At 45.3% G+C, this 144,179-nt stretch overlaps 1 protein-coding gene across 1 annotated transcript; it reads right to left on the bottom strand.

Moving 5' to 3' along the window:
* Window positions 1-46,638: 46,638 nt before the first annotated feature.
* On the bottom strand, window positions 46,639-102,305 carry LOC121855138. Its single transcript, XM_042350002.1, has 20 exons — window positions 102,089-102,305; window positions 101,726-101,915; window positions 100,962-101,075; window positions 100,497-100,674; window positions 100,162-100,346; window positions 99,152-99,301; window positions 98,786-98,931; window positions 98,158-98,348; window positions 97,217-97,458; window positions 95,633-95,743; window positions 95,110-95,316; window positions 94,623-94,813; window positions 69,570-69,759; window positions 59,468-59,715; window positions 57,697-57,993; window positions 56,509-56,683; window positions 55,078-55,232; window positions 52,639-53,879; window positions 52,326-52,447; window positions 46,639-46,674 (listed from the first exon to the last, which is right to left on the bottom strand). The coding sequence occupies exons 1-20, from the start codon at window positions 102,256-102,258 to the stop codon at window positions 46,639-46,641; spliced, it is 4,539 nt and encodes a 1,512-aa protein (XP_042205936.1). The 5' UTR covers window positions 102,259-102,305.
* Between the last annotated feature and the right edge of the window lie 41,874 nt (window positions 102,306-144,179).

Raw genomic sequence — 144,179 nt, 5'->3', positions numbered from 1 at the left:
CCTCCCCGCCACACCACTCACCTCACCTCTCTCTCTACTTAATTGTGCTTCAATACATAAAAAGTTATCACAGTACACTGTAATAAATTTCCTGCAAAGATAATGGTGTGTGTGTGTGTGTGTGTGTGTCGACCACTGAGCCTCAATTTAGTCCAAATAATAAATATATATGTCTCGGCCAACACAATACCCCCACTGGATGTTCGAAATAAGATTAATTAATACCATTTCTTCACCATCAACACCATAAATTGACACTCTCACCACAGTACTCCTGACCATCCCCCTCGTCACCCCGGCCAGGAGGGGCGGTAGTGTCACCCAGTGTGAAGTAAGACTGACATGTTTTGGCAGCTATGATGAACACGAGGATGGAACCATACCTCATGGTGTGGGTCCTGCTCCTCACACTACTATGAGAGAGAGAGATGTACAAACTCAAGACACAAATCAAGATGATACTACTTTAAAAAAAAATCACCAAACTCACTTTCAACTTTTTTTCTGTCATTTTTCCTCCATCTTCTAAAGTAGGGCTCATAAATAACTCCCACCTGTCTAATTTTTTTAATGACACTCGACAGCCAGCAGGTGAAGGTGAGAACCCTACAGGAGATAACCTTCTAAAAGCTTCCTGCCTCCCTCTTGGTGTACCTGCACTGCCTCTAATACTTGATGAACGAAAGAGAATTTATATGATGATGTTACTGAATATTTATCTATTTATTTATCGATCTGTTTATTTACACTTACACAGCCACACCCCTATACTTACACAGCCACACCCCTACACTTACACAGCCACACCCCACACTTACATGGTCACACCCTACACTCAACAGCCACACCCCACACTACACACAGCCACACACCAACACTTACACACACACCTACACCCACACCTATACTTACACAGCCACACCCCCACACTTACACAGCCACACACCTACTGTATACTTACACAGCCACACCCCTATACTTACACACACACCCCTACACTTACACAGCCACACACCTACCTTTACTCAGCCACACCCCTACACTTACACCCTGGGATAATGACACACCCGGTACACCTGACTACAACCACTACCTCCTCCATCACTCCCTCACCACCTCCACCAACAACCTTCACTACCTCCATCATCCTTCACTACTACCACCATTACCCCCACTCACTATCACCACCATTACCCACTCACTATCACCACCATTAACCCCTCACTATCACCACCATTACCCCTCACTATCACCACCATTACCCCCTCACTATCACCACCATTACCCACTCACTATCACCACCATTACCCCTCACTATCACCACCATTACCCTCACTATCACCACCATTACCCCTTCACTATCACCACCATTACCCCCACTATCACCACCATTATCCCATTCTACTACCACCACCATTAACCCCCCACTATCACCACCATTATCCCTCATCATCACCACCATTAATCTCACCATCACTACCATTATCCCATTGCTACTACCACCACCATTAACCCTCACCATCACCTCAACGCACATTTCACTATCACCAACATTACCCCTCACTATCACCACCATTATCCCGTCAGCATTACCACCACATTAACCCCTCACTATCACCACCATTATCTCACTATCACCAACATTAACCCCCACTATCACCACCATTACCCCCACCATCACTCACCATTACCCCTCACTATCACCACCATTACCCCTCACTATCACCACCATTACCCCTCACTATCACCACCATTATCCCATTGCTACAACCACCACCATTAACCCCTCACTATCACCACCATTACTCCTCACTATCACCACCACACCCCCTCACTACCACCACCATTATCCCTCACTACCACCAACACCATCACCATCACCACCATTACTCACTACCACCAACACCCGTCACCATCACCACCATTACCCTCACTACACCAACACCCTCACCATCACCACCATTACTCACTACCACCAACACCCGTCACCATCACCACCATACTCCCTGTCTACCACCAACACCCGTCACCATCACCACATTACCCCTCACTACCACCAACACCCGTCCCATCACCACCATTACCCCTACTACCACCAACACCGTCACCATCACCACCATTACTCCCTCACTACCAACAACGTCACCATCACCACCATTACCCCCTCACTACCACCAACACCGTCACCATCCCAACTCCCCTCACTACCACCAACACCCGTCACCATCACCACCATCACCCCTCACTACCAACCGTCACCATACCACCATTACCCCCTCACTACCACAACACCTGCCATCCACCATTCTCCCTCACTACCAACACCCGTCACCATCACCTTAACTACTACCACAACACCCTCACCATCACCATTTCACTCCACCAACACCCGTCACCATCACCACCATTACCCCCTCTCACTACACCAACACTCGTCACCATCACCACCACTACCACCAACCCCGTCACCATCACCACCACTACCACCAACACTCGTCACCATCACCACCACCTACCAACACCCGTCACCATCACCACCACTACCACCAGCAACGTCACCATCACCATTACCCCTCACTACCCAACACCGTCACCATCACCACCACTACCACCAACACCCGTCACCATCACCACCACCACCACCAACACCGTCACCATCACCACCTACCACCAACACCCGTCACCATCTCACCATTACCCCTCCTACCACCAACACCCGTCACTATCACCACCACTACCACCTCTCGTCACCATATACCACCACCAACACCCGTCACCGTCACCACCACCCCCCACTCTTCCTATCAACGCCTTCATTGTTCCTTTAATATCCTCCTCAGCCTTGAGTTCCTCTTCTTTTAAATGCTAAACATCTTCAAACTCTGTATATAGCCATTTTGTAATAAGTTTTGTATGGGAGTTTCATAACTATGGACCTGATATGGACTTGCTCCTATTATTTTTTTTTTTTTAGGAGTTTCATATCTAATGGTCCTATATAACGGACTGTCTCTATATATTCCGTTAGATGGGAGTTTCATATCTAATGGCCTCGATATAACGGACATGCATCTCTATATATTCCGTTAGATGGGAGTTTTATATCTAATGGACCCTCGATATAACGGACTTGCATCTCTATATATTCCGTTAGATGGGAGTTTCATATCTAATGGTCCCTCGATATAACGGACATGCATCTCTATATATTCCGTTAGATGGGAGTTTTATATCTAATGGACCCTCGATATAACGGACTTGCATCTCTATATATTCCGTTAGATGGGAGTTTCATAACTAATGGACCCTCGATATAGCGTACTTGCATCTCTATATATTCCGTTAGATGGTGGTTTCACATGTAGCGGACCTTCGATATAACGGACTTTCCTCTCCATACAGTCAGTTAAATAAAGGTTTCACAATATACGTATTTTTTTTGTATTCGTCAAATTTTGAAACCTAACCTAACTAAGTTATTGTTGGTAATTAAAGCGTGTGACTACAGGTGAGACAGGTGATGTGTTACCTGATATTTTAGTTTATTGTTTATCTATTTGTTTGCTATTAGTTATCACGATTAATTATCCTTATTCTTTCTTATTTCCCCTTCAATGTTACTCTCTCTTTCTTCTTCTTTTTTTCTCTCTCTCTCTCTCTAGCAGCACGGGTACCGCCTCTCCCCTCTCAGACATAAACAAACAACCCACAAAAGACTCCTAAGAAGGTCTTGGGCTTAAAGACTGAAGGATCCTGCAGAGAGAGAAGAGAGGTGATACTGATGAAGATGGTGATGAGAAAGAACAATAGTAATAATGATAGAGAGAGAGAGAGAGAGAGACGGATGTAGTGTTAGAGTTAATGTAAGATGATGAGAGAGAGAGAGAGAGAACGGATGTAGTGTTAGAGTTAATGTAAGATGATGAAGAGTGTGTGTGTGTGTGTGTGTGTGTGTGTGTGTGTGTGTGGTAGTGTGTGGTGTGTTTATGGGTACCCAGACACACGGTCCTGCCTCTAACTGCCGGTCCAGTATGGGTGTAGTGGAGATCACACACACACACACACACACACACACACACACACACACACACACACAGACATGACCCCTTAATTCAATCCTTTTGTTGCAGGAGACGCCGTGTTGTTCAGCGCTTGACAAGTATCACCAGCAACACTATCACCAGCAACACTCATAACAACACTATCACCAGCAACACTATCACCAGCAACACTATCACCAGCAACACTATCACCAGCAACACTATCACCAGCCTATCACCAGTAACACTATCCGGCAGAGAGTAGTGCACGACAGGGAAGACCGGCTCTTGATAACTTATGTATGAGATCCGGCTCCTGGCTACCTCTTATCAACAGCAGTAAGTGAAGAAGAGAAGAGAAGAGAGGGAGAGAAGAGGAGAAGAGAAGGAGAGAAGGAGAGAGAGACCATGTTGTGGGAGAAGCCATAAGGCGTGGGAGCGGTTATCACCAGCAGGGTCGGGCCAGCACCTCCTCCTCTGGCCAGGATCAACACGTGTTAGTGTCTACACACTCCACCACAGTGCCGCCTCTCACCCCCCCTCCCCTCCCACTCACGCTGCTTACGACACGATACGATACGGCACGATACAACACGATACAGCACAATATGATCGACACTATACAATACAATACGATATGACACTATACAATACGACACAACACGATACTTGACGCTTACAATACGACGATACGATACGACACGATACGATACGGCGATACAACACGATACAGCACAATATGATACGACACTATACAATACAGCACGATACGATATACGACACTATACAATACGACACAACACGATACTACGACACTTTACAATACGACACGATACGATACGACACGGTTATAGGGCACAACCTGGTACAGACGCCGACCCTTTAAGATAACAATAAACTGTCCCCTATATCACACCACTTCACCCACACACTTTAAAAGCCTCCCTTAATATGGTATCGCTGTTGTCACTCTTGTCTTACTGTGTTGTGTTGTGGGTGTGACGTATTCAGTTGTGGGTGTGACGTGTTCAGTTGTGTTGCAATTTGACATGTTGTGTTGTGGAGGGTTGTGTTGTGGCAGGTGTGTTGTGGCAGGGGTGTTGTGGCAGGGTGTCTGTGGCAGGTTGTGTTGTGGCGGGTTGTGTTGTGGCAGGGGTTGTGTGTTGTGGCGGGGTTGTGTTGTGGCAGGGGTTGTGCTGGGGTTGTGTTGTGGCAGGGTTGTGTGTGGCGGGTTGTGTTGTGGCAGGGTTGTGTTGTGTGGCGGGGGTTGTGCTGTGGGGGTTGTGCTGTGTGGGGTTGTGTTGTGGGGTTGTGCTGTGGGGTTGTGTGCTGTGTGGGGTTGTGTTGTGGCGGGGTTGTGTGGCGGGGTTGTGCTGTGGGAGGTTGTGCTGTGGCAGGGGTTGTGTTGTGGCGGGGGTTGTGTTGTGGCGGGGTTGTGCTGTGGCGGGGTGTGCTGTGGCAGGGGTTGTGTTGTGGCAGGGGTTGTGTTGTGGAGGTTGTGCTGTGGCAGGGTGTGTGCTGTGGCGGGGTTGTGTTGTGGGTTGTGTTGTGGCGGGTTGTGTTGCACTGTGTTGTGTTGTGTTCCGAGGTAAAGATCAAAGGACATCTGGTATCAAGGCATCTCTGTACTATTCCTGATCTACTGCGTCTTCTTATAAAACCAAACATGAACCTAACTATAAAATCATCATCATCATCATCATCACCATCATCATCATTACTACTGCTACAAGTTAGAAGGTGAGGGTGTTAATACTACACCACTAGGAGCTGACACGGTTGCTGCGATCTTTAAGCTGAGAATAGATTTAGCGTGATAGGAAGTTGAGGAACCTTGCCAACCTCTCCAGCTGGAACACCCGGCTGGCGTTCCCTCATACACCCTACACCACCCTCTACCCCACCCACCACTACCTACACCACCACCACCTACACCCCTCCATCCCCTAACAGGTGATAAAGGGGAAGAGTATGGTGTAGGGGTGGTGGTGTGTATGGAGGGGGGACGGTAGTGTGGAGGGGTGGTGGATGGAGGGAGGGGGCGGGTGGTGTGATGGAGGGGGGAGTGGTACTGTGGATGGAGGGGGGGCGGTAATGTGGACGGAGGAGGAGGGCGGTGGTGTGATGGAGGGGGAGGCGGTGTGGATGGAGGGGAGGCGGTGGTGTGGATGGAGGGAGGGGGCGGTGGTGTGGATGGAGGGAGGGGCGGTGGTGTGGATGGAGGGAGGGGCGGTGGTGTGGATGGAGGGGAGGGGCGGTGTGTGGATGGAGGGAGGGGGCGGTGGTGTGGATGGAGGGAGGAGGGCGGGTGTGGATAGAGGGAGGGAGTGAGGAGGGCGGGTGGGTGCCTCCTCCATAACTCACGTCCTGGTGGCGGACGTCTGGGCCTCGCGGCTTAAAAAGGCCGGACAACGGGCATCTAGATCCTCGACTCCCAGGCAGCGCCCCTACACCACTGGGGGGCGGAGGGGGGAGGAGGGGGAACAACACCACTGGGCCGGGGAGGGGGAACAACACCACTGGGGCCAGGGAGGGGGAGGGGTGTGCTTTGTGAACTAGGTTGGGAAGACCAAAGGATAAGCTGTTTTTTACTGAAAGGGTTATATTAGGGGTTTGGTTAATGCTGGTCCGATATTGTAGTGTAGAGTGTAGTGCAGTGTAGAGTATAGTGCAGTGTAGAGTGTAGTGCAGTGTAGAGTATAGTGCAGTAGAGTATAGCAGTGTAGAGTGTAGTGCAGTGTAGAGTATAGTGCAGTGTAGAGTGTAGTGCAGTGTAGAGTTAGTGCAGTGTAGAGTGTAGTGTGTAGAGTGTAGTGCAGTGTAGGGTATAGTGCAGTGTAGAGTATAGTGCAGTGTAGAGTATAGTGCAGTGTAGAGTATAGTACAGTGTAGAGTATAGTGCAGTGTAGAGTACAGTGCAGTGTAGATATAGTGCAGTGTAGAGTATAGTGCAGTGTAGAGGTAGTGCAGTGTAGAGTATAGCAGCGTAGAGTGTGCAGTGTAGAGTGTGAGTGCAGTGTAGGGTATAGTGCAGTGTAGAGTATAGTACATGTAGAGTATAGTGCAGTGTAGAGATAGTGCAGTGTAGAGTATAGTGCAGTGTAGAGTATAGTGCAGTGTAGAGGTAGTGCAGTGTAGGGTATAGTATGTAGAGTGTAGTGCAGTGTAGAGTGTAGTGCAGTGTAGGGGTATAGTGCAGTGTAGAGTGTAGCAGTGTAGAGTATAGCACAGTGTAGAGATAGTGCAGTAGAGTATAGTGCAGTGTAGAGTGTAGTGCAGTGTAGGGTATAGTGCAGCGTAGAGTGTAGTGCAGTGGTATGTAGTGCAGTGTAGGGTATAGTGCAGTGTAGAGTATAGTGCAGTGTAGAGTATAGTACAGTGTAGAGTATAGTGCAGTGTAGAGTATAGTGCAGTGTAGAGTGTAGTGCAGTGCATAGTAAAAGGTAGAGTGGCAGTGTAGAGTGTAGCAGTGTAGGGTATAGTGCAGCGTAGAGTAGTGCAGTGTAGAGTATAGTGCAGTGTAGAGTATAGTGCAGTGTAGAGTATAGCAGTGTAGAGTAGTACAGTGTAGAGTATAGTGCAGTGTAGAGTATAGTACAGTGTAGAGTATAGTGCAGTGTAGAGTATAGTACAGTGTAGAGTATAGTGCAGTGTAGAGTATAGTGCAGTGTAGAGTGTAGTGCAGTGTAGGGTATAGTGGTTGAGAGTGTAGTGCAGTGTAGAGTGTAGTGCAGTGTAGGGTAGTGAGGTAGAGTGTAGTGCAGTGTAGAGGTAGTGCAGTAGAGGTAGTGCAGTGTAGAGATAGTGCAGTGTAGTGTAGTGCAGTGTAGAGTGTAGCAGTGTAGAGTATAGTGCAGTGTAGAGTGTAGTGCAGTGTAGAGTATAGCAGTGTAGAGAGTAGTGCAGTGTAGAGTGTGAAAAGTAGTGTAGAGTGTAGTGCAGTGTAGAGTATAGTGCAGTGTAGAGTGTAGTGCAGTGTGAGTATAGTGCAGTGTAGAGTGTAGTGCAGGTAGAGTGTAGTGCAGTGTAGAGTATAGTGCAGTGTAGAGTGTAGTGCAGTGTAGAGTATAGCAGTGTAGAGTGTAGGCAGTGTGAGTATAGCAGTGTAGAGTGTAGTGCAGTGTAGAGTATAGCAGTGTAGAGTGTAGTGCAGTGTAGAGTATAGTGCAGTGTAGAGTGTAGTGCAGTGTAGAGTATAGTGCAGTGTGGGGGTATAGTGCAGTGTAGAGGTATGGTACAGTGTGAGGTATAGTGCAGTGTGGGGGTGTAGTGCAGTGTGGAGTGTGGTGCAGTGTGAAGTATGGTGCAGTGTGAGGTGTAGTGCAGTGTGAAGTGTAGTGCAGTGTGGGGTATAGTGCAGTGTAGAGTATAGTGCAGTGTGGGGTGTAGTGCAGTGTGGTATGGTGCAGTGTAGAGTATAGTGCAGTGTGGAAGTATAGTGCAGTGTGGGTGTGGTGCAGTGTGAGTATGGTGCAGTGTGGGGTGTGGTGCAGTGTAGAGTATAGTACAGTGTGGGAGTGTAGTGCAGTGTAGAGTGTGGTGCAGTGTAGGGTGTAGTGCAGTGTGAGTATAGTGCAGTGTAGAGTATGGTGCAGTGTGAAGTATAGTGCAGTGTGGGGTGTGCAGTGTAGAGTATAGTGCAGTGTGAGAGGTATGGTGCAGTGTGGGTATAGTGCAGTGTGGGGTATGGTGCAGTGTGAAGTATGGTGCAGTGTGAGAGTGTAGTGCAGTGTGAGGTATGGTACAGTGTGAGGTGTGGTGCAGTGTAGAGGTATAGTGTGTGTGAGGGTGTAGTGCAGTGTGAAGTATAGTGCAGTGTGAGAGTATGGTGCAGTGTGAGAGTATAGTGCAGTGTGAGAGTGAGTGCAGTGTGAGTTGGTCAGTGTGAAGTAGTGCAGTGTAAGTGTAGTGCAGTGTGAGAGTGTAGTGCAGTGTAGAGTGTAGTGCAGTGTGGGAGTGTAGTGCAGTGTGAGTGAGTGCAGTGTAGAGTGTGGTGCAGTGTGAGAGTATAGTGCAGTGTGGGGGTGTGGTGCAGTGTGGAGTGTGTGGTGCAGTGTGGGGTGTGGTGCAGTGTGGGGTGTAGTGCAGTGTGAGGTGTGGTGCAGTGTGGGGTGTGGTGTGGTGTGGGGTGTGGTGCAGTGTGGAGTATGGTGCAGTGGGGGTGTGGTGCAGTGTGGGGTGTGGTGTGGTGTGGGGTGTGGTGCAGTGTGGGTATGGTGCAGTGTGGGTGTGGTGTGGGTGTGGGGGTCATCGTTAAGGAAAATACTGGTGTGTGTGTGTGTGTGTGTGTGTGTGTGTGTGTGTGAGCCAGGAGTATGGGCACAGGACCGACTCGTACACAGGAGGTCATTGATGCACCGTCAGGACAGTGGAGGGGCACACATAGTACCTACAACACTTGGCTCTTCAGTTACTAGAGAGACGAGTCATTGGTGGTGTTGTTTTAGGTGCTTCAACTAACAGTGTTTCTGAGGGGTCAGCTCAAGAGTTTAAATTGGCTCGTTTTTGGAAATCTCTTTGTATGTAAGAGTGTGTGTGTGTGTGTGTGTGTGTGTGTGTGTGTGTGTGTGTGTGTGTGTGTGTGTAAATAAAACCTTGATAAGTACAAATAATATATTTTTCTTATGACAGAAAACGTGGGAACGCATCTAAATGCCTCACGTAGTTACGACCCGGAATGGGTAACCACAATGATATCGAGACTACACTAACACTACCGTAATAATATTTATAATAATAATAATAATAATAATAATAATAATAATAATAATAATAATAATAATAATAATAATAATAATAATAATAATAATAATTCACTAAAGTTGTCATACAGGTTTATAATTGGATAGGCATATATATATATATATATATATATATATATATATATATATATATATATATATATATATATATATATATATATATATATATATATATATTTTTTTTTAAACTATGCAGGTATACAATTGAATATAAAAATGGACAATGTAGGTATACGGTGTAGGTAGACGGAAGGAGTAAACAGCTTCCTGTGTGACGAGGCAGTGTAGGTAAACAACAACGGTAAACTGTAAGGTATTATGACCAAGGACGGCCGAAAAAGCTGCCAGGTGATTAATTCCAAGGGGGTCACTATATGTCTTGTCTTAGCTCAGTTTAGGCTCCAGGGTGAAAATATTTTGAATGTTTGAGGATCTTCACCGTGGCGTGGGAGGAGGACGGAGGCGTGGGAGGAGGAGACGGAACATAAGAAAATAAGAGAGTCTGCAATAGGCCGGTTGGCTGTGTGCATGGCAGCTCCTGTCGAGAGTTACTACCACTTCTATCATCCATGAATCTATCAGCCTCCTTTGAAACTTTCAGAGTTCCAGCACCTACAAAGTTGCTAAGCTTGTTCCACTCGTCCACCACCTATTTGTGAACCAGTTTCTTCCTATCTCCTCCTAAACCTAAACTTATCCAACTAAACCCGTTGTTATGAATCCTATCCTGCTCAGATATTATAAGAACTATCTATATCTCCTTTATTGATTCCTTTCACCTTAAATACTTCTTCATATTTCTCGCACTCTTCGTCTTTCTAGGGAATGCAGTTTGATTTTCTTTAATCTATCCTGATATGGAAGGCGTGTGGGGGAGGACAGGGGAGCGTGGGAGGAGGGACGGGGGCAGGGGCGTGAGAGGACAGGGAGGCGTGAAGGACGGAAGTGTGGAAGGAGGACGGAGACTTGGGAGGGCGTGAGTGTGGGAGGCGGTGCATCAGACAGCCAGCCCAGCCCTTACCAGCAAATGCAGAGTGAGCCTGAGGTTGATGTAGCACCTCCCGGCAGGTCGGTCATCTTACTCTTCTATGACTCCAGTTCATGATAACGACAAAGTGACTCACAAGCATCCACCACCTACACCACCACACCACCAACCACACCCTACCTACACTACCCACCAAACCACACCACCCACCAACCACCTACCCCTCACCCACCAAAGCCACACCATACACCAACCACACCTACCTACACCTCACCTACCACACCACATCACTATACACACACTACCACATACCAAGCCATACCACGCCACATCACCCACCACTACTATATATCCTACCTTGTCCTCCTATTAATAAACCACCTTCCCATAACCCACACAGATTCCCCTGATTAACCCCTCAGCTTACCCATACGTACAAGTCAACCCCTCTCACCACCCATACATTCTAAGTCAACCCACTCTGCTAAAGGCTAACCCCATGATAACACACCCACCATGGCTGCCACCCCTAGGGCCATGACAACCCCTGTATAACACCCCATATTTCAGGCCCATAACACACCCACATACCATAACACACTCTAAGGCCCATAACACACCTAAAAGGCCCATAACACACACTAAGGCCCGTAACACACACCCACATAGCCTATATACACCCACATGTATAACACACCCACATGGTATAACACACACCCACATGGTATAACACCTACATGCTGAGGTCTGCCTTCCTGTACTTGTCAAAAGAGGCAGGAGTCGCCTCGGGCTTGCACGCTTCACTGCCTCACTCACCCACGCGTTCCACACACAGGCTTGACATACATACACACACACACACCACAACACAGCCACAACACCACATAATCACCTACCCTAAAGCTTGGAGCCCAGTGGTCCTTTAACAATAACATAAACGATAACATTATCATTAGTATATACGTACATTAAAGTTACATAACGCACACCCACCTACCACACCCACCCACTTACACACCACCTACCTGCAGGTTAATTTTGTACCTCTATTGGACGAATATAAAAGTTGTTTACAAAAGAAAATGATAAATTTATAGCAAAAAAGAACAATTTGAAAAACAAAGTCTGGAATACCTACAACTTGTTTTGCTAGGGTCTCTACAGGGTGTCTCATAAACATATATACAAACTAGGGTCTCTACAGCGTGTCTCAAAAACATGTATATCTGTATAAACTACCTGACATATTAGATAAATATTTACCTCATTATTATCATAGATGAACACACTAACAACAGAGGTGGTGATGATCGCCCCCCCCTCAAACACACCAGCACTGACTTGTTCTGACTAGGTGACGTCATGTTTATACCTCCCTCCGTCACCTCTCACCCCTAGGCACAGCAGCAACAACACAGGGTAATACAAGCGCCCGAGTTACTCACGATATTTGGTGGAGACGAGAAGGAATTTGTGGGTTTTTTTTGTAAGTCTGTGTATAGGGGTGCTGACAGTGTCCTCCCTCCTGGTCCGTGAGCAATCAATTACTAAACACCGTTCGCCTCCCCACCCTGAACCACTCGTGAACCCCGAAGCCGTTGACGGATACATTATTCTCCGTCCATAAATGCTTCGCATTCATTTGTCTCGATCTCGGGGGTTCGTGGTTCAGGGGAAGAGTCGTACTGTACTATACGTGTGGGTTTGTTTACCTTGGGTTCACTTAAAAACAACACCTGTTATTTGCTTCACGTTAAACTACAGGTGATTACAGGTATCACTTGAACTCTTACTCCAGGCTTACAGTAAATTAGTTCAGGCCACTTTTTTTGTACACAGGTAAGCCATTGTGTACAAGACCTGTCCCACACATATAAACACACGTGGCTGGTGGTGTGGCCAGATGTAGTGCACGTGGCCAGGTGTGGTGCACGTAGCCTGGTTAAAACCGTGGCCACGCCCTTTAAAAACACGTACTCGAAGTCGCCAGGTTACACACACACACACACACACACTACTACTTACTATTTTGCTGTCAGTCGGAATCGAGTATGACGATCATCCAGCTATGATACAATGATATGAGTTATTTGGGATGTCACCTAGGTTAGTGAGTTCTGAGGTGACTAAACAGGCAGCGTCGTCCACATTTATTGCACATGTGGAGGGCTCCGTCTTTCCGACGTTGGCGCTTGTCTGCCTCGGTTTGCAGTCGGGCTCACTCGAAAGTATTGACACCTTGTGTGGTGCTCCTCCAAGCGTTACGGTATGGAGTAGTCGCACTGCCAGGTGAGGGGGGTCGATTTGGCACTTTTTCAGGTTTGTCTTAAGACTATCCTTATACCTTTTCAATTGCCCGCCGACGTTACGTTTACTATTCGTTTGATGACTGTAAAGTAGCTGCTTTGGCAGTCTACTGTCGTCCCTGCGGGTAACATGGCCAGTCCAGCGTAGTTGTTCATGGATAATGGTAGCCTCGATGCTTCTACAGTTGGTGTCAGCAAGAAAACTGGCATCTGTTCTTTTGTCTTCCCAGCGAACTCGGAGGATGGAACGTAGACTACGTTGGTGAAAAATTTCAAGTGCCTTGAGGTGCCACCTGCATGTGACCCATGTCTTGCTGCCATATACTGTAGCAGGTTGGGAGGACCACTGCTCGATATACGTGCAGCTTTGTGGATACACACACACACAACTGGTCCTTTAATTATCAAACTCTTTCAGTAAATTTTCCGACAAATGGAGACAAATGAACGCGTCTAACTGGTCCATTAAACATACGACACAAACTTGACGAACAGAGAGAGAGAGAGAGAGAGGGAGAGAGAGAGAGGCTTACAGGATCTTTGATATTTCCGACCAGCTGACCGTCTAGTACACAAACCACGGCAGGAAGATGGCGCCCAGATGTCCTGAGTAAACCACAACACGCCGAGAAAAATATTAAAAAGACCCTTTAGCTGAGGCACTATGTTGTGGGTGAGGCGAGACATCACTCTCTCCCCAACACACAACCTCTCTCCCAACACACACAACACTCTCTCTCCAACACAACACTGCCTCAACACACAACAGTGCCTCTCTAACACAACACTATCTCTCCAACACACAACACTATCTCTCCAACACACAACACTATCTACACAACCTATCTCCCCCACCACACAGCACTATCTCCAACACACAACATTATCTCTCCAACATTATCTCTCAACACTATCTCTTCACCACACTATCTCAATAATGAATGTTTTTACAAGAGACAAGAGACACAAGGCCACACTACAAGTCCATAATTACTGCCACCCGATACTAACACTATTATCACTAACGTCACGTAACCTAAAATGGCACCACACACACACACACACACACACACATATAAGCTATCAAGTATATAAACAACTTTTTTCTACACCTACTTTCCCCTCCCATAGTGACAGCTAGAAACTATGACGTGATCACAACAACAGTACGTCACCACTACAATAGCTACTGTACTACACCACAACACTGACGCATTTCCCATCAAAAGGTTAAACTCCCACATATACTGTAATACATATTTATGACAAATGACGTGATCAGGTGATTTGGTAAGTACTTGGAGAGAGAGAGAGAGAGATAGAGAGAGAGAGAGATGGATCACCACAGCAGTGTACAGTAAACCACGGCAGTGTACTGTAACCAATAGAGTACAGTAAACCACAATAGAGTACAGTAAACCACAATAGTGTACAGTAAACCACAATAGTGTACAGTAAACTACAATAGTGTACAGTAAACCACAATAGTGTATAGTAAACCACAATAGTGTACAGTAAACCACAATAGTGTACAGTAAACCAATAATTGTACAGTAAACCACAATAGTTAGTACAGTAAACTACAATAGTGTACAGTAAACCACAATAGTGTACAGTAAACCACAATAATTACAGTAAACACACAATAGTGTACAGTAAACCACAACAGTTATGTAGTAAACCACAATAGTGTACAGTAAACCACAATAGTGTAAAACCACAACAGTGTACAGTAAACCACAATAGTTACAGTAAACTGGCGTTACAATAAACACAACAGTGTACAGTAAACCACAACAGTGTACAGTAAAGCCACAATAGTGTACAGTAAACCACAACAGTTATTACGTGAAAAGCACACAATAATTACAGTAAACCACAATAATTGTACAGTAAACCTGGCAGTGTACGTGAAAGCCACAATAGTGTACAGTAAACCACAAATTGTACGTAAACTACAATAGTGTACAGTAAACCACAATAGTGTACAGTAAACTACAATAGTTATTGCGTAAACCACAACAGTGTACAGTAAACCACAGTAGTGTACAGTAAACCACAATAATTGTACAGTAAACCACAATAGTGTGCAGTAAGCCACAACAGTGTACAGTAAACCACAACAGTGTACAGTAAGCTACAATAGTGTACAGTAAACTACAATAGTTGTACAGTAAACCACAGACAGTGTACAGTAAACCACAATAGTGTACAGTAAACCACAACAGTGTACAGTAAACCACAATAGTGTACAATGAAAGCACAATAGTCAGTAAACTACAATAGTGTACAATAAACCAGGAACAGTGGACAGTAAGCACAGCAGTGTACATTATACAACAGTGTACAGTAAGCCACAACAGTGTACAGTAAACCACAATAGTGTACAGTAAACTACAGCAGTGTACAGTAAACCACAATAGTGTACATTAACCACAACAGTGTACAGTGAACATCAATGCGGACCTCCTGTGGCTATAAGTAAAGGTCTTCTGGTCCCCCATGAACAAACAACAAAGGAATTTACAGGACAGATGTGTGGACAGTAAACAACTCTAAGACAACGAAGCATCTCAGTGATGCTACGACGCCACTGTAAACAACTTATATCCCGTCGTGTAAATTACAATAATATTTCGAATCAAAGTTTTAGAATTGGACGAAAAATTTTACCTGATTGAAATTAATGTGATTTTTTTTTCATGAGTGGTGGATGAAACAGTCAATGAACACGCCTCCCCACAACCACGCTTTACCCCTCCATGACACCCTCTCTTCCCATGTACCCCCACCACACTACATTACTCATCAAAGAGCCATTTATGTGTAGCCAATTGCAAGAAGCTATGAGATGGACAGACGTGCTCCCGGACATACCTCTTGATCCCAGGAGAGGTCAGACAGTAGGAGGAGGTCACAAGGAAAATTTTAACGTTTAGTTCAATGAGTTTCTCTTGATCCTCAACAAGAACAACAACAATAAATTAGTAGATGCAATAATAATAATAATAATAATAATAATAATAATAATAAAATACTTAATAAAAGAAAATTATATCCACACTAAAAATAACCACATAACTCACACGTACACCGAGTCTACCTTAACGTTACTCTTGTCTTTAATTTCCCGCCAATAATTATAACGAATCTCGATAATTACGTTTTCCTCGATAAATTTGGATTAAACATATAATAAATAATCTTACCCTTTTGATATATTGTTAAGTTGCAGAAATCAGGTAATATCAGTAAACAAAAGATAACACGATCATCAGCTGTTTGTGACGTCATTAAGTAAACAAACACGCGACTATCAGCTGTTCGTGACGTCACCCAGTAAACATAAACACAGTGTTGCTTCAATGACGCCATTGAGGTTGTATGTTATTATTGACTTTTATTTCGTGTAAGGAGGCCATGAGGGCGACAGGGGAGAGGGCGCAGAGGTAGTGGGCAGAAAGGTTTTGGGTGGGGGGAGAGGGGAAGGTTAAAACATTGAAGAGGCGAGGTGTAGGGGCGGACAGTGAAGGGGGTGTGAGGGCGGACAGTGAAGGGGGGGGCAAGGTGAGGGAGCGGACAGTGAAGGGGCAAGGTGAGGGCGGACAGTGGTAGGGAGGGTGATGTGAGTGGAGGCAGTGAGGGGCGAGGTGGAGTCAGCCTTGGCAGGGGTGAAAGCAGCAGGAGGATCACCTCACACTGACCTTTGTGAAGGGCGAGGTGGCCTTGTTGTGCCTCCTGCCCCTCACCTGTCATGTTGCTACTTGTGTCACCTCACCTACCTTTTTTTTTTAGTACCCCTACCTACCTCATCCTTCCCCACACCTCATCTCTACACCCACCTACCTCATCTCACACCTCCTCCCCAGTACTCCCACCTCATCCTCCAGTACACCTCACCTACCTCATCCTCCAGTACACCCTCACCTACCTCATCCTCCAGTACCCACCTCATCTCCTCCCACCTACACCCTTCTCCCCTCCTCCACCTCATCCTCCTCACCTCATCTCCAGTACACCTCACCTACCTCATCCTCCTCCACCCCACCTACCTCATCCTCCTCCAGTACACCACCTACCTCATCCTCAGCACACCCCTCCACCTACCTCCATCCTCCAGTACACCCCTCACCTACCTCATCCTCCTCCACAACCTCACATCCTCCATACACCCCACCACCTCATCCTCCAGACACCTCACCACCATCCTCCAGCACCCTCACCTACCTCATCCTCCCTCATTCAGTACACCACCACCTCATCCTCCTCCACTCACCCCTCATACCTCATCCTCACACCTCATCCTCAGTACACCTCACCTACCTCATCTCCAGTACACCCACCCCTCTCCCACCTCATCCTCCTCCAGTCACTCACTACCTCATCCTCCCTCACCTACCTCATCCTCCTCACACCTCATCCTCCAGTACACCCTCATGGACCCAAGGCGTGGGTATATTGTAGTAGCTTTATGTGGGTATATTAAGGTATCTCAGTGTTTATAACTATCTGTGTGTGTTATATAGAAAGATACGTCAAGCTATTTTATTAAAGGTTTGCACGTCATATATTCCTGTCAGCCCCCTCCCTCAAACCTAACCTAACCTCTAACCAAGCTATCTAATCTAATCTAACTTAACCTAACCTAACATCTCTAACCTAACCTCTAACCAAGCTATCTAATCTAATCTAACTTAACCTAACCTAACATAACACTGTAACCTAACCTAACCTATAAACACAAGGCAGAAGGTGGATTTGTTTACTGCAACGAAGATCTGGACTGAGGGTGTGTGAGGGAGAGGAAGGGGGAGGGGTGTGTGGGAGGAGGGAGGGGGGGTGTGTGGGAGGAGGGAGGGTGTGTGGGGAGAGGAGGAGGAAGGGGAGGTGTGTGAGGGAGAGGAAGAGGGAGGGTGTGTGTGGGAGGGGAGGGAGGTGTGGGGAGGAGGGAGGTGTGTGGGAAGGAGGGGAGGGGTGGGTGAGGGAAGGGAGGAGGGAAGGGGAGGGGGTGTGGAGGGGGAGAGGGGGTGGTGAAGGAGGAGGAAGGGAGGGTGTGTGGAGAGGAGGAGGGAGGAAGGGGAGGTGTGTGAGGAGAGAGAGGGAGGGGGTGTTGTGGAGGGAGGGGAGGTGTGTGGGGAGGAGGGAGTGTGGTGGAAGGAGGAGGAGGGAGGGTGTGTGTGAGGAAGGGGGAGGGTGTGGGGAAGGGAGGGAGGGGTGGGGAGGAGGGAGGGAGGTGTGTGGGAGAGGAGGAGGAAGGGGGTGTGTGAGGGAGGAGGAAGGGGAGGGTGTGTGGGGAGGGAGGGGGAGGGGTGTGTGGGAGAGGAGGAGGGGAGGGTGTGTGGGGAGAGGAGGAGGAAGGGAGGGTGTGTGGGGAGGGGGGAGGGTGTGTGGGAGAGAGGAGGAGGGAAGGGGAGGGGGTGTGTGAGGGAGAGGGAGGAGGAAGGGGAGGGGGTGTGTGGGGAGGGAGGGGAGGGTGTGTGGGGAGAGGAGGGTTAGGGGAGGGTGTGTGTGAGGGAGAGGAAGAGGAAGGAGGGTGTGGGGAGGGAGGGGGGGAGGGTGTGTGGGAGAGGAGGAGGAAGGGAGGGTGTGTGAGGGAGAGGAGGAGGGAAGGGGAGGTGTGTGGGAGGGAGGGTGTGTGGGGAGAGGAGGAGGAAGGGAGGGTGTGTGAGGGAGAGGAAGAGGGGAGGGTGTGTGTTGGAGGAGGGGGGAGGGTGTGTGGGAGAGAGGAGGAGGAAGGGGGTGTGGGAGGGAGGGTGTGTGGGAGAGGGAGGAGGAGGGAGGGGGTGTGTGGGAGGGAGGGGGAGGGTGTGTGAGGGAGGGAGAGGGAGGGGTGTGTGTAGGGAGGAGGGAGGGTGTGTGGGGAGGAGGGAGGAGGAAGGGGAGGGTGTGTGGGGGGAGGGAGGGTGTGTGTGGGAGGGAGGAGGTGTGTGTGGGAGGAGGGTGTATGGGAGGAGGAGGGAGGGGAGGGTGTGTGGAGGGAGGGAGGGTGTGGGGGGAGGGGGGAGGGTGTGTGTGTGGGAGGGAGGAGGAGGGTGTGTGCTGAGGAGGAGGAGGTGTTTGTGTGTGTGTGCGTGAGGAGGAAGGAAGGAAGGAAGGAAGGGTCGGTTTAGACGGAAGGGGAAGAGGAAGAACATCAAAAGCATGAAGATAAGATGAAAGATGAGGAGGACAAGCGGGTAAAGAGAGAGAGAGAGAGAGAGAGAGAGAGAGAGAGAGACGGCGGAACTAAAGATAAATGGGAAGATGGCAGTAATTAGGGGAAGAGGGCCACCAGATGTTAGTGAGGGCAGGTCACAGGAAGTGCCACGGTCCCCTTGATGCCAGGAGGGGCGCCGAGGGTGTGAGGATGGGCGGCGAGGGGAGGGAGGGGAGCGGTAGCGGGGTGAAGGGTGGGACGGCGAGGCGAGGTAAGGGGAGGAGTGAGGAGGGGCGAGCGGCTAGGAGGGGAGAGGAGTGAGGAGGGGCGTGAGGCGAGGAGGGAAGAGAAGCGAGGGGTAAAAGACAGCACAGAATAGATAATCCACATCATCAATTAAGATTTTGATTAGTGTTTTTAATAATACAACTATCTTAAAACTATCTGTACCTGTAATTATACCTGTATATCTGTTCCTGCACCTGTGAGGGCCTCCGTCAACCACTACGACCATCACAGTCTTCCACCACCACAACCACCTTCTCAACATTCCTATAATAAACCACTACCATCACCACTACCACCACCATCACCACCCTCATTACCACCACCATACACCAATGCACCACCACCACCACCCACCACCATTACCACCACCACCATACCACCACCATCACCACTACCACCTCACTACCACCACCACCACAATCACCTCTCAACATTCCTATAATAAACCACCACCATCACCACTACCACCACCATCACCACTCCCACCACCACCACCACCACTACCATCACCACCACCACCACCATCTCGGGGGGTGTTGGCACAGGTGAGGGTGAGGAATGTGCTGTTAGTACCCAGGCGGCGTCCAGGTCTCTGCTATATTTAAGTATCTCAGGTACATTAAGAGGCAGGGACAGCAAGCAACACCTCCCCCCCCACCCCACACGTGAACCAAGTTAAACCCACTAATAACACTGTATAAAAACCAGCATCAAACCCACAGTTAAACCACGTCTTCCGCGGTCACTAATTAGGGATGATTCTGGATATGGGAGAATGAGTGACACAATGAGTGTCCGTCAGCAGGGAGTGACAGTGGCTTCACGCGGAGTGAGTGACGTGTGAGTTACTGTGTTACTGAGTGGTACTCGAACCTTGGTCCTAATAAACCCCAAACTGACCTGATAATTAGGACTGGGATCCATTATGACTCCAGGTCGTTAGGATTGAACTACAACTACATAGTGTACGGTACTTTGTTAGTTACGTCACTGTACCAAAGGGTTACGTCATCACACAGTGTAGGTGGTGGTTGACCATAAACGTCACAAGACCCACGTTTTGCTCAACTGCCATCACCAGGTGTAGGGGTCACCTGGCTGTCATCACCAGGTGTGCTCAGGTGAACCTCAGTATTACCTTGTGGCATCACCACTTTATAACCGAACTTTGTGATCATATTATTGTGAAGACGTGAACAAAGTGAAAGTGGGACCTAAAGGCAAGACTGCCCGAATGGTTAACCTGAGACACTTCTCCCTCCCCCCCCCCTCCCCCTCCTCCATATAAAGGAAATAGCCTTTTTGTGGTGCTAGGGTGATGGTGGTGGTGGAGTGGTAAGGTGGTGGTGGGGTGGTAAGGTGGTGGTGGGGTGGTAGTGTTGGGGTGATAAGGTGGTGGTGGGGTGATAAGGTGGTGGTGGGGTAGGGAAAGCTGGGGTGGTAAGGTGGTGGTGGGGGGTGGTGTGTTGGGTGTGGTGGGTGGTAAGGTAGGTATGGCAAGGTGGTGGTGGTGGGGTGGGGGGGTGGTGGTGGTGGGGTGGGGGCAGGGGTGGTGTGGGGTGTGGGTGTGGGGTAGTGGTGGATGGTAAGGTGATGGTGTGGTAAGGTAGGGATGGTAAGGTGGTGGTGGTGGTGGGGTGGGGTAGTGTGGGGATGGTGAGGTGATGGTGGGGTGGTAAGGTAGGATGGTAAGGTGGTGGTGGGGTGGAGGTAGTGGTGGGGATGGTGAGGTGATGGTAGTAAAGTGAGGTGGTGATGGTAGTGGTAAAAGTGGGGTGACCTGGCCGGACATATCTGCGTTACGTCAGGTAACTACTGAAGACCAGGTCCCATTATGGCCGCCCTTCACCCACCATACCTGCCTCTACCAACACCTGCCTCCTTCACTCTTACTCTTGTGACCACGCCCATAACTTTACTAACACCACCCATACCCCCCTGACCCCTACCACGCCCATGGTCTACAACAAACCTCTTAACACTACCCACGCTCCCTGACTCACCCCCCACGCCCACACTTCTCTTAACACCACCCTTACCCTCTGGTCTATAACACGCCTTTTACCACCCACGCCCACGCCCACAGAGAGATAACAGACCCGTTGCCAAGTTTACCTGAGAGTGGTGCAGTAATCCTCGGGCCAGCACCTGACGACCTACCCCGAAACACTCGCAAAATTTATCACCCAATCAGGAGGTCACAACAGCCTGGCCAGTTTACCCTCAACATTCACCGGGAATTCGGCTCAAATTTACGCCTTTAATCTTGCAGTAAGTCTCCCTGGCGGACTCTGGCGACGCACTCCTACACACGTAAGCAACTGGCAGGTAAAGTCTAGATAAGTAAGCCAGTATACCTAGTAGGTGTGAGAGAGAGAGAGAGAGAGAGAGAGAGAGAGAATCAGGGTAACGTGAGAGAAGAATGTTTACGTCCGTCCACACGCCACCAGCCTCCTCCAACACCCTAGTCAGCTGGTCTCTTGAAATAACAAAATCCCACGGGAGTAAACACTACCACACAATACCTCCCCACCTCCCTCCCATCTCCCTCCTCCTCCCTCCCATCTCCCTCGTCCTCCCTCCCATCTCCCTCATCCTCCCTCCCACATCCATTTCCTCCTTCCATCCTTGCAGCGTAATATCATGCCAAGTCAGGTTAGATAACATTTGGGTGGATTAAAACAGACTAAGCTTAAGTCAGGTCGGATTAGCTCAAGCTGAATTACGTCAGATTGAGTAGATTCAGTAGCTTACGTCAGATTAGATTAATTTAAGCCTGTTAGACCAGTTTAGATGAGGTGAAACTAGTTAGGTTAGATCTGGTTAGGTTAGGTTTAGGTTAGGTTGGGTATTTTAAGTAAGTTCAGGTGAGGTTAGGTTAGGTTAGGTTAGGTTATGTAGACTTTTGTACACTTTGTCATACCTGTCCTGAACCTGTAGCTCTCTCCCACACGGTTACAAATGAACTCCATTACAAAACCTCTATTCCTCTTAACTAACACTAAAGACCATTTAAACCTGAGACAGTTATCATAAGGATCTAAGTGGTTATAAAAGTCTTATTATCTTGACCTAAATAAGAATAAAGATCTTCCTAAAGCAGTCGAAATTAACCTGGAATTTTCTCGTCTTGACCAGCCTCAGTGTAGAGACGTTCAGTATATTTAGTCAAGCATTATAATGACCAATTTGTGTTGTATTTTTTGTGGTGGTGGTGGTGAGTGGTGATGGTTGTTAGTGGAGGTGGTTGTGAGTGGTGATGGTGGTGAGTGGTGGTGGTGGTGAGTGGTGATGGTGGTGAGTGGTGATGGTGGTGAGTGGTGATGGTTGTGAGTGGAGGTGGTTGTGAGTGGTGATGGTTGTGAGTGGTAGTGGATGTGTGTGGTGGTGGTGGTGGTGATGACGATAAGTGATGGTGGTACTAGTTGTTGTGAGTGGTGGAGGCAGTGTGCGAGGTGAGTGGTGGTGGTGGTGGTAGTGTGAATGTTGACAGTGAATAGTGGTTATGGGTAGTAGTGGTAGTTGTGGTGGCACAGATGGTGATGGCAGTAGTTTTCCGTGTTTATATCATTTAACCCAATATCCCCAAAACACACTCACCAAACACCAACACAACACTTACCTAACACACTCAACTACTGTACTAAGGTGTTAAGGACCGCCTCACACATTAACCCACACATTAACCCACACATTAACCCACACTACAGCACACTGTATTCAGGTTGCGACACACTAACCAAAAATGTCTTGTTTACGGAGTGGATCAGATTTTATATTAGTTTATGAAAAGATAAAACTGAAAAAAAAATTGAATTCTACACACACACACACACACACACACACACACACACACACACACACACACGCACACACACGCACACACACACAGAACAAAAAAAACTCACAATAATTATGATAAAATACTTGGTGGTGATAACTTGAGAAAAGGTTCTTAACTAAGGAAGAACAAGATGAACAAGAAAAAAGGAAACGAAAAATTAAAGAAAGAGAGAAACGAAAGACATAGAAGGAGGAGGATGTAGTGAGACTGTGTCGACCTGACTGACTGACTGACTGGCTGCTTCACATGACCAAAACACTACTGATGGTTCCTTACCGTTATGTACTGTACGGCTTAACCACACACTATACATACATGCATCACGTAAATTGTGACCAAGTCCCAGGTTGCTGATCTGTCTTTCTGCCTCATTTATACACAATTGTAGGGTCTCAATTGTTTCTCTTACATGACAACACAACACAACACAACACAACACAACACAACACAACAGACATATAGCGTTTCTCACTGTTGATTTTGTTTTCATTCTTGTATTTATTATTATTATTATTATCACAGTGTTGTTATTATTATTATTATTACCATTAATATTTTATTTTACTTTTTATTATAAATTATATTTACTATGAATTATTATTATTACATTTTCGCCCCCCGGGCCCGATGTGGGTCAGTGACCAGTGCCCGGGTGGGCTAATCTCCGTTAAAAAAAAAAAAACATACATACCCTACCACACACACACACACACACACATAAACGAGAAAGACAGTTAAGTGTTGAGAAAATCTGGCCACACCGACCAACACGCCATGTACATAATGTTATCAAGTTACTCCGACGAGCCACAAGCAAGTGCTGGTACATCCCTGACGATACACCCTCACGCCTCTAGGTCCTGCTCACCCTCCACAGAAAGAGAAGAGAGAGAAACGAGAGAAAAGGGAAAATAAAGATAAAAGAGATAAAAACGAGACCACAAAATAGCCTACATCAATCAGTCCCAGACCTCCAAAACTATCATGGTGTGGAAGGTGTGGAACAACCCCCTTCCCCCCTCACCCATCCAAGCAAAGACTACGGAGGCTCCCTTCCTTTAAATCATCTCTTAAAAAATATCTATTGTCTAAGTATTAATATTTTTGTAACACTTAATTTATACTGTTACTTTTATTGTACCACCAAAGCCATTATATCACATATTGTCACGTAGATAGAAATTACCATTGCAATAATTATATATTTGCCGACAAGACATGATACTGCCTGTGTTTGTCCCCGTGTTCACCTTAATACAACCCATGTTGTATTGCTTCCCTCATTTATCAGATTAATGTAGATCAACTCCACTGTAAAATATGTATATACAGTACTTATAATATAAATATAATAAATAAATAAATAAATAAAAGAGAAAATCGCTGTAACATTCTCATATGTACAGTACTTACTACCACCACGTTACGTGTACTATTCCAGATGATACTAAATGTTATATGATAATTCCTGGAGATAAATGTACAGTATATATCAGGCTCTCAACTGTTTCCATATCAGGTAGGAAAAGGCAAACACTGGGCAGAGTAAACCCAGCCACAGAGTGTAGGCTAATGTACCAACTAACATTATATATTATGTTAAAAGTGATATTTCCTACAAGTGTTACACGTAGTTGTTTTATTAAGCACCACCACGACACACAACACAAGACTCTGTATCAGTAAAACATCAAGGTGGAGGAAAGTTATGGTGAGAGAGAACATAAGAACATAAGGAGTCTGCAATAGGCCGCTTGGCCTGTGCATGGCAGCTCCTGTCGAGAGTTACTACCACTCTCTATCATCCATGAATCTATCTAGCCCCATTTTAAAACTTTCCAGCGTTCCAGTACTTACTACAAAGTTGCTAAGCTTGTTCCACTCGTCCACCACCCTATTAGTGAACCAGTTCCTTCCTATCTCCCTCTTAAACCTAAACTTATCCAACTTAAATCCGTTGTTCCGAGTCCTATCCTGCTCAGATATTATAAGAACTTTATCTATATCACCTTTATTGATTCCTGACACCCACTTGAATACTTCCATCATATCTCCCCGCACGCTTCGTCTTTCTAGGGAATGCAAGTTTAGTTTCTTTCATCTATCTTGATGTCGAAGGTTTCTAAGTCCCGGAAGTTATGGTGAGAGAGAGAGGAGGGGGAAGGAGGAAAGTTGTGCTGAGAGAGAGAAAGAGAGAGACGTGAGGAAAGTTGTGCTGAGAGAGAGAAAGAGAATGAGAATAAAGAGAAAGAGAGAGAGGTCCTTGTCCCCACGTCACGCCTCAGAAGCTACTACACGGTTTATAACTACTGTTGCTTCCTATATCAATCAACACCCTCCCAAGTACAGTACACACACATATATACACTAGTCTACTACACCCCCTCACTTATACACCAACATACAACATTGCTACTGCTATCGAGAACTCCAGAGCTATGGCGGCGGGATATAAACAGGATAGAACTCTTAAACATGATTTTTTGGGGGGGTTATGACCTATGATGATGCTCTGTACAGGTTCACATTACCAATGATATCAGGCTATCGTTCTGGTGGTTAAGGGTTGGTTAAGCTAGATGTCCTTCAAGATGTTAATGTTTTGGATACCGTAATGTTATTATCCCCCACCGCTTTTGTCGTAAATGGTTCCTAACCTAAACCTAACCATTACATCATCCCATTGGAGTGAGCAAATTTTCATCCGAGTTTATTTCATGCACAAGTTAACACCACCAGACCAACACAAGCTAACTCTGTGAATATTAACACCGGCAGGAGACACACACTGAAGGTCGACATATTTGTGTGATCAATAATAAGTTGATAGTTGTAACGTTGGTTTGAGCCAGGGAGCCAACAGGAGCCAACAGGAAGACTATATACTATATATATACCATCAAGCACAGGATACAGTTGCCAGCTTGAGGGTCTCCAACACCTAGCAAGCTCAGCGTCGCCACCACAGTTTATGTTCCTCTTTAATCATCACCCGAGAATATTGGTAAATTAAGACTGACTTTTACTGCCCACATTAACACACTCAGTGGCAAGTGTTCAGTCACAGTGAGTCTCTCTGTTCTACCTGGAGAGAAAATTCACCCACGTATGTAGATCTTTGATTTGGTTTATCATACATTCAGATCAATTAACTACTAAGGCATCAGGTAAGACAAAGTGTATTCTGATAGTTAATCAACTCATGCACCTGAACAGTCCCTAACACTGGTCTTGGTGAGGTAATTGAGGTGAGGGGCTCTGGAGGGCTGGTCTGGCTTTTAAATGTAGAGAGCTCGAGTACCCGGGGACCGAGGGAATGCTTGAGTTATCTCCACTGTTGATATATGAAGAGTTCATACACTACTACACGGAGCGTGGGATAGTGAGGCCTGCGTCCTACCAGGGAGTGAGTGCCAGGCAGTGTAATGTGAGCAGAGGTGGGCGACGTCTGGCTCCAACAAGGATGTACAGTAACATGTAGAGTGGTGGTGGGGTGTGGGGGTTACCATTCACTCCGCGTCACATTTACATTAACGCAGTCACACCCAGACACCTGCGAGGGTAGGACACAGCTAACACACCTCCAGGTAATTTACAAGATTAACAGGTAACTGGAGGTACCGAGTCTTTAAGCTTTACCGTTAATAAGGTTACACAGACCATACCATAATTCTCTCAAGAACAACATGTAGATAATATTTAACCAGTAGAAGTATTCCACACTTGATAATGAACCTAAATAATTCTTCCCGACACACCATCTTGGCGAGGCTCTTCACGAGTGTTTCGCTCTGGTGAACAAAATAAACATTGTTGTGAAATTGTCTGAAATATTTTACCAAACAACATCAAAAGCAACTGACACGAGGTGGACCTAATTATTTCAGCCCCCAAGTGATGTATCGTCCTCGTAAACAACACAACGCTGATGTTTACTGTATCTACAACCTTGAAGACTCGCGGTTCAGACATAAACGATGTATACCCACAAACAACATTTACAATACCCTCGCGCCCTGGAGTAAGTGAGGGTTACAACTATGAAGGTCAAGTGTGAGCGTCGGCTTTTGTTTACTCCAAACAGCTGATCCTAAATCTCATGGTGCATCATGGCAGACATTCTCGTCGTGTCTGGCTAGCGATAAACATCTGCCTGAGACTAAAACAGATCAGTTACGTACATTCTTGTATCTTTAGTTACGAAATATATTCATAATACAGACCTGAGAGAACAGATCCAGTACTGTGAAGAAATTAGGCGGGAAGCTTGTCACCCACACACCACGATTCTTAAAACTTCTTACGTCAACTTTTTCCTCTAACTGGTGAGGTAAAAACACTCTAACTATAGTATGTCAACCACAACACAAAGACGACGACTAAGGTTCTGTCACCTAAACACGTCCCCCACACTCACAGTTGGGGGAGGACGAGGTACGAATACTTGAGAATCTTGGGGGAGGAGCTCGGCCATCCAGTCATTAGTGGGAGGATGAACACAGCCACAAGTGAAGCTGTGACCCGCCCCAACAATTTATGGTCTTTACTCTGTGTGTGTGTGTGTGTGTGTGTGTGTCGTAAACCTGTTGCGTAAACACTAGCGGACAACCTACCCAACACTGCCCCTACCCTACCCTTACCCTACCTCTTGTAAGTGCCATCAGTGCCAATACACTCACCTACTGTCTTAAGATTACACCATCATAGTCACACCCAGGGTTACAGGCATCAGGTCGACCTAACCTAACACCACGCCTCATCCACCCCACCCCCAGTTCACCTAACCTAACACCACGCCTCATCCACCCCACCCGCAATTCACCTCCACCTCACCCCCAGTTCACCTAACCTAACACCACACCTCATCCACCCCACCCCCAGTTCACCTAACCTAACACCACACCTCATCCACCCCACCCCACCTAACACCACCTCATCCCCCACCCGTAATTCACCTAACGTAACACCACACCTCATCCACCCCACCCCAGTTCACCTAACCTAACACCACGCCTCATCCACCCCACCCGTAGTTCACCTAACGTAACACCACACCTCATCCACCCCACCCCCAGTTCACCTAACCTAACACCACACCTCATCCACCCCATACCCCAGTTCACCTAACCTAACACCACGCCTCATCCACCCCACCCGTAATTCACCTAACCTAACACCACGCCTCATCCACCCCACCCGTAGTTCACCTAACCTGACCTAACCACCATTATACTATCACAGTCATGCCCTCAGTTAACGTCATCAACTATAAGAGGTTCCGCGTTGTTGACATTCTGAAGCCAAACCAGCTGAGCGGTGACCCAGTATACCCTGAAGTAGCCGCTGTTGTACTTATATGAGCTTATTACACACACACACACACACAATAAGGTCCTCCTCCTTCTCTAAGACTGTATTAAACTCGTCTATAACCACAACAGTACTGTATTATTTTGTATCTACAGCTGTATACACTTGTCAACAACATGACCCCTGATGACCTCTGATGGTCAATTTACCCCCCAAAACAACACAACAGCAACACAACAACAACACTGGTATTATTTTTCTCAACCTCTGCCTCCCTCTCATCTTGTCATTACGTCTGGCTAATTATATCTCCTACACTAATTACTCAGGATAATTGACTTCTATAATTAGTACACGACTTCTGCACCACTTGTTTCATACCGCTTATTCCTTTATTTCATTAGCGGTGTTTGTGTTTGTGGGGTAATTTAGTGAATTTATAATGATATCTGCTATAATAATTACTTTTGTTAATTGAGCTTATTATACAGTTGCTGTAGTTTGTTTCTTTGCCTATGTAATATTTTTAGTTTGTTAATTTTTGTATCTTTTTTTTCAGCCATTGGATCTGATAATATTAAGAACCCAAGTTTAATTCACCCTAACCTAACCTAACCCTAACCTAACCCTAACCTAACCCAAACCTAACCTAACCCTAACCTGAACCTAACCCAAACCTAACCTAACCCTAACCTGAACCTAACTTAATTAATCTAACTTAACAAAGCCGAACCCAACGGAAGTGAAAAAAAATATAGGGTAGAATTTATAGACAATATATACAAGCTCCTTCATCGTGTGTGTGTGTGTGTGTGTGTGTGCGCGCGCGTGTGTGTGTGTGTGTGTGTGTGTCAGAGAGAGTGACTGACCTGTTGTTGCTACTGACTGTGACTGATCCTCTGACAGTCCTTGACCAAATGAGTTTACTGTCCCTGTCACCTTCTAACTGCATATTATAGGCTTTGGTTGTGCTTGTGACAGCTTCTCATAAGACGGTCACCCACGGCACACCATAACAGGAATAATAACTAGCTTACTGTAAAGTGGACATAATCAAGGTGGTGCTGGGTGTGTAGGCGGGGCGGGGTGAGGTGGTGGTGCGGGGTGGCGTGGGGTGGCGAGGGTGGGGGTGTGGCGCGGGGTGACGAGGTGGGGTGAGGTGGGTGGTGAGGGTGGGGTGATGTTGGTGAGGGTGGGGGTGGCGAGGGTGGGGTAGGATGGGGCGAGGCAGGAAGGTGAACAGTATTAACATAGACGGAAGGCTCGATTACCTCATCCCTATTACTTACACTTGTAGTCTGGTAGCCGCCCTCTATCCATCACCCAGCTATGCCGCTCACATTAAGACAAGAGAGGTAGTGTAGTAGTAGTGTAGTTAGGGATCAGTTTGTCGGTCCATTGTATCTTGCTGGTATAGTTTGTCCTGATACAACCTAACCTAACAATACGTACTGACTGATGACACTGTTGGAGGGGGGGGGGATAATGATGAACACTGTGTCTAATGTTAATAATATAAATTGCTTCCGAGAAATGTTTGTCTTCTATTAAATATTAAGCTGACATACCTGTACTTGTTACTTGTGTTTGCCCTGTACCTGTTCTCTTACCTGTGTCGTGTATACCTGTCCTTAGCTGTGTCCTTCAAGCTGAATGAATCAAGTGATGGAAGGCATAAAGAGTTACTAAGAGTATTTACACCAGGACCGGAGGGAGGGGGGGGGGTGTCTCGGAGAAAAAATAAAGGTGTGACTCAACGCCCATTTTACCTGTGATGAGGGAGGGTGGCGGAATGACCCCCTCCCCCCTCCCTCAGGTACCCTCCTGGGTCACGCCTCTCCACCAGGGAGTAAATAAATACTGACACTCAGCTTTTGCTACAAATAAAACTAATTTTTCTACAGCTACACAAACCTGTTCTTCACTACAGCTGACACACTTTTGGCGTTATATAAACTTTTGGGTTAAATATAAGAAGCATATTAATTACCTCAGATCAATTACTAGAGCATAACTGAACTAGAGAAGCGTTAATGTGTGAGAGCGAAGGTGTTGAGCACGGCGGGGAGGAGCTGTAGCCGTCAGCCTACCTGTAGGAGGGCGATGACGATCCTGGTGTTGCCTGACTGGACAGCGATGGTGCTGATGGTGGTGGTGGGCGCGGGGGCCGCCAGGGATGTCCTGCTGGTCCCTGAGGTACGTGACAACCCCGAGGCTGAGGTGGTACGCCCACCCCCGCCCACGCCCTCGCTGTCCGACATCCCGGGCGTGGGTGAGGCGGCCGAGCCTCCCCCCGTGTCCGACATGTTGAGGTTCACGGGTTCAACACACCTGGCACTGCTGGTTTGATCACTGGCTCTGCTAGTGCCGCGCCAGGCACCACTCCATGGCTGTTAAGGCAGCACTTGTTAGATCACTACAGGGACTCACTAATGCCTTCCTGCCTTTCCTTCCTTTCCTCACGGCTTGTGTCTCACCACTAAATATACCCGGCGCGGGGTGCCTGCGCTACCGTGCCACCCGCCAACTCCCGCGCGCGCTCACCACTCGGGCAGGGGCGGTGCCACGCTGACGACACACCCCAGATTTAGCTCCGACCCGCCTACTCACTTCAGTTTCCTATCCGCACTGTTCTTTCTTGCCACTAAATAATATCCTATAGTGAAGGTGTGGCACAGGAGTCGCGTGTCTAGTACCCAAAACAAGGGAGTAACTTATGAGCACCAAATAACATAATAATAATCCTGGTGAGGAAACAGAGGGGCGTCCCGCGGGGCAGCAGCGTGTTGGTAGGACGGGATGAGAGCGATCCCCGTCCGCACCTGCTGCCGGGAGGTCGCCAACTGAGCCCGACAATGTTCCTGATCCTGAGAGGCTGCGTCAAGCTGGGCCCCCAAGAGTCGAGTTTCTCCCTAGTGTGTCCTCATTACGCTCCACAACACAAGCTGCGCCGCACCCCCGCCAATACTCCATAATTCACACACTTCCACACCAGCCAGATAAAACACGAGGCACAATAAGCGTGGAATAGACAGGTGGTGACAGTCAGACATGTCAGCGACTTCAACGGGGCGACGTATGTGCGGGCCCACTAGTCGGCAAGATCACCTCAGTGGTGGCCGGCTGGTGCCACTCTCACACAACTCCCCCTTAAAAATTACTTTCCACATGTCAGCTGACAACAGAAGCCATATATGTCCACTGTATTACTGTTCTGGTGTGCTGTTAACGTTAACTGCTCACAGCTCGCTGGTGAAGACAGACTGATATTTGTCTATAAACACTAACTGACAACTATTATGGTCGCGTGTGCCCCTGGCTGTACTGCACACCACAGGCGATACATAACTCCGATTTCATCCTCTACTAATTAATAGTAATGCAGGAGTTGCCCTCACAGGGCGCACTCTTATAACATGATAATGACCCCACAGGACGACCATGACCCAAGACAAGAATGACTAAGCGTGGCGGCGTAGGGCAGGACGCAGCACACATGGGGAAAGTAAAAGTGAAGGCGCCAGTGAGCACCTTGCAGCACCCCGCGACAACTGCCCCCGCACCCGACCCTTACCTTACCTTACAACTCTCGCCTCTTACTCGTCTGACGCGAACATGATGATAACTTATTGCTCAACAACACTCAGTATCATACAGTCCATTCAAGGAACTGAGTCAACCACTGACACGAAAGATTGACAGATTAAACAACCAGTTTGGTGGCAGACTTGTGTCCGATTTGTCGACTTGACTTACCGTAGCAACTTTAAACTCACCTACGACTCTCCCAAACTTCCAGTAATGAATATATTTGTGTTATTACTGTCGGTGTATCTAAATCCTTAGCTTATAACAACAGCCTCGACCACCACCACGTGTTGAGGACACTCGGCTACAGTACTCGCATCCTCCTCCACAACCACCCGTAACATACACACACATACACACACACACACACACACACACCCTTACATCTGATGATAAACTAAATCATCAAGTTACAACACACACACAGTAGATCACATATGCCCTTCTTCTTTTCACGACGAGGTACACTTAGGCATCACTTGACCAGGTGGTGAGTGACGGTGGGTCAGAGGTACTGTAGAAGGGAGGTGGACGGAGGTTAGACGGAAGGTCGGACAGAGCAAGACGGAGGGAGGGAGAAAGAGTAGGACGGAGAGGTTCGTGCCAACATGATGCAGGGAGACGCTCTTGGCTGCCGGGATGATCGTCTTCATTCATCACTCAGAAGTTAAACTGTGGAGGTCGTGTGGCGCCTCACGCACACACCTGCCCCACACACTCACACACACACACCTGCCCCACACACACAAAGTATTAATAAAACAATACAATAACCAAGCTAAAATATACAATACCCCACGAAATTTAATACCAACATTATCAATAAATCAATACAAGAGTAAATACAATAGCCACTACTATACAATACCCCGCGCGTAATCTTAACACCTGTATCAATGTATTACGGTAACAGTAATACAATAACCACCACCTCCCTACGTATTATTACATCAATACAACTACAACAATACAACACCCAACCAACTAATGTATTAACCAGCATAAACAATACAACAACTAACATATACAAAGCTCTCCCCCCACTCCCTCTCCCCACCGACCTCTCTTACACAGCGGGAGGGAGGGATAGAGGGAGGAGAGAGTGGGAGAGGAAGAAAAGGAGGGAGTTGGGGGGGGGCGGGGAGGGAAGGAAAGAGTGGGGGGGGGAAGGAGAGAGTGGAGGAGGGAAGGAGAGAGAGGGAGGGAGGGAGGGAGGGAGGTGATGGACGAGGGCCAACAAACTTCCCTCCATCAACAAGCTGCCGCCTTCCTCCTTTAACTCCACCAAGGATAAAAAAGTAAGTTACGGCAACAGGTGTGTTATCAACAGGTACCAGGGTAACACTACAGGTCACAGGTCCTCAGATTTACAGGTTACAGGTCATCAAAGGAATAGGTCACTGATCCTTGCATCACCACGGGTCAAAGTGTCCTATTAAAAAAGATAGGACACAGATGAGTCTACAGGTTACACGTCAGCAAGTGAAACTACAGGTCACAAGTCACAGGTCCCCAGGGTCACTCATATTAATAAAAACCTCAAGCAGTCAACTCAGAGGAGACAACAGGTCACAGGTTCAGCAGGTCTTGGCCACGACAATGACTCACCATTCCTCGAGAGACACTGACCAGGTCACAAGACGAGGTCAGTTGTGTACATGACCAAGTTATAATATCACTGTTTCCTATTTTGGCCGAGGCGGAAGAGGAAATTTCGTCTCAAAATTAGGATTGATAATTTCGTTCAGTCACTCAAGTGGATGGTTACCAACTAAACATCTGATTAGTTATACCGTAAAACATTGTGTACTGTGATACCTCGAGGATATTAATACGATAGGTAGGTGGGAGGAACAAGAGTGATCAAGTTCTAGTCTTCGGCAGCGTTTAGTTACACATGAGGAGCATCTCTCAGTCACTTCAGGTAAAGCGTTCATTGAGCTGACTGAACGGAGCCCATATGTTAAGTGATATCAATAATGTGAACCAGATGAACAACGATGCCATTATGAAATCCGACTGCGAGAGAGATTTAGGAGTAATGATAAGTAGGAATCTAAGCCAAGTTAACAATGTGTTTTTGCTCGTAACAAGGCTAATAAAGTACTTGGGTTCATACAAAGGAGTGTTAGTTACAAGACTAGCGAGATCATCTTAAGATTATATCTTGTGCTTGTGAGACCTCACCTGGATTACGCAGTTCAGTTCTGGTCACCGTATTACAGAATGGATATAGAATCCTTGGAAAGAATCCAGAGGAGAATGACAAGACTAATCCCGGGCATTAGGAACCTTGAGTACAGAGACAGGTTAAAGCATCTTAATTTGCACTCCCTTGAGAGACGTAGAGCGAGGGGCGACATGATAGAGGTGTATAAATGGAAGTCAGGGCTAAACAAAGGGGACATTACAAAGGTACACAAATTATCCAACCAGGAGCGAACTCGTAACAATGATTTTAAATTAGACAAATTTAGATTTAGGCGCGAAATAGGTAAACACTGGTTTGGAAACAGAGTAGTGGATGAATGGAACAAGTTACCAAATATCATCATTAACTCGAATACTCTGGATAGCTTCAAACATAGGTTGGATGTTTATATGAGCAATAGTGGTTGGGTGTAAATGGGACTGCCCAGTATGGGCCAATAGGCCCGCTGCAGTTTCCTCCATTCTTATGTTCTTATGTAAACACAGGGTGTGGGAGGAGGGGGCAGTACCTGGGGAGGGTGTGGGGGAGGGGGCAGTACCTGGGAAGGGGCAGTACCTGGGGAGGGGCAGTACCTGGAGAGGATGTGGGGGAAGGGGCAGTATCTGGAGAGGGTGTGGGAGGAGGGGGGCAGTACCTGGAGAGGGTGTGGGCGAGGAGAGCATCCTGCAACCTCCCTCAGCTCTACCTGTAGGTGGTCTAACCGGTACCACAAAAAGAAGCTTAATGAACCCGGAGGTATTCACTATCTTTAATGACAAAAACAACAAACAGACAAACAATAAAACCCTCTTCCTTGTTTTATCTCTTAAACAGAAAAAAAACTCTTGTATTAAACCCTCAAGAAGGACCGCCGCAAGGGATGGCTAGGTGTTGGGTCACGCCTAGCACGCGTCTGAGCTTCAATACGCTCTCTGAGTGGCCGGCGAGACCACTATTAGTAAACAAAGGAACTCTGAAGCACAAGACGACGCAGGGCCCAGTCAGTCAGGGTCAGTATTCACAAAGATTCTGTTCGTTGATTTTCTCTAACTATTTATTAATCATTCAGGGATAGTGTAATGTTTATGTCATGTTGAGCTTTTATACTAAGTTTAATTCTCCTACTTAACATACCATACGTTCTTTTGCCCCTATTCACCGAGAAAACTCACAGTTCGAAGCTTTGAGAATTTCCTATCAATACTGGCAGTTTTTCCCGCTAAAACCTTGAGTCTGGAACCAAGAATAACAACACACTATCTTCACTCAGTCACTCGTGTGTGTTCTACTGTAGTGTTTCCTCACCACAACAAAGCACCAATCACGGATAGAGTAGTTAATGTTTTGGTTTCTTTGAGGGCGAGAAAGATGATTTTACACACACACAAAGGAGAGAGTCTTGTGTGGTCAGCGAAAATAAAACACATCCAAGAACAAAGAAAAAATTAAATAAAAGAAAGAGACGAAACAAAATATATAAACACGGAAGAAAGATAACCAGGAAAAACACCGAGGAAGGAAGAAGAAGAGTAAAGGTGACGATAAGTATAGGCAGGACGGGAGGGGAGGTGGTCCAGACAATATATACGGCTCCTGGGGGATCTTATAAACAACGCTAACTTCATTTATCCAACAACACGATATAGACAAAAAACAGCAAAAGATCTTATAAGTATCTTAATATACGAACTTTATCCCTGATCAATACCTGCAGGCTGCTGACTGGTATTATGTTGTCCTGTTATGCAAATTAATAAGAACATAAGAACATAAGAATGGCGGAAACTGCAGCGGGCCTATTGGCCCATACTGGGCAGTCCCGTTTACACCCAACCCCTATTGCTCATATAAGCATCCAACCTATGTTTGAAGCTATTCAGCGTATTCGAATTAATGATGATATTTGGTAACTTGTTCCATTCATCCACTACTCTGTTTCCAAACCAGTGTTTACCTATTTCGCGCCTAAATCTAAATTTGTCTAATTTAAAACCATTGTTACGAGTTCGCTCCTGGTTGGATAGTTTGAGTACCTTTGTAATGTCCCCTTTGTTTAGCCCTGACTTCCACTTATACACCTCTATCAGGTCGCCCCTCGCTCTACGTCTCTCAAGGAGTGCAAATTAAGATGCTTTAACCCAAGGGTTCTCAACCAGGGGGGAATTCCCCCCAGGGGGGGAATTCAGGTTTTCAGGGGGGGGGAAACTGATTCGGGAGCAAGAGATATGTTCGATGAGAAATCAATCACAGAATTTTGGCCCTTGATGTGCGATTCCTACCCAAAAGTGGCAGAAAGAGCTATCCGTGCATTGCTTCCGTTTGTGTCGACATATCTTTGTGAGTCAGGCTTTTCAACTCTGTTGCAAATTAAAACGAAGCAACGTAGTAGATTAGAGGTAGAAAATGACCTGCGTTGTGCCCTTTCAAGCACTCCTCCGCGTATCCCAGAATTGGCGAAGAAAAAACAATCACAGGTTTCTCATTGACTGTAATCTTCATCTGAATAAAATTAATTTCAAATTTACAATATCCTGGTATTCTATTGAACTTTTTGTTTATTGCATTATGCTTCAGTTTGGTCTGTTAAGTAATTCATTATAAAAAAAAAAAACTATTTTACTTTTATTCAAGTTTTATAAATCCATCAACATTTTCAATTGGCATTTAATTTGTAAAACTCCACTATAAAAATAATCCATGTAAAATTGTAAATGTATATGTACTAATATGGAAAAAATAAAGGATTTTCAGTATTATATGCATATTATTTGGAATGCACCTTTTGAGGCAGACAATCTTGGAAAGGAGGGGGGAAATGACATTCTGACATATGGTGAAAGGGGTGCATGGGGCAAACAAGGTTGAGAACCACTGCTTTAACCTGTCTCTATACTCAAGGTTCCTAATGCCCGGGATTAGTCTTGTCATTCTCCTCTGAATTCTTTCCAATGATTCTATATCCATTCTGTAATACGGTGACCAGAACTGAACTGCGTAATCCAGGTGTGGTCTCACAAGTGCAAGATACAGTTTTAGGATGACCTCTCTAGTCTTGTAACTAACACTCCTTTGTATGAACCCAAGTACTTTATTAGCCTTGTTACGAGCAAAACCACATTGTTTACTTGGCTTGAGGTTCCTACTTATCATTACTCCTAAATCTCTCTCGCAGTCGGATTTCTCTATGGCATCGTTGTTCATCTGGTATCTGGTTTCCCTGTTTACATCTCCTATACTGAGTACTTTACATTTGTCGACGTTGAATTTCATCTGCCATTTTTCAGACCATTCGAACATTTTTTTTAGATCTTCCTGTAGTTTTGCGGAGTGGTTGAGTGAGCTATAAAATAATAATAATAATAATAATAATAATAATAATAAAAGAACGTGTCTCTGTCTGTGAATATTTGCCTGTGAGTCTATATATCAGAGTATCTGTCTGTTAGTTTATGTATGTGAGTATCTGTGAGTATCTCTCTGAGTCTGTCTGTGAGTATCTGTCTGTGAGTATCTGTCTGTGAGTATCTGTGTGTGAGTATCTCTGACTATCTATCTGTGAGTCTGTCTGTCTGAGTATCTGTCTATGAGTGCCTCTCGGTCCGAGCCACAATTCCCCCAGAACGAAAACAGTTAAGAGACCTTACACAGTGTATGGGTCCCTAGGTAATTACTATTGATCGGTCATTATTTATCAGTAGTAAATATTGACTTATATATGTATACCTCATTACACTTGTCTACGTAAACATATTTATTACTTATTGTGTTCTTTAATGAGGTAACAATTATCTCCATGTTAACTAAATATTCTAACTATACTCCATTCAACATCTTCCCTTAACATCAAGTAACACATTGTCTCCTTTAACATCAAGTAATATCTCCCTCAACATCAAGTAACTTCTCCCTCAACATCAAGTAACATCTCCCTCAACATCAAGTAACATCTCCATCAACATCAAGTAACATCTTCCCCAACACATCATCTCCCTTAACATCAAGTAACATCTGCCTCAACATTAAGTAACATCTTCCTCAACACATCATCTCCCTTAACATCAAGTAACATCTGCCTCAACATCAAGTAACATGTGCCTCAACATCAAGTAACATCTGCCTCAACATCAAGTAACATCTCCCTCAACATCAAGTAACATCTCCCTCAACATCAAGTAACATCTTCCTCAACACATCATCTCCCTTACCATCAAATAACATCTCCCTCAACAACAAGTAACAACTCCCTCAACAACAAGTAACATCTCCCTCAACAGCAAGTAACATCTCCCTCAACAACAAGTAACAACTCCCTCAACAACAAGTAACATCTCCCTCAACATCAAGTAACATCTCCTCAACATCAAAGTAACATCTCTATCACATCTCCCTCAACATCAAGTAACATCTCTCAACATCAAGTAACATCTCCCTCAACATCAAGTAACATCTTCCTCAACACATCATCTTTAACACCAGTAACATCTGCCTCAATATCAAGTAACATCTGCCTCAACATCAAGTAACATCTGCCTCAACATCAAGTAACATCTCTCCTCAACATCAAGTAACATCTCCTCAACATCAAGTAACATCTCCTTCAACATCAAGTAACATCTTCCTCAACAACAAGTAACATCTTCCTCAACAACAAGTAACATCTCCCTCAACATCAAGTAACATCTTCCTCAACACATCATCTCCCTTAACATCAAGTAACATCTCCCTCAACAACAAGTAACAACTCCCTCAACAACAAGTAACATCTCCCTCAACAACAAGTAACATCTCCCTCAACAACAAGTAACTTCTCCCTCAACATCAAGTAACATCTCCCTCAACATCAAGTTACTTCTCCCTCAACACATCATATCCATTAACATCAAGTAAGTAACATCTCCCTGGACATCAAGTAACATCTCCCTCAACACATCATATCTATTAACATCAAGTAAGTAACATCTCCCTGAACATCAAGTAACATCTTCCTCAACACATAATCTCCCTTAACATCAAGTAACATCTCCCTCAACAACAAGTAACAACTTCCTCAACAACAAGTAACATCTCCCTCAACATCAAGTAACATCTTCCTCAACATAAAGTAACATCTCCCTCAACATCAAGTAACATCTCCCTCAACATCAAGTAACATCTCCCTCAACACATCATCTCCCTTAACATCAAGTAACATCTTCCTCAACACATCATCTCCCTTAACATCAAGTAGCATCTGCCTCAACATCAAGTAACATCTGCCTCAACATCAAGTAACATCTGCCTCAACGTCAAGTAACATCTGCCTCAACAACAAGTAACATCTGCCTCAACATAAAGAAACATCTCCCTCAACATCAAGTAACATCTCCCTCAACATCAAGTAACATCTCCCTCAACATTAAGTAACATCTCCCTCAACATCAAGTAACATCTCCATCAACATCAAGTAACATCTCCTTCAACATCAAGTAACATCTCCCTCAACACATCAACATCTTCCTCAACACATCAACATCTCCCTCAACACATCAACATCTCCCTCAACACATCAACATCTCCCTCAACACATCAATATCTCCCTCAACACATCAACATCTCCCTCAACACATCAACATCTCCCTCAACACATCAACATCTCCCTCAACACATCAACATCTCCCTCAACGCATCAACATCTCCCTCAACACATCAACATCTCCCTCAACACATCAACATCTCCCTCAACACATCAACATCTCCCTCAACACATCAATATCTCCCTCAACACATCAATATCTCCCTCAACACATCAACATCTCCCTCAACACATCAACATCTCCCTCAACACATCAACATCTCCCTCAACACATCAACATCTCCCTCAACACATCAACATCTCCCTCAACACATCAACATCTCCCTCAACATCAAGTAACACCAACCTAACATCACCCACAAGTAACTCTACGTGGTTAACTCGCCAATCTTCAGCAACGATGACTTGTGACTTGAACGAGAGGTAATAAAAACCTTTCTTATCTTCCTTCGCTTCACAAAAACTGGACACCGGTTCTGGGTTCTGGCGCCGTAAGCAACTGGTTTATATAACTTGTGAACAATAACACGTAAAGGTTTTGAACATTTTGAACTAAAAATTTAATGAACGATGTAAAAAAAAATAGTGTAAACTGATCTAAAATGATTTGAAGATTTAATTATTTTAATGTTTTTTGTGTTTGCTTTTTTGGTCGACACATTAGCTGCGTCATGTGATTTTCATGTATATTATTCCTCTCGGCAATATTTTCTCTATAGCTGGTAAACGAGTTCTTGGTTATGGCATTTTCCTCTCCTCTCTGTCCAGTCCAACACAACACAACACTAATAATAACTTGCATATAACACTTCAAATACAGATCACATTCATTTACTCCAAGATAATAAACCAACTGGCTGACCCTAAAAGCCGAATTCAAAGAGTTTCGTTTTAAATTTTACGACCGATACTTGTTTAACAGGGGCAGTACCCCGCCGCACAGGGCTGCTCAGTCTGCTACGACACGTTGGTCAAGAATGATGACTAACACAACTTAACCTAATCTATCTAACCTAACCTAATGATCTAACTCAACCTAACCCACCCCAGATTTACCTAACCTAACCTCCCATTTAGCGTTAGGGTGTTTATCATGAGGTAGGGGTTCGTAATCTTCATGAGGTCCGACAACACACATCAGCACCGAGCGGATGAATGACTAACCTTCATCTGGCAGCTTCAGTTATATAAGGAAGAGCGGAAATGTTTTAGTCATTACACGAGGACCGGAGGCTGCGAGCACCTGACCTGATCACGACTTAGATGGTGTTGGCACCTCCACTGAGTACTGACACTGACACACACACAGTCAACATGTATTGTTGTACTATATTGAACACTGCAGGTCACACACTTGTAACCCTAACCGTGTTGAACTACTTCACTATTCCCGTTATCCAACAGTGGACTAATATGGTGGGAAAATGATGAGCCACTTTACACCCAGCAGCCCTATGACCGCCTGTGTTAGGTGACTAAGAGAAGTGTTCTCTCCCTCCCGCTGCGGGAAGTGTGACTGTTGTAGCGATATTGACAAGTGACGTCCAAATTTAGTTTAAAATTTACACCTTCGTAATACTGTACAGAAGAGCACATTCTACAGTAATACTGAGTGACTACTGTTGAAGGTTAAGAAACACGCTTACGGTCAACTGATTTGTTGTTAACCTGAGCACCAGGTGGCCGCTTCTCGTGTGTCAGTGAGTTAGATCAGGGTGAAGGTTGACACGCACGCAGCAACTTCACCCACAACTCAGTTTGTGATTTATTTTAATCGCCCTTGTTATTTCGTGTATAAGAGAGCAGTATTATAACCCAGAACTAAAAGACAAATGCGATATGACCAGTGGCTGTGTAGACCATGAGGCCACCAGCTGAGGCCAGAGGTAGGAAACACACCTCCAAGGGTCTTGCTTTCACATTTACCAAGATTCTATAATGTTGTCTCCCCTGGCTGGTGTCGAGTGAGTTTTATATATGTTGCAGGTTCATTCATCAGTTAGGTAGTATACTGTCTTATATTTTAAGCCACAAACGACCATAACCTTTGAGTTTGAAGACCCTGAATTTTCGCCATTTATAGGCTTTAGGTACGACCATCTCACCAGTGTAACAAGTGATAGGCATACATACAGTAACACTCTCCCCCGATGCTCCCCTTTATGGTAATAACGTCTGGCTGTAACACTAATAACACTAATGTCTGCCAACTGAGTAAAGCTCACTTCTACAACAGACAATCTAAAACAAAATGGTGTTGAAATTGAGGTCATATGTCAAGGCCCACAGGATTACCGAGACTGTGTGGGGGGAGGGGGGTGCTGAAGATGTGTGTGTGTATGTGTGTGTGTGTGTGTGTGTGTAAGTCGCCATCGCAGTTGGTTATCAAAGGTCCAATATGTAAGAAGCCCAGAGTAGGTGGCTGTCTTATCTAGCTTATAGTTTATCTAAGATCAGATCATTACTAGTTTCTTTAACTACCAGTTTTATAGAATTATTGATATTTCGTAAGACGATTGCCGACTTCATTTCGCCAAACGTTCTACGAATGTGTCCAGTATTTTTAAACATGATTAAGTCTTCCCATCTGGATGTCGCCTCATTTTCAAAAGTAAACTGGAACACCTGAGTTTTCACATGATGGTGGGTGAGACTGAGTCATAGAAGCTCCACCCTTCGGCGCATGTGCCGAGGGATAGTTAGTTAGTCAACGGCCGGTGCAGAGTAATAACCTATCTAAAGTCTCTCCAAGAAGGTTTTAGCCCGGCAGTCTCTGTATTCACCCAGAGAATATATACATGTACAAACCATTGCAGGACTATACTTAATCCCCACTATAAGTTACTACCTTGGGACTAAGTTGTTAAGTGACAAGTGACAAAGTGGACAGTCCACTGTGATTCCTTAAGTGAACTGGGAGTGAAGTATTCTGGGAAGCGCTCGACCAAACAAAGCTTCCACTTAACCTTCAACAGAGATGGCACCTACATGTGTATGTGGGGGTGCAGAAGAATAGAGAGAGTGTATATTGTGTGTATATAGAAGAGAGGGTGTGTGCATGTTTGTCTGTGTGATCGCATAAGAGGGTATAATAATAATAATAATAACAAAAATAATAATAATAATAATAATTAACGGTTATTGAAAGAGCATGGGAGCCGGAAGGCTGAAAATATACAGTTACATAATTGGGGAATGGGTCTCTTGATTTACAAATAATATACAAGTAACATAAGTGATACAAATATGATATATAATAACTGGGTGGGGAGAAGCTCAAACTACAGGGCATTTCAACATAGTGACAGTGCAAAAAGTAAGATTGACTGGGAGTAAATACACTGGTTGATTACACGTTATTGATAATATTTACAATGGTTGAGACTGGGCTGTTCTTATAGCGATCAATTCGTGCTCGTATGGGCTAGATGCGGTTGTGGTGTCGAACAGCATTTCTCGGAGGAGGGATCTCGGGTGGTAGTAGGAGCCGGTGTCGAGGAATGTGCAGGCTTCTCACCAAATTTACAGATGAGGTCGTGGTGATGGTCAGTGAGAGCCGAGTGGGTCAGTGTGTTGAGCGCTACTTGGTATGTGGAGTAGGAAGGGGAGAGAATAATCTTGCATGCCCTCTTTTGCACTTTTTCTAGGTGTTTACGTTGTGTGGCATTTAGGGAGGAAGACCAGGTAGGAGAGGCATAGGTGAGCTTGGGAAGTATGAATGTTGAGTAAACACTGAGGAGCTCGGGGGCAGGAACTCCGAGGGACTTGAGTCAGAAGAGGATGTGGAGACGGAAACTGGAGGATTTGACAACTTCAGTGACGTATGTTTTCCAATTTAGTTTGTTGTCTCTGGTGACGCCGAGGAGCTTAGTGGAATCTACAACCTGGAGTGTGTTGGGACCTAAAGTAATGGAAGGGGTGGGACAACGTCGGAGGAAAGGTTGCTGTGCATAACCATGGTCTTGGTATGGTTGATGGTGACGTGGTTGTTGGTGGCCCAGTTTTGGAGACTGTTCAGTAAATCCTGAAGGGCGGTATAGTGGGGAGCAGAATTGTTGACGCTGATCCCAATGGTGGAGTCGTCGACATAATTCCAGCGAGCAGGAGTCTCTCTTAGGGCGTCATTGATAAGCATAAGAAAGCATAGTGGTCCCATCTTGGTGCCTTGGGGGACGCCACAGGTAGGTGTGTGTGTGTGTGTGTGTATGCACAGGGTGGTAAAATGCATCTAGTGGCAGCATTATGTTAGTGTTAAGGAGCAAGCACTGCTTGCTTCCTCTCACTTTTAGCTACCGCAGCTGGCTAGCCTTCGTGGTGAACAGGGAAGCAACTTGCTTAAGTCTTCCCTTGCAAGTACACAGCCTCTTCACCATCAAGACTCCTGCTGTGCCTCCTCGCGGTAACACACAGTAACTGGGTGCCTCGTGGGCCCAGGCTAGACCAGCGGGGATCTAGGAGTAGCAGTGGGCCCCAGAGGGACGGCGCATAGACCCACTGAAATGTGGACACGTCCTGGCACCTACCAACCACTGCGGATTAACCTTGGTAGGTATATGGCTACGGGAGTAAACCCCGAACGAAAAATCTGAAGTGCAACCCTACATGAGGCAGACATGCTTAACATGCTTACAGAGCTCCAGCAAGACCTCAACGGTGGTATAGGCGGAAGAGGTGTCCACCATGGGAACTCAACGACCACACCGGCAGATGAAGGCAATGCAAGATGGACAGGCTACTAGGGCGAAACCCAACAAACTGGGCTATCGGCAGTCCATTGCAACTCTCCCTCTCCCCAGTCGTTGCAACACTTGCACCACTGGATCAGGAAAAGGGAGAGCCAAGATGTGTGGTTGCAGTCTGCGCTTCTACCTCACCACATAAATCAACTCATGCCCAGCCGTCACCCAGCTCAATATTCTTCTCATCATCATCAAAACCCCTATACCCCCAAAAGTCCTATGGCGACGGGGACAGGCAGAGATGACTGACAGGAGTCTCTAGTCACAACTCTGCACATGGGCGGCATAGATAAGATGGTCATTTATCCACTGGGATCTAGGCAGCAGTGCAATCCGGTCCTGTCTGTGCGACTGAGCAGCTCTTTCGAGGAGCCAGTCTATTCACCCCACATGGGGAGGGGGCTAGACCACTGTGACACTGATCATCAGCTCGTCAGAGCCAAACTCTCACTTCACATCGCCCCAAAACGGCGAAGGCAGCAAGCCTCCAGAAGAGGTTTTAACACTAAGCGTCTGGAGGATCCAGTGGTAGCACATGCTTTCAGAGAGCAGCTCAATCATAGGGTATTCTCGACACTTTTATGACAAAAAACTGCAGAGAGACCCTTGGCCAGATCGAGAGAATAAACCAGAACTGGTTTGATGAAAATGACCAGGAAATCAACGTACTTGTCAATGATAAACGTGCTGCTTTAACTGACTGGCAGAACAACCCTCAGTCCCGGTTCAAAGTTGATACCTCCCGCATCTTGATGTGCGAATTTTTCAATTCCATTGAAACATTTTATGGGTCAATCACTCATGGCACAAGCCCTCCCCCCCACTCAACCGACAGTAATTCCCTAATTAAAGACGAAGAAGGCACCGATGTGGATGTCCTGACTACACAGCAGGTCCCTCAGCATCCAAAGCTGACCCATTTCAGCTATCCTCCATCCCTAGATGAGGTAGCTACTGCCATCAAACAGATGAAAAATAACAAAGCCCCAGGGCCTGATGGAATCCCAGCCGAGGTGTGTAAAGCAGGAGGACCTCTGCTTCCCAGCCATCTCCACTCTCTCCTGGAGAATATATGGAAAAAGGAGGAAATCCCCAAGCTCTTAAAGATGCCTCCATTGTCAATATTTATAAGAACAAGGGAGACTGGTCAGACTGTGGCAACTACAGCAGGATCTCGCTGCTGTCAGCAGCTGGCAAGATTATCGCCCAAGTCCTCCTAAACAGACATCTTCCTGAAGCGAAAAAATTCCTCCCAGAAACTCAATGTGGCTTTAGACCATCACGTGGCACCACTGACATGATCTTTGCTGCCCACCAGATGCAGAAAACGTGCAGAAAACAGCATCTTGACCTGTACATGGCCTTCGTCGACCTAACCAAGCCCTTCGACTCGGTCAACATGGGAAGCCCTCTGGCTGACTCTCAGCCGTTTCGGTTACCCACCAAAATTCAATGCTGTTGTGAGGCAACTCCACAATGGCATGAGCAGCAGTGTCCTGTAAAATGGCACCCAGTCTGAGTTTTTCCCCATCCAAACGGGGGTTAAACAAGGATGTGTACTGGCACTAACTCTTTTCCATTTTCTTGGCTGCCTTCCTTACTCGTGCCAGTGCCAATTTAGCCGGCAGAGTGGACATCCAGTCCCGGATGAAGGGTATTTTCAACATAAGACGACTCCAGGCAGGAACAAAGGTGTTGGCAGCTTCCATTACTGAAGTTCAGTACGCAGACGACCTCATTCGGTGTGAGCGACCATCCATCCAGTTTAACGGTACTAGTCTCTCTAATGTTACCCACTTTAAGTGTCTCGGCTCCCACCTGTCCACCACCGCGGACATCGATGAAGATATTCAACATTAGATCAGATGAGAATCTCAAGCCTTTGGCATACTCCGTACCTGAGTCTCCAGCTGTAGGGAGCTGAAATTAGCTACCAAGTTACATGTATATTGATCAGTGGTCCTCCCCACCCGTACTGTATGACAGCGAGACATAGGAAGACAAGGGAACAAATGCCAGTATTTTTGCTGACATCAACTGTAGGATCATCGAGGCTACCATCATCCATTAACAAATACACTGGAATTGCCATGTCACCAGCATGGACGACAGTAAACTGCCAAAGCAGCTACTTCGCAGTCACCTAATTAATAGTAAACGTAATGCTGGTGGGCAACTGAAAAGGCATAAGGACAGTCTTAAGACAAACCCGAAAAGTGCCAAATCGACCCGCTCACCTGGGAGACGATTACTCCACACCGAGGCAGACAAGCGCAAACGCCGGAAAGACCCTGCTGCTGCTCATCCCGCACTAGATGTAGCCCCCCCCCCCACGTGCAACATCAGTGGACGACCCTGCCGGTTCTGTATCGGCCTCTCTAGTCACCTCAGAGCTCACCAACGAAGGTGACACCCCTAGTAACTCATATCATTGTCTCATAGCTGGATGATCCTCATACTCGATTCCGAGAAAGACAAGATAAGGGCATACGGGGAGAGAATTCAGAACGTTGATCAAGGCAGCTTCACTCCTCAAGTGTTCACAACCTCTGGTGGGATGGGACTCAGTGCAAGAAGCTTCTACGCCAGAGCTGAGGTGCTATCCGAACAGAAGCAGCAGCCCAGAAGTTATGTTACAGCCTGGATGAGATGTCAACTGTCCTTCTCTCTCCTTGGGTCGGCTTTGCTCTGCCTCAGGGGAACGAGAACATCAGCACCAAAGCCTCGAACTGGTTAACTACGTTACCGATAAGGGCAAATGGTTTCAGTCTTAAAAAACAAGAATTTACAGATGCCATTGCTCTAAGGTACGGTCGGCCAGTAGAAGGTTTGCCCTCCCAATGCGTGTGTGGCTCTTCCTATGATGGCGATCACGCCATGGTGTGCAAGAAAGGGGGGCTTCATATGCATGAGGCATGACGAGGTAAGGGACCTCACCGCAAATATGTTGAAGGAAATCTGCCGGGATGTCATGGTAGAACCGACCCTCCTTCCATTGGAGGGTGAGAATTTCCAACAAAGGATTTCAAACACATCCAACGAAGCCCGTGTTGACGTCAGTGCTCGAGGATTCTGGATGCGGGTACAGCGAGCCTTCTTCGACATCAGGATTTTTGATCCCACAGCCGCATGTCACCGTAACTTAGCTCTCGATGCTGCACAGAGGAGGAACGAAAACGACAAGATAAAGGCATACGGGGAGAGAATTCAGAACGTTGATCAAGGCAGCTTCACTCCTCTAGTGTTCACAACCTCTGGTGGGATGGGACCAAGTGCAAGATGCTTCTACGACAGACTCGCGGAGGTGTTATCCGAAAGAAGCAGCAGCCCAGAAGTTATGTTACAGCCTGGATGAGATGTCGACTGTCCTCCTCTCTCCTTAGATCGGCTTTGCTCTGCCTCAGGGGAACGAGAGCATCCGCCCCAAAGCCGACAGCAGTTGCAGATATTGACTATGAGGCTGAATGCCGCATAGATCTGAGGCTCAACTAACTCAACACAGCTAGAATAGCTACTTATGGATTAGGATATTTAATTTTACGGTAATAAAATGGTGGCGAAGGTATGGCTATAAGGGGAGGTTGGAGGCCATAAAAAAAATATTAGTAGTAGTCGTAGTGTGTGTGTGTGTGTGTGTGTAGAAGAGAGGATGTGTGTGGGCGGGGGGTAGGTGCAGAAGAAGAGAGAGACCGTGTGTGGAGGTGCAAGAGGGGTGACGGGGACGCACTGCAACAGGTCCAACAATTACAGCCAGTAATAAAATTTACAAACAAGGAGTAACGACGACGGTCTCCCTCGACACAACATACCGCGCTGGTCAACAACGACGCCGAGTAAACAAAGCTTTAGTGGACCTCACTAGAAACACTAATTCTGGTGCGCTTAAAGGTGGTCTCACATTACCAGCTCAGGGGAAAATAACGTATGAATCTCTTACACTCTGGATCCAAGGCAGTAAGTATTTTTTCCTTCATTTCATCCCAACTGAACAGCCAAAATAATAAACTTTTATCTAAATATAAACTTTTTTTACTGCATCGACTATGGTCTAAGTATTTACCAAACACAATGTATTTGCTATAAGCCAAATAATACTCCATAATGATTAATCATTTTGATCTAAGTCTGTGAGTATTTATCAGTTGCCTTGTTGAGAACTTTCCCTCTTCAGGAGTGATTCACTTAAAAATTACAGACGCCATCACTGACTCACATCACCGCTAATTGAAGACACAAATGACTGTGGGGTGAGGTCGTGTCAGTGACCTTAATACTGTACCTCGATATGAGAGTATACAGTAAAGCAGGAATTTAAATATTTCGTAGCTAGTCACGAAGACATTCTCTAGGTTAATGTAATAAGTAATTTTATTCTCCTGAACGAGTCTTGGGTGACAGACACGCCAGGAAAGGAAGTGTCTTCTTGGTGCAGAAGTGAGGCAGGCTGGACATGTTTACACCAACAATGTGAAAAATCTAGAGTACCTGCAGTGTTGAACAACAAAATAACATGATGAAGATATTGATGACTTGTGGCACAACCAGCACTATGTCCCACTGAAGAACATGATACAGTTTAATGCTACTAAAGTCAGTATGATTTCATTATAAAGGTGACTGCCACATTGTTATCATTGTACTGTATATAATGTGGGAACATGACTGTATATAAAGATGAAATATAAATAAAATTATTAATTAAAAATCTAACTAAAGATGTGTTAGAGAATGAATACGTCTACAGTACATCTTAATTCTACACTCCATTGCTACACTACCAGTTGTGGCTCACCAGGTGAACCTAACAGTCAGTACTTCATCTCTTGCTGACACAGGTTATCTCCAAAAGGAAGCTACTGTACATTAACATGGCTGATACATGACATATTTATAACAATGATAAGTTTATCAATAGTAACTAACATCAAAGGACAAGAGAGTCAAGGATCTACAGTATTGTGCACGAGCTGTAAAACTACAGCCTTGTACTGAGAAGCTTTAAACTAAGCACTGTTGTTGTGTCGTAGGGACAGTAAGAGTGGGGCTGACAGCCAACAGTGCTCCACCATCAGTAGCTGTCAGACCACACTTGTTTACTCTGGCACTAACACTGTCATCTGGGATTCACACTCTCATTTGTGTTTGACATCCGTTTGTTCCTGTACATAATTAACATGCCAGGATCTTAATCTCATGTTAAAACTGTACAAGCGGGAGCTCCACAATGTAGTTTTAAGCGACATTTTAAACTCAGTATTATTAAAACGACAAAAAGCTTTCTTATAACCGCAGGAAGTAAAGCACCAAACAAAACTGTAAGTCGCGGAAGGCACTGTCGAGTAAATTATATATATACTGTACCGGGATATATGTAATATAAGTAACATATAATTCTACTCCGTGCTCACAAAGCCAATGACTGCATGGTTCATTATTCAATACTGGTTCTCGGTGGTTCATGCGTTACATCATGAACCTCACTGGAGATGAGAGATCGCCTCTATAAATGACTCCGTCTGGCCACGATACAAAGACAACACACAGAATGGAGTCAAAATTACTGATGGGTTTTCTCATCTTCAATTAAGGAGAAACAATATCGTATGAACATTTGAAAATCTAAACAGATCTTGTGTTCAACATATAAATGATGTTAATATACATTTAATCAATACCCAAATATCGCTGGCACAACTAATATGTAGCTGTAACAGACACTACTGACAGCCAAACACGCCATCATCACTAAGCATAACAGACCAAGACAGCAGTACGAATTACCATGAAGACGTAACAGGCGTGAATAACACCAGTGTCAAAACAATTAAACATCAACTGAGCAGACACAACAAAACCCGTCTTACTAGTCAGTGAGGCCAGCCTAGTGGGTCTCCTCTCGCCGAGTAAACAACAAAAACCCTTCCCTGTGTTAATGTAATCTTCAATATACAGTCACCCTCGCTCGTGCATTTACAGGGGCTCGTCAGGTTTTGTGCAGTGTGGCAGCCCTATGTTTGTTTACATTCGACAGAAGGAAACCGACAATAGTAAACATGCTATGGAATCAAATTAAAACAACATTAAAACAAATACTTCAATGATAATGATTTGGAGAATGTTTATATGACGAACCCCGGTAAACGCACTAGTGAAGGGGACTGTACATATTAACGTCAATTAAAAAAAAAAGGGGAAAAGCTATAAGTTAGCGGTGTTTCTTTTGTAAGGGAAAGATCAGCCAACAACACACTATTCCCCATTAACCCGTCAATGTCAAAATCGCCATTAACTCACACTCACTGCTGCCTCCTTCCCACCATCCCCCCCGTCCATGGTCTTCCCCTTCCCCTCTATTGTATCTTTGGATTAAACTTTCTTTTTCTCTAATCTTTTAACATATTCATTATTACCTGAGCACACCTGACCACATGAACTTAACACCTTCCTCTAACGCCTCCTAAACTTGTATTCATTATTATCTTCTTCCCATCTGTTGCTGCTAAGATGTTCCTTCCTCTTGCCTCCACTTCCTTTACACTGCAGCAACATCAACACAGCCAAGTCACCGTATATCATCATCTCTGCCGCCTCAGACATGGTTCTCGTTCTACATACAAACATACAATTATCATTTCCTGCCGCTATTCTCTGTTACACTTCATCACTTCTCATTCCATCCACTCTTAAGATATACATAATCCTTCACTTTCCCCGTTCTATCCGTAATAAAGCCAGCATTGATATATCTCTACAGTATTTGTGTCCGTTACGATATATTATTAGGTGTACGATGACCAGAACCACTCACTGATACTTATTAATAACCGGTTACCTGCATAAAAAAATAATAATTGAGTATCACACGGGCAGGTAGTAAAGTGGTTTTGGCTCAGCTGGTGTCTGGTTTATGATGGCTGCCTCACAACTAGACTCAGGGCAGTTACTAACCTTTACCACCAGGGTCATTATGATCATTAACAATATATCATTCCCTGGGTTTTTAAATCTCAGTATGTACAGGTGATAACTGTGTTCAATAACTACAGTATATCGCCCACCCAGTATATTGATCGGAATTTTGTTTAAGCTTTATCGAATTACTTATTAATAATTCTAGTGACTTCAACAAACTCCCTCCTTTCATAACTGCATTTCCTATGTTTTCTAAAGACGGTATTATCGCCTCTCTTCTCCATCACAAGCTTCCATCACACACTCCTGTCAAATGTCACACACAAAAAAAAACATCACGAGGTTCTTTTTCATTTCAACTGAAGTTTAAATTTTCTTCAACATCAACACCGTTCTTCACTTAAGACTCACACCATACATGTAACTATCACAGTGTCTACATGTAAGGATTCAGACAACAGCCATTGGTCGAAGCATAATAACACAACACAAAAACTCCACTGGTGTCTTCATACAGAGAGACTATGCGGGTCTTGAGCCGTGGTGTATTAAGACAACATCTTTATGGTAACACAACTCATCAGCCCACAAGAAACAGACGGGTGATGGCAGCAAGTTACCAGCTAACACAGAAGCATCAACACCTTACCTTGCGCATCTTCCGGATCATATCGTCCTCGTCTGCTTTCGGGTGAGGAAAGGGAGGCGGGAGACCTAAAGGTTGACGTGATCTCTGGTCCGTCATATCTCCTCCAGCTACACTTCTCGGAACTGCAATACATCATTCTAAATAACATCCACAATGAAGGATAACAAATAATTACACATTAAGAAAAATAATCTAATAATAATGTTAGTTATTTAAACAGATGCATTGAAGAAATTACAAATGCTCTGCTGCTACAAATTATGTATTTGAACTATTTCAGTCTCGCATCACATGACCTTGTGTCAATAATCACCTGTCAGGGGGGCGGTCCTGGCGTCTGCGTCAGATTCTTTGTCTGGAGACGTTCCTGACTTCTCCGGGGAGGAGGAAGTGTAGGGATGATCTGACGGCGACGAATGTTCTGGTGCAGCTTCTAAGGGAACAAGCCTCATCTGATGTTGACTCTCAGCTGGTGGTGGCGGCAGCGGTAGGGATGGTAGAGTCACCGTGTCAGCCTCTGTGGGCCTGGGAGGAGTAAATTGTGTAATTATGGGAGCTCTTGGCCGTGGCGGTGTCACTTCAGTCTTTTTGTTTTCAGATAATTCCTCTAAAAGTGGAGAACCTTCGTGCAGAGGTGGAGAAAATTCGTGTATAGTGGGGAGGGGAGGACGTGGGGGGATTCCTATCTCATACTGAAGTGGAGGCTGTGGCCTGGGCGGCGTCGCCTCCCGCTCATCATCAGCATCATCACTAGGAGGGTCAGGTCTTGGAGGTGCACACACATACAACTCTTCCATAAGAGCGTCATCTGAAGCTGGAGGAACAGGGCGTGGGGGTGTCATCTCATGTATGGTGGGAGGAAGTGGACGGGGAGGTGTAATCTCATGCACGGGCACATTATTATCTTTTAGAAGTGAATCTTCGTAGACCTCGATAGGTCCCGGCGGCCTTGGGGGAGGAACCTCATCGACTTCAAGAACTGGGGTTGGGGGTCGTGGAGGTGGCAACTCCTCTTCTTCAACAGCAGGACAAGGGGGAGGTGATGCCTCTGCTTTAGAAACAGGAAGAGTCTGCGCCGGTAATACCAATTTTGAGTCTATATCTGTAAGCGACGATGATTCCATCGGCCTCACCTGGATCAGTGTGGGTTCCTCAGGTGGCGGCTCATCTGGCGGTAGAGGCCACACCTCATCAGGAGGACTAACACTCTCACACACACCATGTTGTTCTACACTTGGCGAAACTTGACTAATTTGAGCAACAGAAGCGTCTTCATTGGCATCCTGAGGCGAAGGAGCTACAGCTGAGGTAGAAGATGTACTAAATGGAAGACCGAACGGTGAAGCTTCTACAAGCAGTGTAGCGTGATGTAGAGCGGCGGGCACGGCAGAGAGGACAGACGGAGTGAGTACTGGAGTGTGGGTAAGTTGTGAAGATTCGGTTGGAGTAAAAGCACGACCAAAAGTTTCAGTGGCAGTAGATTGTGGCTGTGCCGAAGTGGAAGGTCGTTGTGTAGAAGAATCAGCTGCAGAAGAAGATGGTGGAGATTTCCACCTGGAAATATGAAGAAAAGTGTTCGAGAATATAAGAAACTTGCCAGCGCTACAGCAGCAACTGTGACTTTTGTCAGATATTAGGATTTTAAGACCAACACCAAAGTAGTTATAAGGAAAATTATTTACAGAGCGAAGTTACGTGTTGAGGGAAAACGTGATCAATTTAGTCTTTCCACGTTAATCCGACACCTTCCGTTCTTAGATAATTAAGAAAATAAAGAAATTAAATGTTCTTAAGACGAACCATTCTCATCATATTTAGATACACTGTACAGTTCTTTATAGGAAGGAACAGGAACTAAACCTTCCTTCCTGTTATTATTAAAGGAATCGTTTACTACACTATTATTAATATGCCTCCGTCCTGTACCAGTGACAGATGCTGTAGAGTGACGACGCACAAATACTCTATTACAACACTACAAATCTAAGAAGCAGCAACACTATGACATGACTCTCTTTATTTGGTAAGTGACGAGGAGTGTATGGGTAACTCACTACTGTACTGTAACACACAGGTCGAGTCATCCCTCTGGTCACTCGCATTCTGTAGTGTGCTGAGGCGTCGAACACTCACAAATGGTATGAACGAATCGGGATCAAGTTTAATAAGATTTTCCTAATCCAATAAACGGGTTGGGATATGGTGAAGGATTCGAGATGGTTCACTCAAGGATGTTACCACAACACACAAGGTAATCCATGCGGTGAGTGAGGTGAGAACAAGGCAAAGAAGGGTCGGAGTAAAGCAGGAAGACCGTGTACAGGGAGTCGGTCAAAGTAAAGTTAGCGGCATTATGTACAGCTTTTTGGAGCAGCATCTTAATTTATCATTGTGTCAGCATTTTGTAATATAACTATAGAAGTGATCGATCCATGACGACAAGTGGATTTTAATGGGAGGGAAATACGGGAGAGAGCCGAGTTTCTTTATTTCTCCAACGTTTCGGGCTACTTAGCTCTTTCCCGCATTACTCTCCCACCCATCACATAACTATAGAAGTTATTGGCCTACGTTACTAAAATACACAATCACCTCCTCTACCTGTCTCTATCTACATTAGTAACCAAACCTGAAGCTTATATACAGTACATGGCCTTACAGCAGTAGTAGAAAGATACGTGTACAGGTGTATTTACATATCACAGGCCTGACATCATTAAATGCTTGAAAAACTCTTGAGAAATATTCAAACCTGAAGGCGTCCCTGAGAGTCTGTGATTCCTGGGTCTTGTCGGGTTTCCTGATGGAGGTGACTTGCTCTAGCGTGAGGGTTCTGTCTCCCTGAGTATCCCCGCCATGTAGCACCAGTCGGGTCGTCACCGTCTCCGATGACACCTCCTTCCACGCCTGCACCAATAAGACAACAACATAACTCAGAGAGAAACAAAATATCATCTTCAAAAATACAAGTTGACTATGTGCTAAGTTGTCATCTGTAAACACTTGGGGTTACAGTTGCGAATTCCAGTATGTTATTGATAGTGAATACAGTACTCTTAGATACCATTCACTACAAAAGATATGAACAGCCCTGCCCCCAAAAATGTCCCTCGCCTGAGTTACACTTGGTCTTTGTGTACTGCTGGCGAGGAGAATGCCAAAAAACCCTAAATATTTAAATAATAGAATCTTCAGGCAGGCAGGTACTGGATGACTCTCTCTTTAGGGCAACAGTATACTGCCAAACAGGGCGCACACTAGATCTTATCCGGGAGCCTGGCCCCGTGCAGCCGCCAAGAGGAGTTTCGTACTGGGTGGCCACGAGTGAACCCTCCCTTCCTTCCACCTTTTCTCTCTATAACTCGCCTGGAGCAAATCTAAGTCCCTTTAACTTCTCCAATTCTGTCTTCTCTTTTTCCTTTCCTCCTGATTTTTTCTTTCATGTCACCATCTTATCAGCTTACTAATTATTCAGGAAGTTGGTCTGTTTCCTGTTATGAAGTTTATTGCCCAGTGTTAGTACAGGAGGAAATTGCAGTACCCAGAGAAAACCTGCCCCGTTTGGTAGGGTTACACTGGACATCCCCCACCACACTGCATGACGTCAAGCGGAGTTTACATTGCTAAACTTCTTCGTGATTGTGTTCTGTTTATAATAGTTATATTACCAGTGCATTTCACAAGCTAATTTTTGCTTCCCCAAGTGCAAAAATTACCAGAGACAAACCAACACAAAAAATTTATAATCCCTTAAAGAACTGTAGTGACTCTTTGCGTGTCCGTCTGCCAACCAATCAGCTACCTTGTTACAAACTGACCCTAGACCTCAGTTGCAAAGTTCGAGTGAACAGTGAATGACAATGACCATTGAGTTAGGATAACCGAATAATACATGGCTGGTAAAGTTAATCATAATCATTGACAAACTTCTGTTTTTTGCAGAGATGTTTATCAATATAGTTCTAAATAATATTAGTTTATTATGACACTGAAGATCAAGATACAAACATTTGTACATTTAACGCTCCTCAACTAAATACAAAAACATAGCCAGATAAGAAGAACCACAACTCTGGGACGGTGACAACTTCTTCAGTCGAACACCAACGGGCAAAACTGACAATACAGATTGTTCTTGGATCAAAATAATTATAAGATCCCTACACACATGATGCGGCCATACCTTCCCCGGTTTAGGAGGTGGAGGTGCGGCCTCCTGTGGCTGCGGCTCCACCTGCACGTGGATGTGGACGTCCCCATTGGCCAGCCCCTCTCGGCTGTGGTCCACTGTAGCGTGGAAGCCGGGGACTCCCTCATCTTCCTCGGCTTTTAAACGATCACCAGACTTGGATCGTGACCTGAAGTATGTCATTATAATTATAAGTTTATTCTGGTCTCTGGACCTACACTCAAAACATCACTTAATCTGAATCCTATGATCATGAGTTTCCTGTGAGGAAAAGAACTGACTCCCAGTTTGAGTTGGTATGAGCGGATCAAGCTCTATGTAGCCACCGACCTTGTTCATAACTTTTCAGATATACATACCCAGCCTCACCCTGTCTGTTACATGTGATGTATATAACACACACCCGAGTGATGCCGAGGGTGGGGTCGTAAAACACATTGAAAACATATTAATTCAAGCTCTCTAAGCAATCAGCAAGTCGAGTCTCAAATACTGTACTGTACATGGGGAGACGTAAGACTCACAGGTGTAAGGCACAAGTTTCCCATCAGAATAAAAACAAAATAGAATATCAGCATAGTACTTTAGTGTTTACTCTCTCTCTCTCTCTCTCTCTCTCTCTCTCTCTCTCTCACTCTCTCTCCCTCTCTCTCTCTCCACCGACCTCGTATCTTGTATCTTGTATCACCCATTACGGCTATCACTTCCCTACACTGTCTTCCATCACCTCACGCACTGTATAAAAACATTTGCACTCCTGTCGTGTTGCCTTCTCGGGTACCAACCTGTCTTCTCCATGAGACCTGACTCTCACCTGCCATGAATAATTAGGACCTGACTCTCACCTGCCATGAATAATTAGGACCTGACTCTCACCTGTCATGAATAAATAGGCTCTTACTCTCACCTGCCATAAGTACCTGGGACCTGACTCACCTGCCATGCACAATTAGAACCTGACCTTCACCTGCCATGAATAATTAGGACCTGGCTCTCACCTGTCATGAATAAATAGAATCTGACTCTCAGCTGCCACGAATAATTAAGACCTGACTCTCACTTGCCATAAATAATTAGGACCTGACTCTCACCTGCCATAAACAATTAGGACCTGACTCACTTGTCATAAATAATTAGGATCTGCTTCTCAACTGCCATAAATAATTATGACCGGACTCTCACCTGCCACGAGTAACCTTGTCTCTGAACTCCTTGAAGGAAGCGACAATCTCCCGCGTGAGAGACTTGGACCTGGAGCGTGACCTGGACCTGGTGGCTCTCTCGATAGCATCCGGGTGGTCCTGGGGCGGCTCACGCTTCACCTTGGTAGCGGCGGGGATGGTGGATGTAGCGGCGGCTGTGGTGGGTGTGGCTGTGGTGGATGTAGGAGTGGTGGGTGTAGGAGTGGTGGGTGTAGGAGTTGTGGTTGCGGCTGCGTCAGTGTCATCCACAACACGCGGGGTAGAGCGGCTCCTCGACCTGAAAGTGATGCAAAAGCGTCAGGTCAGTCAGTTTACCGGAATGTGTAATAGTGTTGTTTCCTTCATGTTAAGTCTGAGGAATTATCAATTAACGAAGTACAAATATGGAGGAAGGACATGAAAAGATCAGGGAAGGATCTGGAAAAACCGTGGAAGTGTGTGAACTGTTAAGACAAAGAGTTTGGGAAATAGGAAAAGGCAACGAAAAAAAAATGATTAAATATGGAAAAATCTGGGAAGCATTTATATTTTTTTTATTTACTTCACATCCTGAATCACCTTGTTAATAAGTACAGTAATTTGGGCGCTGAAAATGCAGAAAAAATTATCGCCTCATGCTGAAGACTTTTTTTACGGGATTTAGCCCACCCGGGCACAGGTCACTGACCCGCATCGGAGCCTCGGGGGCGAAATAATAATAATAATAATAATAATAGTAATAATAATAATAATAATAATAATAATAATAATAATAATAATAATAATAATAATAATAATAATAATAATAATAATAATAATAGTTTTGTATCCTCGACTATTGAAACTATTTTAAGAGATTATTTAGACATCTGAGGAAGAAAAAATTCGGAGGATAATTAGGAAATATTAATATAAACTTATTTTGTCATTACAAATAACTCATTAGCAAGATTAATAAAAAAATACATAATTTTTTATTTAGAACGTGAGTCAGCACTTTCATCAATAATTTTGGCAAGATGGTTTGTTCTGCTTCTCAAGACTCTTAACGAAGGAAAAGGAGACTTATATTACACAACTGTACACCATAAGGTTTTTAGTCCTTCAGAAGAACTACCACACACACTAAAGGTGGGGGCACACTGGAAACTTTCCTCTAAACGTGTTTGGCAAACAAAGAGACGTTTTGCGTCACACTGGGATGTTTTGTTGCCGCGTCTGCCCAACGCAACGAAAACAACAACAAAGGGTCTGGACGAGGTTCACCATGGAACACGTTACTACAGTTGAGGCCTTGCAGGACTGTGCTATAGCTCTTCAATTTCTGAAGCAAGTGAGGCGTCTGCAGAAGCTAAAGAAAAGACAATGGGTACGTTGTGAAGTTTCTTTAAAAGTGGCGGCGACTGGCTGGTCAAAGAAGACCCTGAATAATGATTTAATAATACTAAAGAAGTTTTAAAGTGAAGAATAAATAGAAATATGTCACCGTTTGTGTTAAATATTAAATTATTGTTTCATGATCTATTTAAATTTTTACTTGAAATTATATGAAGCTCATTTCAGCACGAATCCGGCCAGCAAAGCTCACCGCCAAACCGTTGTCCATTTCTAGCAACAACCGAAATCCTGCTGTTTGCTTGGCGTTTAGGCCAAGGGCCAGCAAAACGGGCAACATGTTTGGAGGAAAGTGCCCAGTGTGTCGCCACCTTTAGTCTACCCAGGACAATGGCTCAGCTGCTGACGAACTTAGGGAGGGAAACAACAGACTATACCTGGAGCGGCTTTGACGTTTGGCCTCGGCTTTGGCAAGGTCATCTTTGCCCTTCGACCCTGACTTAGTTCTTGACCTGGACCTTCTTTTGAGGATCTCGTCTAGCGGAAGGTCGGCCTCAGAGGGTGGTCGAGTGTCATCGTGGGTGAAGAGGTCCTGCAGTTCCTGACACTCGGGACAGGTGTGGTAGGTGCCGGAGGTGTCACAGGTACACTCAGAACACGTCCAGTACTCGGTGCTGACACTCGTCTGAAACAAACACAGTTCAGTCCTGACACCAACCATTGTGTTAGTTCACTGGATGATTACAATAATGACAAACAAATTACTTACGTTGTGTTCACTTTTAATGATGGAATTCATTTTTTTTCTGAACACTGCTGAACAAGATGGTTAACGCAGCCCTACAGTAAACTCACCTCGCATTGTTTTAAGAATTTTGGACCATATTAACTCTATATCATTGTGGAAAATATATATTAACACAACAGGTATAACCGTAGCTTACTCACATCGGTGTTGCTATAGAGAAGGGGTGGCCAGTCCACGGCTCGCGAAAATATATTGGCTCACCTCCTTTTGGCGTCATAATTAATGTTTGAGCTTTATATTTATAAACTGAAGAGCTGGAGCTTGGAGACAAGCCCAACAATATCTGTCTCTACTGCATTGTGAGGTCGCTGTCAACCAGCAACGTCTTGATTAGGTTTGTAGATCTGTTGGACCCTATCACTACTTTTCTTGAAGAAAAGAAAAGATCCTCAACTGGAAAATAGTGAATGGATGCAAGATCTGATGTTCCTTACTGATATAATGAAACAGCTACAAACTCTCAACTTGGCACTCCAGGGGAAGAATAAGATTATTTCTGATCTTACTCAAACAATTTTCAGCTTCCAGAATAAAATAAGAGTTTTTCAAAGAGACAAATTGACAAGAAACTTCAGCCACTTACCCCATCTCAAAAGGAGAGTAAATACATTCCATGATATTGAAATAAAAGACCACAAACTGGAAGACTACAAAGATAAATTACAAGGACTGCTTGATAATTTCCTAGCCAGATTTGATGACTTGCAAAAGCTGAAACCCTGCTTCGCCTTTCTTATAAATCCATTCATGGTTGATGTAGTCAATGATGGTTGTCCGATTCTCGAACCTCTGGTTACAGAATCATCTGCTGTGGAAATGGAACTAATGGCATTTTAGGAGGACCTGGGTCTTATGATGATCATAAATATCAGTCTACAGTCGAGTTCTGGAAGCAAGTTCCAGAAACAAAATATCCTGAATTCAAGAAAACTACTGTGCGACTCATCTCAATTTTCAGCACAACATACTGCTGCGAATCACTGTACTCCGTAACGAAGTTGTGAAGTGAAAACGTCGTGCAATCCTCACAAATGAACACCTGACGGAGCTAATTCGTACAGCCTTGACAACATTTCAGTCGGATTTTCAGACACAGCCAAGTTGGAGACTCACAAGACTTCTACTAGTAGTAAATAGCCTAATAATTGTAGCAATATCTCTTTACGTCATAAATAATGTTATGACAATATTGTAAGTTTGTAAGGTGGTAAAGTATCTAATGAAAATATCATTAATTTTATTGGTTTACTTGTTTTTCTTTTGCATATTTCCCTCTAAGTTTTGACCAAATGTTTTCTAAGACAAATAAATTTCATTGAAAATACTTAGTTTTTTACCTTTTATTTCAGCAATCTAATTTTATGTGATTGAAATGCAGAGTTGCATATTTTTCTGAGATGTTTCCGTAGTTCATTATGTATTAAACTTACTCAACACCGTTAAAACAAACATCACTCACCATTTTGATAACATTTGGTATATACGAGTACTGTATGTGAGCGTTCCGATTATTGAAACTAATTCAATTTAAGAGTTTAAATGTCTACATACATTAGTATATAATACTGCATACGTGTATTTCTTAGTAATATTTGCATATATTTTTTGTAATAAAATGTGTTTGTAACAATAAAAACGTGAATAAAGTTTCTTCATATCTTGTGGCTCTGGAGTATATGAAGATTATCGTATGCGGCTCTTGGGTTAAGCAAGTCTGGTCACCCCTGTTATAGAGTGAGGCGGTCCAGATATATAGTGCCCATTAAGACTGTATCTATCTGTACAACTGTTTATTTCAGCACCAAATAACTTTTTTTCCAATTCAGGATAACTCTTTAACTATTTACTAACACAGCTTTACGACATACACGAGAGGAGACTGAGTGAGCTTTCTATTCACTTTTCACGCCTCTCAGTAATGTACCATCATGAAACATAAATAATTAAACGTAAAATATAAACATATACACCAAGTTGTTTATGCAGACAACAAGGCAATCTTTTCTACAACAAAGTATTCTGTATATATATAAAACAGAATTAAAATATGTAACCTAAGACAGAATTTGGAGTCAACAAACTTTATCAACAACTTCCTACTTAACGTGCCAATAATATCACCCTGTTTATAGCTGTGTACTGGAGGGGTCTAGGACCACTGCCAGCCCCACTGTGTCAAGAGTTAGGTAACACAACAATATGCCTGACCTCACAACACTTAACACAAGAACGAAGAGTAAAGTGTTGCGAATAAAAAAATAAAAAACACACAATTAACAATACATGTATGGGGCCTCAAGTCCAGACGAATACATAAAGAAAAGAAAATTAATAAATAATACATAAATTAAATAATGTGAAAATACATAATTCGCTGAGAAAAAAAAATTATATCTACGGAAAGATACTTAATTTTCTAGTGAAATAACCCTTTGAATACAGTGAAATAACCCTTTGAATACAGTGAAATAACCATTTGAGTACAGTGAAATAACCCTTTGAATACAGTGAAATAATCCTTTGAGTACAGTGAAATAACCATTTGAATACAGTGAAATAACCCTTTGAGTACAGTGAAATAATCCCTTGAGTACAGTAAAATAACCCTTTGAGTACAGTGAAATAACCATTTGAGTACAGTGAAATAACCCTTTGAGTACAGTGAAATAACCCCATGAGTACAGTGAAATAATCCTTTGAGTACAGTGAAATAACCCCTTGAGTACAGTGAAATAATCCCTTTGGTACAGTGAAATAACTTTTTGAGTACAATGAAATAACCCTTTGAGTACAATGACCAATTACCTTTCACGAAAATGACAATGCCTCAGGGCGTTTAGTCATCGTACTCAAGGGGTTAGTCATCGTACTCAAGGGGTTACTCGTACTCAAGGGGTTAGTCATCGCACTCAAGGGATTAGTCATCGTATTCAAGGGGTAAGTCATTTTTCTTTAGGGGTTTGTCATCATACTCAAGGGGGTTAGTCATCATACTCAAGGGATTAGTCATCGCACTCAAGGGGTTAGTCATCGTACTCAAGGGGTTAGTCATCGTACTGAAGGGGGTAGTCAACATTCTCAAGGGGTTAGTCATCGTACTCAAGGGATTAGTCATCGTACTCAGGGGTTGGTTATCGTACTCAGGGTTAGTCATCGTACTCGTACTCAAGGGGTTAATCATCGTACTCAGGGTCATCGTACTCAAGGGGTTAATCATCGTACTCAAGGGGGTTAGTCATCGTACTCAAGGAGGTTAGTCATCGTACTCAAGGGGTTAGTCATCGTACTCAAGGGGTTAGTCATCGTACTCAAGAGGGTTAATCATCGTACTCAAGGGGGTTAGTCATCGTACTCAAGGGGGTTAGTCATCGTACTCAAGGGATTAGTCATCGTACTCAAGGGGTTAGTCATCGTACTCAAGGGGTTAGTCATCATACTCAAAGGGGTTTAGTCATCTTTCTTAAGGGGTTAGTCACCTTTCTTAAGGGGTTACTCGTACTGAAGGGGTTAGTCATCTTTCTTTAAGGGTTACTCGTACTCAAGGGGTTAGTCATCTTTCTTTAAGGGTTACTCGTACTCAAGGGGTTACTCAGGACATTTAGAAACATATCCCATTGCTTACATTGTTTTAATACCTGGACCGTCCATTGTATGAGTCATCGGCTGTGTACATGGTGAATAAATGAAAACATATATGACGATTTTACTGAATGAATGACTAACACTATCTAAACTATCTACCTATATACATCTCTATCTATCTTTCTTCATCTCAATCTATCTATCTATCTCTCTAACCCCAGAACAGTAACCTAAAATAACACTTTATCCAGCAGTAATGAGATGCACATGAAAACAACTCTAGTGTACAGTCTTGGCCTTAAGACACACAGACAGACATAATCATGGCGGAGCACAAACTGATTTAATAGAGATTCGAGGAGACGGAAACATTAATAAAATACCTGTACATTATATTTCCTTGATAAAGTCGTGTATAATGAATGATATAGTGAATAATGAGTTTTGTTTTGGTTACTCTTCAGTTTATATATAAATGGTTATGTCAGGTCTGATAAGGCTCGGCGTGTAGCCAATTATATTAATGTAACACCGTGGCTAAGAGTACAGATCCATGCGGCCGATTCCCCCCCCCCCCACAGGTTAACCGCTAAGTCATACAGTAGGGGCGATGTTAGGTTATATGTGGTTGTGACCCCTAATGCCCGTACGATTTCGGCCTATAATTTATTTTATTATTATCCCCCCTTATCGGCTTACTAGGCGTTCGGGTGGTTGGTCTGTTTCTTAAGATGATTATGTTTCGAGATCTGGTTTACAAGCCAAGAATTAGATTCACAACACTACGTTTACTTAGTAATTTAGTTTTTAAACTATGAGAATTCTTATATGTATATTATAATTCGATAGCTAAAACAAAAATGAAATATTATAGTTATCCTTCAACCATTTTCTATGGTGTTAGTATAATAGAAAATAAAAACTCTAGGGAAAACCATATTATATTGATGGTCATTTAAAATTTTATTCACGTTAATGTGTTCATTCTAGACGAGGCAATCATGTTTATATATTCAAATCTTCATCTATTTCTTCATGAATAAGTTTATTTGTCTTCTATGAACTGAGTAGAGTTATTGTGCTGTGTCCAGTTGCGCTCTCCGTGTGCTGTCTTGACTTTCCCAACTAAAGTCAGATAACCATTCCTAGCTGGGCCACACCAGTGACCAATAGGACAGGAGTGTGCAATAACCACTCAGCCACCGATGGTTAAGTTAAATTTAAGCTCCATGAATCTACACTGCTCTGTGGTGCCTTAAGTGTTTGATAACGGACAACAGCGTCTCTCGGCACTTGCCACAATAAGTTTTAGTTGGGAGCACCAGTCTTACTTCCTTAATTTATGAACACTGGGTGACCTTTACTGATTCTTAGTTCCGAAGAAATTTTCAATGATTCGGTGATCTTATAAACAATAGTATTATTAAAGTTGTATACCTCACGCGTTGTCAATAACCATTACAGGCTGCAGGACATCACCTTTTGGAGCTCCGATCTCCTTTAAGCTGTTGTCTTCATATCTTCATCAACATCCTCCTGGGACCTGGCGTGACGTCTGGTTTCTCGCGTGAACACCAATGCCAAGGGTTCATCGACGGTATATTCTGGTTTCCATTTTTCATAACTTGGTTGTTTTTGTCATTTATCGGTCGACAGAATCGGCAGCCTTCATTCTGCTTCTGTTGTATATATAAAACGACCCGAGATCTTTTTTTTTTAAAGTCTTGTCTTGGAATTGTTTTCATAATAGTTCCCTTTGCTAACTCTACCTTGACTCCCCCATTCTCTTATCTTCAGCTGGCTGTTGATCTTAAAGCTCTAGCAAGACTCTTCAGTATCTCATCCAGTCTTTAAAACGTTCCCCCAGATTGTGTTCAAAATATGTTTTCTCAAGTATTGTAAAAGGTTAACACAGCATATATGTAACTGGTTAATAATTGTATGGGTGTGTCTAAAATACATCACCAAATTTGCGTTTAATGTAATGTGACTCGCATACAGTTATCAGATGAACAAGATGAACTGTTCAATATCTAACATTTTAAGGAATACGTACGTCTTTTTCGATACACATGAGGCAGCCAAGTTGTTATACTCACAGTAACAGCAGCTTAAGGGGCAGCACTTAATACTGGGTCAACAAAGATGATGATGGTATGATGACTGCAACATGTAGCCGGGCGGGAGAAATGTCGATGTAAGAACCAAAATGACATTACTAAGTCTATTAATGAGATGGGAAGGATTTTCTTGGTCTGGTTATGTTGGGATAAAGTAGAGTAGATTTAGTTTTTTTATTTTTTGCGGTTTTAAACACGTTCGTTCTGTGAGTATAGCGTCAGATCACCCTACATGATAATACTGTTCATTATCTTGGGGTTTGTGGTAAGATGGGCGGCGTGAGGCGAGTTTCCTGGGGTTAGTTTTGATGTAATTATACTTGGTTTAGAGGCGCCTAAAACTATTGATATTCGGGAAAAGATGACATTAGCCTTTACTGGTGGCATCTCATGTGTCATAACCAACCACCTGAGAGCAATTCAGCACAAGTTCACTATTCATTTACACTTCATTATAACACCCGTTACCTGTATCTACAAACATGGTGAAGTAACATCACCACACTCAACACTGTAACAACAATACATCTCTACATCAACACTACAATATCAAATCCACACAACTGTTATTTTCCTCAGAGTTTATTGAATTTGTACAATGACTACTACTACTAGTACTACCTGTACTACTTCTGTAATACCTGTACTACACATGCACATAGTAGAGGTAAATACAGTCGGTATCAAGAGTGTAATTTTCCTCAGATTTCGATGATTTGGAAACTTTTATAAACGGCATCACAAATGTTCCTACTCATATATCAACAAGCTGAAGGACATCTTTCAGGAGGAGTGTGGCAAACTCAACGGTAGGGAGCCAGAGAGACATTCTTAGGGGATTACGTGTAACAACTGAGATAAATATGGAAGATTATGACATTTAATTTGTAATGTTGATGATATAAAGGTAAATAGTGGATGTTACTCTTGACTACTGCTGCTGTACCAAGATGTAGTATGCAGGCACCCAGGGCAGGAGACTACAGTGTGCGGTGGTGCTACTATACAAGTCTACAGTACGTGCTCATAAAGCCAAACTACATACAAACAAAAAACACATTATGTACTGCACTACAAAACATAAAACAAGGAAGTTAAAAACATTATGTCATGTCAGTAGTTTTATTATAAAGGTCAAACAATTAACAACACGGTCAACAAACAACAATAAATATACTAAACTCTTAACTAAAAATTGGTATTCATGGAAGTGTAAATACTTTGTACTGGGGAGTAATCACAGTAATGATTATTGTTACAAAAGAAAGAGGAAGCTTTAACAAAATATATTATTATAAACTTTTGGAGATATTTATATTTCCACGTACACAGTTTTTTTAGTGGTAAATAAAGAAAAAATATATATCTTTTAAACTTTTTAAAACTACAAAAATATAAGTGATAAAACCTGCAAGTGTGTGTGTGTGTGTGTGTGTGTGTGAGAACCTACTAGATCGGTGACGTCATTGCTAGGTTTGCCTCAGAAAGTTCCCTAACAGACATATTATTCTATCATTAGCCTCTCTAGCAGCCTCACCACTTATAATACAGTACAGTACTTCTATTCACTGGGTCTTTAATTAAACTAAATTCTCCATTAACTATTCCTTCATAACTGTCTTCAGAACCGTTCGTGTCAAGAGTCAACTACTGGACGTTATGTTTCTGTGTATTAATCAATGGACTTTCTTGGTCGACTTTCATGGGTTCTGTGAGCTTGTCTGAGTTTGGAATATTGAAAATTTTCTCAAAGTAATAATATACACTAATGTTTTAATATGTTTAACATGTTCTATTAAGCAGAAATAATCAATATGTAATGAAACCATTAATTATTTTGTTATCATTGAAGAATCTTCAGACACTCGGCTTCACCGTGCACCCGTCGATTAGATCTCTGCCTTGATGTATAATTTAACTTAATGGAGAAGTAATATTTGCTCTGTTTTTCATCCGAGTCTTAACAAGAGATAAAGACTCATTAAATAATTCCAGCATAACAAACACATTAGTTAACTATTAATTGAGCATTTAACTTGTTCATTATCCATATAAACATAATGTTATATTTTATAAGCACACTATTGTGTACGCAATAAAGTTATAAGCCATTTTTATTATTCTTAATATCTTTATCCATAAATGCTGCTTCATCAGCCATGAAAAGGTTTATGCTGACAACCACTAAACAACTGTCAGCCAGCGTGAGGAGTGTCAGGCCATCATTCAAGTCAGCGTCCAACAAGACGCTCTGATAACGACCAACTCCTGGAACATTACCTCAGCAGAGTGACACGTGTGATGTCTTCTCTTATTATAAACCTTCCGTCACCACACCAATGTACTGCTTCACCTGTGTCTGACATCATTATTTGTGGTGGTAGCGGCAGCTTCGGTCTTGGGCTTCGTCTCTCGTCACTCTCATACACTTAACATTATTACTGATACTTAAAAGCTAAATTCAAATGTTATGATTAAAACATATTTTATGCTCGTGAAAGTGTTATTAGTAATGAATCCGACAGTGCAGAGGGAGAGCCACTAAGCTGACAGCAGGTTCTCGTAGGTGAGTCTTCTGGCAAGTTTCCCACACAAGTATTGCGTTACATTATTAAATTAGCGATGGTCCGTTAGTTCCCATCCTTATAAACCCACACAGCTGAACACTTAACCACCTCTCTCTAGAACTTGTTTCCACAGTTGAACGCCAAAGGCCGATTCTTCCCACATATTAATTTGTGTACACCTTATCATATAGCATTTCATGGTGTATCTTGAGAGCTTTATAGATATCACTGCTGGAGATCATTTTGCTTGTCTTCTTCGTGTGGTCTTCTTGCATGACTTCTCAACACTAGGCCTAAAGCTACGGGTTTATGGATCTTTACCGACTCACTATACAGTATAGGGAACTATGTGTAAGTATTGAGGGTTTATTCTCCGAGATATAACTACTAAAACAACCCGTCTTGTTTGTATGTGGAAATGGTTGTGCTTGCATTACCAAACAGTAACAAACATAAGAGGAGTATAAGTCTGTGCTGTAAGAATCTGTCAACACGTCATGAAGTCTGAGATAATGTGTCAGTGTGTTACTATGTTAAACTAACATTCAACTACTTTACCACTACGTTATTTATTAATTACATTACTACATAACAACACTGTGAACAAAGACAACAACAACAAGTGAGCAGTGGTAAGAGGATGCACCTACAATACACGTACAGTACATAACTCTGTCTCTACCAACAATCTTCTACGGTCAGCAACACACCCAGGCCACAACACTCCGCCTTAACAACTTTAAAAAAAAACTGTATTGGATGATGTCTAGAGGTGGATGATGAGAGGGAGGTGGTGGTGAAGGACACACTAGAAGTAAGAAAATGGACAATTGGATATCCAGGAAGCAGCGGTGGATGATGAAGGCAGGAAAACTCGCTGCTGCTGAGAGGTTGACGGTGTTGTTACAGCATCAAGAGATAGTGTGACAGTGAATGATGAGTTGGTTGTGTTTACTCCGGGTTCTGGGCGGCAGAGGAGAGCTTGTGAGAGTTATGGAATATTAGGGAAGAATATTATGTTTGGTAAATTGATTTCATGTGAAACTTTTAGTATGAAGCAAATTTTGGGGGGGACGTGTAAGACCTATTTGTGTGACTTGATGAAGACAAACCCATGAGATCACTGAACAGGCCTGGGTGTGTTGCATGTGCCAGTTACTACAGCGGGTGCGCATGCGCTATGCGCTAGTTGTCAGCAGGGAGTTGTGCTGCATTTTGGTGCTGGGAGAAGCCTGGGGTGCTGGATGGTGCTGGGTGGAACTGGGAGTAGCCCGGGGTGCTGGGTGGAACTGGGAGAGGCCTGGGGTGCTGGGAGAAGCCTGGGGTGCTGGGAGAAGCCTGGGGTGCTGGGGGAAGCCTGGGGTGCTGGGTGCACACATGTAGGGGAGGATGACGGTGCCACACGCATCACTACATCATCACCACCGGCCTGGTTGATGACCTCTCAGAAAGCCGAACTGACCTCGTGTTCGGTGTCAGGACGGACGTGTGTGTCGCGAGGCGGGGATGTGGTGGGGGAGGTGGCGGCGGTGGCGGCGGCGGCGGCTGAGGGCAACATGAGGTCGTCCAGCTGCTGGGCCCGGGCTGTGATGTGCTGGATACGCTCGCTGATGGACTCCTGGGCCAACAGGTTCTCGTTGTGCTCCCTCACACTGAAACAACAACCACCTCAGTATACACAGTAACCGCACCGTGTTTAACATAATAATAATAATAATAATAATAATAATAATAATAATAATAATAATAATAATAATAATAATAATAATAATAATAATAATAATAATAATAATAATAATAATAATAATAATAATAATAATAAACACAGACAAAAAAACACAAAAATATTGTATAAAGAAAAACAATACTGAATAATGACATACTGTACATAACAAACTGTACATATATGAATGAAAAAGTGCTAAATTATTTGTATATCCTATAATTAAAAGTGAAGGAGACGAGAAGGAAAATTGAAAAGAGAGAGAGAGAGACTGTGTGTGTGTATGTGTGTGCCGACTCCCCAGCCCGATCCTCTACGGGCAGCGAAACGAGCCAAGCCGCAGCCCTGGAGGACAATGCAAAAGGTACAAAGACCAACTCAGAATGAAGCTCAAAAAATTTAACATTCCTGCAAAGGATCTTGAAACTATCGCATCCAACAGTGGTATATGATGTTCCACCTGTACCCAAGGCGTCAAACATCTCCAGAACGAGCGTAATGGGGCCAGATGTGTGCGTAGGGAAAGGAGACACAATCGCACTCCCAGAGACCTCCCACCCAACCTGGAGCTGTCATGCCCACCCAATGTGTGATAGAGTCTGTGGGTCAAGGACCGGACTCCACAGCCTCATCCAGTGGCACCGTCGACAACATCCCTAGTTCACCGCTCATCGTCGATTTCATAATGATGCCGAGTCATCAATGGCTACGACGGACAGCCTTAAGCAAGTGTGTGTGTAAAGGAACACCTGTGATACACTAACCACCATCATGTTATCACAACCCAACATCAAAACATTTATAAGCATTATGTAAGTATTTCCTCCATAAAACGATACAAATAATATATAATAAAGACAATTTACAATTTCAATTTTCATTCTTTGGAAGTTTAACTATTTTTGTTTGCATTTACATTTATTTACACTTATGTTTCTTGTTATCTATAAGTGAAACTATTTTACTTGTTTAACGTCTTTGTAATCTTTTGGTGACACTTGATCGTAACATATGGTGGTGGTGAGGCACTATGACCCTCCCTCAGTAAGTGGCATTACTGAGGGCCTGGCACAGTGCCTCTGTCTACCTGCTGGCCAACAACACCGCCTCACGCATCTCATAACCTCAACTCCTGGCCAAGCGTAGATGACGCCAACCTCACCCACCACCCACACACCCACACACACACACACACACACACACACACAAGGAGGAGTAGTTTAATAATGAAATAATAGTTCAGTAATATTTAGGTATAAGGTTCAGGGAGATTGAGTCTCACGTGGACAGTATCATAACACGTAGTGTTTTAAATAGTATACGAGTGGATATGTAAATAAAATGTCCTTAAGGGTTCACATGTGCCACGATACAGACTTTGGTGTGTGTGTGTCTGTGTGTGTGTGTGTGTGTGTGTGTGATTGCCAAGTGGGTTAGGCGCCTCTGTCTGCCTACACGTAGATAGAACAGATGAAGGTCGTAGAGAGAGTCGTAGTGTGTGTGTGTGTGTGTGTGTGTGTGTGTGTGTGTGTGTGTGTGTGTGTGTGTGTGTGTGTGTGCTGTGTGGGGTAGTGAAAGTGGTGGTGATGGTGAGGTAGGGAGGTGAGGTGAAACAGTGAGACGTGAGATAAAGGTTGGTGGAGACACTCTACCTTCCCTCACACCTGTATACCTGCCCAGAATAAGGTACACCCGGTGCCAGAGTGCCAGTGCCAAGCAGTAACCATCCATCAGGAGATCAGTTAGGAGTTCCCACAATATTACGTTGCTGTAACATCATCACTACCTCACATACTGTAGTGTACCACCTTCCATCACCACCACACTACCCTCACCTTCCATCACCACCACACTACCCTCACCTTCCATCACCACCACACTACCCTCACCTTCCATCACCACCACACTACCCTCACCTTCCATCACCACCACACTACCCTCACCTTCCATCACCACCACACTACCCTCACCTTCCATCACCACCACACTACCCTCACCTTCCATCACCACCACACTACCCTCACAACCACCACCAATAACAGTAACACCCTCCTGCCACGGTCAGAAATGTTAGGTCGTCTCACACCCACCTGTTACCTGTGTTAAGTCCTCCCCCAGCAGTTTCTCCCTCCTCTTGGTTGTGTATCAGGGAGAAGCTCTTGAAATTTCATGTGATTTAGAGATTTTTTTTCTTAATAATAAAATAAACATAAAATTATTCAGAAAAGACCAGCGTGAATACTAATGTGAAAATAGGAATCTGTAATATAGTGTAATTACAGAGTACAGTGTGTTTATAAAGCTACACACACACACACACACACACACACACACACTTCAACAAGGAGGGAGGGTCAATGCTCCCAAGTCCCCCCCACAAAAACACGAAACAGGCAACTTCCAAAACAGTGAACAGACCCCTCCACACACCTTCCCTCCCCAAGTAAACTATCCTTAAATATATTAACACATTTTATTTTTTTAGATCAGACAAAGAAAAACAGGTGTAAGGCGAAGTAGTTATAGTTTTTGCCAATTAAGAGGTAGAGGAGGAAGGAGGCACCATGTATCTTGGCACCATAATCTCGGCAGGATGTTGGCACTGGCCCTACATACGGGAGCTGCATTCTCTAGTTGCACCACCACAAAACCTCACACTTTACGTAAACCCAAACAAAAATGTGTCTAATTCATGTCGTGTGAGCCATTAAAACATGACTGGGTGACTGACCACACGAGCAAGACATAAAGGCATAGACATGACCAAAGTCTTAAGCTACATAAGGTGTGAGAGAGAGAGAGAGAGAGACTCGCATAGTTTAGATACCCTGCAGCATAGCCTCCACCAAGCGGCACCTTTAAGGGATAGACCAAAGACTGTAACAGGAATTTTGTCCATAACACGAACAAGTCTTCTGGCAGCCTTAGGTAACACAGCCTCGAATTTTTTTTGTAAGAAAAGAAAAAAAAATCTTGTTGGCCTGCTGTGAGGCGGAGGAGGACATATGTCTCACACAAACACAAGATACAGCCTCACCCAGACGCTTATACAGCAGCCTTTTCACGGACATTAGTTCAGTAACTCATATTTGGTGTCAGACTTCACAAATGACGCACAATATATCAAGATGCTGGACAACACGTAGGTTACCAGAGTGTCTGAAGGTGTAGGGGAGTGTCTGAAGGTGTAGGGGAGTGTCTGAAGGTGTAGAGGAGTGTCTGAAGGTTTAGGGGAGTGTCTGAAGGTGTAGAGGAGTGTCTGAAGGTGTAGGGGAGTGTCTGAAGGTGTAGGGGAGTGTCTGAAGGTGTTAGTGTCTGAAGGTGTGTAGTGTCTGAAGGTGTAGAGGAGTGTCTGAAGGTGGGAGGTGTCTGAAGGTGTAGAGAGTGTCTGAAGGTGTAGTCTGAAGGTGTAGAGGTGTCTGAAGGTGTGGGGAGTGTCTGGGTGTAGGGGAGTGTCTGAAGGTGTAGGGAGTGTCTGAAGGGAGTGTCGTCTAGGGGAGTGAGGAGTGTCTGAAGGTGTAGACTGAAGGTGTGTCTGAAGAGTGTGGGGGAGTGTCTGAAGGTGTCATTAATGTCTGAAGGTGTAAAGAGTGTCTGAAGGTGTAAGTGTCAAAGAGTGTCTTCACAAGTGTCGTCAGAGAGTGTCTGAAGGTGTAGAGGAGTGTCTGAGGTGTGGGAGTGTCTGAGGTGTAGGGAGGTGTCCTGAGTGTCTGAAGTAGGAGTGGAGTGTCTGTGGAGTGTCTGAAGGTGTAGGGGAGTGTCTGAAGAGGAGAGGTGTGGGGAGTGTCTGAAGGTGTGGGGAGTGTCTGAAGGTGTAGGTCTGAAGGTGTAGGGGAGTGTCTGAAGGAGTGTGAAGGTGTAGGGAGTGTCTGAAGGTGTAGAGGGGAAGGTGTGTCTGAAGGTGTAGAGTGTCTGAAGTGTGTGGGGAGTGTCTCTGAAGGTGTAGAAGAGTGTCTGAAGGTGTAGGGAGTGTCTGAAGGTGAGGGGAGTGTCTGAAGGTGTAGAGGAGTGTCTGAAGAGTGTCTGAAGGTGGGAGTGTCTGAAGGTGTAGGGGAGTGTCTGAAGGTGTAGTGTCTGAAGGGTGTCTGAAGGTGTCTGAAGGTGTCTGAAGGTGTAGAGGAGTGTCTCTGTGAGGAGTGTCTGAAGTGTGTAAGAGTGCGGAGTGTCTGAAGGTGTAGGGAGTGTCTGAAGGTGTAGAGGAGTGTCTGAAGTGTCTGAAGAGGTGTAGAGGAGTGTCTGAAGGTGTAGAGGAGTGTCTGAAGGTGTAGAGGAGTGTCTGAAGGTGTAGGGAGTGTCTGAAGAGTGTCTGAAGTGTGGAAGGGTGAGAAGGTGTAGGGGAGTGTCTGAGGGGTGTCTGAGTGTGTGGGGAGTGTCTGTCTCTGGAAGGAAGGTAGGGAGTGTCACAGGGGTGGGGAGTGTCTGTGTGTGTGGGGAGTGTGTCTGAAGGTGTAGAGGAGTGTCTGAAGGTGTTCTAAGGTGTGAAGGTGTAGGTGTCTGAAGGTGTTGTCTGAAGGTGTGTAGGGGAGAAGGTGTTTGAAGGTGTGTCTGAAGGTGTAGGGGAGTGTCTGAAGGTGTAGGGGAGTGTCTGAAGGTGTAGGGGAGTGTCTGAAGGTGTAGGGGGGTAGGAACAAAGTGTAAGGGAACGAGTCATGCTGCCAGGATACACACACATCACCTTCTGGGCGCCCCAGCTCACTACACCAAGTCTTAGCACCACCAAAATGCCTCAAGATTGTAAACAGCGACTGTCTGGCATCTCAAGACAGGTGAAGCAGGTGGCACTTCCCTCTGGAAGGTGCCACGTGAGATTAAATGTAAATAAACAATACTCCTTCATTAAACGATACTGCTTCATTATACACACATACAGTACTAGTTCATTATACACACACACGATACTGCTTCAATATACACACACGATACCGCTTCATTATACACACATACAGTACTAGTTCATTATACACACACACGATACTGCTTCAATATGCACACACGATACTGCTTCATTATACACACAATACTGGTTCATTATATATATATATATATATATATATATATATATATATATATATATATATATATATATATATATATATACACAGACACACACACACGATACTGCTTCATTATACACGAACGATATACTGGTTCATTATACACACACACGCGATACTGCTTCATTACGATACACACAATACGGTTCATTACACACACACACGACACTGCTTCATTGTACACAAACGATACTGGTCATTATACACACACACGCGATACTGCTTCATTATACACACACACACAACACCGGTTCATTATACACACACACACACATACACGATACTGCTTCATCATACACACACGATACTGGTCTATTATACACAGAAATACTGCTTCATTAAACACACACACAATACCGGTCTATTATACACACACACACACACACACACACACACACACACACACACACGATACTGCTTCATTATATACACAAACGATACTGGTTCATTATACACAAACGATACTGGTTCATTATACACAAACGATACTGCTTCATTATACACACACTTTACTACCTTTAACTAACATGTATGCCTTAATGTCTTTGTTAATAGTCTAGCTACTTAAAACAGTCTTATAATATTCTATGTAAATCATATATAAATATAATACATAATTATTTTTTATCTTCAATACTGATGTGGCTCTGTACATTACTGTAGTCTTAAAACTCACTGTAATGACCGCCTGTATCCATCTGCTTGTGATCATTACCTGTACAGTCGCGGTCAAAAGTAATCATCCACTCTACCACCTAACCCCAGGGCCAGGCTGGGTCCTTTCTGCACGGTAAGTCACGTGGGGTGGAAATGGGAGATGGTTGATTTGGTTGAGGGCCGTTTGGTGGGTGGGGCGTGTGGGAGGGTAGTAAAGTTGGTCACCAGAAGGAAGGGATTTAAGGAAGCGGGGAAATTCATGAAAGAAGGAAGGGAAGGAAGGATGGATGCAAGTTATTTTTCCTCTCACTATATTGTCTTGGGTTTACCTGTTTGACAGTGTAAAGGAAGATCCTTATTTGTTATTATTATTATGTGCCATCCATTTCCTTATTTAGAATTGTTCATGTTATTCAAGTTTTAAACAACGGTAGATAGATATTTATAATGTTAATACGAGGAGAAATGTTGAATACGAGGATGGAAATCACATTTTATATTTAATATTTACCAACACAGGTCATACAAAATCTCTATAGCCCGCCCACTGTCCTCCTAGGCTAGCCTGTCAATCGTGGTCTCCCCGGCCAAAAATTATATAATTTATATGAATTAAGAGTTCACATATGTTTTGTTTACATTACACGTCCGAAATTAGTCATCTTAATATATCGGATGCCAGCAAACCAGCGGGTTAATTAACGTCACATAGTGACCACAACCTCCCTTGTAATTTGATACGTTGTAGTCAGCCAGTTCAGTTCCAAGTTTAGAAGCTCCAAAAGTTGTTGGTAGCGAAAGTCAGAGCGGGGAAGATGACAGAGGAAGGAGCAGGAGGTTAGGAAGGGAAGTGTAGTGGGAGAGATAGTGCCGTGGCTTTACACGACTGCGTTTATTTGGTTAGCGCATAGCGCACGTATTTGGTCTTTGTCTGTGTTGGGTGTGTGATCCTCGGGTCACCACTCCTCGGATTGTGTCAGTTCCAAGTTTAGAAGCTCCAACAACTTTCCCTGAATACGAATTCGCAACCTTTCGATTTACAACAGGTACCTACTTACTGCTAGGTGAACAGGGACCAAGGAGGCTAGGAAGAGAGTCCAAACAACTTCCGCCTGCCCGGGAATCGAACCCGTGACATCTTGCTTGCGAGGCAAGAGCGGTACTGCTTCTACCACAAGCGCCAGCCGCGTGTTTACCAATAATTGTCCGCGACTCGCCAATCGACGTTCTTTAGCGCCCATCTTGGACTGGGTTTGGAGCAGTGGACAAACGCCTCGCATTGATTTTCACACCTCTAATACTACAGGGAGGACAAGACACAATGTATCCAACAATTCATTTTTAATATTGTTATTACTGATTTTTTTTCAAGAGCGGTAGTGGCGAGAGGTGAAAGTGATCAAGTAACAGCCTAGTTTAGTGTTACTAGTGGTGAGCAAGTCACGCCTCCTCCCCTTTTATGTTGTCACTATGAAGGGCTTTCCCTCACGGAAGCCAGACGCCTTATCAACCCTAATGACACATTACCTGCCAAAAGCTCACTCACATTCCTTCCCAGAATCTCAAGTAGAGGCAGCCACCCTCATGGTTGGTTGGTCACTGCCATGGTCATTAAGGCCGTCATCGTTAAGCTACATCCACCAACCTTAACACCTTCTCCATGTGTTAAGGATAATTCTATGACCACATACACTCACCAAGTATGTGGCCCTTGACTTGCGCCCTCCTACCTTACCCGGGTCACCCCACCCCTAGCTCTCCCCCCATCAATACCTCCCCCTGCCTCTTGTGAGTTGTGACCCGTCGTATAGAAAGGCCTCGAGCTAGTGGGTATAGTAATAGGAAGGGTGGATGATTACTATTGACCGCGACTGTACCTAAATCACTTTCCTGTCTGTATTCACCTGTCTGTATTCATTACCTGTAAAACTCTCTCTAGCCTCGGTCCTTCAAAAAACTGCTGACAATAGTAAGAAAAATAATATATTCACGTTGTAGTTTTAATGTCTTCAGCGTTTTATCTCCACCTTTATCTTTGTCTTTTGGTTCCATCTTTAACACATCTTAAGCTCTATCCTTCAGAGACTTCTGTCTCACTTTTACTTTCCAGATTGTTTTGTGTTCTATTTCTTCTCCTCATCACCCCCTCCCGTCCCCCGGCTGGAGAATGTTGCACCATGTAACAAGATGTGACAGGTTGTAGCAGACGGCCGGCAAGGAGTCAGGAGGAACAGGTGACTGCCTCTCTCTCAGCCTGACGTCACACCTACGCCCATGATCATCCGCTAGTCCTCAGCTTATCGTGCTGACAGTTATCAGCTCGGCGTCGCCCAATGAATCTCCGGGTGTAGGAAAAAGTAGGTATAATTTATTCTAACACTTGTATAAAGTAGCCAAAAATATAGAACTTCTTAGAAACAACAAGGTTAAAGTTGGCACTGTGGATGGTGGCGGCTCAGTGCCAGAGGGAGGTGGTGGGGTTGGGTAGTGAGGTAGGGGGCTGCTGCTCGCTCCTGTACCTGCACTACCATACCCCACCTCTTCAATGCTGCTAGGGGAAGGTGCAAAGGGGTGATGAGGTTGGATACTGAGGTAGGGGGCTGTTAAGGGGAGGTGCTAGGGGGTGGTGAGGTTGGATACTGAGGTAGGGGGCTGTTAAGGGGAGGTGCTAGGGGGTGGTGAGGTTGGACACTGAGGTAGGGGGCTGCTGCTCGCTCCCCAAATTACATCATGCAACACCACCTCACTCATCATCAACCGCCACACTACCCATATGGAGAATTAGCAACTGACTACACCACACTACACACTACACTACACTACACTACACACTACACTACATACTACACTACACTACACTACACACTACACTACATACTACAGCTATAACGTGTGTACAGGACTTGCTTATACCCACAGTACTGCCCCCCCTCCCCCAGGTATCAAGTGTCGGCTAAACTTAATCCAGTAACTATCCAAATCCCCCCCCCCCCCTTCACGGCCCCCCCAGCTAGTACTCGACTTCACTCCTCTGGTTGGGGTGGGGGGTAAGCGTCGGGAATTAAGAGTTTTCATGAACAAGTAAGAAGGTGACAATTTATTTCACTCTACAGTATATTACGAAAACTAAACTTTTTTTTTTAATAAGTTACAGTAGCTATTTACTGCTGGGTGTACTGGGATCGAACCAACAGCCATTAGGACAGGTGTTGAGTACAGGTCTGAATGTATGAAGGCGAGTGAAGGAGCGACAGCAGGGCTAAATGGACCCCAGTTTTAATAGGCCCCCAGTCTAAATGGATACCAGTACTAATAATTAGGTTAGGTTAAGGTCTTCTAGTAGGTTAGGTTAGGTTAGGTTAGGTTAGGTTAGGTTAGGTTAGGTTAAGGTCTACTAGGACTGGTTAGGTTAGGTTAAGGTCTACTAGGTCTGGGACACATCATTAAGTAAATGTTAAGTCTACTTGCAGTCACTAAACACTTCCAGGTTGCACTCATAAGTAAATAAATTAAATAAAAATTGTGAATAGCTAAACTTAATGGCTGACAGAGATGAAAGACAAACTGTGGTGACCAGCAGGTGTGAACGATTAAGTAACAACTATATAAATAAGGGTAACTATGTCATCAGTCACAGGTAGTTGTAACACTCATTGTCCCCCCGGTAATAAGGGTCAGTGTTCCCTCCACCACCACTACTGTTTACCCTCGGTGATGCATGGACAATTCCTCAGAGACAAATGTTCCGTCACGCCACAAAAAACAGACAAAGATATTAAGTAAAGAGTTTTGGCTCAGTGAAGTACGTGTGAATTCTACCATGAAATGTTGCTACTTTCAACCCCTTCCCCCCCCACCCCTCCTCTCTCTTCATATATTTAATTTCCACACACACACACACACACACACACACACACACACACACAATCACGGGGGAAATTTTTTGCATAATTTTCTGAGAATTAATGGCCAGGTTTTGTGTGTGTGCACATGCTTTCAGAGAGCAGCTCGAACACGGGATGATAAACAACCCAAATCCTAGTGCCGAATGGGGTATTCTCGACTCTGTCTTGACAAACACCTGCAGAGACCCTCAGCCAGATAGAAAGAATACACCATGACTGGTTTGATGAAAATGACCCGGAAATCAAAGTACTTGTAGATGATAAACGTGCTGCTTTAACTGACTGGCAGAACAACCCTCAGTCTCGGACCAAAACTGATACCTTCAGCAAGAAGAAAGCTGTGGCCCAGCGCAAACTTCGCAATCTAAAGAACGGCTGGTTTAAAAATAAAGCATGTGAAACGCAAAAACTTGCAGATCAACACAAGATGCGTGAATTTTGTAATTCCACTAAAACATATTATGAGCCAATCACTCACGGCACAGCCCCCCTCCACACATCAGACGTTAACTATCATTCACTGCTCAACAGAAACACCAATGTGGATGTCATGGCTACCCAGAAGGTCCCTCAGCATCCAGAGCTGATCCATCTCAGCTATCCTCCATTCCTGGATGAGGTAGCTACTGCCATCAAACAGATGTAAAATAACAAAGCCTCACGGCCTATAGGAATCCCAGCCGAGGTGTATAAAGCAGGAGGACCTCTGCTTACCAGCCGTCTCCACTCTCTCCTGGAGAATATATGGGAAAAGGAGGAAATCCCCCCAAGCTCTTAAAGATGCCTCCATTGTCAATATTTATACTAACAAGGGAGACCGGTCAGACTGTGGCAACTACCGTTGGATCTCGCTGCTGTCCGTAGCTGGCAAGACTATTACCCGAGTCCTCCTAAACAGATTTCTTCCTGAGGCTGAAAACTTTCTCCCAGAATTTCAATGTGGCTTTAGATCATCAAGTGGCACCACTGACATGATCTTTGCTGCCCGCCAGATACAGGAAAAGTGCAGAGAGCAGCGTCGTGACCTGCACATGGCTTTTATAGACCTAACCAAGGCCTTTGACTCGGTCAACAGGGAAGCCCTCTGGCTGGCCCTCAGCCATTTTGGCTGCCCACCAAAATTTATCGCCATTGTGAGTCAACACCACACTGGCATGAACGACAGTGTCCTACACAATGGCACCCAGTCTGAGTTTTTCCCCATCCAAACGGGGGTTAAACAAGGATGTGTACTGGCACCAACTCTCTTTTCCATTTTCTTGCCTGCCTTCCTTACTCGTGTCAGTGCCAATCTAGCCGGCGGAGTGGACATCCAGTACCGGATGAAGAGATTTTTCAACATAGGACAACTCCGGGAAGGAACAAAGGTGTCGGCAGCTTCCATTACTGAACTTCAATATGCAGAGGACCTCACCCTTGTCTCGCTTACACTGAACGCGACCTACAGGAGATCCTGAACACCTATGCAGATACGTATGCACACTTCGGCCTTGAGGTGAATGTTCGTAAGACTCAGATTTTCTTTCAGCCTGCCCCTGGTTCAGTCACACCTCCACCATCCATTCAGCTTAACGGTACTACCCTCTCTAATGTTACCCACTTTCGGTACCTCGGCTCCCACCAGTCCACCACCGCAGACATCGATGAAGAGATTCAGCATCGGATCAGATGTGCATCTCAAGCCTTGGTAGACTCCGTACCCGTGTCTTCAGTTGTAGGGAGCTGAAATTATCTACAAAGTTACACGTAAATCGAGCAGTGGTCCTCCCCACCCTGCTATATGGCAGCGAGACTTGGGTCATATACAGGAGGCACCTCAAGGCACTTGAAAACTTTCACCAACGTAGTTTACGTTCAATCATCTGAGTTCGCTGGGAAAACAAGAGAACAAATGCCAGTATTCTCGCTGACACCAACTGTAGGAGCATCAAGGCTACCATTATCCATGAACAATTACGTTGGACTGGCCATGTTACCGGCATGGACGACAGTAGACTGCCAAAGCAGCTACTTTACAGTCACCTAACGAATAGTAAACGTAACGCTGGCGGGCAACTGAAAAGGTATAAGGATGGTCTTAAGACAAACCTGAAAAAGTACCAAATTGACTCCCTCACCTGGGAGACGATTACTCCACCGTAACGCTTGGAGGAGCACCACACGAGAAGGTGTCAATACTTTTGGGTTAGCCCGACTGCAAACCGAGGCAGACAAGCGACAACACAGGAAAGACGCTGCCACCGCTCCTCCCGTACTAGATGTAGCCATTCACATGCGCAACATCTGTGGACGACCTTGCCGATCCCATATTGGCCTCTCTAGTCACTTCAGAGCTCACCAACCTACTGTAGGCGACAGCCTTAATAACTCATATCATTGTCTCATACTCGATTCCGAGTGACAGCAAAGTAGTAGTAGTAGTAGTGTGTGTGTGTGTGTGTGTGTGTGTGCGTGTGTGTGTGTGTGTGTGTGCGTGTGTGTGTGTGTGTGTAGTTCTTGTTGTAAGTTACGGGAAACAAAACTATTCTGAAATGTCTATCCTAGATCATAATTTTTACAGGTTACATAATTTAAAAGGTTTCTACTCCTTGGCAATACTTCCTCAACTCACCACCTATTAATAAGACAGACACCTGCACTACATCCATCCCCCCGTGTACTAAAACTTCGCCAGTACCGGCAGAAAGTAGACGAACGTGCGCCAAGCGTTTCTTTCATCACTGTGGGGTCTAAAACAGAGGAACGCTCCACCTGATCTCTTTACCCACCTGTTGTGCTGATGCTTCGAGGTTACTGCATCTACTTTTTGTTTTAATTCCCCTGTTATATCTGACGTGTTTGTACTGTACACAGATGAAGTGGTAACATTGGTGGTTATATATACTGCATAAGACACACACACAAGTCTGTGGCAGTCATATATAATAGTTCATCACATATCTCCTAGCCAGGGCCCATAGTCACCACCAAACAGTTCAGCATGAATATAAACAATGCAGGTATACAATATCCAATTGACGAACAGTGTGGGTAAACAGTAAGAAAAACTCGACCAATGACAACCAAGAGAGCCACCAGATGCCTAGTTCCTATTGGATCCTTTGTTTTAGACTTGGATACTAACTAATAAAAGTTAATCTACGAGAAAAAAATACAGTTCTTTTATCCATCAAATTTAAAGCAACCCAATGTAAACTCTTCTTTTATCCATGTCATCCATTCATTCATTCAAACAAACGTTTAATTCATAGATTCATACAAACGTTTAATTCATAGATTCATACAAGCGTTTTGTCCATTCATTCATACAAACGTTTCATTCATTCATTCATCATAACCCAGACTGCTATTATTGACTGTCGTATGTTGTGGGTTGTGGTACCCCCTCTCCTTCAAGTGCTCAAGAGACAGCTGGTGCTCGAGACAGCTGGTGCTCAAGAGACAGCTGGTATCATGACGTGTAAGTTGTTATCTCTCTCTACCATTAGTATACCAGCCCTCAAGAAGCTTTATTACTATATACCGAGTTGAAGTCTTATATAATATTAATATTGATCAAATAAAAAGTTTAGATAAATGTACTATAACTAAAATAAGGGTAATAAAACTTAAATAAAAGTAATAAAAGTAATAAAGTTTATAGAAAACCAATAAAACTCTAAAGAAATTAATCCTCAAATAAAAGTATATTAATAAAACTTAAATGATAGTAAAAAATAAATAAAATCACTGTATAAGTAAAATATAAAAAGTAATAAATCAAATTAATAACAAATAAAAGTAATAACACTCAAATAAAATTAATAAAACAAAAAAAAACATAAATAAAAGTAACAACTCAAATAAAAATAGTAAATAAAAGTAAGAAAACTACAAAAGTAGTAAAACTCAAAATAAAAGTAATAATATGAAGGTAATCATTTATATAGCAATCTGTCCACTACGAAGTCTTACGCCCGTATTATTAAACAACATCTTCCCTTGAAGAGGTTCGTCGTGTTTCAACCCGAGTACTGCGGTGTCCCTCAGGACTCATTTATTTACAACTCGGGTTGAAACATGACGAACCTCTTCAAGAGAAGATGTTGTTTAATAATACGGGCGTTAGTCACCCAGAGTTGCTTCAGTGAGTGACTGTCGGGACCAGTCAAGTAGGTGGTCTGCCAGTCCCACCCTACACCCACACCCTCCCAGCCACCCCCTCCCTCACAACTACACCTACACCCATAACCTCCCCTACATCCATACCCACTCACCCACCCAGCCCCTCCCCTACATCCTCACTCACCCACCTCCCCCACTCACTACCTCCCCTACACCCACACCCTCCCCCACATCCACCCTTCCCCACACCCACTATCCCCCCCCACACACACCGCAAAAAACACCCGGTGCCATCAATCTCTTTAGTCATGAGTGCCACTTGAGCTGGCATCGTGAGTGTATGGGGGGGAAGGTGAGGGGGTGGGCCATAAGGCGAGTGAGTGTGAATCAGTGAGTGGGTGAAGGGTGGGTAAGGCCGAGAGTGAGAGGTGTGAGATGGCAAGGGCATGAGTGAGAGGTGTGAGAGGGCAAGGGCGTGAGTGAGAGGTGTGAGATGGCAAGGGCGTGAGTAAGAGGTGTGAGAGGGCAAGGGCGTGAGTGAGAGGTGTGAGGCCCAGGGCGTGGTGAGGGTGTGCGTGAGTGAGAGGTGTGAGAGGGCAAGGGCGTGTGTGAGAGGTGTGAGAGAGCAAGGGCGTGCGTGAGGAGGTGTGAGAGGGCAAGGGCGTGCGTGAGGAGGTGTGAGAGGGCAAGGGCGTGAGTGGGGAGGTGTGAGAGAGACAGGGCGTGAGTGAGGAGGTGTGAGAGGGCAAGGGCGTGAGTGAGAGGTGTGAGAGGGCAGGGCGTGCGTGAGAGGTGTGAGAGGGGCAGGGCGTGGTGAGAGGTGTGAGGACAGGGCGTGAGTGAGAGGTGTGAGAGGGCAAGGGCATGAGTGGGGGTTGAAAGACAAGGACACGACCTACTTGCAGCCAGGCAGGTGAGTTTTTTTTTTTTTTTTTTTTTTTTTTTAGAAAGGAGGGGTGAAAGAAGATTAGAGATGGGGGAAGGAAGTTACAGCTCGGAAATTGAAGAAATTTAGGAGGAGGTAAGAGAGGGCGGGCTGACCGCCTAGCTAAGCTAATGGTGTGTTAGGGTTGTGTCATGGGTTAGTTATTGTCTGTCGGTACAGGCACTAGACAGCCTACCCTGTCCCATATATGGGTGTTTTGAGGGCCTTATTTCATATTCCGCCGACCCTACTGGGGGATGCTGGTCTAGGGAGGTTGTCTATTGCCTGGCCGTATAGATAGGGGGTGGGAATGAACCTTTTGAGATTTGGTAACTTTTTGGGAACCATGTATGGTTGTTGTCGTTATCTGGTGGGAGTCTTTGAAGGAGTTCTTGCTCTGATCGTTATATCTTTTGCCAGACTCTGCTGGCCAGGGTGTGCAGCTGCTGGTTGGTGGGTAACGGTGGGTGAGTGAGTGAGTGGGAAGGAGAGGAGGAGGGGTAGGATGGGTAGGAGGGGTAGGATGGGGAGGAGGGGTAGGATGGGGAGGGGGTAGGATGGGAGGAGGGTAGGTGAGGAGTAGGGGGTGGAGGAGTAGGGGGTAGGGAAGGGGGAGGTGAGGAGTAGGGGTAGGGAAGGGGGGAGGTGAGGAGTAAGGGGTAGGGAAGGGGGAGGTGGGTAAGGGGCTATATCCACGAGTAAGAGAACTCTAATAAGCTATTTCTATCGAACCATATTCCCCCTGCGCCACCTCCCCACCCACCCTGACGCCCACCTCAACTCATCAAGATGCTAGACGCCGCAGCCTCTACGATAAAAGCAAATACTGTAGCTATGAAGATGTCACCAGGAAGGAGGCAAGACTAATGCTTTTCATTAAGTTCTCCCCCCTCTCCCCTCCCCCCACACACTGTCAAAGGCTCCTACTCGTAAGCTATTGACTGGGCAAAGTACCTAAATGGCTCACCTGAACCTTCGACACAAAGATGGAGTTTGAAAGATTCATTAAATTAAATTCTTCCCTTTAAGTGGAGGTAACAGTACGCATCTAACTGGCTCACATTAGACAGGTTATTAAAGGTTGAGCAGAGTAACCCCAAGTTAAGAATACAACTAACCGGTTCATTTAAAAAGGCATATAAAGACGTCCTGGATGACCTCAACACTGCACCTAGACTCTACCATTAACTTGGCACAAGTTAAGAGGAGGAACTTAACACAGAGAATCTTTGGTAATCCTGATCAGGTAAAGTTTTAATTTCGATCATCCGGGGAATCTTAGGAATACAACTATTGGAATCAGTGGTTTAGACAATTCTAACACACTTTTCTTCTGTGACGTTTCCATCGCAAATGACCTGACCTAACCACCCCCCCCCCCATATGCAAGTCGTTTGCAAGGAAAACGTCATAGAAGAAAAGTGTCTTAAAATTTTCTAAACCCCTGATTCCAATAGTTGAATTCCTAAGATTACTCGGTTGACCGGCATCTGTAACACCTGTCGTATCCAAAATGCTAAAAATCTAAATTTCACAAATAATGTCACTTATTGTATAATATTAAAAAATCTGTATAAAAACATTAACTTGGTCGGATCTTCTCCTAACTTAATTAGCCTTAACACGTTAACACGGGCTAAAGATTAAATCGGAATTAAGAGTTAATCTCACCTGGTTAAGTTTAACAATGGCGCAGGTCCCATGCATCACTCTGACTACATAAGAAGGTAAGTCGTTCTTCCTGGGATTAACAAGTCTGGTTGGCGAGGAGTGGATGTATGGCTGGCACTGGATAAAAAACACGCCGGTGTTCATCCTAGAATTAATAATATCCTGCGTTGATGGTCGTCATGGTAGGTAGTGACACGTGACCTTCAACACACACCTTCCTCTGTCGAGTGAGTAAGTCCACCCACCCACACACTTCCCAGTCTACCCACACATTGCCCAGTCCACCCACATACTACCCAGTCCACCCAGACACTGCCCAGTCCACCACGAGTGTCAGGTCAGGGGGGGGGGGTATCGTCTCAGTCGACTACCACGACCGGTGGTAAAGCGGTACCGTTCTTGCCCCGCAAGTGAGATGTCACGGGTTCGATTCCCGGGCCGGTGGAAGTTGTTTGGACTTACTTCCTAGCCCCCATTAGTCCCTGTTCACCTAGCAGTAACGTAGGTACCTGTCGAAAGTTGCGAATTCGTATTCAGGGAGTTGTTGGAGCTTCCAATAACTTGATGACATAAACCATTGACTCTTCAGACTTCTACGCCCTTAACTCTTCAGGCTTCTACGCCCTTAACTCTTCAGGCTTCTACGCCCTTAACTCATGAGACATAAAGGCAAGCATGAACTTAGCATGCTTTCTTGTTGGGCGCTGTAAACGCTTCTGCGCTTCACCTTACACAAGGATGTAGGAGGGTGCCCAATAAATAAATAAAAAAAAACAACAACCAGCACACGACTGCACTGGTTATTAATGCCCTTTGTTGATCGTTTATGTTTCCTTCACCCATTACTACTACTACTACTCTACTTGTATACACACACACACACACACAGTGCAATTGTAAAACCATCCAGTTTTCGTTTACACCTCCTCCCGCGCCTGGGCTACCCAGTGTTTACTCAACATTCATACTTCCCAAGCTCACCTATGCCTCCCCTGCCTGGTCTTCCTACCTAAATGCCACGTAACGTAAACACCTAAAAAAGGTGCAGAGGGCATTCAAAATTATTCTCTCCCCTTCCTACTCCACATATCAAGAAGCGCTGAGCACAAACCCTCTCGGCTCTCTCTGACCATCACCACGACCTCATCTGCAAATTTGGTCAGAAGCTTGTGCACCATCCTCGACACCGGCTCCTGCTTCCATTCGAGATCCCTCGTCCACAAGCCGCATCCAGCCCATACGAGCACGTACTGTCATTATATATATCATATTTGTATAACTTACGTTACTTGTATATTATTTGTCAAATAAGTGACCCATTCCCAATTATGTAACTGTATATTTTCAGCTTTTCGTCTGCCATGGTCTTTCAATAAACCGTTAATTGTTATTATTATTACAAATACACACATACACACAGTCCATGTCAACCAATCAACCAATCAAACTACCGTCCTCATACCTGAGCGTTGGCGACCACAGTCCTCGTTTTCAGGCTGTGTTTACCAATTTTACCGAGAAGCTGCGAGGTGTTAGGGGGGGGGGGGGCGGGGTACCAATATTCCTGAGAGCCAATTGTGACTTACCATTGAATAGTTTGACTTGTGAAATACGGAACCTTGGCGACTCGACCCGCTGAACACTTGACCATCCAGCCTTGGAGCTCATAGTGAAAGTATTCCCAATTTTTATTTTCTAGAATTAAGTTTGATGATCCTTCGACGTGCCAGCACAAATAACTGCCCGATTTTATTTAATATTTTTTGTTTAGATTTCACATCAATTTACCTTATTTCGATTGAATTAAATTTAAATACCAATCAGATAGCGAAGTATTGAAGAGTATATCACAGGTAAGTCAGTCAAAAAAAAAAGAAAACTATATTTACAAAAATTATGTTAGACAATATGCCACAACGGACGAAGGATTTTGACAAACCTACCGAGACAGGACGAGTCGCAGAGTTCATTCTGGAATCCTCCCCCCCCTCCACCCCCCAGTAATGATAGTTTGTTGAGCAACTGTAAACAAACCTCTAGGAGTTAAATGACCTACAACCTATATTATTTGTAGGTAAGATGAGGCTGACGGTACAACACTCATCAGCTGACACAGGTAGGATGAGGCTGACGGTACAGCACTCATCAGCTGACACAGGTAGGAGGAGGCTGACGGCACCACACACATCAGCTGACACAGGTAGGATGAGGCTGACGGTACAACACTCATCAGCAGACACAGGTAGGATGAGGCTGACGGTACAGCACTCATCAGCTGACACAGGTAGGAGGAGGCTGACGGCACCACACCTATCAGCTGACAGGTAGGATGAGGCTGACGGTACAGCACTCATCAGCTGACACAGGTAGGATGTGGAGGCTGATTGGCACAACACTCATCAGCTGGGACACAGGTAGGATGAGGCTGACGGTACAACACTCATCAGCTGGGACACAGGGTAGGATGAGGCCACTTGCACAACACTCATCAGCTGACACAGGTAGGATGAGGCTGACGGCACAACACCTATCAGCAGACACAGGTAGGATGAGGCTGACGGTACAGCACCTTACCAAAGGGACACAGGTAGGATGGTGAGGCTGACGGCACCACACTCATCAGCTGCCACAGGTAGGATGAGGCTGATGGCAACGCACCATCAGCTGACACAGGTAGGATGAGAGGCTGACGGTACCACACTCATCAGTTGCCACAGGTAGGATGAGGCCGACGGCACCACACTCACTAGCCGGGACACAGGATGAGTTGACGGTACAGCACTCATCAGCTGACACAGGTAGGATGAGTGCTGACGGCACAACACTCATCAGCTGACACAGGTAGGAGGAGGCTGACGGCAACACCATCAGCTGACACAGGTGATGAGGCTGACGGCACCACACTCATCAGCTGACAGGTAGGATGAGGTTGATGGTACAGCACTCATCAGCTGACACAGGTAGGATGAGGCTGATGGCACCACACACTATCAGCTGCTACGAGTAGGAGGAGGCTGACGGCACTGCACTCATCAGCTGATATTATGTAGGATGAGGCTGACGGTACAACACTCATCGGCTGGGACACAGGTAGGATGAGGCTGACGGCACCACACTCATCAGCTGCCACGAGTAGGAGGAGGCTGACGGCACTGCACACTCATCAGCTGACACAGGTGGGATGAGGCTTACTTGCACAACACTCATCGGGCTGACACAGGTAGGATGAGGCTGACGGCACTGCACTCCATCACATACAGGTAGAAGGAGGCTGACGGCATCACACTCATCAGCTGACACAGGTAGGATGAGGCTGACGGTACAACACTCATCGGCTGACACAGGTAGGAGGAGGCTGACGGCACCACACTCATCAGCTGACACAGGTAGGAGGAGGCTGACGGCACCGCACTCATCAGCTGACACAGGTAGGATGAGGCTGACGGTACAACACTCATCGGCTGACACAGGTAGGAGGAGGCTGACGGCACCACACTCATCAGCTGACACAGGTAGGATGAGGCTGACAGCACCACCCTAAATGAACCTCATCTACCTGCCTATTAACGCTTTATACACCCGAGTTAACCCCTTAACACCACAGGTCACCGCAATGCTTAAGTCGCCACCAAAAATCACTTGATCAAATTTGCAGACTTTATCATTGCCTCTACAACTCCCACCCACATCTTAAAAAAGGTTTAGTAATAATAATAATAATAATAATAATAATAATAATAATAATAATAATAATAATAATAATAATAATAATAATAATAATAATAATAATAATAATAATAATAATAATAATAAAAATAATAATAATAATAATAATAATAATAATCGGACGTAAAGGAATAAATTACACTACATCTTGGTGCAGGTATATTGTGTATAATAATAAGGTTCTGTAGTGTAGGTCAAACTCAGGTACAGTAAGTTAATATGACACCAACTTACCAGGAGCCGGGTGGTGACGGTGAACGCTGCCACACGTACTCCCACGACACCTTATAATCTCTCTCTACGGACCAAGTACTGGCACACTTCCCTCACCGCTCACCAAGCACTACTGTTGCTGCTGTTGGCGCGAATAAAAAAAAAATAATGCAACAATTCCAAATCCCCAGACACGGTTTCACCTGCCAAAGAGTTGCTAGGATCCGAGTATCCAGAACACAGTTTATGTGCCAAATAGAACCAAGGATTGTACACTGGGTCACACTCAGGCGTGGAGGAAGACCATGACCAGCACTAGGTGGGGATGAGACAGGGACATGGTACACCAGGTGTCCCAGGGGGCGGAGCGTCCCACTGCTCGCCAGGGAGGGGGACCACACACTCGCTGGCCCCAACCTTACTGCCTGGGTCATGTTCCCCTACCTGGCACTACCCCGCGCAGGTGTAGCACGCCCACCCCTGCCTCTACCCCTACACCACGTCCCCCTGCCTCTACCCCTACACTACGCCCCCCTGCCTCTGCCCCTACACCATGCCCCCTTGCCTCTACCCCTACACCATGCCCCCTTGCCTCTGCCCCTAAACCACGCCCCCTGCCTCTACCCCCTACACCACGCCCCCCTGGCTCCCACCCTACACCACGTCCCCCCTGCCTCACCCCTACACCACGCCCCCTGCCTCTACCCCTACACCATGCCCCTGCCTCTGGCTCCCCAAACCACGCCCCTGCCTCTGCCCCCTGAACCACGCCCCCTGCCTCTACCTCACACTACGCCTCTACCCCTACACCACGCCCCGCCCTGGGCCCCCCACACCACGCCCCCACAACCCACACCACGCCCCCCTGCCCCACCCCCACACCACCCCATGCCCCACCCCTACACCACGCCCCCACCCCACCTCTACACCACGCCCACCTGCCCCAATTCCCTCACACCACGCCCCCACCCCACCCCACACCACGCCCCCACACCACGCCCCCGCTCCTACCCACACCACGCCCCCACCTTACACCCCACACCACGCCCCCCTGCCCCCACCCCACACCACGCCCCCACCTCTACACCCTACACCACGCCCCCTGCCCCACCCCTACACCACGCCCCCCCCACCCCACAACCCTACACCACCCCCCCCCCCCTGCCCCACAATCTCCCACACCACGCCCTCCCCCACCCCACACCCCACACCACGCCCCCTGCCTGCACCCCTGCCCACGCCCACCCCACTCTACACCCACACCACAGTACACCTCACCCCACACCTCACACCACGCCCCCCCTGCCTCCCCACTCCCTCACACCACGCCCCCTGCCTCTACCCCCACACCACGCCTCCCCTGCCTCGGCCCCCACACACCACGCCCCTCACTCCCACACCCCTACACCACGCCCCCCTGCCCTCACACCTCACACCACGCCCCCACCCTACACCCCACACCATAAAATAAGAGATTGACATAATTCACCACCAAAATTTAAGACCAAAACCTCTATGTGTCTTCTGATGACCTTAAGGAGAGAGAGAGAGAGAGAGAGAGAGAGAGAGAGAGAGAGAAGTTGGGTAAAAAAATAGTTTGTCAGGTGTTTCATAGTTCACGTGTTGAGTTCTAACATGTAAGGGCCAAAAACAGACATTGTAAACTTAATAAGGAAAAAATATATCTATCCGGCTGACCTCTTATAACGGAAAAAATACACCGGTGAGGAGGAGTGTTCGTTAAAGCAGGTCGTTAAAACAAGGTGCTGCATCATAGGGAACTATTGTACTAAGTTCTGGTAAATAAACGTTATTGTATTAGCTGTTATTACTGTTATTACTGTCGTTGTTATCATTTATTTTACGTTATCCTCCTAGCCACTTGTTACCTTACTTGTCAGTCGGTTATTATTATTATTATTATTATTATTATTATTATTATTATTATTATTATTATTATTATTGTTGTTGTTATCGTTGTTATTATTATTATTATTATTATTATTATTATTATTATTGTTGTTGTTGTTGTTATCGTTATTATTATTATTATTATTATTATTATTATTATTATTATTATTATTAGTAGTAGTAGTAGTAGTAGTAGTAGTAGTAGTAGTAGTATTACTATTATCACTGTTATCATTATCATCGTTATTATTATCATTACTATTATTATTATTTACGTCGTCACAACAGGTAGCTCAGGAGACGGCATGACTACGTTCGCGTATACAGTAGTACAGTAGTCTGTTTCAGTCAACACTGGTCTTACTGGTGACTTTATTAATAATCTCAATAATTATTGGTTTAGTTTTTAATATTCTTATTTAAAAAAATTCTAAAACTGTTCCGATTGATTTTTTTTTTTTGTTCATAATATTTTAGTGTCATTCAACATAACCTGGCGAGCATCACACCAAGCCGAGGTCGAGACGCCACACTGTCGGACGGAGGGAAGGTGTAAATATAGCCAGATATATTTATAACTGTTAGGAGCTTACTGCCGTAGCTATTGGTAACACTGGGTGAGGTGGTGATATTGGTAACACTGGGTGAGGTGGTGATATTGGTAACACTGGGTGAGGTGGTGATATTGGTAACACTGGGTGAGGTGGTGATATTGGTAACACTGGTTCTAGGGGTAGTATTGGTAACACTGGGTGTGGTATTAGTATTTTATCCCTAAAAGTTCCTAGACTCTGGTATTTTATCCCCAAAATTTCCTGGACTTGGTTGATTTATCCCTAAAAGTTCCTATGCTGTGGTATTTTGTTAACAGACTCACAAACAGCTATATACAGTACATGATAAACATTTTCCAGGTGGGAGTCCTGCACTGCATTATGTAAGTCACTTGGGAGACAGCCACATCTTACTGCATAAACATATAATCACAAAATTTAAAGAAATATTTCATGTTTGTTCTCCCCAGTCTTTCTATAGCTCAGGGATCTCGTACTAAACTAAGTTGGCTATTTATAATTAAATTGCTAACGTTCTGTCAGTGTCAGCTGGTGAACATCTCCCATGACACAGGTGTGTGGGGGAAGACGGTGATGGTTCACAGGTGACTCACAAGAGACTGTCATACCTACACCACACGTCTCCTCCTTCGTCACACACACACACACACACACTACTCTGGTAAACTGTGCCTTTTGTCACATACGACCTTTTGAAAGGTTAAACTTTCTTCCCTAAAGTAAACAAATATTCATCCACCAGTTTTGGGGGAATTAACTCTTGACTTCCACTGTTAAGTTTATACAACAACAACAACAACAACAACAACAGCTACTACTACTACTACTACTACTACTACTACTACTACTACTACTACTACTACTACTACTACAACTCCTGCGCTATAGCTACTTTTTTATCAAATTTTCTGGTACCTGCAGCAACAGTTGCTGCAGCTTATCATTTTGGCAGAGCTGTCGTTCTGTAGTAATGGACCTACGAATCTTGTACTACTACAACTACTACTACTACCTACAAACACTGTGTATGTAAAAATATAATCCTTTCGATGAAGACACTTGGAACACTTGTAGGATAAACAAAAATAAAGGTCGGGTGGGTCATCTCCTGGCCCCCAGCTCATAGGTGTTGAAAATTGGCCTCTTTGATGGATCCAGGTGTGTGTTTAGCGTATAATAGTAACAACCACTACTACCACCACTACTACCACCACCACCACCAACACTACTACACGAATTAATGATCATACGACTCCAACGTTTAACCACCATTACGGAAGAGAAACGTCACAAGAACATAACATTATTTAGAAACTTACATATTTCTACATAATTTTCATATTAGAGAGTCGTCCACCCACGCCAGCCCCTCATCACACCACCCACGCCCACCCCTCTTCCCCTCACCACTCACGACGACCCCTCTTCCCGTCACCACCCACGCCCACCCCTCTTCCCGTCACCACCCACGCCCACCCCCTCAATAAAATATACACCAGCGTAAAAGTAACCGAGTGGCCTGACCCAGGCGGCGTGTCACTCACCCTCGCTCCCTCCCCTACCACCTGCCTCCACACAACAACCTCCCTCAGTGACTCCCACACCCTCCCTCATCCCTCACCACACCCTCTAGTGACCCCCACAACCTCCCTCATCCCTTACCATCCCCCTAGTGACTCCCACACCCTCCCTCACCACATCAAGTACTGTGTAGCCAATGTTTCAAGCCGCTGTCACTGCCAATTTCATCATTTTTACTGCTATTATTAACGTCCACATGACAGCCACGACAGAGATCCACATTGCCCACTGTGTCTACTGCAGCCATAACTGTGTTTTAGAAGCTCATAACTTTTTATTATTGTTCATTTTGTAAATCGGCGTAAAATGGCCACAGGTTACGACACCACATATGTGACCCAATCAACCAATCATTTTGTAACACAGTTAATGAAAGGGTAGCAAGCACGGTGAGAGATAGAGAACAAGGTGGATAGATGGCAACACTGTCCCCTCCCTCACGGGTAAACTCAAGCTTTCCCGTGACTTACCTGAAGCTGGGGACGAGGGGATCCGACAGCCGTTCCTTCAGCAGTTTGCCGAGGCGCACGTTTCTGCCGATCTCTCGCAGGAGGCGGTCCCTGGAGGTGAGGAGGGCGCGGGCCTCAGGGTCAGTGCTCAGGCCACGGCCACTCATCTTCTCCACCACACTGGCACACAGGATGTCCAGCCGCTCCAAGTGCTGCACCACACAAAGCAACAGTTAAAAACACAATTAAGACTAAAGCTCTCAAGTTCTCAGTACCACTTTGTCACAATACATTAAGAATAATACAAAATATTCCTGTAACAATAAGTAATAAAACTTGAATTTTGAGACATTCGGCCATATTAATATTTTACTTTTATTATTATTTAACACACCTTCCCTGAGTCCTCCCTCCCGTTCTATCTTTTATTGTCTAAGGTTAATTATACTTCCAACGATAAACAGTGATTAAAAATAACATGGATACAGTATGAGAGAAAGAGACTAGCCTGTTCCATGGTCCTAAAAAAGACGCCGGCGACCCTGAGCCTGGTGAGTTGCTCCTGTGATCCCTTCACAAACATATTCCACACATTCTCCAGGTCCCCCACCATGGTGCGACTCTCTGACAACACGCTGCCTCCCGCCGACTTCTCCACCAGCAGCGCCGCTCTCGCAGATTCGTACCCGTACTCGAACGTGCCTGCAGCTGTTTCCTGTGCATGAGTGTCAGTATCAGGAGGAGGTACTCATATGATCACCCTGTATACTTATGAAATACTCCAGAAATTGTTCCCCTATATTGTCGTTGATTTCTTACATATTAGATACGCAAGCATAATTTATTCAGTTTTCTGATATGAATAAGGCAAGCCTCCGGTAGCCCCCCTTGAGCTATCATAAGTTAAGAAATAGCCTTCAGCACCTTATCAAGCATCAGTTAAAGGATGAGCAGCACCCAGCACCCTCCAAAACACCGTTGAGACGCAGCAGCAGGTAGGAGTAACAGTCTATATATAACCAAGAACTTACCTGGAATTGTAGGTGTTCTGTCTTGAGTCTGCGGATCTCCTCGGACGAGCGACCAACATGAGAATGCGCCTTCACAAGCGCCTCCAACAACGCCTTCAGCCATTTATGAGCCTTAGAATGGTGAAACATTGAGTCAATATTTTTGTTTTTAAGTAATGTTGATATAAAAAGTTGAGAACTGTCAGACCTGGACCAAGGAGCTGGGGACGTGATGGATACAGCTGGTAAGGAGGAACAGTACACAAGTTATCTCGTGTAGATAAGGTACTAAATATTTAACCAAAATACAATGTTACAAAACTGTTAATGAACATCTTTCCTCAACACTCTAGACAAGACAAAATGCACTTGAAGGTGAAGGTTGTAATATGGTGATAAAACATCAAGAGTGAGCATAGCTCCTGTGTTCATTATCATTACAAAAAGAATCATATGACATGAGGGGCATTCCTTATTTTGTTGTGTTGTGTTGTGTTGTGTTGAGCCCAATACTATTTCAACATGACCCGGGAAGTGTGTGTGTGTGTGTGTGTGTAACCAGTATAATTTACATACTGTGTAATTTAGAGTAACTTACAACCATGGATGTATAATTGTGAACATTCATTATTCAATGACCTGTAGAGGGTAAAGGTTGTTCATAGGTTATAGCTGTATTAAACATCCCGCGGATGTTTTGTCTGGCCTGAGTGTCGCAGTATGATGCGACTCCCTCTCTCAGTAGTAGGTAATTCTTTAAACACTGAATAGGTTGCTCATTTGTGGTAATCGGATACTTTGCTTTACACTTGCAATGCGTCAAGTATGTTAGATAGTTAGTTAAGTAATATATAGATAATGACACCGTCAATTAAGAGTGATTCATGGGTCAAAGTGATCAATTACCAGCCGGTTGTTTATACTCGTTATGTAAACACCGCTGACTGTAGAGTTGCTTGACATTCCAAGGAGACGACTACTTCCTCCTTCGAGAACCTTCCAGAAGCTTGACTCATAGATCGCTCTGGTGGCGGGTGCAGGAATTACTATCTACGGGCGTGGCATAACCAAGCCCCCAGTCAGTCTTGAACTAGACCCCTTTGAGTAAACATCTACACCTGGACCACCTCAATACGGGCACGCCTAACACAGAGCCTACCTCAGGTTCTAGCGCGGCCCACAGAACGGTTCCAGTAATAGATCACGGGGCCAGTCTAATTATCTGTACAGTATTTGGACTTGTAAATATCACACTGTAATATACACCAGTTTGGGGTATAATTTATCCCCCTTTTTGTGGAAGAAGTGACCGCTCTGTTGGACCATAATTATCGACAGTCTCAGTCATCCTACTCATATCAACGGAACTCTAAATAACTACAATCAAATTAATATTTAGTGAGACTGTATATTGACAAGTCTCACTCCTCACAGGCCTACAAGCCACAGGCCTACATGTGTGTGTATGTGTGTGTGTGTGTGTGTGTGTGTGTGTGTGTTATATGACAAACCCAACAAGAGAGCCATAAAGTATATAGGGGTGTGAAGGACAGCATCAAATGGTAGTGTATAAGGTGAGGGACCAGCCTGTGTCCCGGACATTACCTGCTTCACATCTCGTTGGCAGGTGAATAATTGTATGTTTTGCTGCAGCCGTAGTTTGTGCAGGTCAGCCTGGCGTGCTGCACGTGCATAATGCTCGTGCTGGGCAGTGAGGAGAGCATGCACGTGGTTGAGCTCAGCTGTGTAGTCTGGAGTAATGTCCCGGCCGCAGAGGTCCTTCACTCCCACCGTCAGCAGGTCCAGGAGCTTCTCTCCAGCCCGGGTGCCTTCTGACGCCAGGTAGTCTGCCACACATAACATTGAATTTATTACTTATTTCTTACTCTCGAGAGCCTCAGCCTCAGCCTTCTGCCACTATTGTAGGCGGCCGGAACCAACAACAGCCTCTTTGACCTGTTATCATTCATTCCTCTACCTGCCGTGACCAGGCCCTGTCCTATGGGAGTGAAAGGCTGGCCAGAAGGGGTTGCGTGGCTTGTAGCAAACCAGCCTTTGAAGATCCTCCTTAAATTTAATTTTAATCAAGACCAAACTTGATCTGTTAAAAAAACAAAAACTTTTCCCAGCGCCACATAGAGACCACACCCTGACTATAGGATTAAAAGATCCAATAAAGAGTTCAACACCAAACTCTCTTATGATTCACTCGCAGTACTTCCTTCAGCACATCCTTCCAACCCCATCTCTCCTTCCTACAATTACTTCATCATTCTACTTCGCTAATTCTTCCCCTTATCTGGTAGAGGAAAAGTACAGAACAGTACTGCAAATATTTTAATATACTGTAATGTTTACTTGACCAATATTCCTTTACAGTGTACGAAATAAAATTTATTATTGATTAAGACAATTAGTTAACACAATTAATTCAATATGACCTGAAGAGAAGTGGATACATTTGTTTCTTGGTGTTTCTCCTTTGACTCGTCTAGTTGGTATTTTGGCAACAATGTTAATACACAAAAACATTCACTCACTCTTACCAATGGCTTCCTTGCGAGCAGTGAGTTCTCTTAAGGTCTTCTTGAGCGTGTCGACGTGGTCGGTGTGAGGCAGCCAGCGGTGCTGCTGCAGGAGCACGTTGCACCTCTCACCCATTTGATGAGCGATGCGGTGGAACCTGACGGAGGCGAGGATGAGAGTGCGCCTCCGGTCCAGCCGAGACGCAAACGTCCTACAGGAAACAGTCATTATTTAGTATGGCCGAGAGAATTAATGGAAGTATAACAGACATTATCGGACAAGTTACAAGGGTGATAGTAAATACATTAATATGATGTTAGAAAAATCAATAAAACAAAAATAAAAGACACTGACACTCATATTAAAACGACCTTAAAAATTCTCTGCACAAACAGAAGGAAGACAGAACTTGACCAACTATAAGATATACACTACTCGTTCATTGTTGAAAAGACAAAGGTAAATACTTGCATAAGCAGATATGAGGACAATTAAACACTCTCTTATATAACACTTTCTCTCCTCACCAAAACTTCACAACAAACGAGGGAAAAAGTCCATGTGAGAGACTCGTCAAAGTTTAGGCGAACAAAAATCAAATAAATCAACGATGAAAGAGACATTCAGGTTGGGTTTTGTTCGGTGTACCTGACGAGGGTGTCGGTGTAGTCCTTGAGAGAGCGGAGGTCGGTGGTAGTGGTGCGGTGGTCAGCCAGGGAACGGAGGTCGCCATCACCACGGTCCAGGGCGTCCTCCACCTTGTATCTCAGACCCGCCCACCGTCCGTACGTCTCCTGGGGAAGAACACGAGTGAAACAGTTTTAATGACATGCAAGATCACCAAAACAAACCACAGTCATTTAGCGAGATAATTCCATAAATTTCCTAAAATATAGCAGAGAAACAAAGAGAAATAATCATCAGTACATTAATATTAGTTAACCTCCCTCACACAACAATAAGGTCAACATGCTTGTACAGTACAACACTTAACAACAGTAGTGGTGTAGTTACCCGGCATTTGAGCTCTATGGCCTCGTGTTCCCTGAGGAGTGCCTCGGCCTGGTCGGTGGTGGTGCCGATGCTTGTCTCCGCCAGCAGCGTCTGACCTGCCGATACCAGCCACTGCCCGATGTCGTTCATATCGTTCTCCAGTTCACGTACCTGCACACAGCAACACGGACACCAAGTTTAGTTACTGACTGCTCCATCACACGGACAGTCAAGGACACCTTTCTCTGAGCCAACACAATACAGTAAGTTACTGGAGGACACCATAATGTACAGTCCCCTTCACTAGTGCATTTACAGTGGCTCGTTATATAAACATTCAACAAATCTTTATATTTTAGATATTTGTTTTAATATTGTTTTGCTCTGAATCCATAGTATGTTTACTATTGCGAGTTTCCTTCTGTCGAATGTAAACAAACACAGGACCGCCAGACTGCACAAAACCTGACGAGCCCCTGTAATCGCACTTGTGAAGGGGGCTGTACCTACAGTATATCATGATGTTCAACAGTTTTAAAGTTACTTGTTAATACTACAGCTACGTCAGTCTAACACATGATTGGTTAATATGTACTGTTGCCAACACCAGTACAGTTTAAGAAAATTAACTATTGATTAAGTGTTGACAACATACACAATACGTGCACTGTAACCCACGACGTTCACACTTGTTACCTCATTGATCAGAAAGCTATACAGTTATACACACTTCAGAGTACACATGTTAGCACACTTAATGAACATATAGGTTGGATAGATATATGAGCGATAGGGATTGGGTGTAAACGGGGCTGCCTAGTATGGGGCCAATGGATCCGCCGCAGTTTCCTCATTTCTTACGTTCTTATTACAGATTGCACAACAACTGTAGTAATCAATACAGCATAATACAGTAAAGAGTTCAAGTAAGTAATTAAGTACAGCAGTGGCACCAACTTTAAAGACGACATTACATGGTAAATAACATACTTCCTTCACACAAATGTTCCCTGTGGAGGTTTTGTCCTGACCTGCATGTAGGTATCAAGAGCCGTGTTGAGTCTCCTCCAACAGGCCTCGACGGCGGTGGTAAGGAGGTGGAGGTCGTGAAGCATCGCCCTCACCCTGGAGGCCGCCTCGGCTGCATCACCTTGACCCTCACACACACGGAACCCGGACTCCTCGTCCATCTCCAGAACCTTCAGTACCTCTTGACCTGTCAGGTGACGAGGGGCGGCCATTAATTTATCAACGTCTTGACAACATTATCATTCTAACTAATATATTGTATACACCTCAAAACCTGCCATTCTACAGTAAGGAAGAACTTGAACACATAAAATCGTAAGCCTAATTGAAACTCTACCCATGTTGAAGATGACGGACGGCCTGGCAGTGATGGTGTTGTAGGTGTTGGTGTTGACGGAGAGGAGGTCGTGTAGGGTGGAGGCACGGCTGCATGGCTCCTCTCGACGAAGTTCCACCTGCAGCGTCTCCAGGTCACGACGGGCGCGCTCACACTCGTCTACAAACTCTTCATACGCCTGGCGACGGGTAGAACAGATCAGTGGTAAATAGGAGTTGCTGTACACCACAGTCAACTATGTTATGTAACAAATGGGAGTATAGTTCAAGACAGCCTGAGGATGAGAGGAATAATAATAATAGATGGTGAACTTAATATAGAGTACTGGGAGAATAAAAGACAACAGTTAGATGATAATATTACCAGTGAGAGAAGAAAAGGCTGTAATATAATGTACAAAATGATAAAATGAAGAAGAGTTGGTCCAGGTTAAGCTGGCTCTCACTGCCCAGAGATGATCCACACCTTGCGTGTCTTGAGCCAGGCGGTGTGGTCATAGTCCAGTGTACCTCCCAGTTCTACCGGCAGCTGAGACAGTTCCATGTACCGCGTCAGTTTACTCACACTCACATAGATCGGCTGTGGACGAGGAAAGAAAAATATATTGAGACAGTGATGTTGACTTTAGACTGGTGGTGGGACGGGGATGACATGTAGAGGAGATCCTGCTGAATTGAGAGAGTTTATGACTCATTATGACAAGGGTCAATTGCCTCTAGTTTGGCTGTGAAGGACATCTTGAAGAGCAGTTGTTACCGCTGGCCGTGTTGTGGGACATGTTAACACGGACCTGCTAGGGGTCAGGTTAACAACGTTCACTTACATTTTAATTTAAATTCATTCCGCCGCGAGAGACACATGGTAGTGTTTATAGTCTGTTCACTCGAAGCTTCCAACTGAGGCCTAGGATCAGTTTGTAACAAAACAGCTGATTGGTTGGCAGACGGAAACGGGGAAAATCAATTCAGTTCTTTAGTCCTTAATCTATCGTCTTTATATTCTGCTATTTTAAGGGATAATTACCATTCTATATTGATCTCTGATAATTTCCGCACTTGAAGAAGAAAATATTAGCTTGTGAAATACTCCAACTAAGATGATTTCATTAGATTCGCTGTTTATGTCAACTTGTAAAACTTAAAGTAATTTCAGCCAACTTAACCCTGCCATAGTTGACCCTCACAGGACACAAACAGATAAACAAGACCACCACCATCACCAGTCCTCACCTGACTATCAACCTCACTCTTGCGACAGTCGACTCGCTGTTTGTCCCAGAAGCCCTCGGGCCTCACGACGAAGAGGTGCCTGATGTATCCGAGGGTGGCGCGGACAGTGCTAACGGTGGGCTTGACGAGGCGGTAGTGGCACACCCTGGCGTCCACGACCACCACCCACCCACGCTCCCGGGCACTCAAACTGTACAACACAAACAACTCCTTAATAAAAATTGATAAAATATACCTTGTGGCGCTGTCTATTGTTATACACTAAATATACAGTAACTTAAATATCAGTAGTGATATATTAAAATTATAATATCTATGACAGTTTGATGAGTAATCCAGGCACTTGACGATGGCGTGACTAACCTGGGGATGGTCTTGAGGTACTTGACGGTGGCGGAGATGGCCCCGGAGTCATGACAGCTGGGGTCCTGGGGCAGCGGGATGATAAGTATAGGTCCGCCTCCTGGGTCCCGTGAACCTGGTAACACCGCCAGCCGCCGCTCCAGTAGCCCCTCCCACTCACTACTACCCATTTTCTCTTACATTCTCTCTGTAACCAAAGAAAACCTGGCTTATTGGTAGTCTGTGATAAATAATACTGATGGAGACATACGGTACAGTATAGATAGATATACAGTGTTAAATCGTCATGCAAGTTTACAGTTGTTCCACAGGTACAGTCCCCTTCACTTGTGCGTTTACAGGGGCTCGACAGGTTTTGTACAGTGTGGAAGCCCTGTGTTTGTTGACATTCGACTGAAGTAAACTCACAATAGTAAACATACTATGGAATTAAAGTAAACAATATTAAAACAAATTTCTCAATATAATGATTTGTGGAATGTTTATATGACGAGCCTCTGTAAACGCACTAGTGAAGGGGACTGCACATAAACAAAGCAGACACGCATTGTCTATAGCTATACAGGTTGACTGAAGCAGCGCTGAGTGAAGATCAATTTAACTGTGATATCAATACCAACCTGCTCACTGGCATTAGTAATGTTTATAACACTTGATGTGAAGCAGAACCAGGGAAGGGAAGAGAATATGTGTCAGACATGACCCCCCCCCCTCATACATGACCGCGTCTCCTACCTCTGACGTGAACCCCCACCCCTTCCCACTTCACCTGAGAGCTGAGCCCACACTAAGAAGCCCCACAAGGAGCTGAGATCTGCCAAGACTTCTCCAGCCAGCCTGGCTACACCCACCCACCCACCCACACGCACGCACACACACACACACACCCACCCACCCACCCACCCACCACCCACCCACCCCCACACACACACACACACACACAACCATCCTCTCCCTGTCCTACACTACATATCATGAGGCGCTCGATACACTGACTCTCTGATGGTCACCATGACCTCATCTATCAGTTTGGGAAGTAGTTTCAACACCATCCTCGCCACCGTCTCCTGCTACCACCTGAGATCCCACGTTCACGAATTATTATTGTTCAACATGACAACCGCACCCAGCCCATACGACCACGAACTGATCGCTATAGGAGCAGCCCCATCCCAACACCTCGTAGATAACCTGTGTGGTCACTCCCTGCCAATCTCATCTATGTATTGTTACTTAGCTGAAATTCCTCGTTAAATGACCCTCTCCTCCTTGTTATTATACAGTATATTATGACTATACAGGATGCACTACTTCCGTCATTTGAATATTTTCAGTATAAAACTACTGTATTTGTTAATAAATTATTATTATTATTATTATTATTATTATTATTATTATTATTATTATTATTATTATTATTATTATTATTACAAAGTGAGTGACAGCGAGAGAGGGAGATATTTTTTTATAGTCACATGATTTTACAGTAATTCTACAACCCTCAATGGTGAAGGGTCAAGGATCACCCACTCCTCCTTCACCTCCCTCCCTCCAGGGTAACCTTCTTCCATCTCCCTCCCTCCAGGGTAACCTTCTTCCATCTCCCTCCCTCCAGGGTAGCCCTCCTCCACCTCCCTCCCTCCAAGTTAGCCCTCCTCCACCTCCCTCCCTCCAGGGTAGCCCTCCTCCACCTCCCTCCTTTCAGGGTAGCCTTCCTCCACCTCCTTCTCTCCAGGGTAGCCTTCCTCCACCTCCTTCTCTCCAGGGTGCCTCCTCCTCCCTCTCCAGGGTAGCCTCCTTCCTCCACCTCCTTCTCTCCAGGGTAGCCTTCCTCCACCTCCTTCTCCCAGGTACCTTCCTCCACCTCCTTCTCTCTCCAGGTGGCCTTCCTCCTCCACCTTCTCTCCAGGGTAGCCTTCCTCCACCTCCTTCTCTCCAGGGTAGCCTTCCTCCACCTCCTTCTCTGGGGTAGCCTTCCTCCACCTCTTCTCTCCAGGGGTAGCCTTCCTCCACCTCCCTCCCTCCAGGGTAGCCCTCCTCCACCTCCCTCCTTTCAGGGTAGCCTTCCTCCACCTCCTTCTCTCCAGGGTAGCCTTCCTCCACCTCCTTCTCTCCAGGGTAGCCCTTCTCCACCTCCTTCTCTCCAGGGTAGCCCTTCTCCACCTCCTTCTCTCCAGGGTAGCCCTTCTCCACCTCCCTCCCTCCACTACCCCCGCTCTCCAGGGTAACTTTCCCTCCCTCGACCACAGGACGGCTCGACTCTCCCTCCCCCAGGAGAATGTGATCCCCTGCGTGTAATTCCACTTTCCGTTGTGGGTAGCGGTAACATTACAACGCCAGAGGATGAAGGTGTCCTCCTGGTGGGTCAGGGAGGACGGTGGCTACATACATCATAACGGGAGAACCGACCGTACGATTATAATGGAGTGGTACATTGTTCCCTCTACACCACCCACCAATCACCATATATTCCCGACGCTTGATTCGCGGCTGCCCGTTCCTGGAAATTAACCTGAGGTCTGTGTCCGCACGCAAACATGCAAACAAGCAGGCACGCAACCTAATACACACGCAACCTCCCGCCCATACACACACATTCCTGTGGACAAACTCAAACATACAAACCTATAAATACATCACTTGTTTGGTTTCTTAGACAATAACAGGTGATGTAATGTAAATTCCTAACATGTAAACTTGACTGTAAACCACGACCATAGTTTACAAGACAGTGTTTGCCAGGCTGGACGATCACCTCTTACCCACATGACAGGGTGTACCTTAAGGGGTGATGGTTCAGACAAGACAATGACAACTTCTCGGAATAATATCTTAGGTTCACACGTTTCATCACGTTACTTCGGTGAACACAATACTTGGTTTAGTTAGTAAAAGTTTGTTTATAGTGTCAGTCATCACTATACTACTATACAAAACACTATCATCACTATACCACAATACAGAATAAAAATTGGAACCACATTTATACTTCCAATAAACTGACTAAAAAATAATCCCAGACAAAAATAAAAAATAAAAAAAATTAAAAATAGCAGAACAATATTATACTACGGGAACAAAAACAACATGAGGGTATATAATGACTAAATTCCCTTCTTAATTCACGATATTTTCAACCTTATCGTCACAACACCCCGATACTGTGCCATTACTACTACTACTTTGCTGTCACTCGGAATCAAGTATGACGATCATCCAGCTATGATACAATGATATGAGTTATTTGGGATGTCACCTAGGTTGGTGAGTTCTGAGGTGACTAAAGAGGCCGATATGGGACCCGCAGCATCGTCCACATTCGTTGCACATGTGGAGGGCTCCATCTACTTTGGGAGGGGCGGTGGCTCCGTCTTTCCGACGTTGGCGCTTGTCTGCCTCGGTTTGAAGTCGGGCTAACTCGAAAATATTGACACGTTCTCGTGTGGTGCTTCTCCAAGCGTTGCGACGTGGAGTAATCGGCTCCCAGGTGAGGGGGGCGATTTGGCACTTTTTCAGGTTTGTCTTAAGACTATCCTTATACCTTTTCAGTTGCCCGCCAGCGTTACGTTTACTATTCGTTAGGTGACTGTAAAGTAGCTGCTTTGGCAGTCTACTGTCGTCCATGCGGATAACATGGCCAGTCCAACGAAGTTGTTCATGGATAATGGTAGCCTCGATGCTCCTACAGTTGGTGTCAGCAAGAGTACTGGCACTAACGACCTGAATCACCCACTCAATTAGCTAACTACCGTAACTACTTTAATGATCTTAACTATAACCACCACGACGATAATGTTCCAATATAGTAACGTTAACCATTTGATAGATAGATATAGTGTGACCTAAGATAACAAGTTTATATTAAAGATAACAAGAGTTTAGCTATACGCACGCCAAGTACCTACCTGACATAGTTTACTTTACTCCAGACAAGACAATGATCTTGGTGGTGGAGTAAAAAGTACTAGTAACAATGGTGGTGGTGGTGGTAGTAGTAGTAGTAGTAGTAGTAGTAGTCGTAGTAGTAGGTCAAGCAAGTGGCGTACGCTGATGACCTTACAGGAGCAGGAAAAGTGGAGGACATCAAAAAGTGGGGGGACCTGGTAACATCACGAGGCCCACAAATAGGGTACCACCCAAACGCCAGCAAGTCCTTCCTCAATGTGAAGCCAGAACATTATGAACGGGCAATGGAGGTGTTCGGTGGAAGTGAGGTCAAAATAACAAAGGATGGCCAAAGACACCTAGGCACAGTAATTGGCACGACGGACTTCAAAACCGATTAGTAACGGGAAAGGTGAATGAGTGGGTTAGGGAAATCCAAGCTCTGTCTGAGATTGCTTACACAGAGCCACATGCGGCTTTTGCGGCATTCACCCATGGAGTCAAGCATCGCTGGAACTACCTGATGCGCACTATCCCTGATATCGGACCCCTCCTCCACCCTCTGCAAGAAGCTATCAGCGTCAATTTCATTCCCAAATTAGTGAAACACCTTCACTTAACCCCAGCAGAAAGGTCACGCCTTGCACAACCACCGAGACTGGGAGGAATGGGACTAACCAATCCAGAGTAGATTGCTGCCACTGAACATCAAAACTCAGTTAAGCTCAAGGCAGCCCTCGGACCACATAATAGTTCAGAACGCAACAGGGGAGGTGGATACCAGTGAAGTAAACCAGATTCGAAGATCCATTACGACAGAACGACAGCACGGCCAAAGTGATAAGTTGCAGCAACTGTTGCTGCAAGTACCAGAGAATTTGAAAAAAAAAGTAGCTATAGCGCAGGGGGTGGGCGCCTCGAACTGGTTGACTACGTTACCGATAAGGGCAAATGGTTTCAGTCTCAATAAACAAGAATTTACAGATGCCAATGCTCTAAGGTACGGTAGGCCAGTAGAAGGTTTGCCCTCCCAATGCGTGTGTGGCTCTTCCTATGACGTCGATCACACCATGCATGAGGCATGACGAAGTAAGGGATCTCACAGCAAATATGTTGAAGGAAATCTGCCGTGATATCATGGTAGAACCGACCCTCCTTCCATTGGACGGTGAGATCTTCCAACATAAGACTTCAAACACATCCAACGAAGCCCGTGTTGACGTCAGTGCTCGAGGATTCTGGACGCGGGGACAGCGAGCCTTCTTCGACATAAGGATTTTTGATCCCATGGCCGCATGTCACCGTAACTTAGCTCTCGATGCTGCACACAGGAGGAACGAGAACGACAAGATAAGGGGATGGGACCATGTGCAAGATGTTTCTACGCCAGACTCACGGAGGTGATCTCCGAACAGAAACAGCAGCCCAGAAGTTATGTTTCAGCCTGGATGAGATGTCGACTGTCCTTCTGTCTTCTTCGGTCAGCTTTGCTCTGGCTCAGGGGAGCGAGAGCATCGGCCCCAAAGCCGACAACAGTTGCAGATATTGACTATGAGGCTACAGTCACTGAATGCTGCATAGATCTGCGGCTCAACTAACTCAACACAGCTAGGATAGCTCCTTATGCATTAGGATATTTAATATTAAGGTAATAAAATGGTGGCGAAGGTATGGCTATTCGGGGAGGCCGGAGGCCACATAAAAGAAAGTAGTAGTAGTAGTAGTAGTAACAAGACACACAGTACTAGAGGTCGTGGGGCAGACTCAGGTGAACAAGTGAAGCCAATATTTACCTCCAGGTGTTACGTGCCAGTATTTACAACATTTCTTTTACACAACACAACTGCCGGTATGTTAAGAGAAATCAATGTAAATTATCACGCTCCGCCATAATTTACAGCTTCCATTTTTTACACAGTAGTGCTTCATTATATACATACAGCTTTCATTTATTTTTACACATTGGTGTTATATTCGATTTATCAATTATTTTTTTCACACCGTTCGATATAATTACAACCACACGATAATGGGAGGTGGCTGACGAAGACCTGGCTGACAGTAGGCTGGCGAAGACCTGGCTGACAAGAGTTTGACGACTGGGGAAGCTGGCTGACAGTAGAGGCTAACGAAGACCTGGCTGACAGTAGAGGCTGAGGAATACCTAGCTCAGGTTAATGGTCCAATACTCAGGTTAATGATCCGACGCTCAGGTTAATGATCCAACGCCCAGGTTCATTTTTACACTAATGATATGCTTCAGTATACATATATTATTTTACACACCCATTTACTCTCTCTCTCTCTCTCTCTCTCTCTCTCTCTCTCTCTCTCTCCTCTCTCTCTCTCTCTGCTTGGGTTCATATCTGTTGTCACTAATCTCAACTCGCGTGCTGGCGGGGTTTAACTTTCTTCATCCCTTTAATTAAGTTGAGTCAGCTGAACACTCCTCGTAGACACACACACACACACACACACACACACACACACACACACACACACAAACGCTGTCTCAACGCCATCATCTCAGCCGACCTCCACGCGATAACTCAAAACCTCTGCGTCCGCCACTATCACGATCACCGCCAACACCACCACTATCACCACCACTACCACCATCACCACCATCATTACCACCGCCAACACCACCACTATAACCACCACCACTACCACCATCACCACCATCATTACCACCGCCACCACCACTACCACCACCAACGGGACTCTGGCTGCTATTTCATTTTAACTTGTCATTATTGGCGTCTATTTAAGCTATTATTGCCTATTATGCCTCTATTCCTCATTCGTCGTCGAGGTCATTGTTTAGGTGTCGTTTTGTCGTGTTTCATGTTCATTCTTTTTGTCGTTTGTCTGTTAATGTGTTTGTCTTTGTTGTAATTTCTCGTTGTTAGTTTTCGTTGTTCTTGTTGTTATTACGTGTTACTGTGCTCTCTCTCTCTCTCTCAACAGGTAGGTAGATGAAGGTCACCGCCATTGTATCACTCAGTCACGTCACTCCACCCTCCGAAAATTGGTGTCAGCATTGGCCGGCACGGAGCGACGAGACCCACCTAACCCCCTTGTTAACCCGGAGTCACGACCCACCCATAATGAGTCACGACCCACCCTCCATGAGTCATGACACCACCCCTCATGAGTCACGACCCACCCTCCATGAGTCACGACCCACCCTCCATGAGTCACGACCCACCCTCCATGAGTCACGACCCACCTCCATGAGTCTGACCCACCCTCCGCGGTCGTCCACCTCCATGATCGACCCACCCTCCATGGTCGACCCACCATCATGAGTCATGACCCACCATCATGGTCAACCCACCATCGCAAGTCATGACACCACCCATCATGAGTCGACCCACCATGTGGAGTCACGACCCACCCATCGCAGGCCGACCCACCCATCATGAGTCGCGGCACCAGCCATCCTGACTCACGACCCCTCCTCCATAGTGTTTGACCAACCACCGCAGGTCGGCCCATCCTCTAAATCTACATGAATTACAACCCACCATCTGAATCATGACCCACCTCACTTGGTCGGCCCGTCCTCAGGAATCACGGCCCCACCCTCAAAATCCTTGTTTGATCGATCCACCTCTAAAATCCATGTATGTTACGACCCACCATGGGTCACGACCCACCCTCTAAATCCTTGTATGAGTTGACCCACCCACCATGGTCGACCACCATCTAAATCCTTGTATGGTCTGACCGCCTCTAAACCCTTGTATGGTCACAGCCCACCTTTAAATCCTTGTATGATTCGACCAACCCCACCGCAGGTCAAAACCCACCATCTAAATCCTTGTATGAGTCGTACCTCTAAACCCTTGTGGTCACGACCACCTTTAACTCCTTGTGAGTCTGACCCACCTTCTGAAATGCCTTGTGATTCGACCAACCCATTAGTCACGACCCACCATTAGTCACGACCCACCCTCTAAATCCTTGTATGAGTCACGACCCACCCTATAAATCCTTGTATGACTCACGACCCACCCTATAAATCCTTGTATGACTCACGACCCACCCTATAAATCCTTGTATGACTCACGACCCACCCTATAAATCCTTGTATGAGTCACGACCCACCCTATAAATCCTTGTATGAGTCATTACCCATTAGTAACGACCCTACCATCGCTCTTATATGGTCGGCCCACCCCCTCTAAATCATGCGCAGGTAACGACCCCACCATCTAAATCCTTCTTGAGTCACGACCCTGTCCGTCCTTCCCGCCTTAGTCGACCTGTCTAAATCCTTGTATGGTCACGACCACCATTTAAATCATATTGTGGTCGACCACCATCTAAATCCTTGTATATGAGTAACGACCCTGTCTAAATCCTTGTATGGTCACGACCCACCATCTAAATCCTTGTGGTCACGACCACCATCTAAATCCTTGTATGAGTCGACCCACCATCTAAATCCTTGTGAGTCGACCCACCATCTAAATCATGTACCAGGTCGACCCCACCATCTAAATCCTTGTTGTGGTGCGACCCACCATCTAAATCCTTGTATGGTCACGACTTCCACCCTAAAAATCCTTGTGCCCATGACTCGGCCCACCTATAAATCCTTGTATGGTCGTCCCTATAAATCCTTGTGTAACAATTTAAAGCCCACCTCTTCAGCCAGTGGGACTCTAAGCAGTAGTGGTGAAGTGTTATTATTATTATTATTATTATTATTATTATTATTATTATTGTTATTATTATTATTATTATTATTATTATTATTCCTTATTATTATTATTATTATTATTATTATTATTATCATTTGTAGTAGTAGTAGTAGTAGTAGTAGTAGTTGTTGTGTATTAGGATATTTAATATTAAGGAAATAAAATGGTGGCGAAGGTGTGGCTATTGGGGGAGGTTGGAGGCCACGTTAAAAAAAAAAGTAGTAGTAGATGGAGGGGGAAGGGGAGGAGGGGGGGAGGGGTAAAGCATCATGACTGTTCACCTCTGACAAGGAAGTGAGAAGCATCTACCTGGTGAACTTTACCTCCCACCCCCTCCCCCTACTCCCTCTCGTCTTCACCCCTCCCTCTATTTCTTTCCCCCTCCCCTTACTCCCTCTCTTCCTATCTCCCTTCTCTTTTTTTCTCCCCCCCCCTCCCTTTAACTCTCACTTCCCCACCCCACTCCCACTTTCCCTGCACTTCCCCTAATTCCCTCTCTCCCCTTCCCCTCTCCTCTCGTATCAGAACACTAGTATTTTGCTCTATAAACTATGCAGCAGTGTGGACCTGTAACAACACTCACTATGTATGGTAATACTCTTCAACCACCTCTAGTGTGTAACATTGTAATAATTATCGACAATATTTACGTTAGATATTGTCAGAGTTGCCCGGCCACCACAGGACAGGTAGACCACTACAGGTCGAGAGGTAGATCGTTACAGGTCGAGAGGTAGATCAACTACAGGTCGAGAGGTAGATCATTACAGGTCGAGAGGTAGATCACCACAGGCCAGCCAGGTAAGTTCAGTAACACAACTCCAGAGTGGTGTAAAAATCTCATTATAATTACGTGTGTGGGTGACCGAGGCGTCCACCCCCCCCATGTGTTCCTATTACGGTCACGCTACTACCCTCCCTCCCTCCCTCCCTCCCTCCTCTCGTCACAAACCCTTCACTCCCCCTCTTCTATTGTCACTACCCCACCTCCCTCCATCTCACCTCCACCTCACCCCTACCACCCTCCACCTCATCCCTACCACCCTCCACCTCACCCCTACCTCCCTCCACCTCACCCTTACCTCCCTCCCACCTCACCCCTACCTCCCTCCCACCCCCTCACCCCTACACTCCCTCCCACCTCGCCCCTACCTCCCTCCACCTCCCCTCCCTCCCACCTCCTTGCCTCCCTCCCACCTCTTCTTCCCTCCACCTCACCCCTACCTCCATCCACCTCACCCCTACCCCCCCCACCTCTCCCTACCACCCTCCACCTCACCCCTACCTCCCTCCACCTCTCCCCTACCTCCCTCCACCCCACCCTCTACCTCCTTCCCTCTGACAGATTTTAGAGATTCAGATTACCTCCATGGAGCCGCGGGAGCTAGTTTATTGGGCACCCCTTTACATCCTGTGCAAGGATGTGAGTTAAAACCTTACAGCGGCCAGAGGGGAAGCATTAGGTACAGATTACAGATTGCCCCGGAGGGGGCTAGTTTATTGGGCACCCCCTTACATCCTGTGCAAGGTGAAGCGCAGAAGCGTTTCCAGTGCCCAACTGGGAAGCATGCTAAGTTCATGCTTGCCTTTATGACTCATGCATTAAGGGCGTGGAATCAGTAGGGTACATGTTTCCCGTTCTGGGGTCAGGTGAGATAGCCAAGGTTGTGACCCCGTGCCCCAAGTTCCCAACAGGGTCAGGGGAGATACCCAAGGCTGTGACCCCGTTCCTCAAGTCCCCAGCAGGACCAGGGGAGGTGGCGAGGGCACAGGAGGGCGGCGCCGGCAGTCTTAAGGAGGTCAAGCTGACGAGCCACGCAAAACCCGGTGTTGTTCCTCCTCCTTCTCCTCCTCCTTTCCCTCCTACTCTTCCTCATTATTTTGCCTCCCTCATCATCATCATCATCATCATCAACATCATCATCATCATCAACATCATCATCATCATCATCATCATCATCATCATCACCATCTTCACCATCATCATCATCATCATCATCATCATCATCATCATCTTCACCATCATCATCATCATCATCATCATCATCATCATCATCATCTTCACCATCATCACCATCATCATCATCATCATCATCATCATCTTCACCATCATTTTAATCCCCATGTTCAATTACCACACTAAAAATTAACGCTTTTTATCATCAATAAATAAGTAAATATAAAATAATAACAACCTCGACACCTAACCATCCAACAACAACAACAACAACAACAACAACAGGGCTAGAGCCACCAAACACTCTAGTAATTTGGTCTTAATAAACATCTAATTAACTAACAACAACATTAACTGATAACTACAAATAAACACCTCGTAATTATTTACTTAATTACAGAGAACAATGACAATTAATGGTGAATTTTTTTCTTGATTTATAATTAATTACAGTTAGTTGTAGTAAACGATGTAATTTTCCGTGTCCATGTGTAGACCAGTAGTGTGTACATGAGGTGTAGACCAGTAGTGTGTACATGTGGTGCACAGGGGTGTGTACATTATGTGTCACCGGTACACTAAGTCAACTCTCTCTTAGAAAGTCACTCAGGTCTTCTTAATGTATAAATAACAGCGTCGCCTAAACACTGTACTGAGTGAGTGTGGTAAATGAAAGCAGATGTAGGAGCAAGCTTTCTCTCTCACCCCCACAACTTTCTCCCCCTCTCATACCCTCCCTGCATCACCTTCCCCCATCTAGCATCACGTACCCCCACCTCCCACACCCCAGCATCACCTCCCACCCCAGCATCACCTCCCCACCCCAGCATCACCCCACCCCAGCACCTCCCACCCCAGCACTCCCCACCCCAGCATCACCTCCTCCCCCTCCCACAGCTCCAGCATCACCTCCCCACCCCAGCATCACCCCCCACCTACCAAAGCCCCAGCACCACCCCACCCCCACAGCCCCAGCATCACCTCCCAACCCCAGCATCACCTCAACTTCCCCACCCCAGCATCACCTCCCACCCCAGCATCACCTCCCACCCCAGCATCACCTCCCCACCCCAGCACACCCCCCCACAGCCCCAGCATCACCCCAGCCTCTCACAGCCCCAGCATCACCCCAGTCCTCCACCCCAGTCCCCAGCATCACCTCCCCCAGTCCCCAGCCTCACCCCCCCACTCCACAGCATCACCGTGGTCAGCTGGGCCAAAAGTGGTTGGCACTAAACCAAAGGTTGCCACCATTCCCATCCCCCCTCAACACTTTCACCAGCCACCTCCTCCAGTTTCTTTACTCTCTCTAACTACTCTACACACTATGTACAGTATGTGTGTATGTACAGTATGTGTGTATGTACAGTATGTGTGTATGTACTGTTAATGAATATGATGCATCTCTTTGTGTATGAACCTCTGTCCTGTGTGGCAGTGAGAAGTGATACCACCCTCAGTGTCAAGACCTGACTGAATTACTCACAATAGACAAACTGCACTCCAAGCTTTGTCAATAAATTTGTTAAACTTAAAAAGTATCATGGCTCCTCTGGCTCAACTTTTATCACTCTCTAACTACTCTACACACTATCATGGCTCCTCTGGCTCAACTTTTATCACACACGGATCAAGGAGGAACAGAAACACCAAAATAAAGGAAGGAGATAATAAAGTAGCGATGAATGACAAATGTTGAAGAGGATAATTGGGAAAAAAAAGCTACAATAACAATACGTATCTTAATGTTGTTAATTCTTCAGCGTCATAATAGTTTTCACACACACACACACACACACACACACACACACACACACACACACACACACACACACACACACACACACACACAACAGTTTAATAAATCAATATATTGTTTGTGACTTATTTAGGTGTTATTGCATCTTGTCAAGCCTTTTTCCGCCATACTCTCTCCTGGGTACGGCCTGATGTATCAAACCCCAGATGGTTGTCCTAGCCTAAACGATCAGGTGTTATAACGAGTGACTGAGAGGCACTGTTAGAAAGGGACACGGTCACCCACGTCCATCCACGGTCACTATACAAGACACGTCCCCGTTCATTGAACATCCATGGCCACAGGGGCACAAATCTCACTACGGCCACGGGGTCATCCAGGCAAGGAGTGAAGGTGGCTGACCCTTACAACACATTCCTGACTACCTGGCAATCCACTTCCCCTCTCTCTCTCTCCTCCTACCTTCTTCTTCCTCCCCTCCCTTCTCTCCCTCCCTCTTCTCTCCTCCTCCCTCTTCCCTCCCTCCGTGTCCGCCTCCACCATCGTCGTCATTATCAGTAGGTACGAATTCACAGAGAAACACAGCCTAGCGCTTGTTATCCTACCCTCTTCCTTCTTCTCCTCTCCCATTCTTATCCAGCCTCCTCCACCACTACCCTTTCTTTTCCTCTTCCTCCACCACTACCTCTTTCTTTTTCTTCTTCCTCCACCACCACCCTTTCTTTCCTCTTCCCTCCACCATCCTTCTCTTCCTCCTCCTCTTTCTTTCCTAATCCTCCTTCTTACCTTTCCCCCTCTACTGCTGTTCTTCTTCTCTTCTCATTCCTCTTCTTTAACCTTCTTTCCTCCTCTACTTTTCTGCCCCTCCTCATTTATCTCAACTCCTCTACTACCCACTATCGTTTACTACCCCAAACTAACCTAACCAAACCAAACCTAACCTAACCTAACCGGCTCCAACTTGAACTCACTAATTAAGACCTGACCAGACCTGACTTACTTGACACGTAACCTAATCTGCCCCAACCTAACCTAACCTAACCACCCAACACATCCTGCATACCTCCTCCATCCTAGGGGCTCATCCTAACCTACACGGTACTCCTACACTTATCATCACATCTACAGTACATCAACACCTGCATCTACACTGTTTGTTGTCAGCCCCCACTGCTGTCAGCCCCCACACTGCTGTCAGCCCCACACTGTTGTCAGCCTCACACTGTTGTCAGCCTCCAACTGCTGTCAGCCTCCACACTGCTGTCAGCCTCCACACTGCTGTCAGCTCCACACTGTTGTCAGCCTCCACACTGCTGTCAGCCTCACACTGCTGTCAGCCCCACACTGCTGTCAGCCTCCACACTGTTGTGGCCTCCACACTGTTGTCAGCCCCCACTCTCCACACTGCCAGCCTCCACACTGTTGTGCCTCACACTGTTGTCAGCCTCCACACTGCTGTCAGCTCCACACTTTGTCAGCCTACACTGCTGTCAGCCTCCACACTGTTGTCAGCCTCCACACTGCTGTCAGCCTCCACACTGCTGTCAGCCTCCACACTGTTGTCAGCCTCCACACTGTTGTCAGCCTCCACACTTTGTCAGCCTCCATACTGCTATCAGCCCCACACTGCTGTCAGCCTCCACACTGTTGTCAGCCCACACTTTGTCAGCCTCCATACTGTTATCAGCCTCCATACTGTTGTCAGCCTCCACTGTTGTCAGCCTCCACACTGCTTCAGCCTCCACACTGCTGTCAGCCTCCACACTGCTGTCAGCCTCCACACTGCTGTCAGCCTCCACACTGCTGTCAGCCTCCACCCTGTTGTCAGCCCCCCACCCTGTTGTCAGCCCCCACACTGTTGTCAGCCTCCACACTGCTGTCAGCCTCCACCCTGCTGTCAGCCCCCACCCTGTTGTCAGCCCCCACACTGTTGTCAGCCTCCACACTGTTGTCAGCCCCCACCCTGTTGTCAGCCCCCACACTGCTGTCAGCCTCCACACTGCTGTCAGCCTCCACACTGCTGTCAGCCTCCACACTGCTGTCAGCCTCCACACTGTTGTCAGCTCCACCCTGTTGTCAGCCCCCACCCTGTTGTCAGCCCCACACTGTTGTCAGCCTCCACACTGCTGTCAGCCTCCACACTGTTGTCAGCTCACCTTTGTCAGCCTCCACACTGCTGTCAGCCTCACACTGCTGTCAGCTCACACTGCTGTCAGCCTCCACACTGCTGTCAGCCTCCACCCTGTTGTCAGCCTCCCACCCTGTTGTCAGCCCCCCTCACACTGTTGTCAGCCTCCACACTGTTGTCAGCCTTCCCACACTGCTGTCAGCCTCCACACTGTTGTTGTCTGCCCACACTGTTGTCAGCCTCCACCCTGTTGTCAGCCCCCACACTGTTGTCAGCCTCCACACTGACTGTTGTCTCGCCCACCCTTACTAACAACCTTAAACACTGACAACACCTCCTGGTTGTTTCGTCTTGATCACTCGAGTAACATCAATACTCTCGTTATGGTTCTGTTCTTCTGCAACTACGAGGTGTCAGCATCAAATAAAACACCAATAAAACAAATCAACACGGGTGATAATAAAACAAGAAAACACACAACAATAGACCTTCCTAACTTGGTAGAATTAACAAATAAATAAATAAATAAACAACAATAAATAATAAATAATAATAATAATAATAATAATAATAATAATAATAATAATAAAATAATAGAATACAGACCTACACAAATTCTAACGATTAAAAATAAAAGAAAAAAGAAAAAAATCAATAATAAAAATAAAATAAAATAAATTACCACAGATTACGCAAATACGCACGCAAAATACCGTTAGAATTCCGGCGGCTGGCTTAATACGCAACCTAGCAGGGAGCATCCAGTTGTTAGGTTAGGTTGGGTTGTGTTGGGTTGTGTTAGGGGAGCCTCCAGTTGCAGCTGACGGAGCATCTCTTCCTTTTTAGCGGTGGCGTGAGTGGGGTCGCTGCCGGCTGAATTCTACGTTGGTATGTAGGAGGGAGGCAGGGTGATGTAGGGGAGGGGCAGGAAGTGGTGTAGGGGGGGAGGAGGAGGTGGTGTGGGGAGAGGCAGGAGGCGGTGTAGGAGGGAAGGGCAGGAAGTGGTGTGGAGGGAGGTAGGAGGAGGAGGGGCAGGAAGTGGTGTGGGGGAGGGCAGGAGATGATGTAGGAGGGGAGAGGCAGGAGGTGGGTGTGGAGGGGGAGGGGCAGGAAGTGGTGTAGGAGGAGGGGCAGGAGATGATGTAGGAGGGGAGAGGCAGGAGGTGGTGTAGGAGGGAGGAGGAGTGGAGGGGAGGGGCAGGAGGTGATGTAGGAGGGGGAGGGGCAGGAGGTGATGTAGGAGGGGGAGGGGCAGGAGGTGATGTAGGAGGAGGAGGGGCAGGAGGTGATGTAGGAGGAGGAGGGGCAGGAGGTGGTGTTGGGGATGGATGATATAAGAAGGGTGGTGAGGGTGGAGGGGGGTAATGAGGGTGGAGGAGAGGTAACGAAGGTGGAGGCGGGGTAGTAAGGGTGGTGAAGGTGGAGGCGGGGTAGTAAGGGTGGTGAAGGTGGAGGAGGGGTAGTAAGGGTGGTGAAGGTGGAGACGGGGTGGTGAGCTGTGTACGGTACCCTGTGTTGTGTAACCTGTGATAGCGTCAGGGAAGCAGCTATCAGGTGTGTACCCTGACGTGGTAGCCTATGAGTGACCACTATACCTGTCCTAGTATTATTATTATTATTATTAGGTTAGGTTAGGTTAGGTTAATCAATTCGTACCCTGTAACTTACGCAAGACTTCAACGTAAATCACCAAACAATAATCAGATGGCGAGATTAGATTATGTTTTCATTATCGTGGGAACTTTTAATACATTTATAGCGAAGAAACTGAGAACAACGTCAGCCCCCAACTGGTGAGAAAATAACATGTTTATTGGAGTGTGGGACGGCCGGCAGCTGACACCGGCTATGGAGGAGAGCAATGCCCCTGTCTGTCTTTGGTAACATGGGTGATCTGTTGTGGGTCCGTGGCAATATAGTAACATAACACATTTAAAAACTCGTCACAGATTTTTAGTACCACATTCAGATAGTATTATTATCATTATTATTATTATTATTATTATTATTATTATTATTATTATTATTATTATTATTATTATTGTCATTATTATTATTATTACTGTAATTATTATTATTATTATTATTATTATTATTATTATTATTATTGTTATTATTATTGTATTTGCATCAGTAAGACTTCATCGTCATATTAATGGCGCCTTCCCTCACCTGAACTCCTGTATAAAGGAGTGAGTTTTCCATTTTATGGTTCCAACATAATTTGTAATGAAACGCCGCATTATTAGACATTCCAATCACATACCGTATAATAATAACCCACAAGCAGATGCCAGATATTGTCAGGTGTTCAGGGAATTTTGTCCGCAACTGTACAGATTTAATTCTGCTTCTTAACTTTCTACCACCACCATCAACTCCACTTCCATCACCACCATCACTACCACCACCACCACCACTTCCATCACCACCATCACTACCACCACCACCACCACTCCATCACCACCATCACAACCACACCACCACCACCATCATCATCACCATACCACCATCACCCAGTATTATCGACCTTCACCATTGTTATTGAGGACTCAACACACACACACGCGCTACACACACACCACACACACACACACACACACACCATATATGAGGAATTACTACACCACGAGGTCCCCATAACACCATCTGTGAGGGAATTTCACACCACGTGAGGCCCCTATAACACCATCTGTGAGGGTTCATTACACCACGTCAGGCCCCTATAACACCATCTGTGAGGGACACACACCACGTGAGGCCCCCTTACACACCATCATCTGTGAGGGAGCATTTACACCACGTGCAGGTCCCTTGTAATATCATCTGTGAGGGAGTTATTTACACCACGTGAGGCCCCTAACACCATCTGTGAGGGAGTTATCACACCACGTGAGGCCCCCTATAACACTCATCTGTGAGGGAGTTACATTACACTACGAGGTCCCTGCACACCATCTGTGAGAGGGAGCATTACACCACGTGAGGCCCCTCATAACACCATCTGGTGAGGGAATTCACTACGACCACGTGAGGTCCCTCAACACCATCTGTGAGGGAATTACTACACGGAGGTCCCTCGGCACACCATCTGTGAGGAATTACTACACCACGTCAGGCCCTCATAACACCATCTCAGAGGGAGTTACCACATCATGTGAGGGCCCCACACACCATCTGCGAGGGAGTTATTATACCACGTGAGGCCCCTCATAACACCATCTGTGAGGGAGTTACTACACCACGTGAGGCCCCTCATAACACCATCTGTGAGGGAGTTACTACACCACGTGAGGTCCCTCATAACACCATCTGTGAGGGAGTTACTACACCACGTGAGGCCCCTCATAACACCATCTGTGAGGGAGTTACTACACCACGTGAGGCCCCTCATAACACCATCTGCGAGGGAGTTACTATACCACGTGAGGCCCCTCATAACACCATCTGTGAGGGAATTACTACACCACGCCAGGTCCCTCATAACACCATCTGAGGGAACTACTACACCGCGTGAGTTCCTCCTATCACCATCTGGGAGGGAGTTACTACACTACGAGTTTGCTGTTCAACACCTACATTAATCTGTATGTTCACTGTATGTTCCTTTACCTTTCTCTAATGAAGGCTTTTATTAAACCACCAATGTATGTAATAAGTCATTTATGTCCAATGTATATTTTCAGCCTTCGGGCTGCAGACTTTTTTCAATAAACTGTTAATTATTATTATTACAAAGGTTATATAGACTACATGATTTATAAATAAGTACCAAGCTCTCACCCATGGAATCTAATTTATTTCGCCTAATGATTAAACACCCTAATACTAAATGTAGAGGTTAGGTTAGGTTAGGTTAGGTTAGGTTAGGTTAGTTTAGCATTTGAGTGTATAAATAAAGAGGGTTATCTAATTGTCACCGAGATCCCATCCATGCCATAAAAATAACAAAATATAAATGTTATTCTCCAATCAGCTGCTCAATATCCTTCTATGTTATAAACTGTTTCGACATCAACCAGTATAGTGTGTTGCGCCATAACGTTCCCACACAAATGTATCGGACACCACTACACAAGGCCGCCTCCCTCCCTCTCCCTGAAGACTCACATACGGTAGAATAGAGAAATATCTTGATAACAGCACTCACGTCTTCTCATATCACCCCAGCCATACTGTTCACTTCCTCCACCTGCCTGGTTAAAATACGAGTTCTGAGAATGTGTAGTAGTGCCTCTCTCTCTCTCTCTCTCTCTCTCTGATCCTCATTTTTCTGTCTTCGTTAATTTTTTTACATTTATATTTGTCTTTATTATTCTATGTTAACTTCTCCTGCCACTAATCCATAACTTCTCTTTCTTTTTATTTTCCGCTCTTTTTCCATGTTCCTCTTCTTCCATACAATTTCTCTCCTACAAATAACATTTATTTCATAACAGACTCCAGGTGGGATCTGCTGATATTTTAACAAGTGTTCCTGTGAGACGTTAATATGCAGGAGAAGAGTGGTTGTCATGTTCCTGGAGGCCAACAATCTGCAGCCGGTGGTTTTCACAAGGCATCACATCCACTGCCTCCTGATGACGGTCATGTCCCCTCTGAATGTTTTGGCGCCCGATGTTTCCTCCCCACACACTTGACCGGAGTCACTACGGGGAAAACTTCAGGCCATAGCGTCGTAAACCCCGTGTGTGAATACTAACCAAAGATACAATAAACAGGTATAGCTAATAAAGGTTAATAATACAACACCATCGCTCTACCATGGGAAGGTTGACCAGGTGAGGTGTTAGTCTACACCGCGCGTCATAGCATCGTCTCGGGCCTGAATAACAATAAGAATTGGACTGACTCGCTCCCACTGCACACGAAACCTTCTATAAGGACTTACTTGACACAGGTGGTAGACGTGATGCTCCACCGTGAGAACAAGAGGAAAGTTGTTGTTTACAGGACTCACATACAATACTCTTATTCCTCACATCTTGATAAACATGTAACTCTCTCTCTCTCTCTCTCTCTCTCTCTCTCTCTCTCTCTCTTCTTTCCACACCACACACCCCCACCACAACACACCCTCACCATCACCACAACCAACCTACCTCACCATCACAACACACCTCACAAGCACACCTCACCATCACCACAACACACCTCCACCACACACACCCTCACCACAACACACACCTCACCATCACCCACCACACCACCCTCACCATCACCAAACACACACCCTCACCACAATACACCCTCACCATCACACACCTCACCATTACATCACCCCTCACCATCACCATCACCATCACCCTCACCATCACCACAACACACCCTCACCATCACCACAACACACCATCACCACATCACCACACACACCCTCACCACAACACACCCTCACCACAACACACCTCACACAACACACCTCACCACAACCACCCTCACCATCACCACAACACACCCTCACCATCACCACAACACACCCCTCACCATCACATCACACCCTCACCACAACACACCCTCACCACACAACACACCCTCACCACAATACACCCTCACCATCACCACAACCCCTCACCATCACACACCCCTCACCATCACCACAACACCCTCACCACCATCACACCCTCACCAACACACCTCACCACAACACACCCTCACCACAATACACCTCACCATCACCACACACACCCCTCACCATCACATCACACCTCACCACAACACACCCTCACCACAATACACCCTCCACCATCACCACAACACACCCTCACCATCACATCACCCTCACCATCACCACAACACACCCTCACCACACGCCCCACCATCACCACAATACACCCTCACCATCACAACACACCCTCACCACAACCACAACCTCACCATCACCACTCACCATTCACCACAATATCACCATCACCACAACATACACACCACCACACCACACACATCACATCACACCCTCACCATCACCACAACACACTCACCACACACACATCACCAAACATAACATTATATAAACTAATTAAATTATTAAATAGTGCCATCAGGAGTAGGAGGTGACGATAACAACACAGGGTACAGCACACCTGCCCTAACGGGTCGCCACATCCTCTTCCCCCCCTCCCGACCCACGCCCTTACACTTCCTCTTCCCCGGCACGACGCTACAGGTGTCGTGTACCTGGACCAGGAGGCTCACCACTATACAGGTTTAGCCTTTTAAATCAACTAGTTCGTCCTCTAACGGAGTGGACACAATTCTCAACCTTGGTCTACTGGACTCAACCCCGGCCTACTGGACTCAACTGCCTCGGCTTTTGGACTCTACTGGACTCACTCAACCACTGGACTTACTGGACTCAACAACCCGGCCTGCTGGCCCTGGACTCGAGTCCCTTGGCCTACTGGACTCGGCCTACTGGACTCACCCGGCCTACTGGACTCAACCCCGGGACTGACCCCGGCCTGACTTCCTACTGGCCTACTGGACGACTGGACTCAACGGCCTACTGGACTCAACCCCGGCCTACTGGACTCCCCCCGGCCTACTGGACGGCCTGGACTTACTCCAACTCAACCCCGGTCTACTGGACTCAACCCCGGCCTACTGGACTCACCCCGGCCTACTGGACTCAACCCCGGCCTACTGGACTCAGCGGTCTACTGGACTCCCTCTACTGGACTCTACTCAACCCCGGCCTACTGGACTCTACTTCTACTGGCCTCTGGCAACTTGGCCTACTGGACTCAACCCCCCTACTGGACTCTTTGTTCAACTCGGCCTGGACTCAACCCCGGCCTACTGGACTCACCCCCACCTACTGGTCTCAACCCCAGGGACTCACCCCCCTGGACTCACCCCAGCCTGGACTCACCCCGGCCACTCTCACCCCCGGCCTGGACTCACCCGGGACTACTTGACTCAACCGGGCCTACTGAAGTCTTGTCCACCCAACACTGATGTCCACACTGGGCCTTTGCCAGCGTACAGAATGACGGGAGGCAGCGAGAGAGGAGCAGAGAACAGGAGAGAGAGAGAGAGAGAGAGAGCACTGAGTTGGTAATAGAAAACACAACGAAAGAAGAAAGTGGAGGGAAGAAGAAGAGAAAGAGAGAAGCAAGAGAGGAAGAGAAAGCAAGGTGGAGGACAGGAAGGAGGGAGGGAAGAAAGGAGGCAGAATAAATACCTTGGCCACGCCCCTCCTGTCTATTGTCCTATGAGGGGTGGGGGTAGGGATGGTGGGGGAAAGGATGGGGGAGGGGTAGGGATGGAGGGTAGGGATTGGGGTGTAGGGATGGGGGAGGGGGAGGGTAGGAAGGACATTAACAAGATGACACGCATTATGGCCTCACTAATGTGTGTAAATTATCGCTATTGTTAACACCACAAGGATGGAAACAAGAGACATATACCACACGACTTACAACACTCAAAACAAGTGACAATCAGGATCATTATTTTAACAGATACTATACACGACATAACGGACCCCTGAGAGACTGACAATCTACACAACTTGAGGACCTAAGTGTCTTCCATGATACACTCAGGTCCTCACAGCCACACACCGAGTTAACTTTATATCTTAACATAACACAAATATTCATCAACATTGTCTTATTGTAACCAAGGACGGGGAGTAGTGAAGTATATTTACACGGGTACTCATGCCTATGGGACTCACTTTCCACACTACTCAAGGGACTTTTCTTGTACTTTATGTTTACTCAAGTACTCAATAAGTATTCGTTTTACTTTTACATAATATAATTAAGAACAAAATATATACAGTACTTTTACTTCACTACATTTCTTTTATAAGACTTAAGTTACATTTAAAGACATGGAGACAAGCTTTCTGGTTGTCATGGTGATGAGTTATGTTTCACTCAACTGACTGATCAGAGCACAGCGGCTCTTACGAAAACCAATCAGGAGTGACGAGGTCTTCTGCGGCTCTGAGCAGGAACACACCAGCCTTAATCCTACTGTAGCCAAGTCTACCTTTAAATATAATCTGTGGCCTTATTCAGAAGAGTCGGACGAAGATGATTTACTTTCATCTGCCAAGATCTGTACCAGCCGTGAGACCAGAGAGTTAGATGTACACGTCAGCCAGTAGGGATGTTTTAAAAGGTTTCCCATCCATCTTGAAGCACCCCTTGCCTGCTTCTGCGGAACACGAGTGTTTTAGTTCCGTCAAGATGAGCAGATCTTTTAAACCTTTGAGAACCACCTACTGCTAAGGTGAAGAACTATGACCCGAGGTGATGGTTTTAATAATATAAATAGTTTACTGTTAAGTATGTTTGTAATATCAATACTTTACTTTTTCTTAACTACTTAGTACTGTATATTGTATAATATCCACTTTTACTTTACCCAAGTGCTCACTAATGAAGAAGTACTTTTACTCTAGTAACTCTTTTAAACAGTAACAGTACTTTTACTCACGTATTGTACGTAAATGTATATCAGTAGTTTACCTGTCTCTGGTTGTAACTTACAGTGAAAATGGTGTCAGTAAGTACTCCACTATGTTAACTTCAATATAACTTTAACTTCAATATAACTTTACATACTGACAAAACTGTTATACTGTATATGAAAAAAAATAAAATAAATTATAATGTAAAACCGCTTCGTGCTCCCCCCCCCCCAATGTGACTCCATAATAAGTGTACGTGAGAGACATCCTCAACAGCATCAACGGATCAGACACCTCAGCTTATTTCACCTGCAGATTAGGCACCCCAGCTTATTTCATTTAAAGACAAAACATCACATACTGTCGCCACAACACAGTACAGTATAGTGGTGGCGGCAGTATAGTGGTGGCGGCAGTATAGTGGTGGTGGCAGTATGATGGAGGCGGCGGTATGGTGGTGGTGGATTTACAAAGGAAAAATCTTGTCTAACAAATCTGCTGACGTTTTTTAGGAAAGTCTTCGAGGTAGTAGATACTGACGAAAATTACGATGTTATTTACTTAGACTTTAGCAAAGCGTTTGACAGAGTGCCGCATCAGAGGCTTCTGAGAAAAGTTAAGGCTCATGGTATTGAGGGGAAAGTTTTAAATTGGACAAAATCATGGCTCACCGATAGAACCTACCAGCCCCCCTTCCCACTGACTTAGTAGAAGAATTTGAAGTAGCAAAACGTCTGGACAAACTAAAATTAAAACGCTCTACCACCCCCATTGACTTACCAATGAAACTCTTCAAGGAGTTCTCCCCGGAGCTTGCTAAGCCCCTATGCTCCATCATCAATGCTTCTCTCAGTCAAGCCAGATGCCCAGCTGACTGGAAGACCTCTTATGTATCACCAGTGCCCAAGTCAACCAGCCCACAATCCTTAAATCAGCTACGACCGATTGCAATCACCCAAATACCCAGCCTATTCTGTGAAAGTTTTGTGTTCGACTGGGCTTATGCTGATATTGCAGGAGTCGTAGACTCTCAGCAATTTGGCAATATGAAAACTTCCTCCACCTCCCACTGTCTTGTCAGCTTTCTCGATTACATATACCGCCATCTCGAGAAACGAAAAACGTCTGTAGCTGTCGCCTTCATTGATTTCACTGAAGCATTCGACCTAGTCGACCACAATATAATCATCAACAAAGCTATTGACCTCGGGCTTCGGAGAAGTCTTATACCATGGCTTACAAACTTCCTCAGTGACCGACGCCAAGCTGTACGCTTCCGAGGGGCTGTCTCCACCTTTCAGTCACTCACCTGTGGCGTCCCCCAAGGCACCAAGATGGGACCACTCTGCTTCCTTATGCTTATCAATGATGCCCTAAGAGAAACCCTCGCTCGCTGGAAATATGTCGACGACTCCATCATTGGGATCAGCGTCAACAATTCTGCTCCCGACTATACCGCCCTTCAGGATTTATTGAACAGTCTCCAAAACTGGGCCACCAACAACCACGTCACCATCAACCACACCAAGACCATGATTATGCACATCAACCTCTCCTCCGACATTGTCCCACTCCCTTCCATTAACTTAAGTCCCAACACACTCCAGGTTGTAGATTCCACGAAGCTCCTCGGCGTCACCATAGACAACAAATTAAATTGGAAACCACACGTCAGTGAAGTTGTCAAATCCTCCAGTTTCCGTCTCCACCTCCTCCGCCGAATCAAGTCCCTCGGAGTTCCTGCACCCGAGCTCCTCAGTGTTTACTCAACATTCATACTTCCCAAGCTCACCTATGCCTCCCCTACCTGGTCTTCCTCCCTAAATGCCAGACAACGTAAACACCTAGAAAAAGTGCAAAAGAGGGCATGCAAGATTATTCTCTCCCCTTCCTACTCCACATATCAAGAAGCGCTGAACACACTGACCCTTTCGACTCTCACTGACCATCACCACGACCTCATCTGCAAATTTGGTAAGAAGCTTCTGCACCATCCTCGACACCGGCTCCTACTACCACCTGAGATCCCTTGCCCGAGAATTGCTGTTCGACACCACAACCGCATCCAGCCCATACGTGCACGAACTGATCGCTATAAGAACAGCCCAGTCCCAACCGCTGTAAAAATTATCAATAACTTGTAATAAACCAGTGTATTCACTCCCAGTAAATACTACTGTCACTATGTTGAAATGCCCTGCAGTTTGAGCTTTTCCCCATCTAGTTATTATATATCTTATTTATATCACTTATGTTATTTGTATATTATTTGTAATTCGAAATCATTCCCCAATTATGTAATTGTATATTTTCAGCCTTCTGGCTGCCAAGCTCTTTCAATAAACCGTTAATTATTATTATTATTATTAGAACACAGAGGGTCAGCGTAGATGGTGTAAAATCTGAGTGGGGCTGTGTAACCAATGGGGTTCCCCAGGGGTCAGTACTGGACCCACTCTTGTTCATAATCTACATCAACGATCTAGATCAGTGTTTCTCAAACTGGGGGCCATGACCCCCAAGGGGGCCACGGCAAGATTTTAGGGGGGCCATGGCAAGCTAGTGTAAGTAGTATATGTTTGGAGAAAATGTGGAAACTCTGATTCAACCTTTTTTTGTTACTCTGCCTTGTTAGGGGAGAACTCTTTTTTTTTATTTGTCTTTTTTTGTCATTGTGTGTAATCATAATACCCATACGGTACAGTTTTGATATTTACACAGTATGGTGCAGCAGCTAGTTTTTAATTTTCAACGGATTCGCTCAGATTGCACGATTCTAGTTCCTGTTTAGATGAATTCCTTGATCTCAGAACGATTCTGCTGCCAGAGACCTCTATGAAGAAAAATCTCTGACTGTATTCTGGTGCTCAATGTATTAGTTATATACAAAAGTTAGTGAGATTGCACTTCGAGTCCTCTTGCCATTTTCTACTACTTATTTATGTAAATCTGGTTTTTCCACCCTTCTTCAGATAGAGAATAAAAGCCGAAACCGGTTACATGTGGACCCAGACATGAGATGTGCTTTATCAGTGACTCAACCTCGAATCAGTCGACTGATTGATAGGAGCAATGTCATCCATCCCATTGAACTGTAACAAAATGTGCATTCTATTTGATGACTGAAAACATTAAAATAAAGGAAGAGAACCAAAACAGTTTATTTTCACCATTATTTGCGAGGGGCTTGGGAGAGAACTGAAGGGGGCCACGAGGATGTTGAGAGTTCCTCATGGGGGGAATGAAGTGAAAAAGTTTGAGAAACACTAATCTAGATACTGGGATCAGCAGTGACATAAGCAAGTTACACGATGACACTAAAATAGGGCGGCATATTATTCAGGGCAGGATGCAAATGCACTACAGGAGGAATTAAATAAACTGCAGGAGTGGTCAGAAAAATGGCAAATGCTATTTAACACCAGCAAGTGCAGCGTACTTAATATTGGAAGAACAAATACTGTCAATGTATACAGCCTTAACAACATCAACCTAGAGAAGTCGACTTGTGAAAGAGACTTAGGGGTACTTGTAAGCCCGGACCTACGGCCTAGAAAACAGTGCGTTAATGTTCGAAATAAGGCAAACAGAGTATTAGGTCATATATCTAGAAGTGTAAGTAATAAGAGTGCGGAGGTCATATTGCAGCCATATCTTGCGCTAGTCAGGCCGCACCTCGATTATGCGGTTCAGTTCTGGTGCCCTTATTATAGAATGGATATCAATTCACTGAAGGCGGTGCAGCGAAGAATGACGAAATGATTCCGGGACTTTGAAACCTTCCATATCAAGATAGATTAAAAAAGCTAAACTTGGATTCCCTAGAAAAACGGAGTGTGCTGGGAGATATGATAGAATTATTTAAGTGTGTGAAAGGAATCAATAGAGGAGATATAGATAAAGTTATTATAATATCCGAGCAGGATAGGACTCGTAGCAACGGATTTAAGTTGGATAAGCTTAGGTTTAGGAGGGAGATAGGAAGGAACTGGTTCACAAATAGGGTAGTAGACGAGTGGAAAAAGCTTAGCAACTTTGTAGTAAGTGCTGGAATGCTGGACAGTTTTGAAAGGAGGCTAGATAGATTCATGCATAGGCCAACCGGCCTATTGCAGACTCCTTATTTTCTTATGTTATGTTCTTATGTATAGTGATGGTGGCAGTATAGTGATGGTGGCAGTATGGTGGTGGCAGTATGGTGGTGGCAGTATGGTGGTGGTGGCAGTATGGTGGCGGCAGCAATATAGTGGTGGTTGGCAGTATGGTGGTGGTGGCAGCATATTGGTGGTAGTATAGTGGTGGCAGCAGTATGGTGGTGACAGTGTGGTGGTGACAGTAAGGGTGGTGGTTGGCAGTAAGATGGTGGTTGGCAGTAAGGTGGTGGTTGGCAGGAAGATGGTGGTTGGCAAGATGGTGGTTGGCAGTAAGGTGGTGGTGACAGTATGGTGGCGGCAGCAATATAGTGGTGGTTGGCAGTAAGAAGGTGGTTGGCAGTAAGGTGGTGGTTGGCAGTAAGATGGTGGTTGGCAGTGAGATGGCGGTTGGTAGTAAGATGGTGGTTGGTAGTAAGATGGTGGTTGGTAGTAAGATGGTGGTGGAAAAATGGTGGTGGTGGCAGTATAGTGTTGGTGGCAGTATGGTGGTGGTGGTAGCATGGTGGTGGTGCCAGTATGATGGTGATGGTGGCAGCATGATGGTGGTGGTGGTGGTGGTGGCAGTATGGTGGTGGTGGTGGTATGGTGGTGGTGCCAGTATAGTGGTTGTGGCAGTATGGTGGTGGTGGCGGTATCGTGGTGGTAGCAGTATGGTGGTAGTGACAGTATGGTGGAGGTTGTGGCAGTATAAGGGTGGTGGTAATTATGGTGGTGGTAATTATGGTGGTGGCAGGTGACAGCATAGTGGTGGTGACAGTATTGTAGTGACAGTATGGTGGTGGTCGCAGTATTGTGGTGGTGACAGTATTGTGGTGGTGGCAGTATGGTGGTGGTGACAGTACAGTATGGTGGTGCAGTATTGTGGTAGTGACAGTATGATGGTGGTTTCAGTATGGTGATGGCAATATAGTGGTGGCGGTTTTGGTGTCAGTGTAATGATGATGGCAGTATAGTGATGGTGGAGGTGGCAGTATGGTGGTGGCGACAGTATAGTTATGCTGGTGGAGGTGGTGACAGTATGGTGTAAGTGACAGTGTGGTGATGGTGACAGTATGGTGGTTGTGGCAGTATGGTGGTGGTGGTAGCATGGTGGTGGTGCCAATATGATGGTGGTGGTGCCAGTATGATGGTGGTGGTGGCAGCATGGTGGTGGTGGTGGTAGCAGTACGGTGGTGGTGGCAGTATGGTCGTGGTGGCAGTATGGTGGTGGTGGTGGCAGTATGGTGGTGGTGGTGACAGTATCATGGTGGTGGCAGTATGGTGGAGGTGACAGGGTTGAGGTGGGTGGAGGCAGGTCGTTGAACCTGGGTATCGCCCCGGCCCACAGGAACAGTTGCACCTCACCGCTGTTCCTGCCGCTGCCAGTCATGATGATGATAATGATGAAGACTGTGATGATGATGAAGACTTATGATGATAATGAAGACTATGATGCTGATGACTATAGCAAGAGAAGAGAGTAGTAATCCGCCAGCCTTTGGTAGTCCAAGTTCAATGTAATAAACTTTCACTAATACTTTTATTGATTAGGGACCAAGCGTAATCCTATGCAAAGGACCCTCATGGAAATACGCAGCTGACAGCTTTATGAGCTATTCTTGGTCATATTACCTTACCGTTTACCGTTGTTGTTTACCTGCACTGTCTCGACACACAGAGACTGTATACGCCCGCGGCCTACTTGCACCCCGTACCTACATTGTTTATATTCAGGCCGCGCTGTATACCTGCATAGCTTATAACCATGCTTATCTATTTGTAAGCCCGTATGACAACATTACTGAATATACATTGTCAGTATTAGTCTTACTATGCTGCTGATGATGATGGCTATTTTGATGATGATGATAATGACGATGATGAAAATGATGATGATGATAATGACGATGATGAAAATGATGATGATGAAGATGATGATATGAATGGAAATAGTTCTTATTTTAGTGCTATTTTTTTTTTTTTGCTGTTTTTCTGTGTGGCTGTCATTAAGTCTCCCTTAACTGCAGCTAATATTTTTGTATTAAGCCCCCCACACATACACACCTTAATCACCTGGTAATTAACATGACGCTGGCATAAATATTTACATCATACAGTGAAGGATCTCGTCACCCAACACTACCACACACGGTGATTGGCTGCGTTTGGGGAATATTCTGGGGGTGAATTTGTTCACGCAAAATAATACAACAATAATGTGTCATCATAATCTTTAAACAATACATTAGATTTAAAAGATTGAACTTTTCATGATAATGACTGTAGTTTAAATTGTCGTGTTGTCTTAGGTAAGGGTTTGTATCTGCGTGTTGCTATTATAAGCCTCTGGGGGGGGGGGCAGACTCCTCCAAGTGAGGTGCTCTCCCCCACCTTGTTTTAAATTCTTGTGGTTAAGTTTGTTTCTTCCTGGTATTTATCAGTGTTGGGGTCTGCCCTCGTCCCCTGTGACCTGTGTTATTCCTGCCTTCACTCCTCATTGTTTCATGCTATTGTTCACAACATTCTCTCACCTTATCTTGTTTTACTTCCTTCCTCCTCCATTTACTGTGTCCACACCGCCGTGATTCTCTGGCAAGTAAATTGCCACCCCCCTCCCTGCAGCTGTCCACTGTGTGCTGCTCCTGCCTGGGTTCCCTGAGGAAAGGTTTAGGGCGCTGGGTCAGGCGGGGTGCCTCCGCCCGGAAGCCCAGGTGAGGGGTAGACCTAGCCACCTTGGCCCACTCACTACTCTCTGCCTACTACAGAAATATGTGAAGCGTGGTGATAAGGCAAAGTGGCCGAGAGAGGAAGAGAATATATACACCAATACGGTAATCAGTTGATAGCAAAACATGTTATATACACAAGCAACAGTGACGTCACTGATGTTCTCGGAGAAAGCATCGAACACAAACAGTATCAAAAATATAGTATATCATCACCTTGAGAATCGTTACAAAAAAACAAACAAATGAAAACAATGAAATCAACAGAAAAACAAAACAAGTTAAGTCAAGCTGATGTACTGTAGTTACCTGGCTTATTAAACAATAGGTGACATGCCCCACCTGGAGCCTTAATAACCACTTGTGTACGGGGTCCCTTCTCTGCTGAATAAGATCATCTAGCATTGGCCAAATAAAATATTAAAAGTGGCGTCCCCATAGTGAACGGGTTACAGTCAACAATGCTTGTTCAGTACTGTGTCCATCTCCATACATGAACATCAACCCTCCATACACACCGTTATTATAATAAATATACACCACTAACAGAACAAGAACGTCCGTTAAATTCAGTTGAAGATTGGTGGACAAGTTTAATTAGTTATTTTTGTGATAGCACTCATGATTATCGAGACACTTCACTCCCCAAAAAACAATTATTTATTTGTCAAACACAATGACCGCTACAACACACAGCCCGGGCACATGGGATAATAAAACACTTAACACTTACTGTAGGCATCTGAAGCCTCACAGGGTAACAATAATACTGTGTAAATCATTAATGACATTACGACCTTCATGGGCAGGACTCCACCGTAAACCACACAGTACTGAGTCACCGTTCATAACATACATCTTACAAACACTTGGAAGGCGCCAAAAAAGTTACGCAGTGTTTATTGTAATAAATTTAACAAACATCACATTGTAGTTGATAATAAAGACTCATTCTCTTCTCGTGCTGTAGCTTCATCTGTTATGTATTGGGGGGGGGGGGGTTAGTTTGGAAGTGTTTGATATAATTACTGGTTTTATTGATTCACTCTATCCGCCAAACATAAAATATTCAGTGATTATAGGACTTCGTGGCCAACGTGATCTCTGCTTTCATGTCAAGAATAAACCTCACCATCAAGTTTTGAATAATCTGTAGCTTGGATCTTAGCTTCTGTTAAGGTAAAGTACCATGACTAGCAGGAATAGTCCAAGTGACATTACATAAGCGCCAATTGGGCAAAGGGTAGATTCAAATATTCCACACAATGAAGCCGTTTGATACTAAATGTCATTGTGACTACTAAACATAAAAAAATGTATGCAGTGTAACTTATCTTAGGTGATTTTTCTATTTATTAATTTTATAATCACCATTACTGAGTATACCATCAGTCAGTATTCTTGTACGATAATACTAAGCAATACGTTACCATAGCCTCGTCTGAACTCCGTTGCCAGATACCCTTTCCCACGGAACTTGACTCACATACGACCAAGCCTATCTTCCTCGTTCCTGCCGACACATGATTATTGCTCACCTTTCCTCCCCTCCCCCCTTCTCCAGGTCCGCTTGAAATACACAAACTTTAGTCCCAATCCAGTGTGGGACAGAGGAGGGATGTGGGAGAATATAATGCGAGGAGGTGGGACAAATACTTGACAATACACCGCAGGTCTTCAGGATTAGTAACTGATGGAGTCGAGGTTTCCGTTACTCTGCTATAACGCTAACTGTTATTAAAAGACGTAAATGTTACTTGGGTTGTGACAAATTTGTGGAGTTCCTGAGGTCATGGAATTGGCAGTCACAACCCCATGCACTGTAAATATTATTCAACATGCGATAAGATCAGATGTGTTTGGTACCCTGCATCCTAAATGTCTCCGACTGTCTCAGCAGTATACTGAACTCACACAATGCAAGATTAATACCATAAAATCATTTCACTGTATGTTATAGTAACACCACTACTTTCTCCAGTTCCGTATATGTTACAGTAACTAACGTAACTTGGACATTATTCTTCTGGAAATACTAGAGGCAAGCACGAGACGTAGTTTTTGGATACTATTTACTGCGATTAATACTACCACTGATTTTCTCTGCAGTGCTGTATATGAAACAAATAATTGAACGGGTGATGAAAGTACTAGTAAACGCTAACCTGCCTTTCATGAGAGTAATGTTAACTGGACAAAAAGTACCCAACGGCTGCACGGCACCTCCTCAGTTTTCTAATTTACTCGTTAGTGATAAACTCTCTTATTCTTCTTTTCTGCAACAATACCATGTTTTGTTAGTGCGAGGGGTATAATTATCGTTTCCGCCATCTAGCAGGTTAGGTTAGGCTGGGTTGATTTTGTTTTTCCGATGGTTAGGCCTATTAATGTTTTGAACGATTAATTTCAACTTCCAAATAAGGGGGGGGGGGTGACCGAAACGATAATTTTACCGTGCGAGGAACCAAGTTATAAATTGTTTAACATTACTTGCGTCAACTCACCCATTTTCTGTCATTTTACCACAAGTTATATAATCTTTCCGACAGCGTTTCACTCAGACGTACTTCAACGTCGTCTCAACTTGACTTAACTGGCATTTTACACTAATTTCTGTGCCGCATGCCGTGGTCAAGATCCTTCCTCAATAATGTGAATATTTATGTAAAATAAAATATTGAGCCTTCTAATTTAACCATTCATAATAGAAATAATTTTCAAAATCACACTTTCAATATATATTTTAAGTGTACAATTTTTATTGATGTTGATGGCCGGGTTTTACTGTTCACTTGAGCTTGGAATGACGCCTTGGTTCCTTATGTTAGTGTGACGCCACCTTAATAATGTGCATAAAAAGTGTTTTCGTTGATGTATTTATCAATAAGAAGTACCTATTTACTTCTTACATTGAACAGGTATGATGTGTATACTGTAAATACTTTAATATGTTGTGTTTTTCAGACATGTTTATAATTGTTTTTATTATCTAGTTCTTCTTACCGCCCTAATTTGTGTTTCATTTTCGCGCTTTATCTTTCACTTTAACCTTGTCTCTCTTCCAATTTCACAATACTTTAGGCCAATCTAATCTTTGATTGAGTGAAATAAGCAGGGGCTAGTCTTCAAAGGATCCACAAATCTGTATTATTTTGGCAATATCATATTCAAGCGGTTCTTTATGTTATTAGATGATTTTATTGACTTTTCAACATAACATTAATAACCTGCCACAACACCCATACAACCTACCACACCCACCACAACACCCACTACGCCCCCTACCATAATCATCACAACACTCCCTGCCACATCCACCACAGCACCCATTTGCCGATACATTGTATAAACTGAAGGCATAGGCTATATGAATCCTTCTGGCCGAGACCAAGTTACTGCATATAGTGACTATTATTAATAAGAAATCTAACTCCTTTTGGTCCTCAAGACTGTCGTTATACAACATTAAAATATATATTTGGGTGGCCGGGGTATTATATAAAAAAATGCCTTCTTCGACGAGTTTATACCCGGCATAGCCTATAACATGTCTCCTGAGGTCATCACACGTATGAGTTTAATGTTGTGTCTAATGTTTAATACTGGGCTTATATCTACGTGCTCAAACTAGTGTGATGTGATCTGTTATTTAAATAGGAACTACATTACAGATTATATTCTGCAACACAATTAAAAGTTATTATAAACCGAGGCTCAGTTTTGTGCCGCCATAATTTTTTTAAACATCTGTTGTGAAAAAAAAGTAGACGTGTTGACTGCTGCATGACCGTGGCAACAAAATGCGAGGTGCAACACTCGCCTTGACTCATCTTGACAGTTACGATGTTGCCTTTCATTATAGTGTACCCACTTAACCTCCCCATCAGTGTACTGTATACATCCAGATATATGAGAGATACACAGTTGTAGTCAAAGATTACAATGTAATTAAAAGTGGATCTCCAATTTCAACTAAATGTTGAGGTGTATTTGATGTTAAGAAGTAATATTAAATAAGGTGACTTATAATTTATTTAATACACTTCAAGGTGAAGTCTTTAACCTGAACGACCGCCATGCACGGTCTTATCCTACACACATTATCTATGACTGCTGTAAGGTTAAAATAACAAATGACTCAATATATTTATGAATTTAAGTAATTTCATAATTAAGATAGTGGCATCAGTTATGAGAGATTATGACTAATACAGTAAGAACACCTGCTCCTACTCAGGTATATCTATATATTTTAAGTAACACACATGAAAGTAGAAACAATATGAGGGAAAAGTTAGCAGCCAGGTGACAAGGTCCGCCCCAGGCCACCCAGTACAGCTGGCCGTAAATGGTGGTGGCATCAGTGTAGATGTGGGTCAGCTGTGTTCCACCACTACCCCAGGCCAGTACCTCCCTTAACCGCTACCCACGGCCACTACCTCCCTTAACCGCTACCCGCGGCCAGTACCGCCCTTAACCACTACCCCCGGCCAGTACTCCTTAACCGCTACCCACGGCCACTACCTCCCTTAACCACAACCCCGGCCAGTACCTCCCTAAACCACTACCCCCTGGCCACTACCTCCTAACCGCTACCCCCATTACTACCTCCTTAACCACTACCCACGGCCACTACCTCCTTAACCACTACCCCTGCCATACTCCCCTAATCTAACCCCGATTCTTACATCAACTCGCTCACACGGCCATACCTCCTTAACCCCCACACCTCCTTAACCCCCCCCTTAACCACTACCCCGGCCACTACTCCTTAACCACTACCCGGCTCCAACCACTACCCCGGCCACTACCTCCCTAACCACTACCCTGGCACTACCTCCTTAACTGCTACCCGCGGCCAGTACCTCCTTTAACCACTACCCCCCGCCATACCTCCTTAACCACTACCCCTGGCCATCTAACCACTACCCCTGGCCACTACCTCTTAACCACTACCCCCGCTACCTCTACCACTGCCATCTTAACCACTACCCGCCACCACTCTCAACCACTACCCCGCCACTACCTCCTAACCACTACCCCGGCCATTACCTCCTTAACCACTACCCCGGCCACTACCTCCCTTAACACTACCCCGGCACTACCTCCTACCACTCCCTTAACCACTACCCCCGGCACTACCTCCTTAACCACTACCCCGGCCACTACTCTTAACCACTACCCCGGCCACTACCTCCCTTAACCACTACCCCGGCCACTACCCCTTAACCACTACCCCCGGCCACTACCTCCCTAACCACTACCCCGGCCACTACCTCCTTAACCACTACCTCCCTTAACCACTACCTCCCTAACCACTACCCCTGGCCACTACCTCTTAACCACTTCACCTCCCTTAACCACTACCCCGGCCACTACCTCCTTAACCACTACCTCCTTAACCACTACGTGCCCACTACCTCCCTTAACCACTACCCCCGCCACTACCTCCTTTAACCACTACCCGCGGCCACTACCTCCTAACCACTAACCCCGGCCACTACCTCCTTAACCACTAACCCCGGCCACTACCTCCTTAACCACTACCTGCAACTACCTCCCTTAACCACTAACCCCGGCCACTACCTCCCTTTAACCACTACCCCGGCCACTACCTCCTTAACCACTACCTGCGGCCACTACCTCCCTTTAACCACTAACCCCGGCCACTACCTCCTTAACCACTAACCCGGCCACTACCTCCTTAACCACTACCGCGCCACTACCTTAACCACTAACCCGGCCACTACCTCCTTAACCACTAACCCCGGCCACCTCCCTTAACCACTACTCCCCGCCACTACCTCCCTTAACCACTACCCCGGCCACTACCTCCCTTAACCACTAACCCCGGCCACTACCTCCTTAACCACTAACCCCGGCACCACCTCCTAACCACTAACCCCGCCACTACCTCCCTTAACCACTAACCCCGGCCACTACCTCCCACCACTACCTGGCTACTACCTCCTTAACCACTAACCCAGACCGCTACCTCCCTAACCACTACCCCAGACCACTACCTCCCTTAACCACTAACCCCTGCCACTACCTCCTTAACCACTACCACGGCCACTACTCTCCCATAACCACTACCCCAGACCACTACTCCCTTAACCACTAACCTGGCCACTACTCCTTAACCACTACCCCGACCACTACTTTAACCACTACTCCCACACTTTAACCACTACCCCGGCCACTACCTCCCTTAACCACTACCCCGGCCACTACCTCCCTTAACCACTACCTCCCTTAACCACTACTCCCGGCCACTACCTCCTTAACTACTACCTCCTTAACCACTACTCTCCTTAACCACTGCCCCGGCCACTACCTCCTTAACCATTACCCCGGCCACTACCTCCCTTAACCACTACCCCGGCCACTACTCCCTTAACCACTACCTCCTTAACCACTACCTCCTTACTACCCGGCCAACCTCCCTTAACCACTACCCTCTAATAGCCACTCCGGCCACCTCTTAACCACTTCCCGCTATACACCACTCCGGCCACTACCACTACCCCCAGCACTACCGTCACCACCACTTCCCATAATCAGACTTGCACGACGCACATCATCAGAAGGTGAGTTTCACAGCGCCAATAGCCACTTCGTCTATTACCACATTTTTCTCCATTTTTATATTTACATCAGCCACAGTATAATACACTGTTGTAAATTTACTCCTCACTCCAGCCCCTCAGCTCACTTCTCACTCCAGTTGGGTGGTGGTGGTGGTGATGGTGGGGTGGTGGTGATGGTGGGGTGGTGGTGATGGTGGAGTGGTGGCGGAGTCAAGCTATGCAAATTATGTGGAATATTTACTTATCCAGGACAAGTGACTTTTGAAATTTACTTACCCTGACTAATACTTTAAGGTTTTTTACGTGAAAAGTTAAATAAACATGTATTATGTGCATCAACTTACAGATCACTTGTGTCTGTCCGTCAGTGTAGGGAGGCGGCACCTGTGAACACCTACCATAACACCCCCCCTCTTATAATCTAGTGTCAGTGGCGTTAACACTTAACATGTCAGGTCATCACTTCTGTCACCTCACTTCTACAGCCTCTCAGCTTGGTGTATCCTTTGAAATGTTGACAAGTTGACCGACTGACTAATGTGGCATAATGTTGAGATAAATTACCTGCTCCTGACACATTACTAATCACCTTCCTGGTTAAACATGTACGGTGAGGTGAGGTCACGCAGCGCCTCACCTTAAGGCGTTAGTTTGTCCGCCTGGCAAGTGCTGGACACATGGACAAGAAAATTTACTGTCTGCCAGGCCTCCCCTCCCCCCGCCAGCCTGGGTGGTGATGGTTGGGTTGTGGTGATGGTTGGGTTGTGGTGATGGTTGGGTTGTGGTGATGGTTGGGTTGTGGTGATGGTTGGGTTGTGGTGATGGTTGGGTTGTGGTAATGGTTCGGTTGTGGTGATGGTTGGGTAGTGGTGGTGGTGATGGTTGGGTGATGGTGGAGTGGTGGTGATGGTTGGGTGGTGGTGATGATAGTTGAGTGATGGTGATGATGGTTAGGTGGTGGTGATGGCTTGGGTGGTGGTGATGGTTGGGTGGTAATGGTTCGGTTGTGGTGATGGTTGGTAGTGGTGGTGGTGATGGTTGGGTGATGGTGGAGTGGTGGTGATGGTTGGGTGGTGGTAATGGTTGGGTGGTGGTGATGATGGTTGGGTGGTGTGGTGATGGTTGGATGGTGAAGATGATTGGGTGGTGTGATGGTTGTGGTGATGGTTCGGTTGTGGTGATGGTTGAGTAGTGGTGGTGGTGATGGTTGGGTGGTGGTGATGGTTGAGTGGTGGTGGTTGGGTGGTGGTGATGGTTGGGTTGTAATGATTCGGTTGTGGTGATGGTTGGGTAGTGGTGGTGGTGATGGTTGGGTGGTTGGGTGGTGGTGGTTGGGTGGTGGTGGTGGTGGTGGTGGTGATGGTTGGATGGTGGTGGTGAGGGTTGGATGGTGGTGGTGATGGTTGGATGGTGGTGGTGATGATTGGGTGGTGGTGATGGTTGGAGTTGTGGTGATGGTTGGGTGATGGTGGAGTGGTGGTGATGGTTGGGTGGTGGTGATGGTTGGGTGATGGTGGAGTGGTGGTGATGGTTGGGTGGTGGTGATGATAGTTGAGTGATGGTGATGATGGTTAGGTGGTGGTGGGAACCTGGTGCAGTAGTAATAAAGTGGTGGTGTAGCCCGCGGGCCGTACAGGTGTGCTCCGCCACTACTACGACCACCTGCCGCTGACACTACCCGGCCACGAGTCTCACCACCAACTCCCTCACCTCACACGAGCAGCTGCCACACACGGCTCAGGACCTGCTTATAAACACACCGCTACACTTGTGTATACCTAAACTAGCAAATACGTTCATGAACACACTCCCAGTCCCATATAACGAACATTAGGATATGTGCACGTTTATAAGCTTTAATATGTAAACTCCCAATCCTCGCTTACGTACACTAGGGATGTGCACGCTGGTACACTTACTCGTAGATACACAGTATACACTCCCGACACCGACTCTACAGCTCCCACATGTTAAATATACCGACACGTCGTCACAAACAGTATACAACGTTTTTCATACACTCGTATACATTATACACGAAATAATGTTCTATAGACATGTTTATTTATATATGTACAGAGACATTTATAAGAAATATCAACATACGTCTCAGCAAGTGGAAGTATCCCTGTATGTGGACATAAGATTGAGAAGAGTACAGAACATGCAGGGTGACACCGTTCACTTATTACTGAACCTTGCCACGTATGGTTGTTCTAAAAGTTTGTATGATGCAGTTTATTCTTCAGTTATAGGAAATGACGTAAAATTTACGCTGTATACACACACTAACATTAGTGTTACCGCTGTAACTAATACACGGTGTGGCGGTGCTTACCCCCACAGTCACACGTTTCATTAATTTCAGCAAACATCTGTTACAAATGTGTGAGCGAGGTTGTCTCCACTCTCAATCCCCCAGCCACCATACTATACACCTCCCCTCACTTCACTCTCACTCTCGCTTTTCTGTCAATCTGTCTGTGTGTCTTTAATGACACTAACACACACATAATGGTCTAGCACAATACGTTTATAGTCGTGTTGTGTTATATCACACAAGATAGGAGACCAGCTTGAGGGTACACACTGGCAACACTGTCCCTCATCACGTCATCACCAATGGGTAATGTACCGGAAATTTGACTGGGCAAGAAATAACACAATGGATGTTTTACTGCTGGACGACAACAACACAAAGGGTTGATGGGGCCATACAACACACCAAAATAAACTCCACTCGACCTTCTACCTGAGAAATAACATAATGGCAGTAAGGTGATAAAAACTCAGGTGTATGATAGAGTAGGATAATGCTAATGGCTCCACAAAGTATCTGTACGATTTTGTGTTAGATAATATGACACAACGGACGATGGATTTTGACAACCCTACAGAGACAACAGAAATCGCAGAGTTCATTTTGAAATTCATCGTACCCCACCGTAAAGGTACTTTTTGGAGCGAGGTACGATAACATAACCAGGGTAAGTAAGATGGTGGTTGGTGGTGTTAATGAGAGAGAGAGATATATATATATATATATATATATATATATATATATATATATATATATATATATATATATATATATATATATATATATATATATATATAAAAGATGAGGATGGTACTGCTGGTGTGACAGTGTAAGATAATATGACCATGAACGTAACACACACTGGTTGTCGCGCCAAGAAACTTAAACGCAATACCGCAAGCAAAAATGTTAAACTAGTGTTAAGAGAACGTAGTATTTAGCTATGATTAGTCTCTCCATTTTGGACGTTAGTTTTGTGCTTAATTTAACATATTCACTTAGATGTGTTCTAAATTTTTTTCTTAGGAGCAACAATCAACATACGAGCGTTTAAGAAGATCCGTTCCTTGGATGGTTATGTTGGTGTGTGAGTGTATGATAGTATACTCGTACTATAGTTCCTAGCGCGGTGGGTGTAATAGAAAGGTCAGCAGTAAGTAAGTAAATAAGAAAGTATGTAAATAAGTAAGAACAAGAAGCAATGAACGTTACAACAAGAGAAAGGAATTATACCATTATGTAGACGACCATAATGGTGGACGAGTATATACAGTGAAAGAAATGGCATGCTAACAAAAACATGATATTCCACACACTGCATTACTTTGGGGGCAGGAGGAACCACAACGTCCACCAGCCTAGTTAGTGTGGCCAGGAGCTGCCGCAGCAGTCTAAATGGGCCCATCAGTCTCCCTCACTCCTCACCGCAATCTTCATGACACTCACCCACCCATCTCAGCCTCCCTTCTCTCACCTCCTCATCTCTCAGTCTCCCTCTTCTCACCACCGCATCGCTTAGCCTCCCTTCTCTCACCGTCTCATCTGTCTCCCTTCTCTCACCACTTCATCTCTTAGCCTCCCTGGCTTACTCAGATACTACCATAGGCAGGGCAGATACATTTTGTCATATCTACTCAGAAGAAAATAATGTTCAGGTCGTTTACAAAATCAGTTGAGGAAGTTACACCAGCCAAACAGGGACTTATGATCCAGTCTATACGTATCTATTCTTCATCATGTCCGCTGCCACTTACACTAGCAGGTGGAACTACAGTATAAAGAACCCATCACAGCCGTTCATGAAGCATTTTTACAGTTGTTTTAGTCACAGTAGTGAAGAATACAGTTGCGGATAGAAAATGATTGAGTACAAACCTATGTGTAGTTTTTCCAAGGGACGTTATAATAAGAAAACATTATGAAGGGACTTTGTAAACACCGTGTACACCCAGGGTGACGCTGGTCTTACCTACTACTACTACTTTGCTGTCATTCGGAATCGAGTATGACGATCATCCAGCTATGATACAATTATATGAGTTATTAAGGATATCACCTTCGTTGGTGAGCTCTGAGGTTGACTAAAGAAGCCGATACGGGACCAGCAGTGTCCATCACAGTTGTTGCACATGTGGGGGGGCTACATCTAGTGCGGGAGGGGCGGCGGCAGCGTCTTTCCGGCGTTGGCGCTTGTCTGCCTCGTTATGCAGTCGGGCTAACTCAAAAGTATTGACACTTTCTTGTGTGGTGCTCCTCCAAGCGTTACGGTGTGGAGTAATCGTCTCCCAGGTGAGGGGGTCGATTTGGCACTTTTTCGGGCTTGTCTTAAGACTATCCTTATACCTATTCAGTTGCATGGCAGCGCTACGTTTACTATTCGTTAGGTGACTGTAAAGTAGCTGCTTTGGCAGTCTACTGTCATCCTTGCGGGTACTGTATAAGGAATATGATATACTTCTGGACCTCAGTATAAAAGAATCACTGGTAAGAAAACATACTTTTAGGATTAATAACATTGTTGTTGCTGGACACAGGTCACGACGATGTATTCCCACAGTACAATCATTACTGAACGACGTCGATGTTTGTTATTTGGTGTGTAGGGGAAGTAAAATGTTTGTGAAGAGGAATATAACAGAGACGCTGATATGGTTGTCTCAAATACGTCGACAAAAACATTGGTCCTTGTTGTAAGGTTTAGAGTTAAGTATCTCAAGGCACAAAAGGGGACCTAAATAATGTGGGGGAAACATTATGAGAGAAATCTTTTGTTGTGTCAGTTAGATGTATCCGGTCATCTCCCCCTCTCCTCCCTCACACAATACTGCCACAGAACTGACAAACACATCTGACAACACTACAGTACACATCTGACACCACCACACCTCTGACACCACATACATGACTCACGTGCACGCATGCAACAAGGTGATTCATGCTGTGTGGAATGGTGAACTAGTGAGATAATTGGGCCGTAATTCTAATAAATTTCAATAGTTGAGGATTATTAATAGTTGTTTTTATTTATAATATATCTATTATCTATTACGGGACTCATTTAGATTTTTACTACATTCTTATGTTTCATTATGTCACTTAAATTATGTAATACGTGTTACTTTTATATGTGTTCAAGAAGTGTTAAAGTAGATACATTATAATCTTCATCATTAATGGTGGTGTAATTACCAGAGCGAGACACGTGTAGCAGGGAGCCGTCCGTGGATCCTGTGATGGTGAGGCCAGATAGTGTCACGCCATACCTCTCCTCTTGTGACGTCACTGGGGGAAGGCTGATGTGTTTTAATCTCAACTATGCTCGTTTATTGTGACGTCACGGTATTTATGTCTATCCCACGTATTCATCTACTGCGTTATTGTGCATCCCTCGCGTACAGTTGCGGACAAAATTCCTTGAATACTTGGCAATATCTGGCATCCACTTATGGGTCGTATATA

The sequence above is a fragment of the Homarus americanus genome, unplaced genomic scaffold, assembly GCF_018991925.1.
Source record: "Homarus americanus isolate GMGI-L3 unplaced genomic scaffold, GMGI_Hamer_2.0 scaffold17266, whole genome shotgun sequence".
In the NCBI taxonomy this organism is placed as follows: domain Eukaryota; kingdom Metazoa; phylum Arthropoda; class Malacostraca; order Decapoda; family Nephropidae; genus Homarus; species Homarus americanus.
The sequence above is the reverse complement of the archived record's forward strand: the minus strand, read 5'-3'. Positions and strand labels throughout refer to the sequence as shown.

What these genes read in the sequence shown, in the direction of transcription:
- LOC121855138 (XM_042350002.1), bottom strand. Translation starts at nt 102,258, where the DNA reads ATGGGTAGTAGTGAGTGGGAGGGGCTACTGGAGCGGCGGCTGGCGGTG. An exon ending in CTCTTGATACCTACATGCAG is followed by an intron (nt 99,302 to 100,161) that starts GTCAGGACAAAA and finishes TGCTGTGTGCAG; the next exon opens with GTACGTGAACTGGAGAACGA. An exon ending in TTTTTAGGACCATGGAACAG is followed by an intron (nt 94,814 to 95,109) that starts GCTAGTCTCTTT and finishes TGTGTGGTGCAG; the next exon opens with CACTTGGAGCGGCTGGACAT.